This window comes from Taudactylus pleione, unplaced genomic scaffold (assembly GCF_031769625.1).
Source record: "Taudactylus pleione unplaced genomic scaffold, aTauple2 ptg000005l, whole genome shotgun sequence".
NCBI lineage: Eukaryota > Metazoa > Chordata > Amphibia > Anura > Myobatrachidae > Taudactylus > Taudactylus pleione.
The window spans coordinates 2722256-2866434 of record NW_028284408.1 but is presented as its reverse complement, the minus strand read 5'-3'; positions in this window follow the sequence as shown (position 1 = coordinate 2866434).

Sequence of the window (144179 nt, the reverse complement as noted above, 5' to 3'; positions counted from 1 at the left end):
ATTCCACCTCTTTGGTCTGGCAATATTTCTATCCAAATCCGGACAACAACTGTCTTGCCATATGTATCATATGTAAAGGTGGAATAAGTAGGGGTAGGGACGTTAACCACCTAGGAACATTCTCCCTTATACAGCACCTGCAGCACATTCATAAAAAGTTACTGTCAAGTTCAGAAACTTTGGCTAAGACCGTAAGCAGTCCAGGGACACCTAAATCCCATTGTCCTGTTGTATCCAAGCGCCTGCAAACCACACCGTCAACTCCCTCCTCGTCAATTTCCTCCTTAGTCAGGATCGGAAGTAGTCCGGGATTCCTCTGGAAGGATCCTGCATAGCTGTGCCTCCTGCTGCCGCTGCTGCTGTTGCTGCTGCTGGGAGTCGTTCATCATCCCAGAGAGGAAGTAGGAATACCACTACTTTTACTAAACAATTGACCCTCCAACAGTCCTTTAAGTACGACAGCAGTCATCCTGAAGCAAAACGTATAACTGAGGCCTTGACTGCTATGTTGGTGTTAGACGTGCGTCCGGTATCCGCCATTAGTGCAGTGGGATTTAGACAATTGATGGAGGTAGTGTGTCCCCGCTTCCAAATCCCATCTAGATTCCACTTCACTAGGCAGGCGATACCGAGACTATACAGAAACGTCAGAAAAAGTGTCCTCAGTGTCCTGAAAAATGCCGTTGTACCCAATGTCCACTTAACCACGGACATGTGGACAAGTGGAACAGGGCAGATTAAGGACTATATGACTGTGACAGCCCACTGGGTAGATGTATCACCTTATGCAGCAACAGCAGCAGCGTCACCAGTAGCAGCATCTCAGAAACGCCAGCTCGTTCCAAGGCAGGCTACACTGTGTATCACCGGTTTCAGTAAGAGGCACACTGCCGACAACCTCTTAGAGAAACTGAGGGAAATCATCGCCCAGTGGCTTACCCCACTTAGACTCTCCTGGGGATTTGTGATATCTGACAATGCCACCAATATTGTGCAGGCATTACATCTGGGCAAATTCCAGAACGTCCCATGTTTTGCTCACACAATAAACTTGGTGGTGCAGAATTTTCTGAAAAGCAACAGGGATGTGCAGGAGACTCTTTGGGTGGGCCGAAAAATTTCTGGCCACTTTCACCATTCAGCAACTGCATGCCGAAAACTGGAGCACCAGCAAACACTCTTGAACCTGCCCCGCCATCACCTGAAGCAAGAGGTTGTGACGCGGTGGAACTCAACCCTCTATATGCTTCAGAGGATGGAGGAGCAGCAAAAGGTCATTCAAGCCTATACATCCACCTATGACATAGGCAAAGGAGGGGGTATGCACCTGACTCAAGCACAGTGGAGAATGATTTCCGTATTGTGCAAGGTTCTTCAGCCCTTCGAACTTGCCACACATGAAGTCAGTTCAGACACTGCCAGCTTGAGTCAGGTCATTCCCCTCATCAGGCTTTTGCAGAAGCAGCTGGAGAAAGTGAAGGAGGAGCTAAGACAGAGCGATTCCGCTCAGCATGTGGGACTTGTGGATGAAGCCCTTCTTTTGCTTTGCCAGGATTCCAGGGTGGTTAATCTGTTGAAATCAGACCGCTACATTTTGGCCACCGTGCTCGATCCTAGGTTTAAAGCCTATGTGGTGTCTCTCTTTCTGGCCGACACAAGCCTGCAGAGGTGCAAAGACCTGCTAGTGAAAACACTGTCATCTGAAGCGGAACGTGACACGTCAACAGCTCCTTCTTCATTTTCTCCCGCAACTAGGGCTGCCAGGAAAAACGTAGGTATCCTAAGCAACCCGCTGGCGGTGATGCAGGGCAGGCAGGACCAAGTTTGGACATCTGGTCCGGACTGAAGGACCTGGCAACAATTTCTGACATGTCTGCTGTCACTGCATATGATACTGTCATCATTGACAGAATGGTGGAGGATTACATCGGTGACAGCATCCAAGTAGGCATGTCAGACAGTCCGTACCTGTACTGGCAGGAAAAAGAGGCAATTTTGAGGCCCCTGTACAAACTGGCTCTATTTTACCTGAGTTGCCCCCCCTCCAGTGTGTACTCCGAAAGAGTGTTTAGTGCAGCCGGGAACCTTGTCAGCGAAAGGCGTAGGAGGTTGCTTCTACAAAATGTGGAGAAGATGATGTTCATAAAAATGAATTATCAACTCTTCCAGGGAGACCAGCCTCCAGAAGGTACAGAGGGACCTGTGGTGGTGGATTCCAGCGGGGACGAGTTAATACTCTGTGAGGATGAGGATGTACACAACATTGAAAAGGGTGAGGAATCGGTGGATGAGGACGACATCTTGCCTCCATAGAGCCAGTTTGTGCAGGGACAGATTAATAGCCAGCTTGTTTTGTGTAGCGGCCCAAACGAACCAATCATTTCAGCCACAGTCATGTGGCAGACCCTGGCGCTGAAATGATTGGTTTGTTAAAGTGTGCATGTCCTGTTTATACAACATAGGGGTGGGTGGGAGGGTCCAAGGACAATTTCATCTTGCACCTCTTTTTTTTCTTTGAACTATGTACTGTTTGGGGCCTAGTTTTTCAAACTGCCATCCTGTCTGCCACTGCAGTGTCACTCCTAGATGGGCCATGTGTTTGTGCCGCCCACTTGTGTCGCTTAGCATAGTCATCCATCTTCCTCGGTGCAACCTTTTGGACATAAAAACACTATTGTGAGGTGTGAGGTGTTCAGAATAAACTGGAAATGAGGGGAAATTAAGGTTTTTGAGGTTAATAATAGCATAGGAGCAGAAAAATCAACACATTCTGTGATTTTAGCTGTTTTTATGCTTTTTAAAAAAAAATACAGATCCAAAACACAAAACCCAGAACCCAAAACACGGAAGGGTGGTTTTGGCAAAACTAATCCAGATCCAAAACACGAAGAAAGATCCAGATCCAAAACCAAAACACAAAACACGAAAAGTGGCCGGTGCACACCCCTAATTTATACCCATATTTTTAAGTTGTGTTTGGAGCTCACTGGCAGGCTGGTATAAAGTTCAGGACAAAGGAGATTCATCAGCCTTTGCTTTTCTCTCGACGAGCGAGATTCCAGCTCCAAGATGTTGGAGGGGACTCCTGGAAATGAACCATTTATGACGTAAGTAGATGAGCTGATGAGCAAGTGTTTATAATATATTTTCTTTTACTGTGTAATAAATGCCTTTTTAACTGATATTTGTTTGTGTGGCTTGACTGATGTCTTTGTATCCAAGAATCTTATCTTGTTCCACCGAGAACACACAGTCATGCCCCTTTTAGAGTGAGTGGTTTTGAAACAAATATAATGTCCCTCCTTCCTCCTCCCAAATGTTGTGAGGTATGCCTAGTGCAGTATTTTTACTAAGAATCGTGCCTGTATGAATTTTAAACACACATTAGTTAGTTTTTCTCAAACAACCGCACCAATATACCAGTGAGTAGGTAAGTATGTAGTGTGAGTGTATGTGAGTGAGCGAATGTGTAATAAATTGTGTACTTCATTTTTTTAAATATTTTCTTCACATTAAGGGTACAGATGCCAGCGGCCAGCTGGCACTTGTGGTTCTATAGGTGCTGCAGGGCAGGCTGACTGGGACCTGTCATCCCACTGTGAAGAACAATATTATAACTATATTTCACCCATTACCACTGCACCCACCACCACCAGTGGTGCAGAGAACAGCCCTGGTTGATCCTCGGGAAGGGACCCTATTTTTTGGGGGTCTCCATTTTCTAAGGATAGCCAGCCCTAGGCTGACAAGTTTGGGGCTGATGAACTCTTTGGCAGGGGACCCCATACTGTATGTCCTCCTGCTGTGGCAAAACCGACCTGGCTGTGTCAGCCCAATGCACAACTACCTCTTTTTGTAAAGTGCATGCATGTCTTGTACAGTCATGCCTCCAAAATTTGTGAAGGGGGCATGATGCATGGCCACGCCACCTTTTAGAACAAGTGATTTTGACACAAACACAATATCCATCCTTCCTCCTCACAAATGTTGGAAGGTATGCCTAGTGCCGTATATTTACTAAGAATCATGTCTGTCCAAGTTTTAAAACACTGTGCACTGCAGGGACATGAGTGAGTTTTTCTCAAACAAATTCACAAATTTACCAGGGAGTTGGTAAGTATGGAGTGTGAATCTGAGTACGGGTGAAAGAGTGAAGGTGTAATAAAGTGTTTAAAGAGGTCATTGTGAATGTACTGTCATTTTTTAAAATATTTTCTTCACATCAAGGATACAGGTGCCAGCGGCTTGTTGACACTTGTGGTTCTTCAAGTTCCCCAGGGCATGCTGGCTGGGACCCATAGTCCCAATGTAAAGAACAATATTATTACTATATTTCACTCATTACCACTGCACCCACCACCACCAGGGGTGCATGAAAGAGCCCTGGGCTTTCAGCCCATGGCTGATTGATCCTTGCGAGGGTGAACCCCATTTTGTGGTGTGGGTACCACTTTTTGAGGATTGCCAGTTTGGGGCTGGAGAATGCTTTGGCAGGGGGACCCCATACAGTGTGTTCTCCTGCTGTGGAATTATTGCCCCGGCTGGTTCAGCTCGGTGCTGGTTATAAGAAAATAGGGGGAACCGAATGCCATGTTAGTTTTTCCCCTGATTTTCCTGTACCAGAACAGGCTCAGAGGTCTTGAGCTGGTTTGCTGGGTTTTTTTTTTCTCTTTAACTCTTTAATTACTGCATAGCACACCAAGTATCATACTGATCTGTGCAGTTCTTTTGCTTAAAATGCTGCTGTGGAGGGGGTCTATTTTGGCCCAAGTTTGCTCCATTTCCGATCGTGTTTGCAGACACGATTCTTGCTAAATTCCCATGTTGTATTCATGTCTATGGAAAGTACTCGCAAGTTCGATGGTGTATTGACTTCTAGTTGTGTGTTCATCCTTGTTTTGCAGGTAAAAATCTTGTTTTTACTCCCATGTTTGCCTTTAGTAACTCTATGGGCAAAATTTACTAAGCGGCGGTTTGGTGGTGGTTTCTATTCTATTCTAAGCCCCGGGGGTTTGGTGGCAGTTTCTATTCTATTCTAAACCCCGGGGGTTTGGTGGCAGTTTCTATTGTATTCTAAACCCTGGGGGTTTGGTGGCAGTTTCTATTCTATTGTAAACCCCGGGGGTTTGGTTTTGCAGCCGTTTCTAAATGACAGCCCTGTTCTATTCTATTCTAAAATGTGTTTTGACTGTGGTTTGGCGGCGGTTTTGCTATCTGCAGATTTCCTAAGGCCAAAACCACTGCAAAACTGCCATCAAAACACGTTTTAGAATAGAATAGAACAGGGCTGCCAGTTAGAAACCGCTGCAAAACCGCCACCAAACCCCCCGGGGTTTAGAATAGAATAGAACCGCCGTCAAACCGCCGCTTAGTAATAATACATATATAAGTATATATAATTGTTTTTCTATAGATCCATCCCAGTAGCTCCTCCCACAGTTCCTGAACATACTTTTCCAGAAAATAGTCCTGAATATACCCCTTATTCTTTGTTTAATGTGCTTTTCAGAACAAATAGTAAGTACATTTTCAGTACACACAAGTGCATATTATATAGGCACCAGTTGTGAATACAGAATATTTCTGAGATAATTCAAAAACATATAGTATGTGCAAAATATCAGTCATAGACTTGGAAAAGAAAAATAACAGGTAACAGTACTATAGAGGAGAGGGTCCCTCAAACAGTGTAAGCATTGAATCCAACTGCTGCTTACTATGTGCTAAATTGCAGTGGATATTAAAGTGAGTATATACAGTGTATTGATGGCTCACCTAAAGGGTTAATGAGTACAATGAGTATCTGCTATTAGATTATTACTCCGCAGACTTTCTTGATGTAATCAGTGCAGGAACATCCAATGAGCATACCCTGAATACAGGTGCATCATAATGATTATATGTTGGTGGGGGCAAAGAATGATTTAATTTTAGGGCTGTCCCTTTACTCCCACCCTCACCCCTCTCTCCTCCTCTTCCTCCAACTTACCTGTTGCTGGTCAGTAGCACAAAGGAGAAGGAGGAGGCTAGCACCATGGAATAAGGGGAGGGCGGGACCATCAGGGAGGAGTAGACAGGAAGCAGAGACTGTGCACATTATAGCAATATGCTGCACAACCACAGCCCCTGCACTCCACAGAGGAAGAGGTGGAATGTGCGGTCTTTTAACTTAAAGACTGCACATTACACCTCCTCCTGCTCCATGCAGTGCAAGGGTTGTGAATCCTATTGCTATAATGCACAGCCCCTGACCATCAGTGGCTGACGCTACACTGGCGCCTCTCAAATGGTTGTTTTGGGGAAAATAAGCCACCCACTTGCCCCCCCTCCACTGACACCTATGTCTGAACAGGAATTGATTAGGGATACAGTATGTAAAACACTATACTTCTGAAGTTCTGAGTAACATATGGCTGAATGCTACTTCTACAGTATGTGCAGTGAAACCCTGCAGTGAGCAGTGGGTGAGCGGTTCACCCATAGCACCCTTGGGTATGAAGGAAGGTAAGTATGGGCAAGTTATATGTGGAAAATCACAAATGGTGTGCTCTATTGTATCTGCATAGGAGGAACATACATACCTGATGAAAGTGACCATATATTAATATGCTCCTGATTGAGGAAATAAGAAGTTTACCTGTGACTAGTGATATTGTTGACCCTTGATCCTGGTTGCTGTAGAGAAGGGGAAGGGATACCCGCTCATGCACAGCGGCCCCCGGTGTTCAAGACACGTGTTTCACTGAGGTTTTCTCAATTGGAAGCTCCAGAACCACTATTATCCTATATGAGGCTTATGTGACTATTCTTCCTCGTTCTCCCATTACCCCTTGGATTGAATAAATTTTAAAGGTAGTGAAACCCCCTGAAAGAATATTTAGATATCTATACCTCTGTATTACAAAATTAAAAAGAAACAAAGGAAAACATTCTATATAGTATATGGTATCTAATATGTGGAAATATTTTAGAAAATAGATTGTCTATTTAGGTGTAGGACATTTTGTATTCTGATTTATTTCTCATTTTTTCAAAGAAATGGATCTCAATATTTCCCTGTAGGGAATAAGAAGCAGTTTCTATTCTGACAGGTCCACTGAAGCGCTTCTGCACACTTGACCTGTGAGCTGTTAATAATTGATATGCTCTGCTCCTTACACAGGTAGATGCTGCATGTCTTGGAAACAAGGAAGCAATGAAAAAATAAAATGCTAAATATTCTGAAAAATAAGGGCTTGGTGCATGTAAATAAATCATTGTATTTTGTTTAAATAATTAGCAAGACATCTTACATATTAATAACTTGTAAATTATTAGCTTGATGAATTACAGTCTTAGATTTCCTAAACTTGCAAATGCAAAATATTCAGATTTTGTGACCTAATATATTAAGAGACAGCAGAAATCTCCTATTAATTACAGTACAGAAGCATAACAAAAAATAGAAAACTTGTATATTTTTTTTGGCCTGAAAAAGGCCACTTCCTATTTTAACAAGCGCTGTGGGGATTCCAAAGGGTATTCTAGTTTAAATTTACAGTTGAAAGTCTGAAGAGTAATAGAGTACTAGTGTGATACCCCATCAGGTGGTATAGGAATAATCCTGCTATAATAAACAATGCTGACTGTTTTCAAGTTAGTTTCGATTTATCAGAAGAGGTAAATCTTCAAACAAGTTGGAACAGTGTAATTTGTCTAAAGCCCAGTACACACTGGATGATGTGTGTATTGAGTGATATCGGGGTACCGGCATCGGTAAGTGCATACACACTTGTCGGCGATGACGAACGATGGTGGGGGCATACTGCATTCGACAGCATGGCATCGTTAACGATAACCCCAGATTGAGCTGCATGACTGGGGATATCGTTAATGACCCACGGGAAAGCACATTGTTCATCCCTTAGTGCATACACACTGGACGATTTAAACAATACTGTATGTCGATCAAAGATGTCTTTATCGCTCATATCTTTCACAATTATCGTCCAGTGTGTATGGGGCTAGACTTTTAACTCAGTTTAAAAGAATAATGCTTTCACTAACATTCTCAGGAAAGTAATATACACAAAAAGATGGAATATTGGGCCTGATTCAGAGCCGCTCGTAAGCGGCCGCTCGCTCGTTCCGAGCGATGTTCGCACAACTGCGCATGCGTACGGATTAAAATACGCATGCGTGAACCAGTCAGTGCGGCAGAAAATTGTGTGCTTGCTAAATAGCAAATGCCTGCTATTTTGAGTGACAGAATGAGGCGTATGTGGGTGGTAACTGGGGAAGGTGCTTGAAAACGGGGAGTGGAGATCCGAACGCAGGCGTGCCAAAAGGTCAAAACGGGCGTTTGAAGGATGTGCATAATTAATACAGCAGCGTCATTGACCACATCACTTGGTTATTTTATAGTCAGAACTGCTCGCAAGATTGCGGTAGGAAAAAAGGAAAAACCACCCACAAGAATAGCGAGCAGTTCATTCGCCTTTCGATGTACTCGATTAATCTAATAAATAGCGGACATGACGTATGATGCGAGTGGCCAGGGGGCGTTTTTTGCAAAATTAGGACCGCAAGTTTTGTTCGCTCGTTCTAACATAGAGGCGTCAACAGACCGCAAAGAACGAACGGTTAATTTGAATAGCCACCCCTTTTTTCTGAACGAGCGAGCGCAAATAGCGTCCGGCTCTGAACCAGGCCCATTGTTTTACTGGAACTCAGCAATATCCACAGTTTTCTTCAATTAACACCTGTTAGGTCTATAACCACTTTCAGACATACGACACGGGAATTACCCTGCTCAGACCCAGGTTTTTCTCCTCTGCAAAATCCCTTGTTTTTGTTCGAGACGCCCTTTCACACTACACCTGAGACCTGGGAAATTCCCGGGTCGACCTCTTTCAGACATAAGCATGATTTTTCAGGGTTTTACACAGATTTTCACAGTTTTGTCATTTAAAGTAGACACTTTGCTGGCACACAATAATGAGGTCATGCAAAGGTGGGGCTTGCTATAAAGGGACTGGGTGGGGTTCCCATAATGCATTGCTGTATTCATGGCTGACAAGCACATGTGTAGCATGGAGAGCTTGACTTGTCTGGTGGATTTGCTGTAGTATGCAGCAAATGATGCATGGATGAAGATGTTCACACTGTTCTTCATTGCACAGTGTGAGGTCCAGAAGAGAAGGGACCATTTTTTGGTGGAGAGGGAGTACAAAATTACCGCAGCTGTAGGTAGTGCTGCGCATGCGCTGGTTTTACGAATGTAACAGCGCATGCGCAGCACGGATTCCAGCTGCTGTAAGTTAGTGTAGATAGGGATAACTATCTATTTCCTGAAAAGCTTCGCAAAAATTACAGCTTTTCGAAATAGATAGTTATGGGGAGGAGGAATGATGAATTCCTCCGGTAGTTAGGTAGAACTCCATGCGAGTTCTAAACCTAATTGCTGGAATGTGTAGCTGGAAAGAATCAGGTTGGTCAAGCCTAGTGTAATAGTTTTTGAATGTAAAAAGCTAGAATATGTGACAAAAGCAAGTACATATACCTGTACCAAGTAGAACCTATATATCTATAACACCTTTAATATTTTTTTAAACCATTATTTTGATTTGCAGAAGTCCAAGCTTGTGGGCTGTGTGGAGATACCAGTGCACATAATTGGGGATGCTACGTATCCCTTAAGAAGGTGGCTTATGAAAGCTTACAGCAAACAGGTTGAGTTGTCACAGGAACAGATCACTACACCCATACCCTCAGTTCTGCCCCAATGGTGGTAGAGAATTCTTTTGGATCTCAAGGGATGTTTGTGCTGTTTGATCAGTCGATTTGTGATCAGTTGCACTGGCCTATCCCAACAACATGTATGCATGTACGGCATCTCTCCCTCTCTCTGGCTGCTGCTGATGTCATCAACATGTGGGTTTTTTTGTAATAAAAGATTAACACATCCAGTGTCCGCGTCCTGTCATTATTTTAATATTTTCTTTACAATGGGTCTACAGGTGCCAGCGGGCACTTTATGTCTGGGTATTCTGGCACTTGTTTTTCAACAAGTTCTAGCTTACCAGGTCAGGTTTGCTGGGACCAAGAACAATATGGTAATCAATTTTTTTTTCTTACTGTATGTATTATCTTAAATTAAATACATTTCAATTCTTCTACATGTGTATACCTGCATCAATTAATTTTAATTCTTAAAATCACCTTCATTACTGCCAGTGTACCACAAAAGGGTAACAAATGTAACTACTTGATGGTGTGAGAATTGGCAGCACAAGTGAAGAGGTCATAGCCATGTGCAGATTGGGCTGGCATTACATAATGGTGGGGGCACTCCGTGTTGTGGGTTTTTCTGTTATAGTGTGACCAGCCAATTCTGTCTGGTTATACAAATTCTGGGGGAAGGATTTGCTGATAACTTTTATTTTTTACAAAATTTACAAACTCATTTCAATTGGATTTCCAGCATATTTCTGTAAATATTATTACAATAGGAAGTTCTTGACAATTAAATAAATTGGTGTAGCAGGGTGAAGAAGGAACATTGCTATGCCAAGAAGATTCACTATTTTAGCCTACTGTATGTGAATTTGTGCTCTAATACACTGGTAGAAGACACAATCTTAAAAAACTTGAGCCTGATTCAGAAATTCAGGCAAGTCATCCAGAAAACGCAGCCTCTGAAATAAATGTAGGTATCCGTCCATATTCAGTTGGCCTTTTTAAAGTAGACATCATCACTGCCAGAGCACATTTTCAACCACTCTATTCTTGGAGCTATAATAGAGATCCACCTGTAATCAGACAGATCTCTGTGCATGCTCAACTCTCCATAGTCTGCAAATCCACTTACACTCCTGTGACAAGCCCTGAGAACACTTTGGGGGAGATTTATCAAAACTTGAAGTGAGATAAAGTACAAACCTATCAGCTTTTAACAATTTTTTCAAACAGAGTCTGTAAAATGACAAATGCTGATTGATTGGTACTCTCCACTTTATCTCTCTCCAAGTTTTGATACATCTCCCTCATAGCCTACATGTGAACAACCAGCTACATCCATTCAGCCAGAAATGGAGATACAGCTGAGATGGGTAATACACATAGGGGTAAATTTACTAAGGTTGAATGACATCGAATGTGGCTAAATAGCACATTAAATGCATATTTGGAATTACTAATGGCTATACTCTGCCGACTTTGCTCCATTCAATGTCTAAAATTCTGCTAACAATACCTGTAACTCGGCCAGTAACATGTTTTCAGACACATAGACCATTGGAACAACTCGGCAGCACTTTGCCATTGAAAGCAATAGGACCTGCAAATTTACTAAGGATTAAAATTTGTTATTGCGGCCGAAATATAGTGCAAATCAGTCGCAAAAGATGCTAAAAGTAACCCAAATAGAAATCTCAAATAGAAAACCTTTTTCAATTCGAGTTTGACATCTGAACATACTTAACCATCACTGGCAGCTCAAATCTGTGGCCACTAAAAGGCGGTTAAGCATATGCATACACTTCTCTCCTGTTACAAAGAGAAACAAAGCATGGCAGAGTTTTCTATGCTGGATGGAGATCTTGTGGGAGCTGTGAGATATAAAATAAAGAGGAAAAGGGAAATGGGAAAATGTCTGCACTCTGTCCTTAAATTTGTTCTAAGCCCCTAAACGATCTTGGTTGAATAATACATATATTGATGGAGGTGCAGCCCTAATCAACTGAATTGAGTCAAATATTAAAAAAGAAAAAGGGAGTTGTTGGTAATGGGCGCACAAGAGATTTGAGTAACAAAGTAAAATGTAACTTTTATTGGTTATTCCCTAAAATGAATATCCCCAATCAAAGGGGAAGATACAGTGAAATATAAGATTTAAAAGAATGATATCAAACAAAACATACATATAATAAAAAAAGGCAGATCCACCAATGTGTTGTTGTGCAAAATGTATTGCTATTTATACAAATGTCATATGGAAGGAATCATTACGTATACTTGTCTATAATATTGATAATTTCCTATGCAAAAAAAAATGCTATGATATATAAGCGGTCAAACATCCACTCCTTGTTACTCGGAGTGTCAGAGTCAGACTAACATATATTGCATTTAGTGTATCACAAATAGTGCTGTATTAGCAAATAATAACACTAATTATGTCAATCCTACCCAATAGGTAAGTATCACATCCTGTAGGATGGATACAGCGCAACAATAAATAGATAAATTATATTATTGCCATCAGTATATTATTTAAAAATTATTATTGTGTTGCTATTTATACCTCATTGTTAGGAAATATCATACCTCTATACCAGAATGTCATTATGTTATAGTTGATACGCTATCTAGAGGAGAGATTAATATCCAAAATCTCCTCTTGATTATATTTAAGAAAAGTAATAGCTCATCATAATTTTAATTTATCAACTCATATAACCAATTATTGTGCTGTTATTAAATGAGTGGTAATAGTATAATTTTTGCACATTCCTTCAGTGTATTGAAAAATATCAGTATTGTTGTAACACAATATAAGAAAGTAAGGAATTATTTGTACACGTGTTCCTCTAGATAATATTCTCACGTAGGTAGGCTATCTTTATTAGATTAATATGATAATTCCTTAATCAGAATAATGACTTCATTATTTTCATATGTTGGTTATTTCCCAGCACACAATAATGTAATTTCTTTGTTGCTGCTGATAATGCTATATGCAAGAGGAGAGTGCTAACAACACTATGTTTCATACAAATTTCGGACTATACAATAATTGCCAGTATAGTAATGTCAGTATATGAGCTCTCATGTGTAGAAAGGGAGTAATGAGGTATTTTGCAACAGTCTAACTCATTTGGCATATATAAGCCTGTTAGAATGTAACAGGGTATTGATACCCTTCACACTGCACGTGTCATTTACATTATACAGTATAGGATTGGGATGCCCAGGGCATATGATAACTATCACTGTAGTGGTATTATCTTATTGATTCTAATTGCAACATATCAATCTGCTGGTATTGATTGTAACAAGTCTTGCCCAAGGACAAACTAACATGTACCACAATTGGTTACACCGTGCATGCCGCTATATGGCATCTTGTATTAATTCTGTATATACATATTAAACACTAAACACAACAAACAAACAACATGGAGCTGCCAGTGACGCCGGTATTTCCAGAACCAGGACTGGCTCAGAGCCCAGTGCTGGTTGTGCTTAATACAGGCGACCCCTACATCTTTTGTCCCCTGTATTTTGGCAACCAGGGCTGGTTTTGAATAGCCTTTTGCTGATTGTGCTTAATACAGGGGACCCCTACATCAAAGCCCGGTGCTGGTTGTTCTTTTGGGGAGGGGGCTACACTGTTTTTATTTCTAATTTTACACTGGTTTTAAATTTTTATCACAGAAGCACAGATGGATCTCACTGATACACTTAGTTGTTCATATTGCATATGCTCGGCTCGGATGTAAATATACTCCTTGTACTGTAGGTAAAAATGTAGGTAAATTGTTACATACTGTATAAAGTCTCGTCCCAAGTCCAAATATCTTTAGTGAGAATAATATGATAAAAAGGATGTTGCTTTTGTCCTGTACCTATTAGAAATATCCACCAACAGATAGATATAGACGGATTGTCCTCACAGTAGCCCATGTCGCAATTGCATTTACTTTTAGATGTTTGAGTTATAATAAGTATGGTGGTCCTTTAAGAAGAAACTGGTGTTGCTTTCCAGTTAACTCTGAGAGATTTTGAGTTTTTATATACAATACAAAACCGTGGATGGAATATCTGGAGCTTTATAGACTGTTTAAAACTTCTCAAGTGCATTTGACAGCAAAAACTGGCACAATCCTGACAAAAATGGGGGCAAATAAAATTTGAAAGCATGAAGATTAAGAACATGATGCAATCATGCAATACGGTAAGGCAGACAGGAACAGAGATATTAAAGGGAACTCTGCATAATGTTTTACTAAATACCGCTCTTGCTATAATATGATTTACAAATTATTTTTCTCAGCTTTTATTTCTATCTTATATTATGATATGATTATTTACTTGCAAACTGGATATTTCAGGTGTCATTTACACACAGGAAATGACCCCAAATAATGTGATATTGTTTGGATAATGTAAAGGCGCACATCCTCTAGACAATAATATAGAGTGATTGAATGATAACAACATCGTTATCTATCAATCGCTCATTAATCGTGCACTATAATGTCACAAACGACCAGCGATGTGTGCTCCTGCTGGTTGTTTCCGACATCAATCATCGCCTGAACATGCTGGTCAATCTGCCGATAACGACAGATTGGCCATGTTCAGGGATGAGGGAGGGTGCCTACACTGAATGACATATAGTTCAGTGTAGGCACTGCTGGGGAAGAGGAACGACTGTATGATTACATTGTTGTATTCGTACTGTCGTCCCACTATTTGCTAGTGGCAGTGTCGGACTGGGACATGAAGGGCCCACCGGGGGAATGCTGTGATAGGGGCCCATACTTAGGGGTGTGGCCAGCCTTCAGAGGGGGTGTGACCAGCCTCAACAGAGGCTTGGCTAACCATTAGAGAGAGCATGGTCTGGGCCCCTTAAAAAAAAAATATATAAAATACTGCTAGATCATGCATGATAATGTACCAGATTGATAACAGCAATGCATTCTAGAAAATACACCATAGTCCTGTGCAGTATAAAGTAATATATGCATAATTCAAAAGCACAGTCTGTAACCTGTTCCCTAGAGGAGGGGTGGGCCCTCAGGCAGTGGGGCCCACCTGGGTGGTTTCCCCTGTCCACCTGTGGGCCAGTCCAACCCTGGCTAGTGGATTTGCCACTTTAGTATTCAATAGATGGTGTTAATAGATTACACTGAAACTTGCAGTTTGTCCTATTATTGCCCATACAGTCACCTGCAGTCTGCATTCTAAAAATATCATAGAAGATTAATCAACAAGTTATAACAGGTTTCTCTTTATCTTGTAAGATAAAGTACATATATACTTGGGTAATACCTAATTGGTTAGATGATCAAATGATTAAAAAACAGATTGTTCCATATGAATGCTTTGTCAGCATGCTCTGAAATAAATTGCTGGCACATATAACAGATATTAAGTATTTTACTTCAAATGATTTATATTTCTATTAAAATCAGAGGTTGGTTGTAAAAGTTTAATTTAATATCCATTCCTGTGAAACATCAAAGTTTTTTCAAATAATTACTATATTGAAAAGGTACAGTATTTAATTTATTTAGGCTTTCGCATATTCACATATTATCAGAGCTTATACAATCATGTTAACTTTAAGATTAGGAATATTTAAAATTGCAACACAAGCTTTATTGTATGCTAGCTGAAGCACCCGGCGTTGCCCAAGTTTAAATCTTCAAGTTATAAAGTTTTCATATCGAAATCCATCCAGTGGAAGGCCCATAACAGGCTCCGTGGATCAAAGTTCTGCCTGGGGCACTAAGCCATTAGGCCTGACCAGGACCCCAACCAATCCATTAGGTATCCCAGACCAATTGCAATCCCTTTGTGAAGATTTCATGCAAATCCTTCCAGTGGAAGGTTCAGAACAAGCTCCCTGGGTCAAAGTTCTACCTGGTGTACACCAACAGGAGGTCCGACTGGGACCTCAACCCAATAGTATGTCTTCTGGGATCCAATGTTACCACTCTTTGAAGTTTTTGTCCAACTCCATCCAGCAGAAGGCCCAGAACAAGCTCCCCATCAAAGTTCTGCCCAGCGTAACCAACGAGAGGTCCGAATGGGACCCTAATATCCTTAAAACCTGGCCAGGATCCAACCGGACCACCTTGCAATTGTTTCATCCCAATTGGTGTTATATATACCATTGTATTGGTTTCCATATATGTTATTACAATGTACTTGTCTCTTACAATATGTGAGGAGGGCAATAGCTGCGTTTCATATATTTTGCCAACATTCATCATGTCGCCATGGTCGTAATGTCGACATTCATTATGTCAACACTGATGGAATGTCAACTTTATTAGAATGTCGTTAAACACTCCTGGTGGTCTAGTGGTGACCTACCTGGTCTGGTGGCTCCAGTGATGTCTTCTGGGCCCCACGGTGACATTATGATAATTTCAGCTCATCCTGCAGTACTTCCGGTGGTGAGTATTGCTAAATCCTAACCCTTTCCTTAGTACCCATCCCTAACCTCCCCTACTGTGGCCTAACCCTAACCCTCCCTATAGTGCCTAAACCTAACCATCCCCTCCTGTAGCCTAACCCTTACCCTGCGCTGCTGCAGCCAGCCTCTAACCCTCCAGTCCCTGCAGAATGTTGACATTTTACATGTCGACATTGTGAAAATGTCAACATTCTGCAGATGCTGACATATTCATTGTCAGTATTTCAACAATGTTGACATTATAATTGTCTCTGAGCAACCAAGCCATACCACAGTAGCTTGGTCTGGTAAGGTTTATTTCTCCACCTTCAACATCCAGGCTTACTGTACATACTCCAAATAAGTACAATGCTAATCTTATAACTTGCTAAGCATTTGTGAACCAATTCAGTCTCCCCTTTGAACTGCAGCCTGGGACCTTCCCTACATCAATAACTAAAATTGGTAACATTATTTCACTACTTTCTAGGCAGTTTGGGTAGAGGATGCCGGCATTCGGTATCCCGGCACTCAGAATCACGATGCCGGCATCCCATCAGGGTTAAGAAGCCAACACCTGTCAGTAAGTATCTAACCCAATCCCTACCTCTAAACCTTACCCTCCCTTCCCACAACCTAGACCTAAACCTCCTCCCTGCAGCCTAAACCTGACCTCCCCCACAGCCTAAACCTAACACTCCCCCCTAGTGCCTAACCCTCCCCCTAGTGCCTAACCTTAACCCCTAACCCTCCCCCTAACCCAACTTCTGACTGTAAGAAAGATGGTGCTGCCCGACAGCCGTGATTTAAACTACATCCCCTCTGGGCAAGCCCTGGCATGGGCAGCTCTGCTATGGGAAACATTGACCCAATCCTATCAGACTATGACATTTCATAGAATCTGTGAAGAGTCTGGAAGAACCACATCTGCAGCATCTGACATTTTGCAACAACATCAAGGCTAACATTCAGTGGGACAATACACTGTGCAATTCCAAACTCTTTCATAAGAACTTCAGTGGAACAGTGGCGTCACAATGGTTGGTGAATCCCAGTGCAGCACCTAGGGTTTCCATGCTAAAGGGGACGTGGACTGGTGGCAGTGAGGCCATGCCCCCTGGTGCATGACATTTTGGAGGCATGACACACCATTCTTTTCACACTGGGGGCTTGATAAGAGTTTTTGAAGCTGCTGGGCAGCAACCAGCCTCTCCGGGCACAGTGGACTATGCTGACATGCATGTGTCTTCCCAGTGTGGTATGCACCCCCCCACACCCCTAGTGAAGCCACTACAGTGTAATAATGGGATGATTGTTGCAGTCTTCTGACAAGGGCTTTCACACAGAGTTAAAGACAAATTGGTTGCTTGAGATTTACCCACTAGTCTAGATGATCTGATATCTCTCTGCAACAGAGTGGGCCTCCACTTCAGAGAAAGGGTAGAGGAAAGAGGCAGGGTGGAGCATACCAATATTTGTACTACTCCACAGTTTAAGCCTTATCATCCTAAGTTAGAATAACCTTTGCAAATACACCATACTTAACTCATGCCAGAGTAATGAGAGAGATGCTTCTGAGAAAACCTATGTATTCTATTGTGCCGGTCTCGGTCATATGCTTGGGTCTTGTCCCAAAAAGTATGGAAATTATCACTCTTTGTTGAATGTGAAGAGGTCAGTTTAGGAGTTCTACTCACTATACTCACAAACAAGACATCCATGCAACTTTAAATATTTACCTGTTTTCCTTGACTTTGGAGCTGCTGGGAATTTCATGTCAACACCATTGGCCATCCCATTAACCTCCATTTCCACTCCAATCTACCTTACCACGGTAGATGGTAGTCCCATTCCGGGTGGTACCAGCATTCAGCAGACTCTCCCAGTGACTCTTACTGTAGGCATACTCCACTCTTAGGTCCTGATTCAGAGGCGCTTGCTATTTGCCTCTAGGCTGCTCACATAGCTGTGGGTGACCACCACAGCTTGTGTGGGCGACCTGGCTATGGTCATGATTATCGCAACCATTGGGCTTGCAATGAGACCCTTGTGGTAGGGTCTTGTCCACCGCAAGCCACAGTGAATTTCCTGCTCTAAGAGCAGAAAGTTCACTACTGACATCACATGTGATGTCAGTAGGGCCACCCCAGTAGGCCTCCATTTGTGCAGCCACCCCCCCGACCCACCTACAAAATGGGGCGAGCTGTCAATCAACATCGACAGCTGCCCCGTTTTGCTGCGAGCCCGGAAACGGTATGGATTTCTGGCTGCCGTTCGATTCCCGGCAGTGGCAGCCCGACAGATCAGCAGAGCCTGGCAGTGGAAGCCTGACAGCGCTGGAAATCCCGATCGTCCCTAAGGTAAGTATGAACTAACCTAACCCTAACCCTCCTTAGGGGTGCCTAACCTCCCCCCCAAGTGCCTAACCCTAATCCCCCCTCTAAGTGCCTAACCCTAACCCCCCTTCCCCGCTTCCTAAACCTAAGTCCCCCAGGGGGGTGCCTAACCCCCCCTTCCCCTAGCCTGACCCTAACCCTCCGGGGGGGTGCCTAAACCTAAGCCCCCCCCCAGGTGCCCTAAACCTAACCCTCCCCCCCGCGGCTGTCCACTCACGGCACCCGGCATCCCTTCGATCAGGATGCCGGGCGCCGGTCTCCCGGCGTCAGGTAAATTTATCCCACGCTGGGATAAAGCAGCCAGGAAGCTGGCTGTTGGTGTTAAGGCAGCCGGTTTCCCGACTACATACCGTGAGTCCTGAGCGAGTGAAGTTCTCACTCACTCTGGGGTTCGCACGTGTGCACTTCCCAACCATCGACCCAATTGCAAGCGCTATGCGCTCTCGAGCAGGTCTGAATCATGCCCTTAGTCCATCTCTTTCCTAGTCATACCTAAGGCCTCCACTCAGCTTGTCCTCAGATTCTCCTGGTTCAGCAGCATAATCTGCATGTTGATTGGACAACTCCTGGCCTAGGAGCCATCTTGCATGGCTCTTACACTGAGAGGTGCATTGGACAGATTCATCCTCATGTCATCACCTCTGTTTTTGAGAATTCTGCCATTATCCTGTTAAACCCCATGGGATTGGCCACAGTATTCAGGAGACTGCAGCCCAGAAACAATATTCAGGTTCTATATGTTATGCAATGCTCCCTATTGCCATGGTGATCCTGAGCTTCTGCCATGGGTGTCAGTGCAACTGATCATGTGATTCATGGGAGTAAGCCAGATGAATCAATCAAGACCCTTTATAGCCTGGTCTCACTTAATCTTCTGTGCTAGTGATAACTTGACATTTCGGTCAAACATCTTCAATCACAGACATCCAGAGGCGGATTAAGGGGGGGCAAAGGGGGAAAATAACCCTGGGCCCCCCTCTCACAAGGGGCCCCACCTGGACTTATAGAAAATGTTTTGGTTGGGTCCAGCACTGCTGCTGCTGCACTGTATGCAGTATGCAGTAAGGAAGCCTCTTTCTCCTCTGAGCCCTCCTGGCTGAGACTGCATCCCTTTGCCTCTGTTAAGCCCCATCCCTTTTACACCACTCTACCCTGTGTTTAGCCTTGCACTTCCCTAGTCTCCACCCACCACCCAGTCCTCTTTTCCACCCCGAGTCCCCTGTCTGTGTAAGGGCAGCCTGTCTCTCCCCTCCTCTGGAGCTCTGCAGTGACAGTCTGCTGAGACCAGGACACCATGATCTTCCTGCTGAGGTAAGGATAGTGTATGAGAAGGTGTAGGGGTATGTTAATGCAGTCTGGGGGTGGGGTGCATTAATGTTATCTGGAAGGGTGGTGTTATTGTGATGGGGGTGTATTAACTATTAATATTATGGGGGTATATTACTGCCACCTGGGTGGTGGGGTGGGGGTGTAGCAATACTGGGCCTGATTCAGAGGTGGATGGATCTGCAGTAGCAACTGCGACAAGTCTCAGACATTACAGTGTCTTGATGTTAATGGCGCGGTCGGAGAAACCCACCGGCCGCAAAACAAATCCGCTGATGTGCGCATGAAGACGCACCATCAATCTGACCCTGCAGATATCTGCATGTTTACTGGATATGCATGATTACAACCTATCTTCTCTGCACGTTAAAACAGTTTCCTTCAACTTCAATCACAGACCTTTGCATATTAACTGGATTCCCTTTTCTGTGTCCACTCACTTCTGCAAGTTTAATGGATGCCTCATCTCCCTACCACGAAATTGTGCTGATTGAATGCTTGAACTTATTACAGCATTGCAAACTGGTGAGCTACTGTTTACTTACATTCCTTCTAAGCTGGTTGTGTTTTGTCCATATAAAAATCCATAGAGCCATTATAATAGAAAGGGGTCAATCCTATTAGGTGTGAATTGCGAGGTGCTATTTTCACTTCGAATTCGCATAGCAAATTAATTTTGCAATCCAATTAGCAACTCACACTGAATCAGTCAGACTGAATTCACAACTTTCCACTCGCACCTCCCTGAGGGTGAGAGATGGAATGTTAAAATCTTCATTTTAAGGTTAAAATGTCGGGACACTGTGCTGAACCCTTGGACACCCGCCCCCCCCTAATGACTAGTTAGGCATTTGGAAGTTTCCAATTAGCTTAATTAGTCCAATAATGACATGCCATTTTTTGGGGCAAAAAAAAAAGTCCTAAAAATTACCCCCGAATCAACTTTTACGTTGATTTAGGCACCCCAAATTTAATGACAATAATTTTTAAGTTGAAAAATATTTTTTTTTATAATTTTTTTTTTATTTTTCAAGGTGCCCTCAAAGTACCCCCAAAATCACCCTTTTTCCTATTTTTTTTTTTGCATTTTTCGTTTAATTCGTTTGCGATTAAACTAATAAAATTAGTTTTTTATCATTTTCTTGCATTTAAAAAAAAATAATACAAATCAGCCATTTGACACCATTTAAAAATCTACAGTACCTTCCTAATGCTCACAAACAGCCTTTTATATGGTCCTGCTAACGAAATTATCCATTTTGGGGGGTCCCACATTTTCAAGCATTTCTCGCAAAGCTAATTTGGCAGTCAGTTCACATTCCTCTGCTGCAAATAGTGCAAATAGGCATTTTTAATTGGATTGGAGAATTCTTGGGAGTGCGCTTCACTGCAAAGTCTGCGAGTTTCAAGAAACAAACTTGCTACTCGCCATTTGCACCTAATTGGATTGAGCCCTAAAACTGTTAGATTATTGTGGGCTAATGTTTCAAACATTCTGCGATCTGGGTTGGACCTGGAAAATATCATATTTCACCTTACAGGGAGTCCCACATTTTAAGTAAACAAGCCACAGATCTAATACTGCCATAGCCACAGATCTGATAGACCCCCTGAGACCTAGGCAATGTCTGAATATATAAAGGAGATTCTGTAAATGGGTTTCATATGCCCTTCTACCTCTCCTGCCAGAGTAGAGTTCTTTATTTAGAAAAAGGATTGGGTTGTACGCTCATGTATTGATTATCGTGGTTTGAATGACATCACAATCAAAAACCAATATCCACTTCCACTGATTTCAGAATTTTTTTACAGAGTCAAAGGTGCAACCAGCTTCTCACCTCAGAGGTGTATACAACCTCATAAGAGTTGTTAAACGTGTGTTTGAAGTGAACTGCATTCCCTTCCTCGGGTATATCATATCTAGCTCTGGATTGCAAATGGATCTAGGGAAAGTTCAGGCAATTCTTGATGGGCCACAGCCCACCACTCTGAAATCGGTGCAATGGTTCTTAAGGTGCCCATCCACAAGGAGATTAAATTGAGCGATTGAACGATAAAGATATCGTTATCATTTAGTCGCTCATTAATTGTTTGAAAATCGTTTCGAAAAATGTCTAAAATGACCAGTGATGCGCGCTCCCGCTGGTCGTTTTAGACATCTATCATCGGGCAAACATGCTGGTCAACCTGACAATAACGTCAGGTTCAGCATGTTTGCAGATCATTGATGTGCCTACACTGAATGACTGCTCATTCAGTATAGACACATCACAGACTGACAAACGACTGCATGATTACAATGTCGTAATCGTGCAGTCGTTTTGAGGTCTGCTAGTGGATGGGCAGCTTAAGATTTCACCAATTACTACTGCAAATACATACAGGAATGTTCCATGGTAGCTTCTCAAATTTGCATAATGTGAAGTACCTGCTGATCTGCATCATGGCGCCACTTTCTTGTACAGTATAACATGATTCTCTCTGACAAACCAGTCTCCAGCAACTCCAGTCATATTATTCATAAGACTATTAGTTCTAACGGTACCCTATTTAAACCAGGAACTGATGACTACTCAATGCCAGAATAACATCTCTCTCTGAGGATCTGTACGCTGGTTCCAAGTTCAGTATCACTTCAGTGCTATCCAGAAAACCTGTTCTTGTTTTAGTATTGCTTTACAACATATTTCATTGTAGTTTGCCTCAATTGTGCTCCCGGCACTCAGTTCAAATTCATTGAAGTCTGCCTCTGAACATTATACATTCTGTTGCAGCCACAGGTAATTCTGCAAACCTCCATCTGTTCTCAAACCATTCTCCAACATGAGTCTTCTGCAGTTAGTAAACCTGCATGAGGAACAGAATTATAAAACCATCCAGTGGTGTCACTAGGGGAAGTGCGAGCTGCGGCAGGTGACACCATCCAAGGTAATTACACTCAAATAGCAGTATGCTGCTCTGCTATTTGGGTGTCACTCCCTCAGGTGGTATCTCAGAATGGCTAGCAGCGGTGATGGATTATGCAAGCATGACATGAGGCCACGACTCTTAGAGTGTCATGTGGGGGTCTCTAGAGATGCTGCACCAGTTGTCACTATCAAGTTTGAAGCCCTTGAAACCACCCAGCTTCAGTCCACACAGATGGCACTAGGGTCCCCCACCCAAATCAACAAACCACTAGTGCTGTGACAAAATCTACATATATTTTAGGCTTTAGGGCCATATTCAATTAGCCGCTAAAAGTCGGAAAGGTTAATGTAGTAAGGATGGCACAAACATGGACTTTTGGCAGATACTGTATTTGTGAATAGTTTTGTATCAATATTAATATCACCTATCCTTTCTTGAGTAGAGCTTTGGGTTATGGATAACATTTTTTTAACATGAGGCTTTTGGTGATATTGCATGCCATACAGTATAAGGATTTTCCATATATTGATTGTGTATCTACAATTGGTGATGGCACCTTTCCCTATTCATTGTACAGGTTGAGTCTCCCATATCCAAAATGCTTGGGTCCAGAGGTATTTTGGATAACGGAATATTCTGTATTTTGGAATAATTGCATACCGTAATGAAATATCTTGGGAATAGAACCCAAATATACACACAGAATGCATTTATGTGTTATATACACATTATACACATAGTATGCAGGTAATTTGAAACAATATATTCAATAATTTTGTGGCTCAAACAAAGATTGTGTACAGAAAGGAAATTAATTTATGTTTCATATACACCTTATACACACAGCCTGAATGTAATTGTATACAATATTTTTAATAATTTGTGCCTTAGACAAAGTTTGTGCACATTGACTCATCAAATATCAAATATTTCATTATCTCAGTCATTTCGGAATATTTGGATATGGTAGACTCAACTTGTGTTATGAATAGGTGATTGCTCAAATTAATGAAAAATGCTTTCTGACCAGAGAATTGTTTTAACTATCAATATTCTTCTATTGTGATTAATAAAGTCATGCATACGATTTGGAGTGGTATCATAAATATAGTTTATGATAAGTTTCTTATTTTCTTTGTGAAGTGGTAGTTTTTTTTATTATTAATATGTGGGTAGTTAGTAGTGAGAAAGGAGGGTTACTAAGGACACACTGGCTTGAATAATTTATTATTTATATTAATTTATATGTCATTTATTATTTTTCAAGCTCTTATGAACTGTTTTTTAATATACTTTATGACCTCTCCTTTCTTTCTTTATTCATTATAGAGGAAACCAAACACATCAGAACTTTGGGTTTCCGAATTGAACTGAGACCTGGTTCGGAATCAATTTGGTGTTCCCTTATAATTTCAGGTGCTGTGAGGTGATCAAAATTGACTGGTAATGACTGGAAATTAATGTTATTGATGTTAATAATACTATACTTTAGGAACAAAAACAGGACAAAGTTACATGATTGTATATGTTTTTATCAATTTTTAAATAAAACCGAAACCAAAACGAGCCAAAACACTTGAAAGTGGTTTTGCCACAGCTAAAACCTTTGAGGGACATCTAAACCACAACCAAAACACGAGGGTCCGCACACATCTTTATTATTGTATGTGATGACTTATATAATCAGCTGTAAGTTAATTACTTATAGTATATAACAATTAATGAATACAGGATTTCAGGTCAATGTTACGTAGAAATCTGTTAGGAAGGTGCTTAATACAACAAAACATGTATGTTAAGTATTTTTTTTGGAAACAATTGTGTAAGTCTTTGTTACTGTAAACATACTTTTGGAATTCTACTGCAATGCTAAGGCACTAAAGAACTGACAAGCCAATTAAAAAGGAAATGAGAATGAGTATTGGTGTTTCTGTTCATTGCTTCCAATGTATTAATGGAGTGTGTTTTATCCATCTAAGCCACTGGGACACTGTGTTACAAATTTTAAAGCAAGACTGATTGTTCTGCAATCAGTGAACTCTCCTGTATATTGAAGACCTCTCATACATTAAAGTTGGGAACTCAGCATGTTCCTAAATGGATTTTTTTTATTGGTGCTCATACAGTATATGGGCTGCGATTAGTTTTAATGTATATATTTACTATAATTAAGGAACTATTGTTATGTTTTAATGCTGCACATAGGGTACTAGGGTCCACAGTAGCATGATTTTTAAGTTTTTTTATTTTGTAATAAGTTTTACATTTATAAACTGATTTAGAGATGAGAATTTATTTCAGTTACTTATATTATAGATGTGCGCCGACCCCCGTGTTTTGGTTTTGGATCTGTATCTCCTTATGTTTTGGATCTGGATCTGGTTTTGGATCTTTTTCCTTGGTATTTTGTTTTTAGGTTTTGGTTTTGGATCTGTATTTTTTCCAAAAAAAACTGCTAAAACCACATAATTAAGTATTATTAACCTTAATAACAATCATTTTCAGGCATTTCCATACATTTTTAACCACCTTACAGCTCACAATATTGATTTCACTATATTTCACCAATATAGGCCAAATGCTGCAGTGAGCTTGCTGGCTAAAGTAAGCAACAGAGCAGCGGCACAAATGCACGGCAGTTTAAAAAAATATAGGACATCTATGAAACATTGCCACACAGCAGTGGCAGACAGGATGGCAGTTTAATAAACAATAATAACAATAGTCAGTCGGCAATGCCCCAAATTTTACAAAATGTAAAGAAAAGAGGTGCAAGTTGGAATTGTCCCTCCCACCCACTCTTACGTGCAATATGCACAATTTAACAAACCAAGCACTTTAGCGACTAGGACTGACACTTTCGTGGCTGAACTCCTTGGTTTGTATGGGCCCCCACAAAACATTTTTGGAAAGACTACCTTCAATTATTAAGGAGGAGGTTGATGATCAGGGTGTTGGTGGTGGAGATTGCATGTGCTAGTCCAAACTGCTGGTAGTTAATACTGGACTGCTTGTTATTAATTTACAAATTATTATAATTTTGTTAAACAAATTGCATGAACTCGCTGCAAATGACATAACAGGGAGGAGGTGCCTAGATGATTATCGTCACTTCCTGTGCTAACTTTGGCTTTACAAATGGAACAGATGCCTTCACAGCTGTTGTCAGAATTTAGATTAAAATAATTCCACACCCAAAACGTGGCTTTTCTAGCTTTCTGCCACCAGTGGCAGCAAGAACTGCTGCCACTGGTGGCTGATTTTACACAAACAACATCCTCATCATCAACATCCTCATTAGTGTCAGATAGGACAAGATTTTCCCCCTCATTCTCCTTTTGCTCCACACTATCATCCTCATTTTCTATTACTTCACCATCTAATACTAGCACAGCCATCATGGCGTCAGTGATCCGCTGTGAAACTGGGTGACAGCTGTTATACTTACTTCCTCTATCAAAGGACTTAATAGTCAATTGTTTTTTTTTAAATTACTATTAGTAGTAGTCTTCTTAGTCCCTTTCTGGGATGAAGATCCACCCCCAGCATCAGAAACAGGCGTAGCACTCAAGGATCCTTCTAAGGAATCACGGATAGGAGAGGAGTCAGTCATGCTTATGAAATTGGATGCAGGACTACTTCTGATCACGATTGAGGATGTTGATGATGATGCAGGTGTTGGTGGTGGAGATTGCAGGTGCTTGGATCCAGATAGAAGGGAGCAGTTAGGTAACACTGGACTGATTGTTGTTTGGTTATTTGTCCCCAAAGTTTCAGAGTTTGGAATACCCTTTCCAATTGGATGAATGTGCTGCAAGTTACGTACAGGGAGGAGGTTCCTAGATGATTAAGGTTCTTACCTCTACTCACTGTTACATGGCAACAGTTACAAAAGGCTTGGCAAAGGTTGTCTGGATTTGGGTAGAAATAATTCCACACATGAGAAGTGGATTTTTTGTTCCTTTGCCCAGGCATGACAACAATGGGATTTTTCCCACCATGGGCAACAACTGTTGCCTGTTTTACAGTCTTTACACAAACATCCTCGGCATCAACATCCTCATAATCCTTGTTGTTATCGCCAACTACATTAATATCCTCCTCATCATCCTGGTGCAATTCCACAGAAGCATCCTCGATTTCTACATCAGCATGTTTACTTGTGCTGCTCATCCCCACATTTGCAGAGGGCACACACATTTTGGAAGTAGGATCCTCTTCAAGTACAGTATTAGAAAGGTCAGGCTCACACATGGCAACTGTGGACACACTTGGACTCTCCTCAGGGATCTGTGACTTTTTGAAGCACACAGTTGGTTCCCGTGTCTTACTCGTCTTAACAATTAAAAATTTTTCATACCTCTCCTACAAGCAGAAGGGCTTAAATCATCACAACTAGAAACACCAGTCATAAATAAAGGCCAAGGCCTTATCCTTTCCTTGCCACTTCATATAGTGAATGGCATATTGCCAAGTTTTTGTTTCTCTAAAGCTAACTTAGCTTTAGATTTTTTTCTTTAACAGGGTAAAAGGTGATTTTACATGGCCTGACTTAAGCCCTGGTGCATCGGCCTTCATAGATGATGTTGACGGCCTTGCATCATCATCATGACTGCTGCTAGCAGCTACAAGACTGGTATGTGGATCCTGCTCTCCTGTCATATGACTATCCTCCATACTCACTGCGGTCTTGCAGCAGTGTCACCAAGAAATTATAGCGCAGCTAAGTTGTGCTAACGCACACAACCACACACACAAAAACAAATATTTTTAAAACTGGGGGAGAGCACCCCTGAACAATGCAGCAGCCCCTTGATAAACAACACAGGCTGCACCCCTGCACAGCTAAGTTGCTGATAAGTGTGGCTAACGTGCACACACAGACACACAAAACCCCCCACATTTATAAATTTTTTTTGTTACACTGGGGGAAGAACACCACTGAACGAGGCAGAAGCCCCTTGATAAACGACACAGGCTGCACCCCTGTGCAGCTACGTTGCTGATAAGTGTGGCTAACGTGCACACACACAGAAAAAAAACACTTATTTATTTAGTAATTATTTTAGCACTTGGGGGGAGAGCACCCCTGAATGAGGCAGCAGTCCCTTGATAAATGACACAGGCAGCACCCCTGCGCAGCTACATTGTTGTTGTTTTTTTCACACTGAGGGTGAAGATGAAGAGCACCCCTGATGGACAGAGCAGTGAGCACCCTATGGACAGCACAGCTTCACAGCCAGCCAGCCCCTATGGACAACAGCCTGCCCCTATGGACATTAAGCAGCCAGCCCCTGACACAAGTGACAACAGTAGCCTGGCCCTATCAGCACAGCAATCACAGCCCCCTCCTTCCTCTTCACTGTCCACAGCCAAAATGAAAATGGCGGCGATCGTGGTGAACCTTTTATACAATCCAAAACCTGTGAGAATCCGAAGGCAGTATGATGAAGTTTTGCCTCATTTTGAGATCCGAGTCAGGTGGGAAAAACCGAGCCGAGTCGGATCTCGGCTCGGAATTGAAAGTTCGGGTGGGTTCGGTTCTCTGAAAACAGAACCCGCTCATCTCTAATTTATATACTGTGTTTTTAAATATAAATCAGAAACTTTTGTGTTAGAGTTACACTAAAGTATATTAAAATAATTGCATCCCCCCCACCACACCTACTGTTGTTTTATTTAGATAACTAATGAGGTGTTATAAGAGAGAATAGTCTGGTACAATTAAAATAACCTATATTGAACTAATATGAGTCACAGCTACTTTGACAATTTTCTGGTTATATAAGGATAAAATACATTGACTATTATTAGTATTATTATTCTTTGTAAAGCACCAACATATTATACAGTGTTGGACATTGAGTGGAACATGAAGTGAGACAATTGCACACAATGACATGACCCTGTTCAAATTGGATACAAGTAGCAGCAGAGCAATTGTAACTGTTTGTGGGCAAAGGTCCTGATTCAGCAAAGAACACAACTGCTAAAGTGTATGCAGACGGGCTGTCGTTGCGTGCTGTGCATGCATATGCATCACAGTACGCATGCGCGAATGTCTCACTGTGATCGGGACTGCGATTGCAGTGAGTACGCTGACCCATTCCACAGTTGTTGACAGGAAGTACCCTTTGGAGATGGTGACTGGGGCGAGGGGGGGTCAGAGAAACATGTATCAGACATATCAGTGCATTTGAACGCCATTGCAGGGGCGTGCATAAATTAGCCACTGCGTTGGCATACACAGCTTGAGCTCTCACTGTGTGCAGGAAAGTTAGCAATGAAGTGGTAGGGTCAGATCTGCCTGAAATTTGAGACTGGCTCAAATGTTCTTCAATGTTACTAATGTTTTGGCTGGATTGCAAGGTATTACGGATGTGTAAGAGGGGAAGTGGATGTCTGCATGTTGTCCATGAGAGTGCTTTGCGATTGCAAATATTAGCATTCTTTCACAGCAGATCTGCGTGTACGATTGCAGCCATGATCGCATCAGCGATCCTTGCTGTATCAGGCCCATAGTGTATTCCAATAGTCTGTAACTACACCTACATCAGTGTTTATTTTAATTTAAAACAAGTGTTTTTTTTAATACAGGTAAATTTCCGGCTTTATAAGGGTGAGGTTTTATCTTAGTACATGTACTAACCACACATACTGTGCTTATTATTTCCCTGAGAAGCATGTATTCATAACATAGGTAATGTTCTACTATATAGTATATGAAAAAATTTAAAAAATGTGTAATTTCACCTAAATATGATATTTATACTGCAGAAATGTTTATAGGATAACATTGAACCAAAACCTATTAAGGTATTTGTTTTAGTGAATAATACCACTTTTACACCTAAACCTTGGAATGTATAAACATGCAGTTAATGTTATAAATAAGGCTGTTGATCCTTACCCCCTAACATTCCCACATGTACAGATAGTAATATAATGAATGCTAACAAAGACTGCTGTGTTGAGATGTAATCATATGTTGCAATTGTATGAACGCTGTGCTTTAAATTATTGTCTACATGCAAATATAGCCAAAGAGAATCTTGAAGCCAAGTGTGGTGGTGGTGATTCTGCAAGGGTCTGACATACACTAATGAGCTTAGGCTGGTGATTAATTACAATAGATTGCTTCCGATCTATCCTTTCACTGAGATTTTCCGCACTGAACCGTGGACGGACACATCGGCAGTGACCGTGACAGTGGATTCTAGCTAAAACCCAGGATGAGTACTTTTGCTCAAACTGTACTGCACTTTTTTGGGAAACTCCCATGTCTGCCTAGGGATTCAGGTACGGAAATCAATGTATCTCAGATTCTTGTTTTTGTTTTGTTTTAAGTTCTGGGTTTTATTTTATGAAATTACATGTCCAATGAATCTTTAAAAATGTATACAGATTATAATCCTTATAGATTTGAATATGAACAAATATGTTATTGTGCTTAACAATCTAATAAATTATTTCCCTGATTACCATAAGTATTATCCCTTGATACATCTTGCGATCTTCATGCTTCCAGAGTGAGTAGACATAGAAGTATATTTTGTTTGTTGCCATATTGATGAAGATTATATCTAGACTATACTAGGAGAAGTTTGGGATTTGTTTATAACAACTTTGCCAATTAATTTGTATCCCAAAGGTACAGTCATAGTATGCCCAGAATTGCTAAGGAGACCCACTTCAGTAACAGAAAGTATACAAAAGAATCTGTGTCTAGTTTCTTCCTCTAAACAGAAGTACCTCACAGTACAGAGTGGAGTTTAGGTGAACCCACTGGGTAAGGTTTAGGTAAACTTACCAGGTACTGAGTGGAGTTTAGGTGAACCCACTGGGTAAAGTTTAGGCAAACTTACCAGGTACTGAGTGGAGTTTTAGTAAACCCACTGGGTAGAGTTTAGGCAAACCTACCAGAATAGAGGATTGTAGAACCCACACAGAGCGGAGTTTGGTGAAACCAGCAAAACAGGGTTTAGGAAACCCACATAAATGGGTATGGTGGTGTTCCCGGTGGAACGAGATAAGGTTCTTGGATACAGAAGGTTAATTAAGCCACACAAACCAGTATCTTGAAAAAATATATAATTTATTACAACAGATAACAAGATATGGAAGAATAATAGTTACTTAGCTTCGGAATATAAGATGGTTACACGACCCAGGAGCCTCCTCTCAGAATAGAGCTGGAATGAACAATATCCTAGCCACCAGCTGCAGTCTCTGGTCCAGGCATAGGGCAGGCCACTGGAATCTCCTTTGTTCTTCGTTTATATAGTATCCTACTTGCATACCCAACTAACTCTTACTAATATGGGCATAAACCTACTTCAATCTACTTTATTGGTTAACTACTGATAAGGACTTCTAAAACTTAATGCAAGCATACATCGCAGTAGACAACGCCTAAAGGATTTATGGCCTGCTTGCTTCCACATTCCTGTACCATTTCATGCCTGATACCACTTCATGTCTGATACACACATAAGAACCATGAATAGAAATTGCTGTCAGTAGCCATTTTGCTATCCCAATACAGGTGAACAGTAACCATCTGTCCAGCTGTCAAACCCCCATGGATATTATACGTACAGTGTCAGGTCCTGGGGCGACAGAAGGAATGGAAATGGCATACTTGATCCGATTAAATTACAACAGATATGTAAGTTACATGGCTCCTGCATAAAGAGTAACAAACTTGAAGACAAACTTTTAAATTGGATAAAATTGATAAACCAGATCTTGTTAAAAAAAGATTCACAAGAAAGGGAATAAGAAAAAAACTGTATGTACTTTAAGGATTATTTTGAATAACATCTGTAAGGACAGTAGGTCTAAATTGTTCAGTAAATAATATTGCTAAAAATAAGTAGTTATGCCCTGTAGACTGTAAAGCATGTGATGATTTGGAATTGTGGTACTGTAAATTGTAGAGGTTGTAAACTGAAGGTATATACTGAACCCAGAAAAGATACCAGAAATTAAAATAAGAAGAAGAAAATTACATAGAAATGTGAACATCCTCAATTAAATTGTGGAGAGTGCTAAATTGTTTATGATTTTAAAAGTAAAGATAAGTGCATGTAAAAATTGCAAAAGTTAGCTTCCACTAATTTGTTAAAATATTTCAGTTTAACCCTATGTCTTTGGGGACGCCCATACAATGTAATACTGTAGTTAAGTTTTAAAAGAAATTGATTTTGAATCAGATGCTGTCGTATTGCTTATTGTGTGTCCGAGATCTGACAATCTCCCTTTAAGACATTCTGAAGGGAGGGGGGACTGAGTGTTCAGAAAAAGCTGAAATTTCAGACAGCAGTTTGTGCAGAAAATAGTAAGCTTACAATGCAAAGGAGTTTCAGAATGAAAATGTCTGATGATTTGCCAAAAAGTAAACAAATGTTAAAGTCCATAAATGAAAATGAATGAGCTTAAGAAGTAGTTAACGTAGAAGATACATAAATTAAGGTGTATATACAATAACATTTTAATATGAGCCTTTGTTTTGTTGCAAAAAGTGTTTACATTTTTTGCTATTGACCTTTGTTTTAATGATACTACATAAATATGTATGAGTGTTGTATGGTTATGGTATTAAGGGGACAGTGTAAGTAATGCTGTCTACCTCTTCCTTAATCCTATACAAGGATTTATAAAGTTATTGTTATTTACATATATGTTACCCATAATGAGTAAGTTGGATTGTAACAGTGAAGTGTTTACAACAAGTGTTGACTATTATTGTGAAGGTAACATTAGCCCTCAGAATCATCTACCTCTCAATATGACCAGTCATAGAGTCCCGCAATATATTGTACCCGTCTGGGGCTGATAAAAATGCTATTCAGTTCAAATTAATCTCACCAGAACGTTTGACCTCCACTGTAGTCCCGGCCACTGGCCTGGATGGTCAAATACAGTATTTACAAAAGACAAATCCATTGCAGATTATTGTAAATAATGGTGTAATAGTCTCAGATGACTGCCTGTCCTGATCTTTTACAGGCAGATCTATGGTCAGCATTACTGTAAATGCCACAATAAAATACAGAGATGGGGAAGTGACTTTAGCTTATTAATGTTGTTAACACTGTGAAAGTCTATACTGAAATGAAATGTTTGCTAGAGTCCTTGATATGTTATGGGCACAAAGTAAAATAGATATAAGGCTACTGCCAATTTAAATTAAACTTAAAGCTAACATGTGTGGCCAGTTAAACAATACCCTTTCAGATCAGATCAAGTAACCAAATAGGTAGAAGTTTACAGGTTTAATACACTAATGGTACCTAATTTGGAAACCTTGTTGAATGGCATACCACCCACTTCATAGTGTTTTACTGCCTTTCGTCCCTAACAAAAGAAGCAGTATGTTTAGTCGAAACTGCCACAAGGGTGTGCTGCTAGTTCTAATGTTAAAAAAATAAATACACTTGGCTGTTTGCCAGTGCAATCATAATTATTGTACAATATGTGGACAATTTATTGTTAATTCAGAGCAAAATTGTTTGCAATCCATACAGACAAAAAGTTGATTTTTTTTAAGACATCAGTGTAATTTAGAAAGCATATGTCCAAACAGCTTAAAGCCTTTTTGGGCTTATTTACATATTGTAGGGATTGCATACTTTATATAAATAAGTTGTAACTTTTGTTTAAAGCAAACAAGGGATTGATACAACAGGATCCCCTAGCATTAACATAAATTATTTGAAATTTATTATGTTGTAAAACATGTTATTATGCATCAGCATTGGTTTTACCTGATTATAGTAAGCCATTTATACTGTTTAGTCATGAGTCTAACTCACATGCTTAGGGGGTCATTGAACAATCACATGGAAACTCTTGTCACCTAGACACTGTTAAGTGCTGATAGTATCACATGAAGCTATAAAATCTAAAGCTTAAAGAAAGCATTTATCTGTTGTTAAGCTTACGAAATACGAAGTAGCTTTGTTGTACAAGTAATGTAACTCTTAAAGGTACAAAGTTGAAACCCTGCATCATCATTGCTTTCGCAGGTTTCAAAAGATGAGCGAGAATAGTGATAAAAAATACAAGTAAATAGTGACAGTGTCAAGGAGAGACACTGAAAATATACAAATTTTTATTTTTCTGATCGTGATTGTCTTGAACTAATGAAGCGGGAATCATTGTACTTATTTAACTTTTCAAATGTTTCTTTTGAATATGGAGTTCCATACACAAGATATGCTGGCTACGTCGGAGCACTGTCTACTGCATTCCAGTTATCCCAAAGGCTTGTAGTGATAAAAATGAGGATACACTTGAGAGACTACACCCAAAGCTGAAGACAATAGACTTGTAGACGAGGCTGCACATGTTGCTGCCATAAGTAATTGTTCCCAAGGGCAACCCACTTATGTGGTAGATCCCACACCCAAGATTAACTTAAGTACCCTCACAAAGCTCCAGGTAAAAGTTCCAGAGGCTGAGAAAAGCAAAGCTAGGAGATAAAGATAAATGGTGAGTGGGGGGAAGGTCAACATTTAGGTCTACCAAAAACACTTTACCAAGTTATGGCCCAAATAATATATGGTGAGGTGCACTTGGGAAAGGATACAATGGTGGCTATCACCAACCGTAATTGGACAGCTCCGAGTTTTGCACAGATTGCAAAGGCCTGTATAACAGGATGCCTAATATGTGCATTGAATAATCTGGATAAGACTGTCCCAACCCTTTTGAAAAGTGCTCCCCAGACTCAGTGTTCATAACAGAGGAAACTAATTAATTTTATACCACTGCCAAAATTTTCTGAATGTGATGTCCTCTTGTACGAGCCTCATCAGTCACTAGCCCGGAGGGTAGGCATGTTTTTTCTCCAGTGTGTTAAGCAAATCATGATTAAGGTTATCTGCAGATATGGTGTACTATGTATCAATGTTACAGAAACAATTAACTAAAATTAGAGATGTGCGCCGACCCCCATGTTTTGGTTTTGGATTTGGATCTGGATCTCTCCTGGTTTTGGATCTGGATTGGTTTTGCCAAAACCTCACCTCCGTGTTTTGTTTTCGTGTTTTGGTTTTGGATCTGGATTTTTTCTGAAAAAATAAAAAAAACTGCTAAAATCACATAAAATGGGCCTTTTTTGATACTACAGTATTAATAACCTCAACAACATTTATATCCACTCGTTTCCCATCAATTTTGCTAACTCACAGATCACAAGGGGACCAGGAAGCGTGCTTTCCAAATATAAATAAACAATTGATTTAAATAATACTTTGCAAATCTTCTATAAAGGCATTTCCAAACCTGTAGAGGGAAATAAAAAAAACATAGTTAGTTAGTGGCCTTCAACTGCCGTTGTTCCCACTGTCCACTTAATCATATGAGATATATTGTGAACAAGCGGAACAGAGCAGCAAATGCAACATTTTCAGACCTAAGGTTTACTTATTATGTTGTGTCTTTCTTGGAAATTCTTTCTTGAGCGCCATGCCTGCTTGCTGGGAGTGGTTTTTTTTAATCCCAGAAGGGGACCAGGAAGCATGATTTCCAAAAATAAATAGACAATTGACTTAAATAATCCTTTGTTAATAGTCTTCAAATTGCCATCGTTCCCACTCTCCACTTCTCTTAGATATGTGAATGTTAGAATACAATGTAGAAGGCCAAAAATTGGGTGGACCACACACGGCTGATTGATCAACCATGGCAAGTGGATTAGTGTCATAAGGAAGAGGAGGCTGCAAACTGGGTGTCATGTTATGAGTTGGCCATATGGGTTATGTTGCTGTTATGGGATCAGGCTGGTAATCATCAGTGGACACCTTATGTCATTTGGGACATCTAGCTCCTCTTTCTAAACTCTGCTTACCCTTTTTGGACAGGAAGTCCAGGATGGATGGTTTGGAAGAAGAAGGCCTAGCAACAGATAGGGCTGGTCATTATCAAGACCTGGTCTTCCCAGTGGGTGTAGTCTGGGAGGTATTGGTTGGCAGGCAGCGGAATAACAACAAAGGTCTCCATGTTGTCTGTTCTTACTATTCCGTAATTCAGTTTGCGATTCAGGTAGGAATAAAGTCAGCTACAGAAAACAGTGACAGAATTACTGGATATCTCAGTGCATTCAGGCCAAATATGATCCATGAATTCCCAAATAGATTCCGGACAGATGAATCCTTTTCTTGTAATAATCTTTGGTAATTCCTGGCAAAGGTGGGTGTTATAGCCAGACACTTTGAAGGCTGTAACTTTGAACTGCTTTATAGAAAACATGTGAATGAAACCTTTCCACACTGCAGAACATGATGGAGAAATGCCTTGAAGTTCAGCACCTAGAGCATTTTTTTCATGTTCTCTGAGGCCTCTCCTGACTGTAAAGAAATATTCTCCATATTGTAGTCTTCCATTGTGACTTTTTAATGGTGATTTCAATGTTGTCCACTGGCTGAGATTCATCTCATCTGAGGGTTGGGTTTTCCCCATGCAAATGAGACAATTCACATCCAAAAGGTGACTCTTATGTTTAGCCATGGTGTCAGTCTCTCTTTTGGCAGAAATAGGCTTTTTTACAAATATATAATTTAGTTTTGTAGAGCATATAACTTTATAAGCTGTTAGGATAACATTTCTGCTATGTTTAAGTTTAAAAAAAAACTTTTTGCAACCCAATAACTTAAAAAAAAGTTTTCATTGCAATATTCATGCAGCCCCTTGACAGACAGCAGCACAGCACCCCTGCGCAGCTATGCTGATGACAGGTGTGGCTGACACGCACACATAAAAATTGTTTATTTATTATTTTGGGCAGCAGCCCCTCAACAGACAGGAGCACCGCACCCCTGGGCAGCTACACCGATGACAGTGACAGCCAGGTGTAAAATTGATATTAAATTAATTAAAAACAATTAATTGGGTGCAGCCCCTGGCTGTTAAATTGATCATAAATTAATTTAAAATCAATTAATTGGGTGCAGCCCCTGGCTGGTAAATTGATCATAAGTTAATTTAAAAATAAATCATTGGTTCCTAAACCAACCATAACATTAGTTTAAAATGTCAGGCAGCAATGCCCCAACCAGCACATAATGGAAAGGAAAAAGGTGCAAGATGGAATAGTCCTTGAGCCCTCCCAGCCACCCTTATGTTGTATATGAAACAGGACAGTTTAACAAACCAATAATTTCAGCGACAAGGACTGCCAATTGTGGCTGAAATGATTGGTTTGTTTGGATCCCCCATAAAACAAGCTGATCCCATACACAAACTAGCTTTACATTACAAGTTGTCCTAATCCTTGTCATTCCCATCAGTGTGTACATCCTCTCCTGCACACAATATTAATTCGTAATCCACCATAGGCACCTCTGTAATTTTTTTATGTAATTGTTGGTAGAGGTCTTCCTCATGGAATTTGTAATTCATTTTAATGAGCATCATCATTTCCACATTTTGAGGAAGTAACCTCCTACGCTGATCACTGACCAGGTTGCCAGCTGCACTGAAAACTCTTTCAAAGTACACACTGAAGGGTGGGCAACTTAAGTAATGCAAAGCCAGTTTGTGTATGGGACTCCAAATTGCCTCTTTTTCCTGCCAGTAAGGGAATGTCTGACATGTCTAATAGGATGTTATCTCTGAAATAGTCCTCCACCATTCTGTGAATGGAAACTGTATCACACATAGTCACTGTAGAAGACTTGTCACTAGTAGGCAGTTCTTTCAGGCCCGACCAGATGTAATTTTTTGGTGAACGATCTGTATGACCAACAGGCATTCTGTAAGGAAAATTTAGTTTTTTCCTGGCAGCTGTTGAAACTGAAGGAGGAGGAGATGATGGCATTTCACATGCAGCTGCAGATGACAATTTTTTGACCAACAGCTCTTTGCATAGTTTTAGATTTTGGTCTGTTGGAAAAAAACTCACAAGGTAGGAATTAAACCTAGGATCAAGAATGGTGGCCAAAATATATTTTTCAGATTTCAATAGATTGACGACTCTTGGATCCTGGTGAAGTGAATCAAGGGCTTGATCCACCAGTCCAATATACTTTGCGCATTCGCTTCGTTTCAGCTCCTCCTTCAGTTTTTCCAGCTGTTTTTTCAAAAGTCTGATGAGGGGAATGACCTGACACAAGCTTGCAGTGTCTGAACTAACTTCACGTGTGGCAAGTTGAAAGGGTTTGAGAACCTTGCACAACATGGAAATTATTCTCCAGTGCACTTGAGTTAAGTGCATTCCCCCTCCACGGCCTATGTCATAGTCCATTTTATAGGCCAGGATGGCCTTTTGCTGTTCCTCCATCTGCTGAAGCATATAGAGGGTAGAATTCCACTGAGTTGCTACCTCTTGCTTCAGCTGATGGAAGGGCAAATTTAACAGTACCTGCTGGTCATGCAATCTTCGGACAAGCGGCCACCGAATATCTAAAATGTCCGGATATTTTGCGGGCCACCGAGAGCATCTCCTGCACGACCATGCCACTTTTTAAAAAATGTTGCACCACCAAATTAATTGTGTGAGCAAAACATGGGACATGTTGGAATTCGCCCACATGTAATGCTCTAAAAATATTGGTGGCATTGTCTGAAATCACAAATCCCGAGGAGAGTGCAAGTGGGGTAAGCCATTTAGCAATGATTTCCCTGAGTTTTTCTAATAGGTTCTCAGTGGTATGCCTCTTAGTGAAACCAGTTATACAAAGAGTAGCCTGCCTCTGTATCAACTGTCTTTTGGGAGATGTTGCTGCTGCTGTTGCTGTTATAGGCAATACACCTACCCAGTGGGCTGTCACAGTCATGTAATCCTTAGTTTGCCCTGTCCCACTTGTCCACATATCAGTGGTCAAGTGGACAGTGGATACAATGGCATTTCTGAGGACATTAATAAGGTTTTTTTAATGTCCATGTACAGGCTTGGAATTGCTATTCTAGCGAAGTGGAATCTAGAAAGGATCTGGTAGCGAGGAAATAGGACCTGAATTAACTGTTGAAAACCCACTGCAGTAATGGTGGATACTGGATGCACATCTAATACCAGCATAGCTGGCGTCAGTAATCTGCTGTGCAAATGGGTGATTGCTGTCATACTTGTTTGCCCTTGCAAATGATTGTTTGATAGTTAATTGTTTTTTGGAGGATACGCTACTAGTAGTATTCTTCCTGGTCCCCTTCTGGAATGAAGATCCACTGACAGCAACAGCAGCAGCAACAGGTGTAGTCATCAAGGATCCTTCTGAGGAATCACGGATAGGAGAGGAGTCAATCATGCTTCGAATACCAACATTGGATACAGCAGGACTACTTCCGATGACGAATGAAGATGATGATGATGCAGGTGTTGGTATTGGAGATCGAAGGTGTTTGGATCCCACAGAGAGGGAGCAAGTAGGTGACAATGGACTTGTTATGTTTTGAGTTTTGGAACTTGGCGACATGCACTTTGATATTTGATGAATGCGCTCCAAGTGACGTAACAAGGAGGAGGTTCCTAGGTGGTTTAGGTTCCTCCCTCTACTCACTCTTGTATGGCAATGGGAACATTATGTTGATAACTGTTGTCCGGATTGGGATGGAAATAATTCCACACATGAGAAGTAGATTTTTTTGTCTTTTGTCCCGGCATGACAACAATGGGCTTTGGCAATTTCAAACCGTGGGCAACAGCTGTTGCCTTAGTTACACAAAGGACATCCTCGGCATCAATATCCTCATCACCAAAATCTTCATCATCAACATCCTCATCATCCTTAGTGCCTTCAACTACCAAAATATCCTCCTCCTCCATGTGCAATTCCACAGAAGCATCCTCAATGACGTGTGCAAAATGTTGACTGCCCTTCCCCACATTTACAGAGGGCACACAAATGTTGGAACTTAGAGGATCCTCCAGTACACTAGTATTTAAGTCAGCTCACACATGGCAACAGCGGACACACTTGAACTCTCCTCAGGGATTTGTGATTTTGATTTCTCAGGGCACACAGTTGGTTTTTCCGAAGCTGTCTAAACAACTTTCACATTTTTAATTGGACCACCAACACTACTACTACAAGCAGAAGGGCTATCAGCAGTCTTCATAAAGAAAGGCCAAGGCCTTATCCTTTCCTTGCCACTTCGTTTAGTGAATGGCATATTGCCAATTTTTTGTTTATCTAAAGGCAAATATCCTTTCAATTGTTTTTTCTTAACTTCAGTAAAACTTGCTTTTCCATATCGATGGCGTGACTTAAGCCCTGGGGCATGGGCCTTCATAGAGGATGAGGAAGTTGACGGCCTTGCACTGCTGGTGGCAGCTACAATATGTGGTTCTTGGCAATGCTCTCCTGTCATGTGACAGCCCCCCATATTTTCTGCAGTCTTGAAGCAGTGTCGCAATCACCAATAGTGTAGCCAAGGTGCGGTTACAAAATTCACACATGTGCAGTCGTTCGCATACACAAAAATATTAGAAAACAAGACAAATGATGATTTTTATTTTTTGTCAGCTCCAGAAATACTTGGGCCCAAAGCACCGAGTGATCACAACTGGAGTCGGGCAGCACAAGGTTGCAACTTGCATTGCTGGCTGACTCTTATGCTCTACTGCAGCTAAGCCTAACACCCACGAGCACACACAGAAGAAAAAATATAAGACACTTTTATTTATTTTTTTTGGAAAACGACTGGAGTCGGGCAGCACAAGGTTGCAACTTGTGTTGCTGGCTGGCTCTTGTGCGCTACTGCGGTTAAGCCTAACATGCACGCACACACAGAAATATATAAAAGACACTTTGATTGGTTGATTTTTTTTTGTTTTTAGCATGACTGGAGTTGGGCTGGCTCTTGTGCGCTACTGCGGTTAAGCCTAACACCCACGAGCACACACAGAAGGAAAAATATAAGCCACTTTTATTGGTTTTACTGGAGAATGACTGGAGTCGGGCAGCACAAGGTTGCAACTTGCATTGCGGGCTGGATCTTGTGCGTTACTGTGGTTAAGCCTAACACGCATGTATACACAGAAAAATATAAAAGACATTTTGATTGATTTATTTTGTTTTTAGCAGGACTGGAGTTGGTCTGTCTCTTGTGTGCTACTTAGGTTAAGCCTAACACCACCGAGCACACACAGAAGAAAAAAATATGACACTTTTATTGTTTTTTTTGGAGAACGACTGGAGTCGGGCAGCACAAGGTTGCAACTTGTGTTGCTGGCTGGCTCTTGTGCGCTACTGTGGTTAAGCCTAACATGCACACACAGAAATATATAAAAGACACTTTGATTGTTTGATTTTTTTTGTTTTTAGCATGACTGGAGTTGGGATGGATCTTGTGCGCTAGTGCAGCTAAGCCTAACATGCACACACACGCAAAAAAATATAAAAGACACTTTGATTGATTGATATTTTTTGTTTTTAGCATGACTGGAGTTGGGTTGTCTATCGTGCAGGACTGCAGTTAAGCCTAACACCAACAAACACACACAGAAGAGAAAAATATTAGAAACTTTTATTGTTTTTTTGGAGAATGACTGGAGTCGGGTAGCACAAGGTTCCAACTTGTGTTGCTGGCTGGCTCTTGTGCACTACTGCGGTTAAGCCTAACACGCACGCACACACAGAAATATATAAAAGACTTTGATTGTTTGATTTTTTTCTGTTTTTAGCATGACTGGAGTTGGGCTGGCTCTTATGCGCTTCTGCGGTTAAGCTTATCAGCCACGAGCACACACAGAAGAAAAAATATGACACTTTTATTGGTTTTTTTGGAGAACGACTGGAGTCGGGCAGCACAAGGTTGCAACTTGCATTGCGGGCTGGCTCTTGTGCGCTACTGTGGTTAAGCCTAGTGCGCACACACAGAAAAATCTAAAAGACACTTTGATTGATTGATTTTTTTGGTTTTTATCACGACTGGGGTTGGGCTGGCTCTTGTGCACTACTGCGCTTAAGCCTAATACCCACGAGCGCACACAGAAGAAAAAATATAAGACACTTTTATTGTTTTTTTTGGAGAATGACTGGAGTTGGGCAGCACAAAGTTGCAACTTGCGATGCGGGCTGGATCTTGTGCGCTACTGCGGTTAAGCCTAACATGCATTCACAAACAGAAAAATATAAGACACTTTGATTAATTTGTTTTGTTTTTAGCAAGACTGGAGTTGGGCTGGATCTTGTGCGCTACTGCAGCTAAGCTTAACATGCACGCTCACATAGAGAAATTTAAAATACACTTTTATTGATTGATTTTTTTTTGTTTTTAGCATGAGTGGAGTTGGGCTGGATCTTGTGCACTGCTGCGGTTAAGCCTAACACACACGCACACACAGAAAAATATAAAAGACACTTTGAGTGATTGATTTTTTTTGTTTTTAGCACAACTGTCATTGGGCTGGATCTTGTTCACTACTGTGGTTAAGCCTAACATGCACACACACAGAAATATGTAAAAGACACTTTGATTTTTTTTTTACTTTTTTTTTTTTTGGAGTCCAGAACTTGGTCCCAGAAATGGACACAGCACAAGCCCATGACACAGCAGACAGCCCAGATGGATCAGCAGACAGAACAGTGACAGGACCATGACCAGAGACCAGAATGGATCAGCAGTCACCAGCCCAGGACACAGCAGACAGCCCAGATGGATCAGCAGACAGCACAGTGACCATTACAGCACCGTGACCAGAGACCGGAATGGATCAGCAGTCACCAGCCCAGGGCACAGCAGATAGCACCAGCACCTCTCCCAGCCCTACACTACCCACCCTCCCTGTTCAGTCTCCACAGCCGGAGTGAAATGGCGTCTGTCACGTGGTCCCTTATATTATTATTATTATAATTTATTTATATGGCGCCACAAATGTTCTGCAGTGCCTTACAAAGCACATAAAAAAGTTGTAGACAAGTGACTTACAGAACAATACAATACAGGACCAGGACATGGATAATATATATTGCTACATTAGTGACCATAACACCCAGATAAGCAACAGAGCATAAGCAGCCAAGTGTTAGGTGCCCTAGTGGTGAGTAAGAAGTAGATGAAACTAAAGTAGGGAGAAGTACAAGAGGTTAGAGGGCCCTGCTCATAAGAGCTTACATTCTCAAAGGGGAGGGGAAGACAAACAGGGGTGACACAGATGGGGAGGAAGGTGTATGTATCAGGGAGTTAGAATGACAGCTGGAAGGCTTTGATTAAATAATGGGTCTTGAGAGCCCGTTGGAAGGATTGCAAAGATGTGGAGAGTCTGATGTGGAGTGGGAGAGAGTTCCAGAGGTGGGGAGCAGTGCGGGCAAAATCTTGGAGGCGGGAGTGGGAGGAAGTAATCAGCTGGCATGAAAGGCGACGTGCATTAGTTGAATGAAGAGAGTGGAGAGGAGAGTGAAGGGAGATGAGATCAGAGATGTATATGGGGAAGATTGGGTGAGGGCTTTGTAAGTGAGCGTGAGAACCTTAAATTGGGTTCTAAAAGGGAAGGGAAGCCAGTGGAGGGCTTGTAGGAGAGGGGACGCAGAAGTAGAGCATTTGGAGAGGAAGATAAGCCATGCAGCAGCATTAAGGATAGACTGGAGAGGAGAGAGATGGGATTTGGGGAGACCAGATAGGAAGAGGTTACAGTAGTCCAATCTGGAGATGACCAGTGAGTGTATGAGGGTTTTTGTAGCATCCTGGGTGAGATAGGGTCTGATCTTAGAAATATTTTTGAGATGGAAACGACAGGACTGTGAAAGGTTCTGGATATGTGGTTTGAAGGAGAGGGATGAGTCCAAGATAACTCCAAGATGGAGTGGGCTAGATGAGATAGTTATACCATCAATTTATAAAGAAATAGTGGGAAGTGAGGTTATGTGGGAGGGTGGGAAGACGTTCAGCTCTGTCTTAGACATATTAAGTTTAAGAAATCGCTGGGACACCCAGGAAGAGATGGCGGAGAGTCAGTTGGAGATACGAGTCAGAAGAGAGGGGGAGAGATCAGGGGAGGATATGTAGATTTGAGTAACATAGAGATGATAATGGAGGTCAAAAGAGTCCATGAGTTCACCTAGAGAGGAAGTATAGAGGGAGAATAGAAGAGGTCCAAGAACAGAACCTTGAGGAACACCTACTGTAAGAGGCAGTGAGGGGGAAGAGGAGTCATGAGAGGAAACTGAGAAAGATCGGTCAGAGAGGTAGGATGACCGCCAGGAGAGGGCAGTGTCACGTAGACCAAGGGAGTGAAGGATATGCAGCAAGAGAGGGTGGTCCACAGTGTCAAAAGCAGCAGAGAGATCAAGGAGAATGAGAAGAAAGTAGTGGCCCTTGGATTTAGCAGCAAGGAGGTCATTGCTGACTTTTGTGAGGGCAGTTTCAGTGGAGTGGAGAGAACGGAAGCCGGACTGAAAAGGATCAAGGAGGGAGTGGGAGGAAAGAAAAGTGGTAAGGCGTTTGTAGACAATCCGCTCAAGGAGTTTGGAGGCAAAAGGGAGGAGAGAGATGGGTCGGTAGTTAGAAAGAAGGTTAGGTTCAAGGGTAGCTTTTTTAAGAATGGGGGAGACAAGGGCATGCTTGAATGCAGAAGGAACAGTGCCTGATGAGAGGGAGAGGTTAATGAGGTGGGCAAGATGGGAGCAGGCAGAAAGAGAGAGGAAGTGGAGGAGGTGGGAAGGGATAGGATCAAGAGGGAGGTGGAAGGGGGGGAGGACCGGATGAGGGCCATGACTTCCTCTCCAGATACAGGGGAGAAGGATGTTAGAGTAGGCAAAGTTGATTGGGAGGAGTGATCTGGGAAAGGAGGAGGTGGAGAGCTGGGGGACTGGTTGGATATGATATCCTGACATATGGAATCAATTTTAGATGTAAAGTAGGTAGCAAAGTCAAGGGCAGAGAGCAAGGAGGGGAGACGAGGAGTGGGTTTGCGAAGGAGGGAGTTGAAAGTGGTGAAGAGACGCTGGGGATTAGAGGACTGAGAGGAGATGAGGATCTTGAAATATGACTATTTTAAGAGGGGGAGAGCAGCACTATGGGATGAGAGCATAAATCTGAAATGGAGAAAGTCTGCCTTATATACTACATTGATCATAGAGACGAAACTCACGAACCATGAGATTTCATCTCTATTGTCTTGCCTCGATTTGAGAGATCCGAGTAAGGCAGGAACATCCGAGCCTGCTTGGGTCCGACTCGGTTATGCTAAATTCGGATGGGTTCAGATCTCTGGAATCCCAACCCGCTCATCTCTAACTAAAATACATAGTTAGGTGTTTTCTTCTATTCCAGTCCTTTATCTTGATACAGGTATCTACTGTTTACTACCAGTCGATTGGATGATAATTTGAAATATACCAGGAAGGCTATTGAGCCCAGATTTCAAATTGTATTCCTGATGAGTACATTTATTTCAATGAAAATTCATGGGAAGGACACCTGAATATATGCCTCTGATTGCAAAGTCTTCTTCCTAGGGGAGTTGGAGTAATTTGATATTATGAATAGATACATGTTCCTAGGCCCCAAGCCTGACAAAGGCTTGTGGAAATGTATATTTTACTTTGCTTTGTTATACGTTTAATTTTAGCTTTAAAACTTTGAGTTGTTATCACAAGTATTAAGCTGAGTAACTGCATATATAGTGTTATATGGAGAGATGAAGCAGTAACAATATCTAGACTCAGTTTATAGTATGTTCACCATAATATAAGCTTTAGCCAAATTGTTTGATAATGTTACAAATGAAATATTTGATGTGCTTAAAATGATCTCTAATGATCTCTAATGAACTGCAATTTAAAGTAAAGGTTATGGGACAGTTTAGACTGATCCTTGTGTATCTTACAGCTGCTTGATAAGGTATGTGTCTTATAGTAAGACTAGCCTGCTGTAATGTATATAGCTGACTTTTCTTACCTGATACATGGACACATGAAGAAAGTCAAGGAACTGAAAGACCAGTCTAGGAAAACACATGTTAATCCAGAGTATGATCGTGATGATAATGAATGGTTTTCCTAATTAAACCCAGCTAAATGGTCTAATGAATTTAGTAGATGGATATCAGGAATTATTTCAATTATTGATAAATGTTTAGATTTGTTTGTAATCATTTGTATTGCTGTAAAACTTGCTAGTTTTCTGATTAAGAAGTTACTTACACTTGACTGTTGTTTCTCCAAGGAAAATACACTAAAGGCCTTGATGACAGCACTCAAGTCTATGACAGCATCTGTGCCTTAGACAACATTCCAAGCTATACCATTTGTGGAACCAGCCTCATTGAGGATGACAAGCAAACATGTAGACAATGCAAGACTATCATCATTTCCCTGAATATTCATGACAAGATGGACTAAATAAAAGACAATTAGAGACTGTAGACCGTGGACTTGCTTTATGGGGAATGGAACAATGCATAATCCTACTGTATGTATAGGTTCCTGTAGAAAGGACTTTTGCTTAAATGTACCTATACTTAGTATAGCAAGATCGTGTTCCTCTTAGGTAGATAGTATAGAGTAAAGTTATGAATAAAATATGGAAAATGATAAATCTGTTATTAAGCTATCCACATAAGACTCCATCTTGTCACAATATGGTGTGTGCCTTTAAATATTCATAGCTTTAAATGTATAATAATACAAAGAATGAATTCTGCAGAGCTTTGAGCTGAAGAAAGTTGGAATGTATAAACATGCAGATAACATTATGAATAAGACTGTGTATCCTTACCCACCCTAGCATTCCCACATGTACAGATAGTAATATAATGAATGCTATGTTGAGATGTAATCATATGTTGCAATTGTATTAACGCTGTACTTTAAATTATTGTCTACACGCAAATATAGCCAGAAGGAATCTTGAAGCCAAGTGTGGTGGTGGTGATTCTGTCTCCTGAGATCTCAGCAATGCAAGGGTCTAATATACACTAATGAGCTTGGGCTGGTGATTAATTACAATAGATTGGTTCCGATCTATCAGGTGCTAGAATGATTACACTGGAGGAACATCAGGTGGAGCTGTTACTGTGGGGTCTATTTATCAAGCAGTGAAAAACGCGGAGAAGTGGACCAGTGGAGAAGTTGCCCATAGCAACCAATCAGCTCCTACCTATTATTTTATAGATTGTACTTGATAAATGCTACTTCAAATCTGATTGGTTGCTATGGGCAACTTCTCCACTGGTTCACTTCTCCACACTTTTCACTGCTTGATAAATAGACCCCACACTATGTTAGTATGTTATCACTCTGTATACAGTTGTGTACTTGGTTGTTGTTGCAGGGATGTTCCAGAGGAAGATGTGATGTGAATATACTGGTAGGTTAATTGGCCCCCAACAAACATTAACCCTAGTGTGTATGTGTGTAAGCATGTGGTAGGGAATATAAATTGTAGCTCCCCTGGGGCAGAGACTAATGTAAATGGCCAGATTTCTCTGTAAAGCTCTGCGGAATATGTGTGTGCTATATAAATAACTGGTAATAAATAAATAATAAAGGAAGTAATGTTTCTTGTTAATGTGTGTACCTGCCATGTCTGTATGCTGTTAAACTAAACCAGTTTTTATTATAAATAGTTTTACCACAAAGAGTTTCCCAGTGTGTGCCTGCTGACAGTCTATGAAGAAGGATTTGATCTGGTACATACCAACACCTCAGCCTAATAAGTTATGGACCCAGGCACCCTCAGACCCAGACAAAAGCAAAAGGAACCCAGACAAAAATTGTCACAGAACCAAGTTACCAGAGAACTACTGTAGTTACGAGGACCCAAGTAAAAGAAACATCTCTGAGATAAAATCTGCACCACAGCAGCTAGTGACTGACAGTATTATACCTCAGAGGGAATCAAGACATACCGTGTTTCCCCGATAATAAGACACTGTCTTATTTTTTTTTTGGTTCCAAAAAACACCATAGGGCCTATTTTCGGGGTAGGTCCTATTTTAACTAACATTGACAGCAGTGCCCCTTATGCAGGCCCCCCCTGTAGCAGTGCCCCTTATGCAGGCCCCCCTGTAGTAGTGCCCGTTATGCAGGCCCCCCTGTAGCAGTGCCCCTTATGCAGGCCCCCCCTGTAGCAGTGCCCCTTATGCAGCCACCCTTGTGTAGAAGTGCCCCTTATGCTGGCCCCCCCTGTAGCAGCGTCCTTTATGCAGGCCCCCTTATTGCAGTGCAAGCCCCCCTGTAATTGATCCCCCACCAGTACAGTACGGTACTTACCTGAGTCGCCGCCGTCCGGGATGTCCCTCTCACTTGCGCGCTGACTGGATCTAACATGATCCAGCAGGCGTGGCCGCACAGGATCCTCAGGGCGCGGGTGACGTCATGATGTCACCCGCGCACTGCATGACTGGGAACGCTGGTCTCTGCAGCGTTCGCTGCTCAAAAAGAGGTTAAGGTAGGTCTTATTTTTGGGGTAGGGCTTATTTTAGACCGGGCTACAAAAGTAAGGGAAGGGTTTATTTTCAGGGTAGGTCTTATTATCGGGGAAACACGGTACATACAGGGAAGAGATGACAAGCAACACAGATCATATACTAGCAGTGAAAAACAGTCTAATGATAACTATCAACTATGGAAATTTAAAGTTGAAATGTTGTTGTTTAAAGATGATTTGTGAGAAGTCATAATTACAGACAGACCAGAGATTAATAATCGGGACAAGAAAAACAGATAGGCACATGCAATCATAAGCTTATTAGTTGAAGATAATCAGCTAATTCATATAAGACATGAGAATACTGCTAAGGGTATGTGGGACGCACTGCAGAGATTACATGAATGATCCAGCAAATGATTCCTGCTAAGAAAACTGTACTAGATGAGACTTAGCAAAGAAAAGACAATGCAAGAGCATATGGAGATTGTAGCACAGTTTAGCTCCATAGGAGAAAATATAAAATGCAGCCAAGTAGAAGCCATGATACTGTGCAACTTATCTGACACATACAGTGCACTGATAAATACTCTAGAGACAAGGGAGCTCATTCAGAGCCGCTCAAAAGCGTCCCGATGTTCCCCCACTGCACATGCGCTGCATCCGGCGTGCGCATGTGCGAGCACCACTGAGCGACTGAAGTTCAATCGCTATGGGGCTCGTAGCAAGATGGGATGGCTGTCGATGGTGAGTGACAGCTCTCCCTATTTTGTGGGCAGGTAGGGGGGGTGGCTGGACAAACACAGGCATTCCCTTAGGAACGCCTGGCATTTGTTGGGTGGGCAAACTGACATCACTACTGATGTCAGTAGTGGACTTCCTGTTCTATTAGAGCAGGGAGTCCACTCGGCCTTGCGGAAGCCAAGACCCTACCACAGGGTCTCGTTGCAAGGCCAATAGTCACGATTATCGTGATGGTCTCCTGGCCATTCGCACAAGCTGTGTGTGTTCTCCCACAGCTTTGCGAGCAGCCGGAGAAAAACAAAAAAAGCCCACAGACCCAGCGAGCGGCCAGCGGCTGCGAGCGGGTCTGAATCAGGGCCAAGGCCTGAAGCAGTACTCGCACTAGATTTTGTGGAAAACAGACTAATAGATGAATATCAGTGCAGAAAATAACTTACACAGGATAACATGGACAGTGACACAGAAAAAGTCCTTAAAGATACTGATACCCAGTTGCATAATAAGGAAATAAGAGCATGTTTTAGATGCAAGAAAATTGGACATTTATAGAAAAACTGCTCAATATGGAGAGCAGAACAGCAGAAATCTTGAAAGTGTCCAAGCAGAGGGTTTAAACTACACTCACAGAAATATGCACAAGCAAGTGGAGTGGAACTTTTCAAGCAACGTTAACTCATCTGATCAATAGTTGGTATATAGATTCAGGAACAACACATGAGAAGTGACAGAGATTTCTTCACTAAGAGCCCGATTCAGACCCGCTTGCTAGGCTGCTTTTGTTCATAGCTGCTCATGTTTTGCACTGTGTCCATGCGTATGCATCGCAGTGCACGTGCGCAAACTAGTCCATACGATCGTGAAGCATTTACTCGCTGTGCATGGACAGCTTGGCAGAATGAGTGACAGGACGTGGTGTTTGTGGGTGGTGACATGGGTTTGGTCAATGAAAACGGAGGAGTGGTAGTGCGATCGCAGGTGTGCCTGAGCATCTTAACGCTGTTTTAGAGGCATGTTTAATTAAGACAGAGTGTCATAGTACACATCACATGGCTGAATTTTACACTGAAGCACTCACAGTGCTTGTGGTAGGGTATAGTCAACCACAAGTGCTGTGTTCGCTTCCGATGGTGCTCGATGTTGATGGTTGCATACACTTCCTGGACATGATGTGCATAAGTGAGCATCTTAAGACAGGCTAGTGGGTGTCTTAATACACACCGCAATCACACACCAAGACATAGTGGGCATGCTAATGCCTTGGCGTGCGATCGCCTGCCTTGCTGTGAGTTCGCCGGATTTGCATATGCTGGATGAGTGCAAACGCATCTATCAAGTGGGTCTGAATTGAGCCCTAAGCTCGATATGAATTATAAATAAGCAATCTATCTCACAGATGGTATCTATATCAGTGTGGAAGGTATAGGGCACAGTCTGCTCATATGCTCTAATGCAAATGGCAGAAATTCACCAATACCAGTAATGAATGTATTGTATGTTCACAGATTAGACAGACTAAGCCTGTAAGGTGCTTAGCAGTTAAAGGACTTACTGACAAATTCCAAGATAACATGTGCATTATCCAGAATGGAAGAAAAGTATTAGCCACAGCCAAAGCAGAAGAACTCATGTATCATCTTAAACTGCAACACAATAGGTGAAATTAAGCACAAACAGGTAAATTGACTGTATTTATGTCTTTCACAGGTGACTAGACAGCATTAAAGAACTGCTAAAGAGAGATCTAACAAAGGATCTCACAGTAGCAAACTGTTCAACCATGACTTGTGAATGCTGTATAAAAGCAAAAGTCACAAGAATAACTATCCCAAAACAAAGTGAGAGCAGGTCATTGAGACCACTTGATAGCATACACAGTGACATGTGTGGCCCAATGCAAGTGCATACACCAGGAGGTAACAGATATATAGTGACTTTCACTGATGAGTACTCCAGATATACTGTCACTTACCTGATTCAAAGCAAAAATGAGGTACTTTGACAAGTTACAGGCTTATGTAGCGATGGCTAGATATAAATTTCAAAGAAATCCACTCGGATTTTGTAGCGACAATGGAGATAAATTCACAGAACACGAAGTAGAACACTTCCTAAGACAACTTGGTATAGAGCACTACAAGACAGTACCCTGCACACCAGAACAGAATGGGGTAGCTGAGAGAAAGAAAATAATTTGACTGAAATTATCACATGCATGTTAACAGATTAAGGACTATCTGAAAATAGAAAACTCCATATGAATTATGGCATGGCAAGAAACCCAGTATGAAACATATTACAGTTTTAGGATGTAAGGCATTTGTCTACATAAACTTAAGAACTGGGCAGTGGAAGGTATTCTTGTTGGGCACAGCGAATGTTCCAAAGCATACATAATCTTGATTCCTAAAACAGACAAATTAACTATAAGCAATAGTGTGACATTTGTTGAGGAACTGAGAAATAAAGTGATGATCCCAGCAGATCTGGATATAAAGGAGAACACTAACTCCAAAGACACCAGCAAGACAGCCACTGAACAAGAGACTGAAATCAGCTGCAAACCAGAGACATAAGATGCACAGGAGTGCATGGCATATGAAGTAAGGTGCACAACCAAAGAAAACAAAAGTGAAGCACCTGTGCGCCTGTCATATAAAGCTGACACAATCAATATATGCGTACCCACATCATGGGAGGAAATATCTGACTTACCCGACAGGGAAGTTGACAAATGGACAGAAACAGCAAAAGAAGAAATGAAAGCGATGCATGATAAGCAGACATGGACACTAACTGCACTGCAAACAGAAATAGAAACCATTAGTGGAAAAAAGATATTACAGACTATCTAGAAAGATGAGCCTAGTGGAGCATGCCTCATCTATTGAGAAAGGTAGTTGAGATATTGAACAGACTGAGGGTCTCATTCATACCCGCTCGCAAGTGCTGAGCACTCGCAAGCGGGTCAATGTTGAGGCCCTGCACACTTGCAGTGGCCACACTGCGCGTGCGCAAGCCCCGGAGCGAGAGAAAATTTCTCTCGCTCCAGGACTCACTACTGTTTTGTCACACTACTGTTTTGTAGGCGGGATGGGGGGGTGGTTGGCCAAACGGAGGCGTTCCCGAAGGAATGCCTGCCATTTGGGGGCAGCCCCACTGACATCACTGTCAGTGGGCCAGCCCCACTGACATCACTCGTGATCACTCGTGATGTCAATGGTGAGCTTCCGGCTCTGTTAGAAAAGCTCACAGGGGCTTGCGGCAGATGAGACTCTACCACAAGGGTCTTGTCGCAAGCCCCGATGGTCGCGATGGTCAAGACCATCAACCTGGCTGCTCGCTAAAGCTGTGGGTGGTCACCCACAGTTTAGTGAATGGCCAGGACGCTGGCTCTTTACAGAGAAGCGGCCACCCTCATTCAGAGCGAGCGCTCGCATTTTGCGAGTGGCTCTAAATGAGGTCCTGAGACTTAATGGTGCTAGAATGATTACACTGGAGAGACAGCAGGTGGTGCTCTTACATAATAATATGTTAGTATGTTATCACTCTGTATACAGTTATGTACTTGATTGTTGTTACAGGAATGTTCCAGAAGAAGATGTGATGAAGTAATGTCTCTCATTTTTGATTTATCTGTCATGTCTGTTTGCTGTTAAACCAAATCAGTTCATTATTATAGTATATACAGTTTTACCACAAAGAAGTTCCAGTGTGTGCCAACTGACAGTCTTTGAAACAGGGATTTGGGGGTCTACTCAATAAACCTTGGAGTGAGATAAAATGGAAAAAGATAAGTACCAGCCAATCAGCTTCTAACTGCCATGTCACAGGCTGTATTTGAAAATTGACAGTTAAGAGCAGATTGGCTGGGACTTATCTTTCTCCATTTTATCTCTCTCCAAGGCTTAGTGAATAGACCCCTTCATCTGGTTAATGCTAACACCTCAGCCTACCAGACCTCTTCTACCTCAGGGAACCACTTGTGGACTACTCAATCAGTTATAAACCATAATGACATTTAACACCAGCTGCAACAATTATTGTATTATATTTATATTTGTCATATCCATGTGCAAATATCTTTGCACCATTGCCAACAGCATCCACAAGCCAGCTTCAAATAAATAGTCATCCACAAGTGTGATGTCTTGGTCATCTATTAGTGTATAACTTATCTTTCTGGCCACTGGCCAAATCACACAATGCTCAGCTTGATGTCAGTCATGGTGGGACAAGGAAAGAGATGGCCTATGTCCCACCTCATCAGCTTGATCTTTTTACTCCTGCTCCAGTGTCACTACTAACTCTCTCCAGGTTACATGGCCTCATGGTGATCTATGGAAACCATGCTGGGATGCCACACGCCCCCATTAAATATATTTGTATAATTGACTGAGAACAGATTTCACCCTTCTTGTCTAATACTTGTTACCTGTGCTTTCCTTTTCTTGATTATGAACCAATTGATTAAGATTCTGATAAAGAGTCTGACTCACTCTCCCACCTCTTGGCACCTCTAGTTGCTAGTGCATGAGGCTTCTGCTTTCAGACACAAGCAAATCAGAAAAGACTATATGGTGTCTCCACTTGTCACTGCCACTTTTCAGTAGGTCCCTAATTTTTTATCTAATAGCAGATGGCTTGTGATGGATATTTAATACTATAACCAAACATGGATATCCTTCTTCTTGGAACAGCTACCGTACTTTATTATGGTATGCAGTCAGGAAGCCGTAGATCGAAAAGCCGACTGCCGCCTTCTCGACTGTCATATCCCGGCAAGGTGCTAATGATAGGTGTCGAAATCGTGATGCCTATCATTAGCCCTATGCTGCGAGGCTGACACCTGGCATCACGAACGAAGGTAAGCCAGGCAGTTGCAGCGTACAGCCATGGGGGGGGTTGGGAGGGTTAGGTTAGGGGCTCCTGGGGAGGGACTTAGGGTTAGGCACTCCCCTGGGAGGGTTAGGGTCAGAGTAGGGAAAGGGGGATTAGGGTTAGGCACCCCCCCGGGATGATTAGGTTTAGGATGTTGGGAGGGGTGGTTAGGTTTAGGCACTTGGGGGGGAGGTTAGGGTTATGCACCCCTAAAGGAGGGTTAGGGTTAGGTGGGGGGAAGGTTAGGGTTAGATGAGATACTTACCATGTCGGGATCTAGTCCTGTCGAGCTTCCGGCGTCGGTATTACAGCCGCGGGGATGATGTCCGGCGAGATTTCATACCGATCCCTTTATTACATATCAGGTTAAGCACAGGAGGTATTAAATTAAGGTAACTTTAAAAAGAAATATATAAAGTGTGTTTCCCACCAGTTTTACAAGTAAAATGCAAGCAAATATGCTACTAAAATAAATCATTTTTTAAACACTTGAGCGGACTAAAGAAAACAAAATACTGTACTGTACCTGGTGAAACTAGTATATAATCAAAATGTAAACACTGGCATGGTCATGTAGTAACAAAAAACACCTGGGGGTAAATGTAATAGGGTGTGAAGTACTGATATCTGCGAGTCCCGTGTGAGACTGCTGCTACTTTAAAACATCGGAGACTCGCTGATGTCAGAACTCCGCACCCTAGTATATTTACCTCCTGATACTAAAAAGGTTAATAACTCTGTTCAGGCATGGGGAAACCAGTGTGATACTTTAATGCATCTGTTGTCATCCCAAAACATCTGTCCCTCAACTTTTGGTGTAATTGATCAAACCCCTGGAGGCATGCTGCACCCTGGATTTCCAACTCAGTATGTGCACGTTTGTTGAATGATACGGTAAATTTAGTATACTTGTTTGTACAGGATGATGTGTGGGCAGGTCAAGTTTACATCTTCTGGTATTGTGAATCTCTTTGAGGAATGAAGGTACATTTTATTATCCCTCCAAACAATATACTAGTTTACACATTATAATCATATGCTAAATAGGTTATCCACAGCAAAACTGCATATATTATATTATAGCATCTGCAAGTACTCCAATTTAAAAGAAAAAAAAAAAAGAAAGTTGAAAATGAGCAAAGAAATAAACATACATAAAATAATTTCCTTTGCTTTATGCATAAATAATAAAAGTAAGTAAGTTGCAGTTATATTTATTCTCATTGTAATTGTAACAATATAGCGACAGCATGGTTCAATACAATATGCAAGTTCACATATGTTAAAAGACTCTTTTATGCTGTTCTCTCTCCAGCAAACTCACTTAACAGGTTAATTGTTATATGCTCTCTCCATGGAGGTGAAGAATAAAAGAAATGCTGTATAAGAGTATGCTGGTCAGAAATGTGTTAGATATGAAGAAGCAAACCAAGATTTAAGATCAACTCCTAGACAAGTCACCTCATGATCTGTGTGTGCCTTCAGATCTTACATGAACTTCTAAACTCTTGAGGACAGGATGTCAGTTGCTTACAAAGAATAGATAGCTTTCGTGTCTTTAGAACCTGTTATTTGGAGAATGAATGAAAATTTGTTTTCATCGCCAACACTTTCCTTCTGTTATGTTAGATGAAAGGCACTAGTCATAAAAGAGTTATTTTCTTTTTTTTTTCTTTTTACATTAGCTTTTTTGAGACTTACGTACACAGGATAATCTAGCCCTCTGGGTAGACAGAGTTGCAATGCTTCTGAAGAGCCGATGGTTGTTTTACCCTACTGTAAAATGTTCATTCATAGATTGTATTGGTCCAGCACACAAAATAACTACCCTCACTGTGCCAAGATGACAGATACAATTTGTAGTATAGTTTAATAATTTTAATTTATATTTAGTAAAACTTAAAAAATCAAATGTTAATATTAATGTTAATATTAGAATTAATATATAGGCCCCCATTTATCAACAAGGCGTAACCTCTTTAGCGCTCGTTAATGGGGTTTCGTTATCCTTTCTGGATTTAACAAATTTGGATTTGTCTCTGGATGCGGTCCCTATTGATGACAATGGGGACCTGGTGCTGTCTTTCATGCTTCGGCGAAGCCTTTCAGCACTGCCACGCCCCCATGTCGTGAACATGCATAGATGGACCGTCATGCCTGCGCATTACACAAGACTCCCATGTGCGCTTCCTTCTCAATGCGGTGCAGTAGACTCTGGTATTGTGCCAAAATCTACTGTGCATGCGCAGGTCTCTAGTAACATGGTTCCCGCAACATGGTCCCAGAGACTTCTCTATGGCACATGCCCAAATCTCAGGGAAAATGGCCACCATGCCTGTTGGTGTTACTTCAGGACTGAGTTGAGAACCCCTTACCTAGGGAATGCAGAGGCACCTGTATTTTTATATGATTTTTCAGTAAATTTTACTTCAGCACTATCAGGAATTTCTGCAAAATGACAGCTGAGTAGTAAAAACAAGCCTATCTATGTTGATCATGAGAGCATCTTTCCTCCAGTCTGACATTTTTATTTAGTCACTTGCATCATTCTGAATATGAGATTATTATCTGACAAAATATATCTTGACATTTTGTAGGTTTGGAGAAGACAAACATCCAGGAATGTTGAGGGTTAAATTTAGATTATAAAAGTAGAAGTCTACAACTTACCAACCTCGATGTTAATAACTGAATATGCATATAAGCAAATAAGAGGTGTATTATGCTTCAGTTATATAATGGGGCATTACAGTATTCTTAGGCTTCAGGTACACGTTAAAAAAAGCTGATACAAAGTATAAAGCTGCATACACACGTAAAGATTTTCTGTCCAACCATCTAACTAGTTGATTGGTTGGACTGAAAATCTGGTAACGTATGGGAGTCAATGACAATCAGCAATTTGCCCCCAAACGCCGGAAAATGGACAAAAACTGTTGTTTGAACAAATTGTTTAGATCAAACATTAAACAAACTTGTCTGACGCCATTTCCATCTGTTTTCTGGCATTTAGGAGCAAATTGCTGATAATCAGTTACTCCCATACGTTACCAGATTTTCATTCCAACCAATCAACTAGTTGGATGGTTGGACAGAAAATCTTTACGTCTGTATGCAGCTTAAGAATTTAAATCTAATTTGTAACATTTTGTGCTTGCTTTAAGATGACCAAACACATTTGATATTATCTCCTACAATTATCACTAAATTAGTTTCATTTTTATTGATATCATCTATTAATTCTGTGGTTAATCACAATTTAAATTCAGATTCCTAATTTTGTTCCCTTTTTATGCAATAAATTATATGTTAATATATTTTATTTAGCCATAAGCAGCATGTTTTACTCACAACTGAGGTAATCCCCTTATGTTTTTTTGTCAAGCTACACAAAACATATTATACTAGAGCTATTAAAGAATTAATCAAATATCTAATATTAAATAATAATCTTTAATATATTGATTGAAAATTGTTTAGTAATTACTTACATAGCAAAAATAAAACAATGAAAATCGCACCTAGGACTATTATTGCTTGTGGGTCTATACTGTACATATCATGAGGTTTTTAAAGTGTGTAACGATTTTACCATTATAGGTATGTACTATATACCAAATAAGTACAGTGTGTATCATACTCACATTAATTGATAGCAAAATAGGATGAAGTATTTTTGAAAGTAAGAATATCATATAATAAGTAGGAGTGAGCGGGTTCGGATTTCTGAAATCCAAACCCCCCCGAGCCCCCCCGATCTGAGGCCATTCCGAGTCAGGCTCAACTTTTCCCACCTGACTCGGATCTGAAATCGAGGCAAAACGTCATTATCCCGCCTCTCGCGGGTTTTGGATTCTATATAAGGTACACGCGTCAGTGCCATTTTCTCACTCGGCTGTGGACAGTGAAGAGGGAGGGTGGGAGTTAGGGCTGGCTGGGCTGTGTAGTGTAGTGCAGTGAAGTGTTGTGCTGTGCTGTGCTGTGCTGCTGTTGTCCATAGGGGCTGTGTCCACTCCTCCAAAGTCCATAGGGGCTGGCTGTGTTGTGCTTTGCTGCTGTTGTCCATAGGGGCTGTGTCCACTCCTCCAAAGTCCATAGGGGCTGGCTGTACTGTGTTGTGCAGTCAGTTGTCCATAGGGGCTGTGTCCACTCCAAAGTCCTGTGCAGTGTCCCAGTCCTAAAGGGGTGCTGTAGTGTTGTCCAGGGGGTGCTCTGTCCATCAGGGGTGCTCCCCCCAAGTGCAAAAAAATAAATATTTTTTCTGTGTTTGTGAATTGTGTGCGCAGTAGCCGCACGTGCATCAACAAAGTAGTGCCAAGCGTGCGCCTGTGTCATAAGTAAAGGGCCGGCTGGCTTGACCGTTAAAGGGTGCTGTAACCCCCAAAGTGCACTCCAAACCAAATAAAAAAATATTTTCTGTGTTTGTAAATTGTGTGCACTGTGGCTGCATGTGCATCAAAAAAGGAGCAGCGCCAAGCGTGCGCCTGTGTCCCATAAGTAAAGGGCTGGCTGGCTTGTCAGTTAAAGGGTGCTGTAACCTCCAATGGGCACTCCAAACAAAATAAAAAAATATTTTCTGTGTTTGTGAATTGTGTGCACTGTGGCTGCACATGCATCAACAAAGGAGCAGCGCCAAGCTGCTCCTTTGTGTGCCTGTGTGCCTGTGTCCCATACCTGTGTGCCTGTGTCCCATAGGTAAAGGGCCTGCTGGCTTGACCATTAAAGGGTGCTGTAACCCCCAATGTGCACTCCAAAATAAAAAAAAATATTTTTTTGTGTTTGTGAATTGTGTGCGCAGTAGCCGCACAGGCATCAACAAAGTAGCACCAAGCGTGCGCCTGTGTCATAGGCAACATAAATGGAGGACAAAACTTTCTCCGATAAAAATAAAATAGGGAAAGATCAAGAACCACTTCCTCCTAGAGCTGTTGCTGCTGCTGGGAGTTGTTCATCATCCCAGAGAGGAAGTAGGAACACCACTACTTTTACTAAACAATTGACCCTCCAACAGTCCTTAGCGAGGAGGATGAAGTACGACAGCAGTCATCCTGAAGCACAACGTATAACTGAGGCCTTGACTGCTATGTTGGTGTTAGATGTGCGTCCGGTATCCGCCATTAGTGCAGTGGGATTTAGACAATTGATGGAGGTAGTGTGTTCCCAGTTCCAAATCCCATCTAGATTCCACCTGCATCCTCAAAGCAGCAGCGACAAGCGTGCGTCTGTCTGTTAAAGAGTGGTGTAACCCTCAAAGTGCGCTCCACAAACAATAAAAAAATACTTTTTTTTTTCTCTCTTTGTGAAATGTGTGGGCGGTAGCTGCACCTGCATCCTCAAAGCAGCAGCGACAAGCGTGCGTCTGTCTGTTAAAGGGTGGTGTAACCCTCAAAGTGCACTCCACAAACAATAAAAAAATTCTTCTTTTTTTTCTGCCTTTGTGAATTGTGTGGGCTGTAGCCGCACCTGCATCCTCAAAGCACCAGCAACAAGCGTGCGTCTGTCTGTTAAAGGGTGGTGTAACCCTCAAAGTGCGCTCCGCAAACAATAAAAAATGTCTTCTTTTTTTTTTCTGTCTTTGTGAATTGTGTGCACTGTAGCTGCACGTGCATCAACAAAGGAGCAGCGCCAAGCATGCGCCTGTGTCCCATAAGTCTGTTAAAGGGTGGTGTAACATTCAAAGTGCTCCAAAAAATAAAAAACTATTTTTTTTCTGTGTTTGTGACTTGTGTGCGATGTCGCCACACGTGCATCAACACAGTAGCAGTGCCAAGCGTGCGCCTATGTCATAAATCAAGGGCCGGTTTGGACATCTGGTCCGGACTGAAGGACGTGCCAACAATTTCTGACAAGTCTACTGTCACTGCAAATGATACTGTCCTCAAAGCAGCAGCGACAAGCATGCATCTGTCTGTTAAAGGGTGGTGTAACCCTCAAAGTGCGCTCCACAAACAATAAAAAAATTCTTCTTTTTTTTTCTGTCTTTGTGAATTGTGTGGGCTGTAGCCGCATCTACATCCTCAAAGCAACAGCGACAAGCGTGTGTCTGTCTGTTAAAGGATTACATTGGTGACAGCATCCAAGCAATTTGGAGGCCCCTGTACAAACTGGCTCTATTTTACCTGAGTTGCCCCCCCTCCAGTGTGTACTCCGAAAGAGTGTTTAGTGCAGCCGGGAACCTTGTCAGCGAAAGGCGTAGGAGGTTGCTTCCACAAAATGTGGAGAAGATGATGTTCATAAAAATTAATTATCAACTCTTCCAGGGAGACAGGCCTCCATAACGTACAGAGGGACCTGTGGTGGTGGATTCAGCGGGGACGAATTAATACTCTGTGAGGATGAGGATGTACACAACACTGAAGAGGGTGAGGAATCGGTGAATGAGGAGGATGAGGACGACATCTTGCCTCCGTAGAGCCAGTTTGTGCAGGGACAGATTAATTGCCAGCTAGTTTTGTGGGGGCCCAAATGAACCAATAATTTCAGCCACAGTCGTGTGGCAGACCCTGGCGCTGAAATGATTGGTTTGTTAAAGTGTGCATGTCCTATTTAAACAACATAAGGGTGGGTGGGAGGGCCCAAGGACAATTCCATCTTGCACCTCTTTTTTTTTTGCATTATGTACTGTCTGCGGCCTAGTTTTTCAAACTGCCATCCTGTCTGCCACTGCAGTGTCACTCCTAGATGGGCCATGTGTTTGTGCCGCCCACTCGTGTCGCTTAGCATAGTCATCCAGCTACCTCGGTGCAACCTTTTGGACATAAAAACACTATTGTGAGGTGTGAGGTGTTCAGAATAGACTGGAAATGAGTGGAAATTAAGGTTATTGAGGTTAATAATAGCATAGGAGCAGAAAAACCCACAAATTCTGTGATTTTAACAGTTTTTATGCTTTTTTTCAAAAAAATACAGATCCAAAACACAAAACCCAGAACCCAAAACACGGAAGGGTGGTTTTGGCAAAACCAATCCAGATCCAAAACACGAAGAAAGATCCAGATCCAAAACCAAAACACAAAAAGTGGCCGGTGCACACCCCTAATAATAAAATAAATCATTATTATAAGTAATAGTACGACTGTACAAGAGGACAGTTTGGTTTATGTCCCAGAGTCTATCTTAACCATCCATAGCTCAGACAACTGTACACTCATGTGAGTGCTGAAATTGCTATAAATAATTTTACTGTGGCATCAGGGCCAGTTCTAAACAAGGTGGAGTCCGGGGTGAGAATTTTCTTTGCCCACCACCACCGCCACCACCCAAATATCACCTTATATGCTTTTTCATGCACCCCAAATTAATCTACAGTCTGTATGCATAATTTAATGTATATTTAGTGTAAATGCAGCATGTAGTGTAAATGCATGAGGTGCATATGTAGTGTACATTCAGCATGTAGTGTATATGCATGAGGTGTATATGTAGTGTATATGCAGCACATAGTGTATATGTAATGTTTATGCAGCATGTAGTGTATGGGATGTAGTAATACCGGCGCCGAAATCCCGACAGGCCGGGATCCCAACACCAGTATCCCGGACCATCAGCATCCCAAAGGTAAGTATCGGGGAGGGTAGCGTTACATAGCGGGGTTAGGATTAGGCACTAGGGGGAAGGTTAGGGTTAGGCACTGGGGAGGGAGGGTTAGGATTAGGGTGCGGGGAGGGGGAGGTTAGGTTTAGGCACTAGGGGGTAAGGTTAGGTTCAGGCACCAGGGATGGGGTATTAGGTATAGGGTGCGGGCAGTGGAAGGTTAGGTTTAGGCACTAGGGGGGAGGGTTAGGCACTGAGAAGGGTGGGTTAGGGTAGGGGTTACAAAATACTTACTATTCATTTCAATGCGAGATTTTGCCTGTCGGGATGCTACTGTCGGTATTCTGACTAGCGGCATCCTGAGGACCGGGATATCATACCCAACCCGTAGTGTATATGTAGTGTATATGCAGCACGTAGTGTATACAGTATGTAGTGTTTATGCAGCATGTAGTGTTTATTTAGTGTTTATGCAGCATGTAGTGTATATGTATTGTTTATGCTGCATGTAGTGTATATGCAGAATGTAGTGTATATGTAGTGTATACAGTATGTAGTGTTTATGCAGCATGTACATTATATTGAGGGGTCTATTTACTAAGCAGTGTTAGGAGATAGAGTGAAAAGTGATAAGGTGCCACCCAATCAGCTCCCAACTGTAATTTTTCAAACACAGCCTGTGAGATGACAGTTGGGAGCTGATTGGCTGGCACCTTATCACTTTCTTATCACTTTTCACTCTGTCTCTTAACACTGCTTAGTAAATAGACCCCTTAGTGTTTATGCTGCATGTAGTGTATATGTAACATGTTGTGTATATGCAGCATGTAGTGTATATGTATTTTATATGCAGAATGTAGTGTATATCTAGTGTATATGCAGCATGTAGTGTATATCTAGTGTATATGCAGCATGTAGTGTATATTAATGTATATGCAGCATGTAGTATATATGCAGCATGTAGTGTGTATATAGTGTATATGCAGCATGTTGTTTATATGTAGTGTATATGCAGAATGTAGTGTATACCTAGTGTATATACAGAATGTAGTGTATATGTAGTGTATATGCAGAATACAGTGTATACCTAGCATATATGCAGCATGTAGTGTATATGCAGCATGTAGTGTGTATGTAATGTTTATGCAGCATGTAGTGTATGTGCAGCATGTAGTGTATACATAGTATTTTTGCAGCATGTAATATATACTTAGTGTATATGCAGCATGTCAGATTCTAGCTATTATGTTCTAGAAGGTGTTAGTTAAATGTTAAGTAGAATCGGATTGGTTGCTATGGGCAACATCACTTCTAAAACTCACTTCTAAAAACTCTCACTTTAGTAAATTTACCCCCTAGTGTTTTTGCAGCATGCAGTATATGCTTAGTGTATATGCAGCATGTAGTGTATATCTAGTGTTTTTGCAGCATGTATTATATACTTAGTGTATATGCAGCATTTAGTGTACATATAGTGTATATGCAGCATGTAATATGTATGTAGCATACTTGCCTACATTTGTTGTCTCTTCCCCGGGAGAAGCCTGGGGAGGAGAAGCAGGTGGGTTGTGATGGGGTGGGGCCTGACAGGTTGCGTAATTAAGCCCCACCCCATTCATGACAAATTGCTGCAATTGGCTTAAATTCAAATAGGGGCGGGGCTAAATGACGCGATTCATGGAGAATCATGTCATTAATTCCCGCCCTCTACACGGGGACCAGTGATTGTCTAGGAAGTGGGCAGAATGTGGGAGAAGTGCCTACCCTTCCGGGGGTGTGGGGGGTTACCTGAACAATCGGGAGCCTCCCACGAAAACCAGGAGAATAGGCATGTATGTATATGTAGTGTTTTTGCAGCATGTAGTATATACTTAGTTTATATGCAGCATGTAGTGTATACAGTGACTTACAAAAGTATTCACCTCCCTTGGCTTTTTACCTTTGTTGTTACATTACAACCTTTAATGTATTTATTTTTTTTATCTGAGTTTTATGTGATGGATCTGCACAAAATTGTCTAATTTGGTGAAGTGAAATGAGAAAAATATATATAAAAAAGAATCTTTATAAATAAAATTCTGAAAATTGGCATGCGCATATGTAATCACCCCCTTTGCTATGAAGCCCCTCAAATTTTCTCATGCAACCAATTACCTTCAGAAGTCACATAATTAGTGAAATGAAGTCCACCTGTGTGACATCTAAGTGTCACATGATCTGTCAGTATAAACACATTTTTTCTGAAAGGCCCCAGAGGCTGCAACACCACTAAGTAAGAGGCATCACAACATGAAGACCAAGGAGCTCTCCAAACAAGTCAAGGACAAAGTTCTTGAGAAGTACAATTCTGGGTCGGGTTTTAAAAAAAAATATCCTTATTTTTGATGATCTCCCGGAGCACCAAATCCATCATCATCAAGTGGAAAGAACACTGCCAAGAGAGGGCCGCCCACCAAAATTCACAGACCGGGCAAGGAGGGCATTAATCAGAGAGACAGCACAGAGACCAATTGTAACCCTGAAGGAGCTGCAGAGATCCACAGCAGAGACTGGAGTATCTGTGCATGTGACCACAATCAGATGTACACTCCATAAAGCTGAGCTTTATGGAAGAGTGGCCAGAAAAAAGCCATTACTCAGTGAAAAAAATAAGGTGACACGATTTGAGTTTGCCAAAAGGCATGTGGGCGACTCCCCAAATGTATGGAGGAAGGTGCTCTGGTCAGATGAGACTAAAATTGAACTTTTGGGTCACCAAGGAAAATGCGATGTCTGGCGCAAACCCAACACATCCCATTACCCCAAGAACACCATCCCCAGCAGCAGGGACTGAGAAACTGATTTGAGTCGAGAGAAAGATGGATGGTGCTAAATACAGGGATATTCTTGAGCAAAACCTGTTTCAGTCTGCCTGAGATTGAGACTGGGATGGAGGTTCACTTTCCAGCAGGACAATAACCCGAAGCATACTGCTAAAGCAACACTCGAGTGGTTTAAGGGGAAATATTTAAATGTGTTGGAATGGCCTAGTCAAAGCCCAGATCTCAATCCAATTGAGAATCTGTGGTCAGACTTGAAGATTGCTGTTCACAAGTGGAAACCATGCAACATGAAGGAGCTGAAGCAGTTTTGCCTTGCAAAGTGGGCAAAAATCCCAGGGGCAAGATGTGGCAAGCTCATAAAGTCTTATCCAAAGCGACTTGCAGCTGTAATTGCTGCAAAAGGTGGCTCGACAAAGCACTGACTTTAGGGGGGTGAATAGTTATGCATGCTGAAGTTTTCTGTTATGTTGTTCTAAATGTTGTTTGATTCACAATATAAAAAAAACACAGCTTCACAGTTGTAGGCATGTTCTGTGAATGAAATGATGCACACCTTCAAACAATCCATTTTATTTCCAGGTTGTGAGGCAACAAGACATGAAAAATGCAAAGAGGGGTGAATACTTTTGCAAGGCACTGTATGTAGTGTATATGCAGCATGTAGTGTATATGTAGTGTTTATACAGTATGTAGTGTACAGATGCTGGCTACCTGCTGGCATTTGTAGCTCCACAAGTGCCAAAGGGCAGGCATATTGACACCTGTAGTTCCACTGTAAAATACAATAGTTATCTTCTACTTTACACTTTATTACCCCTGTACTCACCGCTCCAGGGGTGCAGCGAAGAACCCTGGGCTTCAGGCCAAGCCTGGGGTTTTGGGAGGGAGGAACCCCTTTTTTGGGGGGTCCCCACCTCCCCTGAGATCCCCGGCTTGGCCTGACTGGCTATGGGTGAGAATGCTTTGGCCATGGAGACTCGGTAATAGTGTCTCTTGGGTGTGGTATTACATCCTGGTCGGTTTGGGTCCGGTCCTGGTTTTAAATATAGGGCGACCCCTACGCCCTTTTTTTCCCCATATATTTAAAACCAGCACTGGCCCTGCAGCCAGGTGCTGGTTCCTAAATTACGGTGGAACCCTACTCATTTTGTTTCCTGTAATTTTTTGGAACCAGTACTGGCTGACCAGTCCGGGGTTGTTATAGCTTTTGGGGGGGACCCTACATAATATTTTTAAAAATAGAAACACATTACATTAAGCACACATGCAGAAACATACACAAATCACACTGATCTGTGTATGTTTCTGGTAAACTCGCAGCTCTGGAGTTAGAGTGTTTAAAACTACAATTTTGCCAGAGAGTTTGCTGTCATCTCACCCGAGATTGTCATCTCGATTCTTGGTAAATTTGCAAGTTGTATATTTTAGATGAAAAGTACTTCCGAGTTTGCCCTATGGTGATAAGATTTGAGTTTGCGATCTCACCCAAGTTTTCCGAGTGAGAAGAGAGAACTCTCTCCCAAACTCAAACTCACCAGAGTTTGCCTCTAGTAAATTTGCGAGATGAAAAACATGCCTAAATTCACCCGAGATTGTCATTTTCGACCAATCTTGAATCATAGTAAATTTACCCCTAATAATGAGATTTGGAAATGTCACCATAAAATGACCTCAAGGAAAAAGAAAATATGTTCAAACCCCTCAAATCAATTAATTTTTAAATGAGGCAGTAATTTTTTGAAAGGATATAGACAATGCTGACTGGATACCTGAATAACCTATGGTACAGTACATCCAGCTGTTTATTGTCTCCTGAAATAAATGCTAAAGGATAACCAACATTTGACACAATGTCAATGTTCGTGTTCATACCTCCATTGCTCACTTGTCTTTGTCGTTTCAGGCCACTCCAGACTCATATAATACTCTGAATATAATTTATTGGAACAGCATGCAGATATATATCAATAGGAGTCTAAAATAATTAACAATGGTCAAATGCACTGGATGACACTGAGGGCAAACTGGAGTCCAATGGTGATATAATCTAAAAGCAAATTAAATTATTCAGTTTATAGCATTATAACAAGCAGCAGGGTTGACTGGTTTAAACCACCTCTGTTTAAACCTTGGTTTAAACCAAATGTTTTTTTTTTTTTTTTTTTAAACATGCTGGTTTTTTATTATGCTGTGACTACAGGCACATCACAGTGACAGGTATTATTCCACCTTCATGTTGCTTGTGGTCTTTATCTGAGTAAGCTGAACCAATGCAGTAAATCACACACACTACAAAGATATAGAGTATGAAAAAGATAAGAGAGGTGCTAAATCTGCCTTGCATCAAGCTAAAACGTCTCCCCCATCAATCCCATAGGGCAGGAAAAAATACCACAGCGAACATTCTAAATATTAAAGAGTAAACACCAACACATAAAGCAGGCAATATACAGAGAAACACCCCATGTTTACCTTTGTATTTCAATTCAAAACCTTCAGTCCTATTGAGATGAGTGCTAGAAAGAAAGACTTAGGAGCTAATTCAGACCCGCTTGCTAAGATGCATACTCTCGCTACTGCCAATGGTATGCATTGTGTATGCATAGTGTGCATGCATCGCAGTGCGCATGTGCAAACCTTAGCAAAAGTTCCCAATGCATTCACTCACTGCGCATAGACAGCCCAGCAGAGTGAGTGACAGGGGAAGCCGTTTGTAGGTGGTAACAGGGGCTGCCCTTTAAAAAACGGGGGAGAGGAGGTGCAAGCGCACGCGTGCCAGAGCATGTCAACGGCGTTTTAGAGGTGTGCATAATTAAAAGACAGCATCATAGTACACGTCACCTGGCTTGTTTTTACACTAACGTGCTCGCAGTGCTTGCGGCAAGGTATAGTCAACCTCAAGCGCTGCGATAGCATCCGATGTACCGATGGTTGCATACACTTCCTGTACATGACGTGCACAAGTGGGCGTCTTAAGACAGGCTGGTGGGTGTCTGCGTACAGTATGTGATTGCTCTCTAAGAAATACTGGGCGTGCTAACGCAATTTGCAGACACATCGTAACTAGTATTTTTATTCAAAATGTTTAATGCCAGTGACATTTCCAGTTCTAATGCTTAACTCCTTTTTTTGTGTTTGTGTGTTTCTCTGAAAAGTACTTTTACATGTTTTAATTATGTTATGCTAAAATCGGTTTTATTGAAAGATGTCAATTAAATCATATCAAACCCTAATAACTTTGGTTTGTTAATGTTAGAAAGCATTAAAACGTGATTGATCAAGGGCCCTGATTCAGACCCACTCGCAAGAGGCTGTCCGCTCGCAAGTGGGTCGATGTTGTGCACTGCGCATGAGCACGACGGCGGGAGCTCTGTCGTGCGCATGCGCCAGACGCGACGAGCGAAGGAAAGTCCTTCGCTCGTTGTGTCTGATCAAAGGGGGCGGCGTGCTGTCGATGTTGATTGACAGCACACCCCCTTTGGTGGGCGTGCCGGGGGCGTGCCTCCCTGACGGGGGCGTTCCCAAGGGAACGCCTACCGTCAGAAGCCGGCCCACTGACATCACTAGTGATGTCAGTGGGAGTGATTTTGGCTCTGATAGAGCCAAAATCACTCCGGGCCTTGCGGTGGAAAACCTCAACCGCAGGCTCCGGCTCGCAGTTTTGATGGTCGCGATGGTCACGACCATCGCGGCCATCAAACTGCACGCTCATATAGGCTGTGGGTGGTGACCCACAGCTATACGAGCGTCCAGGAGGACGCTCCAGAATTATGGAGGGCGGCCCTCATTCAGAGCGTGCGCTCTGCTCAGAGCGTACGGCTCTGAATTTGGGCCAAGGTTTCTAATACATAGCAAGATTCTTTTTTTTTTCATTTAAACATTAATGCAAAAAAACTGGTTTAAACAAAAAAACGGTTTAGCCCCTCCAAAAAACAGGGTTTTTAAAAGAAAAAAAAAAAAACCTGGATTTTTTTCCCACCCTGGCAAGCAGGCAAGGAGTTGGACAAAACAAGGTTAGAAAAGCTGGTCAGATCAGTACACAGTAATAATACAATGAGAAGTAAGCAGGAGGATCATCAGGCATTAGCCAGATGTCAGAAGTCAATTTCAATAACAAAAATTTGCTGGGTCAGCTCAGAGCAAGCATACAGAACAATCACTTAGCACTGATGCTATGGAAAGTCTCACTTTAAGTGCTTAGTGGTTGTGGTTCATTCACTAGTACAGATGTGTCCTCTTACGTTGTTGCTCAAGTCACGCCATATAGGCTTCTAAGTCACGGCATGAAAATAGCATGGTGAGGCACAGTGAGACATGCCATGGACTGTATCCATGGCATGCAATACACAGCTTCATTGCTGGGTTGCCAGTGCTCCACTGATTAAAACTACATTGCTGAATAATACAGCATTGGATGGATATGGAACTACAGAATACAATAGTAAGTAAGCCCTGACAGGTGGGCCAAACATGTACAGTACTGCACAGTGTAAACAGTGTCTTTAATACAGTATACAGTACTGAAGTAATACTGCACGGTGGGCTATTTTATGAAAGGAATCGGTATTATATCACGGCGGACGTCAGCTCGGCAGATGTAATACTGACCCCGGAAGCTAGAAGGACCAGATCCAGACAGGGTAAGTATTTAATCTATCCCTAACCTTTCCCCTCCCTAACCCTCCCTTAGGGGTGCCTAACCCTAACCTCCTCCCAAGTGCCTAACCCTAACCTCCTCAAAGAGGTGCCTAAACCTAACCCCCCCTCCCGCACCCTAAATCTAACCCTTTGGGGGGCGGGGGTGCCTAAACCTAACCTCCACCCGAGGTGCCTAACCCTAAACGCCCCTTCCCCTAGGCTAACCCTAACCCTAAGTCCCGCAGGAGCCCCTAACCTAACCCTCCCCCCCACGGCTGCCCGCTGCCGCCACCCGGCTTATCTTCATTCGGTATGCCAGGGCTAATGATAGGTGTCGGGATGGCATGCCTTAGAAACGAGCAGTGAGGTTTGAAGGGCACTGTATGAAATCATCACTGAACTACAAGTCTCAGCCCAAAAAGAGGTGTCTTTGACTTACAAACTGACTGCACGTCTTCTGCAGCACACTTGCAACCATTTTGACAGTGCTATGCCGCTAGGAGCTTTTTCAACATGACACTAATTGGTACACAGTGGTGTGCAGCACTCACATAGTGATGGCATGCTATAGAAATGAACAGTTGGGTTTGAGCAGTAGTGTATGAAACTAGCCCAGAAAGAGGTGTTTTTGGATTACAAAATGACTGTGCATTTTCTCCAGCAAAGTATAAGTGGGCCTGTGCATCCACACACTCTGTTGCATATACATCCGGCATCATGCGTCCTACTGTACATATTCAGTATACAAAATGGCTGGCATGCAGCAGCCTGATTCTAGGAGAGAGCTGCTAATCCTCCTACAAGTGGTGGGATCACCAACGCAGAGAAACGGTGGACATATATCAATGCTTGACACAACATCCAGGCCCAATTGGGCCAGGATAGATTGCTGGAGCGATTTGATTCGAAAGGATGCCCTACAGCTGCAGTGGCTCAGGCAATGCCTTGTGCATTGTAAGTACAGTATTACAATACAGTTACAGTGGTTAAGTATAGCCAATCAGGATTCGCCATTACGGCATTAATCTGTGACATAATGTGAATGAGCTTTGTGTGAAATAATGTACTGTAGAGTTATATGAATAAGGGTCACTACTGTGTGACATAACATGATTAAGGGCCACTAGGGATGGTCATCGACCTTCAATGATTAAAAAACATCAATGGTTAACCTCTGATGGTTGATGATTTTGCGATCGATGGCAAATTGCCAAACAATGTATTTCCATGTGCTGGGGCACAGAGTTTAGTTCCGCCCCCTACATGATGTACAAAGGCCCGCACCCACTCCCTGATTGGCCTGCTGCACGTACATTATTAAAACAGAGATGACCATTGGTGGATGGAAGCATTGATGGTTCACAGCTGTATATTAGTTGGTAACACCTGTACACATAGTTTATTCACATGCTGGTAGTTAGGAATCCACTTTAAACTAGTGTGCAATGTCCTGGAATCTCTGTTAGTCATATTGCTGGGTTAATTTATTGAAGTGAGAATCCTAAACAAATGCTTGGGTAGTGCATAATATAATCCTGACTGCAACAATACTTCTTTCTTCACAAAGCAACTTCCAGGCATTCCAGGCTTGGTTAGATCTATTCTAAAAAAAATGGAAAAAGCATGGTACATGGACATTGGCTAGCAGCTCACAGTAAATTTATTCTGCATTATATTCTTTATATTTAATAATAATTAAAAAACAATTGTTCCCTCATCATTATGAATCCAATATTCTCTCAACTACATTTTTGTTCTGACTGGAGGGAGAGAGGTAGCAATAGAGCTGGAAGCCATTTTAATTTGAGATATATGAAATATTGGATGGATTCTCCTAATTGAAAGTGGCAATTATAATTTCCTTGTGACTGGAGAGGGAATGAAAATACAACAAAAGGTCCAACAAATAAATTAGTGAATTTTAGCGAAGTATATAGAGAGACACAATTTTTTTGTAGAAAACCAGACGTGCTCTCCTACAGCAATTGATGTATGTGGTATATGGCTTGTGAATTAAGCCTGGATTTTGATGCAAATAATATGTGACCTTTGCCCATGTGTCCTTAAGTTTTTTGTGTAATTCTTGCGCCACAGGAGAAGATTGAGGATGATAAATACAATTTACTTAAATGTACTCGGCAATGTAGATGTACAATGACTGTTATTGTAAGCAAATGCTGCAAAATATAAATATTCTACCCAATGGTCCTGCTGATAGTTTCTAAAATTTCTCAGATACTGTTCAACACATTGCTTAACTCTTTCTGTTTGACCATTACTGAAAGGTATTCTGATGATAATATTATCTTGATTTATAGAATTTGTCAAAATGCTTTCTGAAATGGACACTCAGGCTGTCTGAGGATCAGTGACATCACTAACCTAAGTGACACTTGGTACAGCTTATAGTGATCTTCTCGCACAGCAGAGGCGCGCGTGCAAGACGGCATGGCTTCATGCCATGGAGCGACACCCACTTATGTGTGCCATTCTTGGGGTTTGACCACATGTCATACCCCCATTTTTCAGCACTGACTCAATGGGCTTAGAGGCAGGGAAGAGGTTGGGGGCTGGGCTGCCCAGCAGCTGCTGCACCGTAACAGCAGCTGCTAGCAGCCCCAGCCTCTCCCCTGTCTTTCTCTGCAGTGTGGCTGCTAGGTGACACCATTCAGATGGTGCCACCCGGTGCGGCCCGCACTGAACCCCCCTTGTGATGCCAGTGCTGAGTAGCAGTAGGCAACTTAAGGCCTGATTCAGATTTGTATGCAATGCCAATATTTATGCAGTTGAGAAATTATTGTCATGGTCGCAGTGTGCATGCACCAAAATCCCTTAGCGATGCTGCTCGTAGTAAGGATTTATTTGCAAAGTGACCATTCGGGGGTGGTTACGGCAAGTGGCGGCAAAAACACAGAAGTGTTGCAACGGTTTTCGGAGCGTGTCTCAGCCTACAAGTGTATTCCCTTTTGCAAATAAAGGGGTTCTGCTGTCTCAGTTCAGGTGGATATTCTTTGTGATCATAGGGCTACCTAGATGGCTGATTATCAAATGATCTATGACAGTGGCTGTGTAGGATTATGCTGTTCTTTGGATATTCGAGGCCACAGTTGGCATCTGAATACACGTCTCAATGTCTGCAACATTTGCATATTTTTGCACAGCAGCTGCATGCGAGATCGCGGCTGCAAATGCATCAGCATACATATCTGAATTTATACTGACCCTTAGTCAGTATAAAGTGTGAAATTTTAGAGTATCTAAACAAATATTACAATATGGTGGTGAAACCTTTTGAAACTGGAAGACATATGGTCCTCTGTAGGGACAAGAAGTTGCAGGCAATGGATGAAGTAGACCATATGGTGATGTATTCTGTTCACACTTACGACAATTTCTAAAATATTGTTGAACCATAGATAACTGTGACTACTATTACTGATGAGACTCGAAATCTTGAGTTTTATTCCTACCAGTTGCAGGTGAAACATGAAACTCCTGCATCACTAACTTTTTTCAATGTATGAGATGGAACGTACATATGACATGTTCTTGACATAACATCTAAGATGGTGTGTAGCTATAGAAATAAATTTTTGAAGATTTTGTGAAATAATAGCAGCCATGATTTTATTTTCTGGCAGCCAATAAGCTTTGTTATAGGTCTTGATTTTTGTTTATCATAGCAATCTGATGAAAATTGAGACCTATAGCAAAGGATATAGTAAATTTACTAAAGTGAGAGTTTATAGAAGTGGAGTTGTTGCCCATAGTAACCAATCCGATTCTAGCTATTATTTACTGGAAGGTGCTAGTTCAATGTTAAGTAGAATCTGATTGGATGCTATGGGCAACATCTCCATTTCTAAAAACTCTCACTTTAGTAAATTTACCCCTATAGCCCATATTCAATTTGAGGCGAAAAGTCCAGACTTTTCCCCTGCTGGACTTTTCACCTCCTTCGCCTGTTTTCCAGGCGGAAAAGTACTTGCCCGATATTCTCTGATCCATCAACTTCCAGAGAAAAAAGTAATTGAGGCTCAGGATAGCATAAAATTGAAGCAGATAAAAAGGTCTTTAACTAATTGAAAGCCTTTTTTTATTTTCTGACCATATGTTTAGACAAATCTTCTGAGTTGCTGTAGCCATATCTGGTTCTAAAAGCCCTTTTCCATTCATTGCCTGCCTGCATATGAATTAAGCTACATGCTTCCCTCAGATCAAGTTTTGCTCTACTTAAGATCTCATGCATTTTGGAAATGAGTTGTAATGGGTATCTATTCCTTATGTCAACTGCATTAGGGGCTCTGAAGTCAATATATGCCTTAAACCTCCATCTTTATCCTGCCCACAAAGAAGATTAGAGAACAAGCTGGTGATGTAGATGGAGGAATAAAACTCCTTACAAAATTATAAATATACTCTTTATAAGGTCTACAACTCAGGCTTTATGAGCGAGTATTGAAATTTGACAACCAGGAATAAAATCTATTGGACATTCATAAGTCCTAGGGTAGCAGAGTCTCTGCTTGTCTTTTGTCAAAAACATCTTTATAATATTGTCACTAACAAGGAACTTTTTCCAAACTAGACTAACTATTGACAGGTTGAAAACATTTCTTACAGAATTCTGGTAAGGTGAGTAGCTGCATACAGTCAGGGTAACTGTATGCAGCTACTGTACTCACCTCACCAGGACTTTTACCCCACGCTTGTGAGAGTCCAACAAGGGTGCTTTCTGGAAACCCATGCTGTTGACTTTACCCAATGTGACACTCACCATCAAAAACTAAGTATGAGTTTATACTTTCAGTAATATTTTTTAAAAGTTATTTCATATGTGTTTACTTAATAAATGTATTTCTGCATTTATCCCATAGTGGAGTGTACTTTGTGGTCAGCGCCCAGGGTCATTATATACTGTTTTTACTATTCACTTTTTTGGGGTTAAGGGTACACCTAATAGCGACCATAGGCAGCAGAGCCAGCTTGCGCTCAGAATCCACCCACCTTGTGTCTTTATTTCTTACAAAATGTTGTAGAAAAAAAGCAGACTTTGGTTGTGCCAGTCGATCAATGGATTATGTTATGCCAACCAGGGCAATTCAAGGACTACAAGAAACCTTGGAAAATGTATAGTATACAAAATTATTGGCTCACAATGGTGTTGGATAGCTAGAATTGTTAGTGGCTGAGTTTGACCCATTGATACAATATCTACAAAATAAACAGTTTGTCATGCCTGAGGGTTGGTTTGGGTTGGAACAGGCATGGTGGTTTGAGCCAGGACCTCATCATGTATAGATATGAGAAGGTAGAGATATGACAGTGAATGATAGGCCCGAAGGTTAGAATAGGAATAGAATGTATTTATTGAACAGCAGGTTGGAATGGAAATGGATATTTAATACAGGTTGAGTCTCCCATATCCAAAATGCTTGGGACCAGGGTTGTTTTGCATATAGGAATATTACGTATTTTGGAATAATTGTATACCATAATGAAATATCTTGGGGATGGGACCCAAATCTAAACACATAGTCCATTTATGTTTTATATACACCTTATACATACAGACTGCAGATAATTTTATACAATATTTTTAATAATTTAGTGGCTCAAACAAAGTTTGTGTACATACATGAAAATAATTTATCTTTCATATACACCTTATACACACTACCTGAATGTTATTTTATACTATATTTTTAATAATTTGGTGCCTTAAACAAAGTTTGTGTACATTGAACCATCAAAAAGCAAAGGTTTCACCATGTCAGTCATGCTAAAAATATTCCGTATTTCGGAATATTCCGTATTTTGGAATATTTGGCTATGGGAGACTCAACCTGTACTGAAAGAATGAGCAAACTTGGATTGGGACCGTGGATGCTGGATTGGGAGCTTTATTGGTTTGAGAGCAATGTTGATGATTTGAAGAACTTGAGAACTTGATGGATTTGAATCCAATGTTGAAGAATTGATGAACTTAATGGTTTTAACAGAAATTTATTAGGGACCTGCGCTTCACTCGGTTGCTGCTATGTAGTGATAGAATGGGGTCCCTAGAGAACCCCTACATATATATAACAACAAGGGTATATCACTAAGCGCTACCACATAAGTAAGAGAAACAAAATATTAGATAGGTATCATATATAGCAATACACAAGAATGCAATAAAACAAAGTTCGCCCGACAGGGTATATAAACTCTTCTATTTTCAAACCAATTTTCAGAAACAAGGATATCTTTCCAAGGTTCCAATCATAGTCAATTCAACGTACACTTCTTAATCTCTCAATGTTCCAGATCCATATAATGACATAGAAGAGAGAAGAAAAGGGATCCAAAAATAGTGCAATACTATAAAGTTTTAATTCCGCACAATATATTAAAAATTCTCATACATATGATGTGTATATAATGCAATATTTTCACCTTGAAAAAGACTCTTATATGTGAGTTCAAATGCATTGGTGTAAAGGATATCTGGATGACCTATTGCTTTGGGGACAGAGGAAATACCTAACTGGTTGCATATCGATTAAGACGCAGATTTCTGATCCCGGAAAGTGTGAGCTTTAGTCATACGAGTATAGGTGTATTTTCAATGCACCCACTCCTTTCTGTACGCCTTGATTACCTTCTTTTTTTTGGTGGAGTTTTTATTATATTGCATTATATACACATCATATGTATGAGAATTTTGAATATATTGTGTTGAATTAAAACTTTATAGTATTGCACTATTAATGGTTTTAAGACCGATGTTGAAGAACTTAATTGATAAGAGTCCAATGTTGATGATTTATGAACTTGAATGATTGAGACCAGTGCTGATGAATTGAATAACTTAATTAATAAGAGTCTAATGTTGGAAGCATCAGATGAGTCCGATGGTTGGAGGTATCGGCTGGAACCAATGGTGGTTGTAAGAACAAGTCTCACTGGTAAAAACCAGACTGGTGTGCAAGATGTTATAGGAGACTTGTTTACCAGATCTAGAAACTGGAAATAACTGACTGTGGGCCTGATTCAGCAAGGAAAGCAGTTGCTAATATGCACACAATTGGCTGATTGTTGCAGTCTGCGCATGCATACGCATCGCAGTGCGAGTGCGCGATCTGGCCACTGTGACCGGGACTGTGATTGCAGAGGCTACGCCGACCCATCGCAGAATGATTGACAGGAAGTACCATTTGTTGGGGTGTGTTCGTGCGAATGCAGGTATGCCAGTGCGTTTCAACGCCATTGCAGGGGCGTGCATAAATTATCCACTGCGAAGCCATATACAGTGTGAGGTCTCATAGCATGCATGGCTGTTAGCAATTTCTGAGTAAAGTCAGGGCTTATGCAAATGTGCGTATGGGTCCAATAGTACTCGATTGTACTGATGGTTTTGCTATCTGCTAAGTATTACAGATGTTTATATGGTAAAGTGGGCGGCCTTATGTGATGCTGAGTTTGCATTGCAATCGCAGTGGTTTGGCTTGCTATCACAGTTGAACTGCGTGCGTATGCAGTATTGCGATCTGTAGTGAATCAGGCACCGAAACATTTCATATACAGAGTACCTGGGAGCTCAGCACTGAGCTGTAACTTCGGCAAGAACCGACATTGTACTGGAAACAGAGGCCAGTCTGGAAATGGAATTTATATGGGAATATCCCCATGGATTGGATGCTGCGATTAGCTGGTCTGGGAGCAGCACTTTGAATGGAGGAAGAGCGTCAGGTGAGTCCAACATGGCTGTGCCCATACTGTTATTTAGGAGGGAACTCTGGCATGCAGCCTGTGTGTCATCATGCTGGGAAGACACGCTGTGAGCAAGGGTCTTCAGAGAGCCATCTCCATGCTCAGTAACAGGACACCGAGCGGACGGCACAGGAGCAGCACAGACAGACCTCAGTACCAGCCGGGAGCAATGCACAGCATGAGCAGACCTCAGCGCTAGCCTGGACAGGCACCTAAGGAGAAAGAAAGTGGTTTTAATAGTCCGGAGCATGACACAGTTGAGATCAGTATGGTCTTGGTACTGAGTTATGTACAGTTGCGTATGTGGCTGCATCTAGCAAAGTTTATAAAAATGCACACTATACTGAAAATATGCATCTTTACGTAACTACAGATGATTTTATGTAAGATGCAACTCTGCCTTTTCTCTCCATATGTTAAATTTGTGATTCTGGGTTGCAACTGGATGGATACATGGAGGAGAACCATTAGTTGTAGATGCCAATACTAGTGATGACAGCTGGCTTAGAGTGGGGTGGCACAATGCATACACCTGAAAACATGTAAATAGTTACATTAGCATTCCATTACCAAAATATCCACATTTGTATGCGGTCCTGTATCCTTAAACTAAATATTGAGTGGTAAGAAAACATAACAGAATGGCAAACTTTTAATGTTCTTCGTTTTACTTATATTAAGAGAGCAATAAATAACTTGACCCATCTCTGCCCTCTTTATATAGCTGGAGTCTCGGCATTTTCCTAAACATTTCCTTTTTGTGTGCTGGAATGTGCACAATATAGGCCTGTTTCTGAGTTGGATGGATCTCTGTTCATGGATACAAACGGTGAGGTTTTGCATACAGTACAAACGTGTTTTACACATAATGCATCATTTATTCATGTTTGCATATCTCTGTCCGATTCAGATGGAACTTGGCCAAATCTCTCTATCCATGAAATGGGGTGTTTTGGGGTGGGAAGTGGGCAGTGACAATGTGATCAAACGTAACCACTGTGACTTGTGGGCGTGTCATGAGAGTGTCATGGGCATGTATCAAAAGCTCTGTGCGGACAGGGAAGGGAAGCCTGTTTCTGACAGATCTTCTGCAGCTAGAATTGGGCTGATGCAAGTGCAGATACTAATGACAGTTGTGGAGACTGGCGTAAAATCAATGGGCGGCTTGTGTTTTTGCTTGCAGATGCACAAACCTCCGCATTAGCCCTATGGATTCTCACTTTTGATAGTAAATCTGACTTCCATGGTTGCTTGCAACTAGAGTTACTTTGTGTGTGTGGCTACTTACCACTTTCTTTAGTGGCTCTAACAACTGTACTGTATATAGGAATATAATAGCTAGTTACTATGGTCTCTCTTGCTCTGTAGGACCATAGCCAGCTCATCCCAGGGACCAGTAGGCACCCAGGATCCTAGACCACTTTAAATTGTTTTGTTGTGTTTTTTTTCTACAAATGTGGGTGCTAGAAGGGAGCCCAAATCAAGAATCTTGAAAAACCCTAACCCCTTTGAGGCTCTTTGCATGATAATAATTTCCATAGCCGCAGTCTAGAGCAATTCACTGTCAGTGAAAAATGTACACAACAGACTCTTACTTGGCTGTTTTGTGAGCTCTCTCAACCTAGTTGTCCCACTACTCCTTTTTAAGCCATCTTTCCAGACCTCCTGCTTCCTGCAGGGCACCTATTGGCCTCACTCTTAGCCCAATATCTGTCTGACAGATTCCAGCTTCCTGGGAAATATGTATTGTCCATTGTCAACTAGATATGGACAAGAGTGCTCTCCTTGGTAGTTCAAGCTGTACTCTGGGACTGATTCTGGGACTGAAGTTGCTGATATGCATGCAATCGGCCGATTGTTGCATACTGTGCATGCGTATGCATTACAGTACATGTGAGAGAACTAGCCATTGCGATCAGAACTGTGGGCCTGATTCAGAGCCGCTTGTAAATGGCCGCTCATTTGCGCCGAGCGATGTTCGCACATCTGCGCAAGCATATGGGTCGTAATGCGCATGCGCCATCCTGTCATTGCGGTCGGAAATCGAGCGCTCGCAAAATAGCGAGTGCCTGCTTATTTTGAGTGACAGGATGAGGCGTTTGTGGGTGGTAACAGAGGAAGGTGCTTGAAAACGGGGAGTGGAGATCTGAACGCAGGCGAGCCAAACGGTCAAAACGGGCGTTTTAAGGGTGTGCATAATTAGCAAAGCAGCGTCATCGACCACGTCACTTGGTTGTTTCTTAGCCTGAACTGTTCGCATGATTGCGGTAGGAAAATCCTACCACAAGCACTGTACTTGATTAATCTAATAAATAGCGGAGATGATGTAGGATGCGAGCGGCCAGGGGGCCGTCTTTACAAAATAGTGAGCGCATGTTTCGTTCGCTCGCTCAGACATAGAGGCGTCAACAGACCGCAAAGAGCGAGCGCTCTATTAAAATATCCGGCCCCTTTTTCTGAACGAGCGAGCGCAAATAGCGTCCGGCTCTGAATCAGGCCCTGTGATTGCAGCAGCTATGCAGAGTGATTGACAGGTAGTGCCTTTTGTGGGTGGTAACGGGGGGAGGGTGGGGGGTGGTTGGCCAAACGCAGGAGTGCCAGTGCATTTGAACACCGTTGCAGGGATGTGCATAAATTATCCACTGCAATGTCCTACCCAGCCTGAGGCCTGATAGCTTGCGAGGAAGTTAGCAACTTCTGAGTAAGGTCAGGGCTTGTGCAAGTGTACATGAGGTACTCGATTGTACTGATCTTTTCGCTGTCCTGCTAAAAATGATGGATGTGTGTAAAGTAAAGTGGTTGTCCTTATGTTGTGCTGAGATTGCACTGTGTGCGTAATCGCTATTGTATTTGCATCTGTGTTCCTTGCTGAATCAGGACCTCTTTAATAAAAGCGGAATGTTAGTTTCACTTACTGCAATACACTATTAATTTAGCTAGAATAACTGTGATGACTTTGGTGATTGCTCAGGATGTATTATTTGTTTGCCTGCACAATGTGGACAAACCCTTCCTAAACACCTCTTTCTGTTTAGAATATTTTCATTCATAAAATACTTATGGTAGAACACAATGCCTTGTATTCATTTTTGTTAAAAATTGGTTTAGTGACTAAGGGCTCTATTTACTACAATCCGCATATTGAATGCAGATTGTAGTGTGATATTAACGTCTGAATTCGCATTGCGAATTCAGGCAATATCACAGGCGTTTACTACAAATCCCTTGCAGGGAAAGAGCTTGCGATAAAGCTCTGTCCCTGCGAATCCCCTTCGGAGCCTTATCATGGTATTTTCGCAAAAAATACCGTGACTAAGTGCCCGCGCATGCGCCGACTGGTCGCCGCTGCTACCCCCCGGTGCTAAGCCCCGCCCCCGGTGCTAAGCCCCACCCCCCATGATCGTGGACCCCCCACGACCCCCTCTCCCTTAATTACACTTACCTACATGCTCTGGGCCTCCGGTGATGTTCTCCTTGCCTCCGGTCAGGTGATCTCCCATACTGCACTGGGACCCGATCATCTGATGACCGGGCAGCAGTGCACCGGAGGGGAGTCATCACCGGAAGCCCGATCACCGGTTGCTGTAGTCAGGTAAGTAAATTTTTTTTTACTATTTTTGTTTTCTTTTTTTACAGTAATCAGCTTGCGGTCTGTTTAGACCACACAGCTGATTACTGGGACCGACTCCCGGCTCTGCTCTCTCCGTTAGAGAGGAGCAGGAGTCCGGTAACTGGGGGAGACCCTGGATAACGCCACCTCCAGGTGGCGTTATTATCACAGGGCTTTCCCCAATATTTTTTCACATTTTATTTTAGTAACTCTGGTCGGATCACATTTCCCATGCGATCTGATTACTAAAAATAAGTGATACTTAGAGGTTGGAGTACAATTTTAAGAATTCTACTCCAATTGCCCTGTAATAACTATAGGTGATACTAAAATAATGTGAAAAGGGTGTGAAAACACTTTTTCACTTTATTTTAGTAAAAATAATGTTAATAAATAGAGCCCAAAATCCTTATTGTAGTTCCTCTCTTTCCAACTGGTTTCAGGTCATTCCCTAAGTGCCCAATAGCTGCTATTTAACAGCTGTGTGCATATAATACATAATCAAGTTAAAAATCATATCAAGGACCATGTTAAAATGTGAATAATGATGTCTTTGGTGAGTGTATTTTTTTATTGATCTTAGGGTCTGATTCAACATGGATTGCAATTACGATTGCAGCTGTATAATCATACGCAATGAAGCTGCAAAACTATGCTAATGCCTGCCACTGCTCAGCCAGCATAGAGACTCCCACTGCTGCTTTCTTACATCCGTAATACCTCGCAGTCCTGTGTATACATCGGTAACATCAAAGCACATCGACCCATCACGCACAATTACAGCAGGTCTGAATCATCTCAGAATTTGCAAGTCTCATCCCACGCAGTGAGTACACAAGCTGCGTATGCAATCACAGTTGCTAATATTTGTGCGCCCATGAAACGGCATTCAAACGGACAGACATTACTGCGTTTCTCCACCCACTCCCTCGTCACCACCCCTAAATGCTCACGACCTGTCACTTACTCTGCGATGCATTCCTATTTGCGCGCGTAATAGTGGTGCAGTGCTGAACAATCGACCGATCTGCGTATGTAGTTGCAATTGCGTATGCTGCTGAATCAGGCCCTTCATGCTCTCTGAGCCATTCTGCGCTGGGGATGGATGGGCAGGCTGTTAGATGAGTCAGTTGCACACATTCTTACAGCTTGCTAAAGGATGTGTATCATTCCATCTCCTTTGAATGATTTAGTCTCAGTGTTAGTGGCTAATCCATGCACTAAGTCTTGGAGAGTGAGAAAGTGGAGAGTGATAAAGTGATAAAGTACCAACCAATCAGCTACTAACTGTCAGTTTACGGTCTGTGTTTGAAAAATGACAGATAGGAGCTGATTGGTTGGTACTCAGGCCCTGATTCAGAGCCGGACGCTCTGACCAGAGCGCTCGCTCTGAATCAGGGCCGTCCTATTTAAATGTGGAGCGGCCTTTTGGACGCTCGCATAGCTGTGGGTTACTACCCACAGCTTATGCGAGCGTCCATGATGATGGTCGCGATGGTCAAGACCATCGCGACCATCGGGCTTGCGACGAGACCCTGCGGAAGGGTCTCGTGGCCGCAAGCCCTGGAGTGATTTTGGCTCTATCAGAGCTAAAATCACTCCCACTGACATCACTAGTGATGTCAGTGGGGCCGGACCCAGACGGTAGGCGTTCCCATGGGAACGCCTCCATCTGGCAGCCACGCCCCCGGCACGCCCACCAAAGGGGGCGTGCTGTCAGTCACCATCGACAGCATGCCCCCTTTGGTACGAGACCCGGAGCGACAGCTTGGCTGTCGCTGTCCGGGTCTCACGCATGCGCACGACGGAGCTCCCTCCGTCGTGCGCATGCGCATTGGGGTAAAATCGACCTGCTTGCGAGCGTCCTGTGCTCGCGAGCGGGTCTGAATGAGACCCTCAATGCCATCTCCCGTGCCATCTCTCCTTTGGTATGGAATTGTTTGAGTCAGATGACTTTTAGTTTTGTTGACTCAAAAACATGTTAGATTTAACAATCTTGCCTTCATTCTGAATATAATTTCACATAACCCACTTTTAAAATATCAATATACAGAGCTCTGCCACAGACTAAAAGGAGCACACTGTGGCCACAGGAGAATAATATTCATATAAGAGATTGCTGACCAATTCCAGTGAACCGTTCTCTTTCAAACAACTTACAATAGTTAGCTAAATAATAATGGGCACATGGAATGGGTCTCTTTTATGGGTGCCTGATGGATCTTGAATAGATCAGTAGGGAGCATGGTTCAGCACAATGGATTCCAGTGCAAGGTAGGATGAGAATAATACACAGAGGGATGATAAAGGATTTTGTGTTAGCTGTGTTTATAGTACTGTGTGTAATTGAATTGTTTTTAAAAAATTTATTGTATTTCTAGTATATAGATATTTGTGTTTGTGCATCTGTAGACTCATTGAAGTGGAATTGTACAGAGAACAATGTGCATAGTTTGTGAAGTGTGAGATATGATGAGTGTGGTTTACCTAAAAGGGTTAAAGTAACTGTGGGGACTTTGCTGATACATGGCAATTATTGTCCTCTTACATCTAGCATGTTTGCGCCATATGGCGAAAGACTCTTGCGACTAGACTTGAACCTCCACCAAGCGTAACGGTGTTTATTTTTCCCTAAATGGTGTGTCTTATTCACATTGTAGCTAAATAGTAAGTCACTCACAGGGACACTAGATTAGTACTTTTGTTACAATGGAATTGGTATAAATTGTGTATAAGGTCACAGATTAAGCGATATGTGGCGGGAGGCATGATGCAGGCACTTGTATTGGAACACAGTGTTTTGCCTTTATTCTCAGATTTGTGTTTAGTCTCAAACAGAAGTACAAGTAGTGCCAGCTCCAGTATTTGTAGTACCCTTGCAATGTATTAATGTCACATTAGTGATGTAACTAAGATGTATGTTCCCAAACTGTGCGCCGTGGCACCATGGGGTGCCTCGGGACACTTGCAGGGGTGCCTCAGGTTGGTGGTCCAGCACCAAATCAAATTATTTATGGCCAATGTAATGTAAATATGTAGACAAACATAAGTGCAAACCTGTCCACCACCACATAACGGGTGTGATATGCGGCCGGCGGTTCAAATCCCGACAGCGGCTGCCCGACAAAGAAGGAAATCCCTATCGTCCTAAAGGTAAGTATAAACTAATCTAATTCTACCCCCTAACCCTAACCCTCCTTTAGGGTGCCTAACCCTAACCTGCCCCCCCTGTGCCTAACCCTATACCCCCCTCTAAGTGCCTAAACCTAACCCCCCCCTTCCCCGCTGCCTAAACCTAAGTCCCCCCGGGGGGGTGCCTAACCCTAACCTCCCCCCGGGGGTGCCTAACCCTAACCTTCCCTCCCCCTAGCCTAACCCTAACTTCCCGGGGGAGTGCCTAACCCTAAGTTTCCCCGGGAGCCCTAAACCTAACCCTCCACCCCCGCGCGGCTGTCTGCTGCAGCGCCCGGCATCACTTCGATCGGGATGCCGGCGTCGGTAAAATGACAGGCATCTAGATTTAGATGCCTGTCATTCAACCCTCGCCAGGATTAAGTAGTCTGGAAGCCTGCGGTCGGCATTTAAACCATCGGCTTCCAGACTACATCCCCACATAACTGAGCCTAAGGATGACAGGTTAGCACAGTTTACTTCACTTTACTACTTCACTTTATTCTGAATTTCTCAATAACAAACTTTTGGCTTAGGGGTGTTGTGAAAACAATTCTCATGCACTAGGGCACCACGATTCAGAAAAGTTTGGGAACCACTGATATACAGTATATTTTTGGGGAAACAGACTGCCCGTTAGCCCTGCTTTCACAGAACTCTTATTTTCCTATCTCAAACACACTTTTTTCTAGTTGTTGCTTTTTTTATAGAGAACATTCTGATAATAGGTTGATATATTACTGACAGTATTATACTGTGGTAAACATTTTAGCATGTGAGTAATAAAGTATTTATGCTTGCTTTCTTCAGATTCATATAAACTTCTGTAAGCCCTATTTGTTATATGTGCTTATTCATGAACATAAGCTGGAAGTTCAAACATAATGGAAACCAAGAAAGAGATCTGAGTGGTATTGAAAGATTATACTTTTTAATTTCAGTTAGCTAGTGTTTAAATGGTATCACTATCACTTCACTATTGTTCACTCTATTCTATTGGCTAACAAAGTAACATTCTCTAAATTAGTGACCATGAAAGATCTGAGATACTAGAAACTCTTTGAGAGGAACATTCAGTACTATGCAGAAATAAATAATGAGGCTAGGATGGAAAGTTAACCCTTTTATGACTGGAGGTAGTTTTCACCTTCAGATAGAACAATTTTTATATTACTTTTAGGTTGCCAAGAATAACTCCTTTATTTTAAAGGATAAGTAAGCAAACTTTACATTAAATTTTTTTTGCAATGGAACTTTCATTAAGTAGCATTTTGGATTAAATAATATTTTTATGTGATGGGCACTAAAAAGGAAGTGTTGGATATATATTAAAAAAGGACACTTTTCCTGAATTTAGTTATATATACACATGGAACATAAACTCTTAAAACTACTCTAAACATTTACAGTATTGCCTAGTTTTCCTAAATACAGGGATACCAGACTAAGGCCAGTAGCAATTATATGATTTTTTTTATAAATGTTTGACTCAATTGTCTGTAATTGTCTCTTTACTTTAGACTTCAGTAATACTCATATTTCAAACACTAATAGATCTGATTCCAATTGGATGTAATAGTAAATAATATATCAGTTACAATTAAATCCATCATGTCCACTAGTAATATCTTGCATAGGAGATCTTATCCAGTAAATATAAGATAAATATAAATATGAGGTTATGATAAAGCAGAGTGCGTGTAAAAGAGCAGCTAATACATAAGATGAAAAAACTCCATCTGTAGATAAAATGAGTTAGTAAGAAAACAATTAGATAAATATCTAAAAAACAGTTTTTGAGCAAAGGCTAGAATATCGGGAACCCCCAAGATGCCCCGCCGTTTAAGAACAAATAGGATTTTCCCTTGCCAGTCTTGTTTTTTTCTGTTTCCAAGTAAAGGAAAAGAAAAGCTGAGTAAGCACAGGACATTGGACTGGAAGACAGTAATAACATCAGGAGAAAATAGGACAATTTAGGAAACAGTACACTCTTGACAATTGTATCCCACCCCAGTAAGGAGAATTTGAGGTCCATCCAGTGAGACAATTGGATATATATCTTACTGATCATAGTGGTATAATTAAGGTCATAAAGTTGAGATAATTTGGCTGGTATACCAAGGGGTAAATTTACTAAGAATCAAGAATGGTCGAGTTTAGTTTTTTTAATCATGATTTGCATTGCCGATTCTTGGGTGATTTTCCCGTTTTTTAGCTTGGAAATTTAATAAGAACTGAGTTTAGCTGAAAGTGAGATGGCCGATGGTGAAGCAGATCGAGATATCTCCCCCGAGTTGCAAGTGAAGATGAGATTACTCACCGGAGATTGCAGTGTTTTCTCTCTGCAAATCTCTCCCGGGCTAGCAGCCTGCACATATCAGTGAGATACTGTATGTGCTGGCTGCTTGTGTGCTAAGACTTGTAAAAATCAGGTTAAATGTTATTAAAAAAAATGAGATAGGGCCCCCCCTATAGCTTAACCAGCCCCGAACTTGCCAGCCAGTCCTGTGACCTAAAATTATGGGGAACAAAATGAGTAGGGTTCCACCGTAAATTAGGTACCAGCACCAGGCTGCAGGACAAGCATCAGTCCTGACTGCTAGTCAGCCCAGGCTAGGGATCCCTGGGGAGTTAGGGACCCCCCCAATAAAGGGGTCCCCCTCTCCAGGGCACCCCTGACTTAGGCTGATCACCCAGGGATATCCCCTGAGTGGCGGGTTGATAGTGTAAGTAGTGTTTAAAAAATAGAAATATCAACATTGTCTTTACAGTGGAACTACAGGTCCCAGCAAGCCTTCCCCACAATCTGGTACTTGGAGAACCACAATCATGCCTAAACTCTTCTGAGATTGGCATCTCGACCATTCACGATTCTTAATAAATTTACCCCAAAGACTTTTTAATTTTACTGGGGATGACCTTGAAAAGAGATGCAATATTGGCAAGGTGTTGAAGAATTCAGAGGTAGACTGCTACTTATTGTTCACATTCTCTTATCACACAAGGTCCATTTTTAGTTTATCATGCACACAAGGACAACAAAATATACTGAGCCCTCCTATCAACAACAAACTATAGACATAAAAGCCAGTATAACTATGAAATGAATTACAACAGTTTTGTAAGTTGTGTCCCCTCGATATTTCATCTGTTTTCTCACAATAACCTTAAAAATACATGAAAGTCTGGTATTAAGAAACATTCTTCCAAAACTTGTTCACATCTGTTAAATTGGTATCCTATGGTCAGTCCTTATTTTTCATTAATAGTCCCAAAATCTTGCACTGCTTCATATGACTTTAGTAGTTGAGTCCATTTTAAACCATCTTTACTGTGTAACATAGAGTTCCTAAAACAAAGTATAAAACAATAAAGACATACTTTAAAAACATAAATTAAATAACAGTTGAGAGCTTACTTAACCTGTTATATTGTGGTCACTAGATTTAACAATTGGTCTTACAGTTTCATGTCACAGCCCACTGGTCTCTTTCTGCTATCCTGTTTGAAACATGCCAAAAAAATATGAATATGCCAATTATTATGATTGGGGAGGGGCATTGGTAGTTATAATGAAGGTCAAGAGATGTTTTCTTTCACCCAAGGTGTATACTTTTTTCCCACTAATACTTTAACCCTCAGTGACTAGATGGATTATATGTATATAACAACATTAAATCCTGCATCTATTAGGCAAGATGTCTTATGCCAATAAAATCAATCTATTGTCATACTCCTTTAAAAGTCTTTTTATGATTATATGATACTTTATACTCATTTTCACCTGCAGGGTGGTATATGTGTATCTCACTGGCACCTACTGTACCTGTGTATTAGTATCATTCAGGCTAACTCAGTTCAGCTTATTTCTATTTGGTAAAATACAGAATATAAAGGTGGTGGCTCAAACAGGTGGTCACAAAAACTAACACTTTTTCTCACCTGTGCAGCTGTCATTCTGTTTGCTGAAAACTCAGCTCTATTCTCCTGGCATTTGAATGTTTTACTTGTTACTCAGTATTGTGTCTCACTGATTGTCAGATGTTATGCTGGGGTCATTAGCTTACCTTATTCACATGCCCCTGTAAGCAGTCTTTCATCAAATGTCCCATCCCTCAGTATTCAATTCCATAATGGGAAAACGTATTGCATTCTGTGTTCCCACATCAAACACTTATACACTCAGCATCTCTCTGGCATCATTTACTGAGTACTTGTAACCCCTTCTTGGAACTCAATCTCACCTTGCACTCAAATGTCAGATTATTTGGTATCAGCACTCTCACAACAGACAAATGTTATTTTCTGCAATACATTTGAACATCATTGGTCTGCACAGTCTTTGTAGGGTTCAGTATTTGTGCCTCACAGCCCTGAGGTCACCAGTTCCTAACTAAGGGCCTGATTTAGAGATGGACGCTAATGCCACTGCAGCTGCTATGTGAAAATAGGCAAATGTCACAGTCACCCGGATTTGTATTTAGATGCCCACTGGCGGCTTTGCCAATCCAAGATACTGTGTACAAAGACTCAGCATTGGTAGCAGTCAGTTGAAAATCAGCCTTCTGAGTAACCCTATGGTCATGCAGAATGGCTGTGGGAACTGAGATGCTGGAGCCATTTTTACTGTGTACGGAACTGCAGTCCCATGGCAAGGGAACCCACTGTAACCACAAGAGCCACACCCATGGGTGGAATTATTACTGATCCTGCAAAATACTGTAGATTACCTCACCTGTGCATGATTAAAGAAATCCACAACCATGACCTGTTGGGATACTTGAGAACTGGAGATGAGAAACACTGAATTTTACCACTATACTGTAATATAATTGATATGCTTTTTGTCCCATCTAGTCACTATTTTCTTTTACCAAAAATGCTTCAGCCTAGACTATGGGCCTGATTCATAGGTGCACACTAATGCAGACACAACAGCGATTATGCACGCAGTTCTGCTACAAAAATATGCTAATATGGTAATGTCTGCAACTGCTCACCCAGCATAGAGACGCCCATTGCCGCTTTTGTACATCAGTAATACCTCACAATTCTGCGTATACAACAGTAACATTGAGTAACATCGGTGCCCCACACAGAATACAACAGGTCTGATCTGACTCAGAAATTGCAACTGCTGTCAATTGAAGCATCATTGAAAACCCTGCTCTGGGGGCATATTTTACCTTGTATTACATATTACACATAAAAATACATGAACTAAGTATAATACCATATACATTAACCTGTTAATAACATCCATTCATTGAATGAATAACTAAAATATATATATATATGTGTGTGTGTGAATATATATATATATTATATATATATATATATATATATATATAAATATATATATATATATATATAAATATATATATATTCGCACAGTATATTACCTAGTTTATACATTTATTCATTCTATGTTTTTTATATTATTTTGGAAATAAATGTGATAAATACTGCCCTATGAGAGATCTTTATTTGTGATTTCTTTGAGATGCTGTAAAACACTGAAGGGTCTATTGTGCTTGTGTGTTTATCGTTAAAGAAGAAAAAGAGAAGTTTGTTTACATTGTCAACACTTTTTATATTCATCTGAGACTTTTATGGACTGAAGACTTTTATGTGACTTTACCTCATGAGGAGGAGCGCTTGAGATTTTTTTTTTTTCATTTTGATTTTCAGTGACGTGTGTAGGTCACATTCTTAAGCTGCACTCCGGTGTGCATTGGAGCACGGGTGTATACACCTTCTTTATTTATTATTTTATATAGGCTATAAATGTAATTCATTTTAACGTTTACTTTTTACATAAATTAATACTACAACTAATATATATTTTTATTATTATTATTATTATTATTATTATTATTATTATTATTATTATTATTATTATATTTTATATAACATATAGTTCATTTATTTCTCTGTTACCCTTAGAAGTTTATGTCATATAAAGACTATGCAGGTTTGTTTGTATTAAATAAGCAGCCTCTCAAAGTCTAGTTCAAGCATGATCTACTTACTAGTTAGAAGCGCTTCCTGCACGTTTTTTGGGAAACCCAAGACCTTATTCTACAGTACAGTGCCTGGCACTTTGGGGGAATGTAGTTTCAATTTTTTGTCCATCCAAATATTTTTGTGGTTTTCACCTTCATATTGGTCGCCCAAAACATATTTCCTCTTCCCATGGCTATGCTCATTGAATTTTATTATGTTAATTTATTGATGGATATCTGTATCTTTCATTAAATTTAGCTAATGGAGTTGTGTCATGTCATTGTGTGTAGGGCACTTTTACACTTTCAGAGCCAGCAGACACCCAGTGGCTGGTGGGGCTTTGCATGTGCTATGTGCTCTGGAGGTGATGTTGGCTCACTGTATGGCAGATTGGTTGGAGCAGTCTGTTGTACTTCTTTCAGGATACAAGTGTGAAATTAGGTACATCTAGGTATGGCTTTAGTTTGTGTATAGGGAAAATGTCAATGTGAACATAGCTACAGTAGCTCTATTGTGTTGTTGGCGGGAGAGCATTAGGACATGCCCTGCTATGGTACAAAGCTGTGGGATTTTATAAGGGCACTGTTGGCATCTGCTTAGGGGACAGTCATTTTTTATGTGGTTGTAGGGCATATTTGCTTTTGTTAATTGTAGTAGAAGGTCATTTTTGAGTGGTGAGCCATTGTTCTTTGAACTAGGCTTTGGCGGAAACCAGTGCTCCTCGACTGCCTTTTGTAGCACACGAGCAGTTGGGTGGCATTCCCCCTTTGAGAACATCTGGATTGTCTCTACCTCAGGACCTTGTCACATTCTATGCCAAATAGGGAGTAGTGGCACCAACCAATTCTTTATGTGCTGGGGTTGGTGCCACCTCTTTTATTTAAATATCTTTGTATGGCTGTGGCCTGAGATTGCATGTTTTTTCTTGTCACCTTTCATAACTACAATTCAAATTCAATACATGTGGATGTGACCTCTGTAGATGGCAATACAGGCATCCATGTGTTTCTTTCTAGTTAATTTGATAAATTAGAGTATTGAATAATAAAACCATTAGTTGATTTAAGAGAGATCCTGCATCACTTCATATTACAGCAATATGGGATGTCTTAGCACTTAAATGTATGAAAAGAGATTAAGGTAATTCACCCCTGTAGTTATCTCTCTTTCTCTGTAGTGCATCAGCCTACTATGTAATGGCTCATGAGTGGTCCAACTGCACATGCATGAGATCCAAAAACCCCACAAGATGTCAATGTAAACAAACTGCCCATGTACAAGAATCATCCAGAGCTTGCAATGGGGCTTGACGGTAATCATAGCGCCATCCTCAGATAATGATATGTGCTAGGCGATAAGCTGAGTTTTTTGGCTCTTAATAAATTAACAGAATGCTTCTATGGCTATTGCAAAGGACTTATTATGAGAAAATTAATGCTCAGCTGGAAAATAGCTTTGATATCTAGAATCACTAGAGAGGGTAGCAGCCATGGGATAATGGCCATTCAATGCGCAGCACCACAGTAAAGGGGGGCAGCAGAGCTTCAGAATTGGGGAGAGACTTGCCTGTGGTGACTTGTCAGCGCAGCAGTGCTGCTGCTATTCAGCCACTGCATCAGACTGACAGAATCAGTCAGTTTGGAGGATGGAGATGCCTGCCCCTATATTCCTTATAGGTCCGAGGAGCGTCTCAGTGCATTTAAATAAAGTGCAGTCAGAAAAGGTGGGGAACTGACGTGAATTAAAAAAAAGGGAGAGTGACAGCGTACCTGCAGCTGCTTGTTAAAGGATGGCTACAGCCAGGGCCGGCCCACCTGTTACGCGGACTACGCAAGTGCGTAGAGCGCCAGCCGGCAGAGGGTGCCGTGAAGCCGCCGGGCCACAATTCAGTTCCCGACGCTGCCACATCTGCAAATACATCTAATTAATGTCCGCCCAGTCAGGAATAGATTTGATGACTGGGAGGACTATGGCTGCCTTGTAACTCTGCAACCCTGCCTCCTCTGGCTGCGCAACGTGGCGTGATGATGTCACGCCGGCGCAGCACCCCCGCCCACTTGCTTGCTTGCTTATGCGCTCCACCGCTGCGCCAATGATGGAAGAGCTGCACACAAATGCTCCAGCATCATCGTGGGACACCCACAAGGTGAGCAGTGATCACCACCTGTCAGGCTGCCTGTCACTGGCCTAGAGCCTGGAGCATGTTGCAGCCTTGGGGGAGGTGGGGAGGGGTGGTGCATTATAGTTTTAGTTTAATCAGTAAGTGTAGTGTTTAATGAAAGGATAATAATGATAAGATATTTTTGTTTAAACTCCCAAATGTATATATATATATATATATATATATATACACTCTCAACAGCTTTTTTTCCCAATAAATATGTTAATGCCTGGTCTTTAAAATATATACTGTGTTTGTCTCTCTTTCTCTTCTATATACACATTTTTAGTGGAAAGCAAACTATAGGGATATATATATATATAGATATTAGGGGTGAGCGGGTTCGGATTTCTGAAATCCGAACCCCCCCGAGCCCCCCCGATCCGAGTCCGATCCGAGTCAGGCTCGACTTTTCCCGCCTGACTCGGATCTGAAATCGAGGCAAAACGTCATCATCCCGCCTTCCGAGTCTCGCGGGTTTTGGATCCTATATAAGGTACCCGCGTCGGCGCCATTTTCTCACTCGGCTGTGGACAGTGAAGAGGGAGGGTGGGAGTTAGTGCTGTGTAGTGTAGTGTAGTGTAGTGCTGCTGTTGTCCACTACTTCAAAGTCCATAGGGGCTGGCTGTGTTGTGCTGTGCTGCTGTTGTTAATAGGGGCTGTGTCCACTACTTCAAAGTCCATAGGGGCTGGCTGGACTGTGTTGTGCAGTCAGTTCTCCATAGGGGCTGTGTCCACTCCAAAGTCCTGTGCAGTGTCCCAGTCCTAAAGGGGTGCTGTAGTGTTGTCCAGGGGGTGCTCTGTCCATCAGGGGTGCTCCCCCCAAGTGCTAAAAAAATAATATATTTTCTGTGTTTGTGAATTGTGTGCGCAGTAGCCGCACGTGCATCAACAAAGTAGTGCCAAGCGTGCGCCTGTGTCATAAGTAAAGGGCCGGCTGGCTTGACCGTTAAAGGGTGCTGTAACCCCCGAAAGTACACTCCAGTCCAAACCAAAAAAAAATTATTTTCTGTGTTTGTGAATTGTGTGCGCAGTAGCCGCACGTGCATCAACAAAGTAGTGCCAAGCGTGCGCCTGTGTCATAAGTAAAGGGCCGGCTGGCTTGACCGTTAAGGGTGCTGTAACCCCCGAAAGTACACTCCAGTCCAAACCAAAAAAAAAAATATTTTCTGTGTTTGTGAATTGTGTGCGCAGTAGCCGCACGTGCATCAACAAAGTAGTGCCAAGCGTGCGCCTGTGTCATAAGTAAAGGGCCGGCTGGCTTGACCGTTAAGGGTGCTGTAACCCCCGAAAGTACACTCCAGTCCAAACCAAAAAAAAAATTATTTTCTGTGTTTGTGAATTGTGTGCGCAGTAGCCGCACGTGCATCAACAAAGTAGTGCCAAGCGTGCACCTGTGTCATAAGTAAAGGGCCGGCTGGCTTGACCGTTAAGGGTGCTGTAACCCCCGAAAGTACACTCCAGTCCAAACCAAAAAAAAAATTATTTTCTGTGTTTGTGAATTGTGTGCGCAGTAGCCGCACGTGCATCAACAAAGTAGTGCCAAGCGTGCGCCTGTGTCATAAGTAAAGGGCCGGCTGGCTTGACCGTTAAGGGTGCTGTAACCCCCGAAAGTACACTCCAGTCCAAACCTAAAAAAAAATTATTTTCTGTGTTTGTGAATTGTGTGCGCAGTAGCCGCACGTGCATCAACAAAGTAGTGCCAAGCGTGCGCCTGTGTCATAAGTAAAGGGCCGGCTGGCTTGACCGTTAAAGGGTGCTGTAACCCCCGAAAGTACACTCCAGTCCAAACCAAAAAAAAATTATTTTCTGTGTTTGTGAATTGTGTGCGCAGTAGCCGCACGTGCATCAACAAAGTAGTGCCAAGCGTGCGCCTGTGTCATAAGTAAAGGGCCGGCTGGCTTGACCGTTAAAGGGTGCTGTAACCCCCGAAAGTACACTGCAGTCCAAACCAAAAAAAAATTATTTTCTGTGTTTGTGAATTGTGTGCGCAGTAGCCGCACGTGCATCAACAAAGTAGTGCCAAGCGTGCGCCTGTGTCATAAGTAAAGGGCCGGCTGGCTTGACCGTTAAGGGTGCTGTAACCCCCGAAAGTACACTCCAGTCCAAACCAAAAAAAAAATTATTTTCTGTGTTTGTGAATTGTGTGCGCAGTAGCCGCACGTGCATCAACAAAGTAGTGCCAAGCGTGCGCCTGTGTCATAAGTAAAGGGCCGGCTGGCTTGACCGTTAAGGGTGCTGTAACCCCCGAAAGTACACTCCAGTCCAAACCAAAAAAAAAATTATTTTCTGTGTTTGTGAATTGTGTGCGCAGTAGCCGCACGTGCATCAACAAAGTAGTGCCAAGCGTGCGCCTGTGTCATAAGTAAAGGGCCGGCTGGCTTGACCGTTAAGGGTGCTGTAATCCCCGAAAGTACACTCCAGTCCAAACCAAAAAATAAATTATTTTCTGTGTTTGTGAATTGTGTGCGCAGTAGCCGCACGTGCATCAACAAAGTAGTGCCAAGCGTGCGCCTGTGTCATAAGTAAAGGGCCGGCTGGCTTGACCGTTAAGGGTGCTGTAACCCCCGAAAGTACACTCCAGTCCAAACCAAAAAAAAAATTATTTTCTGTGTTTGTGAATTGTGTGCGCAGTAGCCGCACGTGCATCAACAAAGTAGTGCCAAGAGTGCGCCTGTGTCATAAGTAAAGGGCCGGCTGGCTTGACCGTTAAGGGTGCTGTAACCCCCGAAAGTACACTCCAGTCCAAACCTAAAAAAAAATTATTTTCTGTGTTTGTGAATTGTGTGCGCAGTAGCCGCACGTGCATCAACAAAGTAGTGCCAAGCGTGCGCCTGTGTCATAAGTAAAGGGCCGGCTGGCTTGACCGTTAAAGGGTGCTGTAACCCCCGAAAGTACACTCCAGTCCAAACCAAAAAAAAATTATTTTCTGTGTTTGTGAATTGTGTGCGCAGTAGCCGCACGTGCATCAACAAAGTAGTGCCAAGCGTGCGCCTGTGTCATAAGTAAAGGGCCGGCTGGCTTGACCGTTAAGGGTGCTGTAACCCCCGAAAGTACACTCCAGTCCAAACCAAAAAAAAAATTATTTTCTGTGTTTGTGAATTGTGTGCGCAGTAGCCGCACGTGCATCAACAAAGTAGTGCCAAGCGTGCGCCTGTGTCATAAGTAAAGGGCCGGCTGGCTTGACCGTTAAGGGTGCTGTAACCCCCGAAAGTACACTCCAGTCCAAACCAAAAAAAAATTATTTTCTGTGTTTGTGAATTGTGTGCGCAGTAGCAGCACGTGCATCAACAAAGTAGTGCCAAGCGTGCGCCTGTGTCATAAGTAAAGGGCCGGCTGGCTTGACCCTTAAGGGTGCTGTAACCCCCGAAAGTACACTCCAGTCCAAACCAAAAAAAAATTTATTTTCTGTGTTTGTGAATTGTGTGCGCAGTAGCCGCACGTGCATCAACAAAGTAGTGCCAAGCGTGCGCCTGTGTCATAAGTAAAGGGCCGGCTGGCTTGACCGTTAAGGGTGCTGTAACCCCCGAAAGTACACTCCAGTCCAAACCAAAAAATAAATTATTTTCTGTGTTTGTGAATTGTGTGCGCAGTAGCTGCACGTGCATCAACAAAGTAGTGCCAAGAGTGCGCCTGTGTCATAAGTAAAGGGCCGGCTGGCTTGACCGTTAAAGGGTGCTGTAACCCCCAAAGTACACTCCAGTCCAAACCAAAAAAAAAATTATTTTCTGGGTTTAGCCGCACGTATATATCAAATCGATATAACATAAATGGAGGACCAAACTTTCTCCGATAAAAATAAAATAGAGAAAGATCAAGAACCACTTCCTCCTAGTGCTGAAGCTGCTGCCACTAGTCATGACATAGACGATAACATGCCATCAACGTCGTCTGCCAAGGCCGATGCCCAATGTCATAGTAGAGGGCACATACAATCCCAAATGGCAAAGTTCAGGAAAATGACCTTGAAAAAGACATTTAAATCAGCTGAAGAGAAACGTAAACTTGCCAATATGCCATTTACGACACGGAGTGGCAAGGAACGGCTAAGGTCGATCCCTAGTATGTTCATGACTAGTGGTTCAGCTTCACATGACGATGGAAGCCCTCCTCCCACTAAAAAAATCAAAAGAGTTAAGCTGGCAAAAGCACAGCGAAGAACTGTGCTTTCTAAGAAGATATCACAAATCCCCAAGGAGAGTCCAAGTGTGGTGGTGGTTGCGATGCCTGACCTTCCCAGCACTGGACGGGAAGAGGTGGCTCTTTCCACCATTTGCACGCCCCCTGCAAGTGCTGAAAGGAGCACCCACAGTCCACTTGCTGATATGCAAATTGAAGATGTCACTGTTGAAGTACAACAGGATGAGGATACTGGTGTAGCTGGCGCTGAGGAGGAAGTTGGCGAGGAGGATTCTGATGGTGATGTGGTTTGTTTAAATCAGGCTCCGGGGGAGACAGTTGTTGTCCGTGGGATGAAAAAGCCCATCACGGTCATGCCTGGGCAGAAGACCAAACATTCCACCTCTTTGGTCTGGCAATATTTCTATCCAAATCCGGACAACAACTGTCTTGCCATATGTACCATATGTAAAGGTGAAATAAGTAGGGGTAGGGACGTCAACCACCTAGGAACATCCTCCCTTATACGGCACCTGCAGCGCGTTCATAAAAAGTTACTGTCAAGTTCAGAAACTTTGGCTAAGACCGTAAGCAGTCCAGGGACACCTAAATCCCGTTGTCCTGTTGTATCCAAGCGCCTGCAAACCACACCGTCAACTCCCTCCTCGTCAATTTCCTCCTTAGTCAGGATCGGAAGTAGTCCTGCAGGCCATGTCACTGGCATGACTGACTCTCCTATCCGGGATTCCTCTGGAGGATCCTGCATTGCTACGCCTACTGCTGCCGCTGCTGCTGTTGCTGCTGCTGGGAGTCATTCATCATCCCAGAGAGGAAGTAGGAACACCACTACTTTTACTAAACAATTGACCCTCCAACAGTCCTTAGCGAGGAGGATGAAGTACGACAGCAGTCATCCTGAAGCAAAACGTATAACTGAGGCCTTGACTGCTATGTTGGTGTTAGACGTGCGTCCGGTATCCGCCATTAGTGCAGTGGGATTTAGACAATTGATGGAGGTAGTGTGTCCCCGGTTCCAAATCCCGTCTAGATTCCACTTCACTAGGCAGGCGATACCGAGACTGTACAGAAACGTCAGAAAAAGTGTCCTCAGTGTCCTGAAAAATGCCGTTGTACACAATGTCCACTTAACCACGGACATGTGGACAAGTGGAACAGGGCAGACTAAGGACTATATGACTGTGACAGCCCACTGGGTAGATGTATCACCTTACGCAGCAACAGCAGCAGCGTCACCAGTAGCAGCATCTCAGAAACGCCAGCTCGTTACAAGGCAGGCTACGCTGTGTATCACCGGTTTCAGTAAGAGGCACACCGCCGACAACCTCTTAGAGAAACTGAGGGAAATCATCGCCCAGTGGCTTACCCCACTTAGACTCTCCTGGGGATTTGTGATATCTGACAACGCCACCAATATTGTGCGGGCATTACATCTGGGCAAATTCCAGCACGTCCCATGTTTTGCTCACACAATAAACTTGGTGGTGCAGAATTTTCTGAAAAGCGACAGGGGCGTGCAGGAGACGCTTTGGGTGGCCCGAAAAATTTCTGGCCACTTTCGCCATTCAGCGACTGCGTGCCGAAGACTGGAGCGCCAGCAAACACTCTTGAACCTGCCCCGCCATCACCTGAAGCAAGAGGTTGTGACGCGGTGGAACTCAACCCTCTATATGCTTCAGAGGATGGAGGAGCAGCAAAAGGCCATACAAGCCTATACATCCACCTATGACATAGGCAAAGGAGGGGGTATGCACCTGACTCAAGCGCAGTGGAGAATGATTTCCGTGTTGTGCAAGGTTCTTCAGCCCTTCGAACTTGCCACACGTGAAGTCAGTTCAGACACTGCCAGCTTGAGTCAGGTCATTCCCCTCATCAGGCTTTTGCAGAAGCAGCTGGAGAAAGTGAAGGAGGAGCTAAGACGGAGCGATTCCGCTCGGCATGTGGGACTTGTGGATGAAGCCCTTCATTCGCTTTGCCAGGATTCCAGGGTGGTCAATCTGTTGAAATCAGACCACTACATTTTGGCCACCGTGCTCGATCCTAGGTTTAAAGCCTATGTGGTGTCTCTCTTTCCGGCCGACACAAGCCTGCAGAGGTGCAAAGACCTGCTGGTGAACACACTGTCAGCTGAAGCGGAACGTGACACGTCAACGGCTCCTTCTTCATTTTCTCCCGCAACTGGGGCTGCCAGGAAAAAACTTAGGTATCCTAAGCAACCCGCTGGCGGTGATGCAGGGCAGGCAGGACCAAGTTTGGACATCTGGTCCGGACTGAAGGACCTGGCAACAATTTCTGACATGTCTACTGTCACTGCATATGATACTGTCACCATTGACAGAATGGTGGAGGATTACATCGGTGACAGCATCCAAGTAGGCATGTCAGACAGTCCATACCTGTACTGGCAGGAAAAAGAGGCAATTTGGAGGCCCCTGTACAAACTGGCTCTATTTTACCTGAGTTGCCCCCCCTCCAGTGTGTACTCCGAAAGAGTGTTTAGTGCAGCCGGGAACCTTGTCAGCGAAAGGCGTAGGAGGTTGCTTCCACAGAATGTGGAGAAGATGATGTTCATCAAAATGAATTATCAGCTCTTCCAGGGAGACCAGCCTCCAGAAGGTACAGAGGGACCTGTGGTGGTGGATTCAAGTGGGGACGAGTTAATACTTTGTGAGGATGAGGATGTACACACTGAAGAGGGTGAGGAATCGGTGGATGAGGAGGATGAGGATGACATCTTGCCTCCGTAGAGCCAGTTTGTGCAGGGACACATTAATTGCCAGCTTGTTTTGTGGGGGCCCAAACGAACCAATCATTTCAGCCACAGTTGTGTGGCAGACCCTGGCGCTGAAATGATTGATTTGTTAAAGTGTGCATGTCCTGTTTATACAACATAAGGGTGGGTGGGAGGGCCCAAGGACAATTCCATCTTGCACCTCTTTTTTTCTTTGCATTATGTACAGTTTGGGGCCTAGTTTTTCTAACTGCCATCCTGTCTGCCACTGCAGTGTCACTCCTAGATGGGTCACGTGTTTGTGCCGCCCACTCGTGTCGCTTAGCATAGTCATCCAGCTACCTCGGTGCAACCTTTTGGACATAAAAACACTATTGTGAGGTGTGAGGTGTTCAGAATAGACTGGAAATGAGTGGAAATTAAGGTTATTGAGGTTAATAATAGCATAGGAGCAGAAAAACCTACAAATTCTGTGATTTTAGCTGTTTTTATGCTTTTTTTCAAAAAAATACAGATCCAAAACACAAAACCCAGAACCCAAAACACGGAAGGGTGGTTTTGGCAAAACCAATCCAGATCCAAAACACGAAGAAAGATCCAGATCCAAAACCAAAACACAAAACACGAAAAGTGGCCGGTGCACACCCCTAATAGATATATATGGATATATAGATATATAGATATATAGGGTGTTGTTGGACTGATACACTTGATGGTGTGTTCGACCACCAGGGGTTAGAGCACTGCACGGCACTACAGGACTTTGAAGCATATAAAAATCTTTATTTCCAAGTTCTGTAGTGCCGTGCAGTGCTCTAAACCCTGGTGGTCGAACACACCATCAAGTGTATAAGTCCAACAACACCCTATATATATTTGTTTTGAAAGTGGATAACGTTTGTTGATATCTTGCTGTTTTTTGTTAGCTATTTGAATTTGAAGTGGAGATATTGCTATGTATTTATATCATAGAAATACTTCACTTCAAATAGAGGTATTCTACAGTATGTATGTTTCCTATGAGGTAAATTTACATATTATCAATTATCTATTTAGCGCACACATATTCCACAGCGCGTTTACAGAGAATATTTGGCCATTCACATCAGTCCCTGCCCCAGTGGAGCTTACATTCCCTAGCACATGCTCACACTAGGACCAAACAGCACTTTTCGCACTGCAGTCAGTACGCTTTGTGCGGCTAAACCCGATGCTTTTGGGTGTCTCTGGGGGAGGCCATCATCTCCAGGAGTGCTGGGCACATCCCCAGAGTGAAGAAACGGTGGTTTGAGGCAAGGCCATGCCCCCCTTGTGGACGGCTCGCACTGTGTCCAGAGATTAAATGTATGGCTCGTAGATACAGCTTTTCCCACAAGACCATGCCCCTTTCCTTTTTTCAAGCTCGTGTCTTCTGTACGCGCATAGTCCACCATGGGGCGCCAAAATCTATCTTCGCTTACCAAAAAAACAAGGCTCGGGCTGGCCCTGGCTACAGCTCCTGAAGATGCCGGGCACTTTCAGTCCTGCAAGGGACAGAGAGAGGACAACCTAGAGGGGTGGAGCATGTGTTGCCAGCAGCAGACAAATGGAGATCAAGCCCCCAGGAGGCATCTGATTTGTGGTAAGAGCTTTTCCAGTTATAAATCAGAGGACAGGTCTGTAGACCTTGAACTGCTTACAAAAAACGATAGTGACCATTAATCAAATTATAAATGTGTTACCGAGTTTAACAGCTTTTCCCTTTCCCTATTTAAAATTCGAGGGGGTGGGGTGCCAGTCTATTATTGTACTTTGCCAGGGACGCTCGGGGCCCCATGATACACCACTGCAGATGCATTTGAGATGACTGTTTGAGGCATATTTATTGCACCAAGCATGTCACAAGTACAAGTCTAGATGCAAATGATTATGGGTGCAGTATTGAAGCAAAAGAACAGTGGGCAGTGTGACTGGTCACGTAAGAATGAACAGATACAACCATAGATGAACAGATAGATTAAGCCATATATGTCTATTGGCTGGTATGGCAGGATGCAGATTAGGACGTGGCTGTGTGGAATCTGTATGATTTACTACCGGCCGCATGGCCAGCGGTTCAAATCCCGACAGTGGAAGCCCGGCAGGGGTGAAGATCCTGACTGCTAATTTAGGTAAGTACCGCTAACCTGATTCCCTACCCTAACCCTCCTTTAGGCTTGCCTAACCCTAACCTCCCCCCAAGTGCCTAACCCTAACCCCCCTCTAAGTGCCTAAACCTAACCCCCCTAACCCCGCAGCCTAAACCTAAGGCTCCTGGAGGGGTGCCTAACCCTATGTTCCCCCCAAGAGCCCCAACCTAACCCTCCCCCCGGCAGCTGTCCGCGCCCGGCTTACCTTTGATTGGGATCCCGGTCGTCGGGCTCCCAGCGTAGGTAAAATGACAGGCGTTGGGATTTCGACACCTGTCATTAGACCCTTGTCGGGATTAGACAGTCGGGATGCCAATGGTCAGCATTTAGACCGTAGGCATCCCGATGGCATACCAGGTGTGTCCCCCCATTACATATAAAGATAAATGGGAATAATAGGAGAACACATTTAAAGTAATTTTTTTCAATGACGAATATAATTATGCAAAATCATGAAAATGTTTGTCTAATCTAGTTGTCACAATCCCAACAAATAAAGGACTATTAAAAATTCACTAAAAGAAAAATCATATTGTTCATGAAAAAATATTTTTTGATACTGATAAACAAAAATATTGCCATTTATCTACAACATAGCAAAAATGCATCTGTTTTCAAAGCTACAAAGACATTAAGATGTTGAAAATACATTTGTGTGTTCACTTGGTGTACAATTAAACCTCAAATAAGTAAATATGTATAAGTTATACAAACCTTGTATTGTAATCTTCAATGTATTCCCTTTTAAATGTCTTTATTAAATTTATTGATATTAAACACAGCGTTATCTACAATAGGCCATGATCCCCAAGCTGAAAGCAAAGCTACAATACTTTCTGATGTAAATTAATATTTAATACCAAGCTTAGCTCATAGTTTGATTCCACAGATTTAATATTAAAGCTGTAATTTTGCTGCATATAGACTTTAATTTTTATTCATGTGACATTATACTTCAAATAGCTCTTTTAAACTGCTTATCTGTCCGGAACAATGCAGTAAAGTTACAAGTGATTTAAAGTTTTACTGTTAATACTTTCACTTTCTACACTTTATTAATAATTTTAGCTACTTTGGATGCATTATGTTAATGTAGATTAAGTGGCTTGTACTACATTAAGATAAAGAAATTTATTGAAAATTTGTCAAGTAAATGAGTTACTGCAAACATTAATAATGACAGTAATAATGGTAAAATGTGCCATTAATATACCTTGTAGAAAATGCTGATTTAGAAGTTTCTTCTCCTGACAGTCAGACTCGGAGGACATTTATTATATATTGGTATATAATACATAAGTGCCAGAGTTGAATGTACGACCGTTTGCAGAGTACAGAATACATATATTACGCCCTCTGTCACTGCGCATGCTTTGGTAGTGAGCATGCACAAGTACAAGGAAGACAGATTCACCTGTGTTGTAGTCACATAGCTTACACAGGAATAACTGGGCTGTAATGGGGCATTCTCATGTAGGGGTAGTCGATAGAGGCGTACGTGTGAAAGTATGCATTCTCTTCCATATACGCAAAGCAGGAGTTCTGTATCTGTGGCCAAGTTGTGCTCAATTCTATATTAGCCATAGGATGGATTTGAATATTTCTAGCTGCTCATCTAACATCTCATCTGCTGGAGTGGGGGAGTGAAAACTCCCCCCCTCGGGCGATCCCCGCCAGAGCCCACAGCGCATCAGCCTAGTGCTTGATGCGCTTTGTCTACCTTCCAGGCCGGCTTCACTGTGCATGCGTGAGATCTCATTTGCAGCCAAAAAACCTGGCAGCCGCCGCAGCAGGGACAGTGCTGTCCCTGCTGTGGCATTAGGGCAACGACAGCTGCAGCTGTCGCTATCGATAGCGACAGCTGTCAGAACGGTCAGTACCACTGACCATTCATACATTGCCTGGCAAATCAGCACACTATCTTGTAGATAGCAGTGCTGATAATGACAGGGGTGCATTTACCACCCAACCCCACAATAATACATTATCAGTGCTAATACCACTCCTCCCCCATATCGCCCCTTCATACATCTCCCCCCATGTGACTTGATTTGCACTACTACCATATGTACGCAGCCCCAATTGTATAGTATTTCCTTCATGTTTTTTAGCTGTCTTGAATTCAAAAATGCAGGGAGAAGACAACAGCAGGGACCATTAAGGTGAGAATTCTATGTACCCAAGTGCCAGATAGCTGCTGTGGCCTATATCCAGAGAGAGGGAAGTAATGGGGGTAACCAGCAGTGGTCTATGGGCCTGATTCACTATGGATTGCTACTGCAATTGCAATAGCTATTACACACGCAGTTCAACTGCGATAGTATGCTAATCCATTGTGATCGCTATGCCATCAAAGCACACTTTACCTTACACACATCCCTACTGTTTAGCAAGACTGCGAAACCGTCGGTAACATCGAGTACAATCGGAGCCTCATGCACACTTGCACAAGGTCAGACTTCATTGCTAACTTCATTGCAAGCTATGAGTACTCAAGCTACGTAAAGCATCACAGTGGATAAATTATGCACGCCTATGCAACTGCGTTTAAATGCTCTGGCACGCCTGCATTTCGCTGACCACCCCCGTCACCACCCACAAATGGCACTTCCTGATAATCACTCTGTCTAGTCACTGAGATCGCAGTCCCGATTGCAGTGACCAGTTCGTGCCCTGCAATGCATACACATGCACAGAAGGCAACAATTGGCCGATTGCATGCGTAATTGCAGTTGTGAATGGTAGTGAATCAAGCCCTATGTCTGGTACAGATTGCAAACCCCTTGTCCAATGCCTGCACATTCTTATTGCTAGTAAACAGGGGTGCTGAAAGGGAGGTGGGACAGGTACTATACAGTTTACCTGGCCCTATGTCAGCAGGGGGATGGAGTAATGTCCCACACTCGATGGTATGCACAACTATAGCAGTGCACAATATGTCAATTAAGACACAGGTTAATACAATGCCATTTGGGAAAAAGATATGTGCTCCTTTTGTGAAATAAAAAACAAACACATAAAATACACTCAACACTTTAGAGATAATCAAAATAATTCAGTATGATTTGTAATTGGACAGTCAAGCGGTATAACATTGTTTAAATCATTAGAAGTTTGATCGAGTGTTGTTATTTGCAACTCTAAAAGGTGGTGAGGGATTAATTCTAGTCTTTGCCTAGCATTACGGTTTGACAGGTGTACCACCCTAGTCCTTCTGTGGTAATTATATATGGACAAATTGTGTTACTCTATTCTGAAATTTGTTGCAATTTTAAAGATTCACTTTAGCCAAAACAATTCCCAACTCTGTTCCAATTGACAAAAAAATGTTAAATACTGAACTCCCAATGGAGACTCATGTTAACCACATTGCTTATACAGTAATTTAAGATGACAGACAGCAAGCACCAACATATGCCACATGTTTATAGATTTGGAGTGTTAGATTACATTACCTTTAAATGAAAACGGTTTTACGACACCTTCTATTCTTCATTCATTGTACTTGCATTTGAAAAATATATGATGACACTTGGGGGCAGGAGCAGCGGCAGATTAGGAACTAAAAGTGGCCCTGGAACAATTTGTGGAGGTGGCCTCATGTGGGCAGCACCAAATCAACTGTAGGTGGAGCGAACACCAAAGTATCTTTATCCACACACCTTAAAAAAAGAGAGTGGCTGAGCACATACTATTCGGACCACCTCACGTGTCTCCAGATGTAACTCAAACCACTCCACCTGCTTCCAAATAACATATTTACCCCTCTGACCATCCCACCTGCTTTCACATAACACTGACCACCCCACATACCACTCTAACCACCACACATGCCTCCACATGTTATAACACATACCACTCTGACCACCACACCTGCCTCAACATGTTATAACATATGCCAGACCACATCTCTATCTGTAGTGCTTCACCTCTTAATGCTTTGAAATTTTATCCAAACACTAATCCTAACCTTCATCTGAAAATATACCCTAACGCCCACCATAATTGCACTGTAGCCCTAAATGAAGCCTAACCCTAACTACAGTCAACCGTAACAGCAACCTTACCTTAACCTCAGTATAATCCTAACCCTAACTCTACCCTAACTACAGCCTAACACAAACCTCACTACAGTCTTACCATAGCCTAATCCTAACCCTACCCTAACTACAGCCTAACCCTAACCACAGCCAAACCCTAATTGCAACCTAATCCTAACCCTACCCTCACCACAACCTAACCATAACCACAGCCTAAATGTAACCCTACCCTAACTAGAGCTTCCTCTTAACTACAGCCTTACACTAACCACAGCCTAATCCTAACCTAACTACTGTACAGTCTAACCCTAACTGCAGTTTAACCCTAACCATGGTCTATTTCTAACACTACCCTAACTGTAGCCTAACCCTAACCTCAGCCTAGCCCTAAACCTACCCTAACTACAGGATAACCATAACTGCAGCCTAACCCTAACCGTAGCCAAATCCTAACCCCACTCTAATTACAGGATAACCCTAACTGCAGACTAACCCTAACCACAGACTAATACTAACCCTACCATAATTGCAGCCTTCACCTAATGGCAGCCTAACCCTAACCTCAGCCTAATGCTAACCCTAAATTCATGTGTCGACATTCTGGCTGTTAAAATTCACAATGACGACAATATGTCAATGTTGACATTGTGAAAGTTGACATTATGAACATGTTGACATCCTGAATGTCTACATTATGCTGTGACATTCTAAATGTCAATATGATGACTACATAACCTCCAGTACTCTTCATTTCTAATATAAAGGGCTTCATTTATCAAGGAGTGACATTCTTGTTATCACTCGTTACTAATCTTAAATGGTGCTCCAACCAATCAGCTAATTTTTCAAAACATGAGTTAGGAGCTGATTGGTTGGAGCACAAGTTAAGAAAAGTAATGAGTGATAACAAGAATATCACTAGTTGATAAATATGGTCCATGATTACTACATATATTTAATAAATTATAAGTGTAACATGTACAGTAAGTGACTTACCTTCAAGGTGGAGGTACAGGATTCACTGGTAGTGTAGCTCCCACCAAGGACAAGTCAGTGCCTGTAAGGTCAGTATGACTCTTGGCTCTCCCCTCTTCTAGGGTTATTTTTCTGCTGGTGTTGAACCGGAGTGGGGGAGGGAGTGATTGGGCATTCCACAGATGGGGGGAATTGGAACTGTGAGAGGACAGACCGCAGAAGAGGGGGATCTTCGTGGGGAAGGGGGGTCAGGGGTGTCATAGATGGGAGTTGGGAGTTTAGCACTCTGAGGAGAGAGAGGAGAAGGAAATTTGGGGCAGAGGTGCTGTGGATGGGGAGGGTTTGAAGTTGTGAGATGAAAGAGAGCAGAAGAGAGAACCTGTGTGGGGGAATGAGAGGGATGTCATGGATGGGGGGGTTGTGAAGCTGTGAGGAGAGAGAGGACAGAAGAGAGAAAACTGTGTGGGGAGGGAGGGGGTAGGGGTGTCACAGATTGGGGGAGTTTGGAGCTGTGAAGGGAAAGAGAGCAGAAGAGAGGAACCTGTGTAGGGGAAGGAGAGGGGTGCCACAGGTGTGGGGGTCTGGAGCTATGAGGGGAAAGAGGACAGAAGAGGGGAACCTGTGTGGGGGTGGGCTGTGCTGCAAATGGGGGAGATAGAGCAGAAGAGGGGAACCTCTGTGGGGAAGGGGGGTGCCACAGATGGGGGGTTTGGATCTGTGAGGGGAGAGAGAGCGCAGAAGAGGGGAACCTGTGAGGGAAGAGAGAGTAGAAAAATAGAACCTGAGGGGGGTTGCCGTGGATGGGGAGGGATTGGATCTGTGAGGGGAGAGAGTGCTTGCTGTAAGGGGAGAGAAAGTAGAAGAATAGAACCTGTGCGGGGGAGTGGTTGGATTTGTGAGGGGAGAGAGAGCAGAGCTGTGAGGGGAGAGAGAGTGAACCTGTGTGGGGAATATGGGGGAGGGGTCGGGGGATGCCACAGATGGGGGAGAGGTTGGATCTGTGAGGGGAGAGAGAGCAGAGCTACAGGACACTGACAGGTGCTGGTGGGCTGCTAGTGCCTGACAGAAAGAATAGGGAGTGGAGCCACATGATGGCATTCGGCCCCACACTTTGGTCAACCTCCCGGGAAACTTCATGGTGACTTTAATTGCCAATCTGCCCTTGCTTATCAGTGAGATTCGTGCAGGCTGAATGTTTTTTGTTAAAAAAATGCTAAAAACAGAAAAAAAATTACATGTTGTTCCCCCCAAAAGCATAACTAGACCTAAGCTCTGTGAGCCAGTTCTGGTTCTAAAAATACAGGGGACAAATGTGTAGGGTTCCCCTGTATTTTATGAACCAGCACTGGGTTTGTGTGTAAGTCCTGGATTTTAAATATATGGAGAAAAAATTGTGTGAGGTTCCCCATATTTTTAAAACCAGTACTGGGCTCAAACTAGTTGGAGTGTAATGCCACAGCCAGGGGACCCTTTCACCGGGTCCCCTCACCAAAGCATTAACACCCCAAACTAGTCAGCCCAGGGCGGGTATCTCATGGGAGGTGGGGACTTCCCCCATCTCCTGCAGGGGCAAACTCAGGATTTTTCCAGGGGGGTTTGAACACACACACATATATACAGTACATACACATACATATATATATATATATATATATATATATACACACACACACATACATATGTCACACCTACCTTCCACACAAATACATATGTCACACATACATTACACTTACCTTGCAGCAGCTGTGGGGATGGGACCTAGCAGGCTGGCACCATGTCATTAGGCTCCTACCCCTAGTGGCAGAGCCAAATAACGCAATTCTAATAGAATCGTGTCATATTGCTTCCGGCTCCTCTTTATTAACCCGAATATCGCTAAATTTTGCTGCAAGGGGGGGGCAGGGCTTAATAACATAATTTCTGCTCTCGAGGCTGTCAGGGGGGTTTCTGGGTGCACTACTGTCTTGAGCACCCCAGACCTGGGCTGAAGCCCATGGCTCTTCCCTGCACCCCTGGCTGGTGGGTGCATGAGTAATAGTTATAATAAAAGTATGCCTTTGTTTCTTACAGTGAGACTACAGGTGCCAGCAGGTGGCCGGCACTGGTACCCCCACTGTAAAATAAAATAGTAAAAAAGAAAGGACACCCAAACATACACATACTATACTCTCCTTGTCCCCAGTGATTGGTCTGGTAGAAATCCATGATTATCTCTAAAGAAAAAAAATATTCACCTACCTCCTGGCGCAGGTTGGTCCTCTTCTCCAGTAGAGTCCTGGACATACAAAAACAACAAACCAACTTACTCGGACCACGGACAATGAAGAGATACATGTGTTTCCACATACATCTCTTCCCCAGCACATGATGGAAACCTAATGGGTAACGTCACTTGCCGGGCTGCCAGCCAATCAGAGGCCGCTCCAGAGTAAGCAGCAGCTGATTGGCTGTGAGCCGCATGGCTGTTATTTGACAGCCACATGGCTCTCACTTTTAAGGATCAGGATTAAATGAGATATCATTTTGTTGAGAGAGATGAGAAAATTAGGTAAGAAGTTAAAGAGTTTACAGTAGTGTTCTCCTTTATGGAAGGGTGCACAGCTGTTTCCACTGCAAAAACTCTTAGCAAAGTGAAATATTATTCACTGAATCAGAATGGTAGAACAGAGCCAATGCAAAATGGGTTTTGCAAAACTTAGGCAAATCTGTGCGAATAGAGGCCCTGATTCAGAGCCGGACGCTCTTTCTGAGTGCTTGCTCTGAATCAGGGCATTTTTTTTTTACCCCCCAGCCTCCAGGCCGCTCGCTAATCTGTGGGTAACCACCCACAGCTTTAGCGGATGACCTGGCGATGGTCACGATAATAGCGACCAATGCGCTTGCGACGAGACCCTTGTGGTAGGGTTTCATCCACCACAAGCCACAGTGAACTTCTTGCTCTATTAGAGCAGGAAGTTCACTATTGACATCACTGGTGATGTCAGTTGGGCCGCCCACAAATGGTACGCCTCTGTTTGTCCAGCCACCCCCACTGCACGCCTATAAAACAGGGCGAGCTGTCAATCACAATCGACAGCCACCCCGTCTTGTAGTGAGTCCCGCAGTGAGTGAAAATTCACTCGCTACGGGGCTTGCACATGTGCAGTGCGCATGCCGCACGTGCACACTGCCTGGCCATCGACCCACTTGCGAGCGCTATGCGCTTGGGAGCGGGTCTGAATCAGGCCCAGAATTTGTGTTACCTACAACTCTGGTGATTTTATATTTGAATATTAACCATCCTCCCTCCTCCTTAGGGGGTACATGTAATTATGTCTTAAGGGATATGACCAACCATAAATAAATAAATTAAATAGTAACCGTTTGGCACAAGGCCTTAGGCAAGAGGGGACCCAAATCATTAAGCAGATCATTGCAGATCATTTTCAGGAATAAAACAGATCTACCAATGTTGAAAGGTTCATCATTTTACTAGTAATGGTCAGCAACTCAGCTGATTGTCACCATGCATTAGCAATATACAGCTCCGCTAAAATTCAACATGTTGGACAACTGTCACAAGCCGCCGCACTGCTAATGCATCCATATCCTTCTGCTGTGAACACTGTTCCGATGCCGGTGATAGCATTTCACATGTTTCCGGTTCTGGCATTGTCTCCTGTATCCAGTCAAATATCCAGTCCTCCTGCTTATCTTGTATACCTTCAGTTTGTGTCATCTGGGTGGCACAGTTCGCTTACTACGTATCTACCTGCCATTTGTGTCATCCAGGCGCCACAGGCCGCACTTCTGCATCCTCAGTATGCAAGCCAGTGTACTTGCGCTTGTGTCAACCTGGCGGCACAGGCCTCACTCCAGCGTCAGTAGCATGTGTCAACCCAGCGGCACAGGCCACACTCCAGCATCCTCAGTACACAAACCAGTGTACTCACACTTGTGTCAACTCGACGGCACAGGCCGCACTTCAGCACCGGTGGCACAAGTTGAAAGCCAGCGTCCTTTGTACGGGGGCCAGTGTACTTCCTGCAGTCTTCTGTTACAGCAGCCAGCCAAGGCACACAGCCTTCAAGGCTGCTAAAGGCCCAGAGGCCACATCTCATCTTCAGGCCCACAGGCCACAGCCAGCCAAGGCAATTCCAGCCTTCAAGGTTGCTACCGGCCCAGAGGCCACATCTCATCTTCAGGCCCACAGGCCACAGCCAGCCAAGGCACTTCCAGCCCTCATGGCAGCTACTTGCCCAAAGGCTGCATCTCATGCTACTGGCCCACAGGCCACAGCCAGCCAAGTAACTTCCAGCCCTCAAGGCTGCTGCATGGCCCGAAGGCCACACCACATCCTACAGGCTCACAGGCTTCAGCCATTCTAATCTTATCAGCTGTTTAAGCTGCTACACAGCAGCATCTAAACAAGGTAATACAAGCCCTCAAGGTGGTTGTGGGACTATACCCTACTAGTAATACTAGAGGCTTAACAACAATCTGATTTAGCGATTCTGATCACTTTTTGATCGGAATCAGCAATTGGTGAACCCTATACATTGCCAATTTTTTGGGACAATCATCTGCAAAACACCAAATTTCCCAATTAATCGCAGATGTATGGGGACCTTGACTCTCCAGCCTCAGAAACTGCACTAGCACTAGACAGCCAGATGGGCTTATTATAATTGAGAGGATTAGAATTCCAAATCTTCTTTAAACTACCAAACATTTGTCCGTTTATTACAAAAAAAATATGTAATAAGCAAATTCCATTCCCCCTCTTTATGTTTATAAACATGTCATAAGAAATTACTTTCTTCTACATTCTATTTTACAAGGTTTACCCTCCGCTGTTCTACGCCTTGTTATTTGACAGCTATTTTATCGACTGTAACATGAGGCTGATTATGTAGTCCTGTCCTGCTGAGCTTCCTTTTTAGTCACAGTTTCTCTGTTTAAGTTCTGCTTCTGAGCAATATGCAACTTCAGCATCCCATTAAATGTTACAGGGAATCATGGCTGAGCTTCCTTTCGCTTTGGAATTTGATGTGTGTAAAAATGACATTTTGAATTGGTTTGATTCAACCACAAGTTCAAATAAAGCTTTTAACTTACACAGAGTGACAGTTTACAGATTCCATTTCTATGCACAAAACATTTTATTGAAATCACAAATTGCTCTAGCCATATGTAAGCTTTTAGCAAAGGAATATGGTGCTCCCAATATGTGTGTATTTATTTACAGATCCTAGTCTCTTCTTCATGTATTGTTGTATTTAATTGTGGATTAGAGCAATGATTGGCACTTTGTGATAAAGATGACCATGCACTTTATACAGTCATGGATGCAGCAAAGGTAACAAAATGCTTAACATTCTTTATGTCAAATTGAAGAGAAGTAATTTACTGGAATAATGAGTTATTTACATCTTTTTGCCTGATTTTGCTTCAAAATTACATATATATGGAGATTGGTGCGTATATAGTATATTTAGTTGTAGAATGGGCAAATAGGAAAGGCTATATGTGTAAAAAGTTTACCACAGTTTGCCCATATATATGACATACACTTAAGAAAAAAGGGTCTGATTCAGAGATTTATGTTGAATTAACATTCACATAAATCTCCAAATGTTTTAGCTTTGACAATGCGCAGGAGTCGCACTGGGCAGATGCAGATCTAATACTGCAACACTGGGTGTTGTGCCCCGAAAGCCGGAGCATCACACACATGATGTTGACATGTGGGGGTGACAACCAGGAGTCTTAAAAAATAGGGGTGTTTCTGGGTATGTCCGGTGGCACCAAGATGGGGGGAGCAAGTACTAATTACTAGGGGTGTGCACCGGCCACTTTTCATGTTTTGTGTTTTGGTTTTGGGTCTGGATCTTTCTTCGTGTTTTGGATCTGGATTGATTTTGCCAAAACCACCCTTCCGTGTTTTGGGTTCTGGGTTTTGTGTTTTGGATCTGTATTTTTTTTTAAAAAAGCATAAAAACAGCTAAAATCACAGAATGTGTTGGTTTTTCTGCTCCTATGCTATTATTAACCTCAATAACCTTAATTTCCACTCATTTCTAGTCTATTCTGAACACCTCACATCTCACAATAGTGTTTTTATGTCCAAAAGGTTGCACCGAGGTAGCTGGATGACTATGCTAAGCGATACGAGTGGGCGGCACAAACAAGTGGCCCATCTAGGATGGCAGTTTGAAAAACTAGGCCCCAAACAGTACATAATGCAAAGAAAAAAAAGAGGTGCAAGATGGAATTGTCCTGTTTATGTTGTACTATAAACAGGACATGCACACTTTAACAAACCAATCATTTCAGCGCCAGGGTCTGCCACACGACTGTGCCTGAAATGATTGGTTCGTTTGGGCCCCCACAAAAAAAGTTGGCAATTAATCTGTCCCTGCACAAACTGGCTCTACGGAGGCAAGATGTCGTCCTCATCCTCCTCATCCACCGACTCCTCACCCTCTTCAGTGTTGTGTACATCCTCATCCTCACAATTATTAATTCGTCCCCGCTGGAATCCACCACCACAGGTCCCTCTGTACGTTCTGGAGGCTGGTCTCCCTGGAAGAGTTGATGATTCATTTTTATGAACATCATCTTCTCCACATTTTGTAGAAGCAACCTCCTACGCCTTTCGCTGACAAGGTTCCCGGCTGCACTAAACACTCTTTCGGAGTACACACTGGAGGGGGGCAACTCAGGAAAAATAGAGCCAGTTTGTACAGGGGCCTCCAAATTGCCTCTTTTTCCTGCCAATACAGGTAAGGACTGTCTGAAATGCCTACTTGGATGCTGTCACCGATGTAATCCTCCACCATTCTGTCAGTGGTGACAGTATCATATGCAGTGACAGTAGACCTGTCAGAAATTGTTGCCAGGTCCTTCAGTCCAGACCAGATGTCCAAACTTGGTCCTGCCTGCCCTGCATCACCGCCAGCGGGTTGCTTAGGATACCTAAGTTTTTTCCTGGCAGCCCCAGTTGCGGGAGAAAATGAAGAAGGAGCTGTTGACGCGTCACGTTCCGCTTCAGCTGACAGTGTTTTCACCAGCAGGTCTTTGCACCTCTGCAGGCTTGTGTTGGCCGGAAAGAGAGACACCACATAGGCTTTAAACCTAGGATCGAGCACGGTGGCCAAAATGTAGTGGTCTGATTTCAACAGATTGACCACCCTGGAATCCTGGCAAAGTGAATGAAGGGCTTCATCCACAAGTCCCACTTGCCGAGCGGAATCGCTCCGTATTAGCTCCTCCTTCACTTTCTCCAGCTGCTTCTGCAAAAGCCTGATGAGGGGAATGACCTGACTCAAGCTGGCAGTGTCTGAACTGAGTTCACGTGTGGTAAGTTCGAAGGGCTGGAGAACCTTGCACAACACGGAAATCATTCTCCACTGCACTTGAGTCAGGTGCATACCCCCTCCTTTGCCTATGTCATAGGTGGATGTATAGGCTTGAATGGCCTTTTGCTGCTCCTCCATCCTCTGAAGCATATAGAGGGTTGAGTTCCACCGTGTCACAACCTCTTGCTTCAGGTGATGGCGGGGCAGGTTCAAGAGTGTTTGCTGGTGCTCCAGTCTTCGGCACGCAGTCGCTGAATGGCGAAAGTGGGCAGAAATTTTTAGGGCCACCCAAAGTGTCTCCTGCACGCCCCTGTCGCTTTTCCGAAAATTCTGCACCACCAAGTTTATTGTGTGAGCAAAACATGGGATGTGCTGGAATTTGCCCAGATGTAATGCCCGAACAATATTGGTGGCATTGTCAGATATCACAAATCCCCAGGAGAGTCTAAGTGGGGTAAGCCACTGGGCGATGATTTCCCTCAGTATCTCTAAGAGGTTGTCGGCGGTGTGCCTCTTACTGAAACCGGTGATACACAGCGTAGCCTGCCTTGGAACGAGCTGGTGTTTCTGAGATTCTGCTACTGGTGACGCTGCTGTTGTTGCTGCGTAAGGTGATACATCTACCCAGTGGGCTGTCACAGTCATATAGTCCTTAGTTTGCCCTGTTCCACTTGTCCACATGTCCGTGGTTAAGTGGATATTGGGTACAACTGCATTTTTCAGGACACTGAGGACACTTTTTCTGACGTTTCTGTACAGTCTCGGTATTGCCTGCCTAGTGAAGTGGAATCTAGATGGGATTTAGAACCGGGGACACACTACCTCCATCAATTGTCTAAATCCCACTGCACTAATGGCGGATACCGGACACACGTCTAATACCAACATAGCAGTCAAGGCCTCAGTTATACGTTTTGCTTCAGGATGACTGCTGTCGTACTTCATCCTCCTCGCTAAGGACTTTTGTAGGGTCAATTTTTTAGTAAAAGTAGTGGTGTTCCTACTTCCTCTCTGGGATGATGAACGACTCCCAGCAGCAACAGCAACAGCATCAGCAGTAGGTGTAGCAATGCAGGATCCTCCAGAGGAATCCCGGATAGGAGAGTCAGTCATGCCAGTGACATCGCCTGCAGGACTACTTCTGACCCGGACTAAGGAGGAAATTGATGAGGAGGGAGTTGATGGTGTGGTTTGCAGGTGCTTTGATACAACAGGACAACGGGATTTAGGTGTCCCTGGACTGCTTACGGTCTTAGCCAAAGTTTCTGAACTTGACAGTAACTTTTTATGAACACGCTGCAGGTGCCGTATAAGGGAGGATGTTCCTAGGTGGTTAACATCCCTATCCCTACTTATTTCACCTTTACATATGCTACTTATGGCAAGACAGTTGTTGTCTGGATTTGGAGAGAAATATTGCCAGACCAAAGAGGTGGAATGTTTGGTCTTCTGCCCAGGCATGACCGTGATGGGCTTTTTTATCCCACAGACAACAACTGTCTACCCCAGAGCATGATTTAAACAAACCACTTCACCATCAGAATCCTCCTCGCCAACTTCCTCCTCAGCGCCTGCTACACCAGTATCCTCATCCTGTTGTACTTCAACAGTGACATCTTCAATTTGCGTATCAGCAAGTGGACTGTGGGTGCTACTTTCAGCACTTGCAGGGGGTGTGCAAATGGTGGAAAGAGCCACCTCTTCCCATCCAGTGCTGGGAAGGTCAGGCATCGCAACCGCCACCACACTTGGACTCTCTTTGGGGATTTGTGATAACTTCTTAGAACGCACAGTTCTTCGCTGTGCTTTTGCCAGCTTAACTCATTTGATTTTTTTAGTGGGAGGAGGGCTTCCATCGTCATGTGAAGCTGAACCACTAGTTATGAATATATGGAAAGACCTTAACCTTTCCTTGCCACTCCGTGTCATAAATGGCATACTGGCAAGTTTACGTTTCTCCTCAGATGATTTATATGTTTTTTTAATGTAATTTTCCTGAACTTTATCATTTGGGATTGTATGTGCCCTCTACTATGACATTGGGCATCGGCCTTGGCAGACGACGTTGATGGCATGTTATCGTCTATGTCATGACTAGTGGCAGCAGCTTCAGCACTAGGAGGAAGTGGTTCTTGATCTTTAGCTATTTTATTTTTGTCGTAGAAAGTTTGGTCCTCCATTTATGTTATATTGATATATACGTGCAGCTAAGGCGCACACAAACAGAAAATAATTTTTTATTTTTGTTGGAGACTAGTGCACTTTGTGGGGTACACCACCCTTTAAGAAATGAGCCAGCCGGCCCTTTACTTATGGGACACAGGCACACGCTTGGTGCTGCTCCTTTGTTGATGCACGTGCAGCTACAGTGCACACAATTCACAAAGACAGAAAAAACGAATAATTTTATATTCTTTGAGGAGCACACTTTGAGGGTTACACCACCCTTTAACAGACAGACGCACGCTTGGTGCTGCTGCTTTGAGGATGCACTTACAGTGCAGACAAGTCACAAACACAGAAGAAAATATTTTATTTTTGTTGGAGTGCACTTTGGGGGTTACACCACCCTTTAACAGACAGACGCACGCTTGGTGCTGCTGCTTTGAGGATGCAGGTGCAGCTACAGCCCACACAATTCACAAAGACAGAAAAAAAAGAGAATTTTTTATTTTTTGTGGAGTGCACTTTGAGGGTTACACCACCCTTTAATGGTCAAGCCAGCGGGCCCTTTACTTATGACACAGGCGCACGTCTGGTGCTGCTCCTTTGTTGATGCACGTGCAGCCACAGTGCACACAATTCACAAACACAGAAAATATTTTTTAATTTAGTTTGGAGTGCACTTTGGGGGTTACAGCACCCTTTAACGGTCAAGCCAGCCGGCCCTTTACTTATGACACAGGCGCACACTTGGTGCTACTTTGTTGATGCATGTGCGGCTACTGCGCACACAATTCACAAACACTGAAAAAAAATATATTTTTTTTGCACTTGGGTGGGGAGCACCCCTGATGGACAGAGCAATCCCCTGGACAACACTACAGCACCCCTTTAGGACTGGGGCACTTCACAGGACTTTGGAGTGGACACAGCCCCTATGGACAACTGACTGCACAACATAGTCCAGCCAGCCCCTATGGACTTTGCAGGAGTGGACATGGCCCCTATGGACAACAGCAGCAGAGCACAACACAGCCAGCCCCTATGGACTTTGGAGGAGTGGACACAGCCCCTATGGACAACAGCAGCACAGCACAGCCAGCCCCTATGGACTTTGGAGGAGTGGACACAGCCCCTATGGACAACAGCAGCACAGCACAGCCAGCCCCTATGGACTTTGGAGGAGTGGACACAGCCCCTATGGACAACAGCAGCAGAGCACAACACAGCCAGCCCCTATGAACTTTGGAGGAGTGGACACAGCCCCTATGGACAACAGCAGCACAGCACAGCCAGCCCCTATGGACTTTGGAGGAGTGGACACAGCCCCTATGGACAACAGCAGCACAGCACAGCCAGCCCCTATGGACTTTGGAGGAGTGGACACAGCCCCTATGGACAACAGCAGCACAGCGCAGCACAGCACAGCACAACACTACACTGCACTACACTACACTACACATCCCAGCCAGCCATAACTCCCACCCTCCCTCTTCACTGTCCACAGCCGAGTGAGAAAATGGCGCCAACGCGGGTACCTTATATAGAATCCAAAACCCGCGTGACCCGGAAGGCGGGATGATGACGTTTTGCCTCGAATTCAGATCCGAGTCAGGCAAGAAAAGTCGAGCCTGACTCGGATTGGCCTCAGATCGGGGGGGCTCCTGGAGGTTCAGATTTCAGAAATCCGAACCCGCTCATCCCTACTAATTACCCAGGTTTTCTGGAGGGGCCCAGCTGGGCCTGGATCCAATGCCACCCCCCCTCCCTCTTACCTCTAAGCATGTGCTGGGCTGCAGTGGGAGACTGGTTGCAGCTGCTGAGCCTCACTGGATTTACGCTGGGCTGAGGGGCTCGAAGCGCCCCCTCCCTAGTGCACAGCACTGCTTCACGGTGCTGTAAAATATTTTTATTTCTTTGAAGGGAGCATGGCTATGCCTCCTGCCATTAGATCATGCCCCTTCCTGGTCCCTCTATGCCCCTGGGTATGTCAAAGCCAGTGACTGCATCATTGGACGCGGTTTCACTGTCCCCAACAGCATAGTTGTGCTGGACATCCTCAGCAACCTGAGGGTTACTCAGATGTCTGATGGTCTGGAGATGCTCATACAATTGATCGATGTGGCGTCTTCTGATGCCGCAGTGGATCAAAGAAGCTGGCACTGTGAATTTTTTATACGCAAGATGCCTCCTGCGGCTTTTGCATATTTTAGTACAGCCTCTGCGTACAAAGACCAAGGCCCTCATTCAGAGCCGTACGCTCTGAGCAGAGCGCACGCTCTGAATGAGGGCCGGGCTCCATGAAAATGGAGCGTCCTCCTGGACGCTCGTATAGCTGTGGGTCACCACCCACAGGCTATACGAGCGTGCTTTGTGATGGCCGCGATGGTCGAGACCATCGCGACCATCGAAATTGCGAGCCGGAGCCTGCGGTTGAGGTTTTCAACCGCAAGCTCCGGAGTGATTTTGGCTCTATCAGAGCCAAAATCACTCCCACTGACATCACTAGTGATGTCAGTGGGCCGGCTTCTGACGGGAGGCGTTCCCGTGGGAACGCCCCCGTCAGGGAGGCTCGCCCCCGGCACGCCCACCAAAGGGGGCGTGCTGTCAATCAACATTGACAGCACGCCCCCTTTGATCGGACACAACGAGCGAAGGACTTTCCTTCGCTCGTCGCGTCTGGTGCATGCGCACGATGGAGCTCCCTCCGTCATGCGCATGCTCAGTGCATAACATCGACCCACTTGCGAGCGGACAGCCGCTCGCGAGTGGGTCTGAATCAGGCCCCAAGTGGCTGTTACAGTCCACCTCTGAATCAGTCCCAAAGTTGTCTATGCACTGATGTAATTTTGTTGGAAAGAGTAATGAATTTCTACTCTTTCTGTATTTACATCTGCTCCATTTTTTTAAACAAAGCTGCATTTTTTATTATCAACTAGCTAGGATACCCGGCGTTGCCCGGGTTGAAGACTGGACCCTGAAGTAAACCTGCAGTCTTCATTTTTTTTACATTGTCCTCACCTATAACCTGGATAATTATGCAAATTAGGAGTAAATGACAGTGCAGGCAGGCTTATTCTTATACAGTTTGGAATGGGGTATGCCAGGAGCAGACTGACTTTCAAAACACAAATCAGTATAGCTTCCAAAATCAACTGAGTTTCAGAATTCACTGCAGTACAGAGGGGGTGATTCAGCTGTGGATGGATATGTTATTGCAGCTGCTAACATGTTAGCAGCTGCCATAGCTCTTATATGGTAATGCAGCAGGAGGTGTCACGCCTCCTGCATGCATTACTGATCTGAGCTGCATCCAAAAAAGCAGCATTAGATCATCTGCGATCCCTTCAGCAGGCCTATTGACCATGGGGTCATGCAAGTCAGTGCTGCAGATGAATAACAGAGGCCAGCAAATCTCTGTCATCCAATGGAATTTCTGGCCTCTCCACTTCCCCCCCAATGGTGGTGACACACCTCTGTGTCGCTGTCACCACCCCCTCCCAGCTCAGAAATGGCAACAGACTGTCAATCACTGACAGTCTGCTACCAGACTGCCTGTGGGTTCGCAGACCCGTACTGCACATGCACAGTATGGGTCAGATTGATGCACAGATTCCTGATAATTGGGAATCTGCATGATCCCTGTCATTGTGTCCACAGCTGAATCATCCCCTGATATCACTCTGCAGACCAACATTGAAGACCATGACTAGCAGAGCTGCCATCAGGGGGAAATGCTTGAACTAGAGTCCTGTTCCTGGACAGAAGGGGGCCGGCTTGCAGTGACACTGTGTGGCTTTGATCAGTCTCCCCTGCTGTTTGTAATCTCTGTATGCTAAGCTTTGCCAGGAAGAAAGATTGTGGAATGATTATGCTGTCTGCTACAGTCTGCATGTATCGAGTGCTCAGCTGCTCATTAGCCTGCCAGGCACTCTATTAAGACCCTTTCAGCAGCTGCTGTAAAATGAGACAGTTGGTCTGATTCAGCAGTGATCACAGCTGCGATTTCACATGGAATGCAGCGGCAAAAATATGCTAATGCTCTCCAAAGCTCAGCTGGCATAAAGACATCCACTACTGCTTTCTCACATTGTCCAATGTTGCTCTTCTGCATAAACTTTGGTACCATAGATGCACATAGCACAGGTATGCAATATTTGCACCAAGTATGACCAGCCGCAGAAACTGCATGTCTCCTCACATGCAGTGGGCTCTCAAGCTGCGTATGCAATCGCAGTGGCTTATTTATGCCCTCCCAAGCAGCGGCATTCAAACGCTTACAGCCTGTCACTCAATCTGTGATGGATTCCCCTTTGCATGCGTAATCATAGTGCAATTGCAGCACACGTGCAGTTCATCTTATATGCATGCACTATGGCTAACAATCGCTTGATCTGATTACATAGCTGCATTTGCGATTGCTGCTGAATCAGCCCCAGTGCGTAAAATGCTAATAATGCACACTGTTTAATGTCAAAGTTAATCATGCAAACACAGAGGGATGACTAACTCCATATTTCATGTATACAGCTATTTGAAAAGTGATATAACACAGCACTTTGGGAGGTGAGAGTGTGACAGTGTATGTATGAAGCCCCAGAACTTGTGTAATTTAAAAGTGTCCTGGTTTTATGGGATTGTGTGACAAGGTATGGCCCTGACAAGGTTCAAACCTAGGCAAAACCTAATCCTTGTCAAGCTACACCACCATGCCAAAGCTAGATACAAAACTCTGGCTGTGCATAAATGAAAAACAGACAGACAGACAGACACACACACACACACACACACACACACACACACACACACACTTTCTCGCTTATTATATAGATATTTTACAATAAAGCATGTAAAGCATGTTCAGTGAACATGCAGTGGATGGCATGCTGGATACACTGATGCCATATTTGATATTGGCGAAACACATTGATCACCGAGTTCATCGAGGGACCCTAATTGGAGATTTTCAACTCAGAACTGAGTCCCAAAGTCTGCCGGCAGACACCTGTGACTCTTCCGGGCTGGATCGCCTAATAGCGACATAGAGGAGGATCATTCCCCCCCACATATCCAGCATTCTCAAGGTGATAAGTTTCTCCGCTTGTCTGTATCCCAAATTAAGGAAGAACAGAGCGCACACTGCGGAGAACGGAGTGCATACTGCACCCCTACTGCGAGAGAAGTTCATTGCAGGTAATTACTTGGAAAAGCATCTATTGACACACTGCTGTTTATATTTAATTGAAGTCGCTGTTTAGCGCATTTGTCTTGCAAAAATATCTACTGACCTACTTGCTGTTTGGATTTAATCTGAAGATCCTCTGCGCGATTTAAGTCACTTTTTAGCGTATATTGATAATACGGATTTCACTTGATATATAAAAATTACTGTTTGGATTTAAAGATTGACTGTATCTATTTTAAACCATTTGCATGATTTAAGTCGCTGTTTAGCGCATATTGATGGATAGGATACAGATTTCATTTGGAATATAGAAACTTTATGGTGATGGGTTTGTTGTGTCTTTGATATATGGCTCTATGGGCCTGATTCAGCTGTGGATGCACTAGCTATCACAGCTGCTAACATGGTAGCAGCTGCAATAGCTCTAATTGGTAATGCAGCAGGGGGCATCATGCATTACTGATCTGAGTTGTATTGTAGAATGCAGTATCAGATCATCTGTGAGCCCATTGGCTGGCTACGTGACCCATGGGATCATGCAAGCTGGCTCCCACAGATGCTAAAAAGAGGCCAGGAAATCTCCATAAAGATAACAGTGATCCTGGCCTCATCACTCCCCATAACGTCAATGACACATGTCATTTTTTGGAAATGGAGGCTGTCGCCACCCCCTCCCTGCTCCAAAATGGCATTAGACTGTCAATCACTGACAGTCTGCTTCTAAACTGCTAGCAATATCGCAGACCTGTACTGCACATGCACAGTATGGGCCCAGTGCATGCGCAGAATCCCAAACATCAGGAATCTGTGTAAAATGCTTCCTTTTGTATTCTGCTGAATCAGGCCTTATGTTCCCAAGATTAGACCTATCTTGTCCAAGGTCAATGTTGTGTAACATACAGCAGGCTGTAATGATGTCTCTTACTTTCTCAGGGTCATTCCTCCAGACCAATCCAAAGAGCGGAACCTGCTCTTTAAAAGGCCAAAGGTGCGCTTCATTGCATTTATGTTGTGCAACACCATGTGGCTTAGAAAGAGGTGTTATGAGCCAGGTTTGATAACCATATCCTGAATCACCTGGGAGAATTAAAGAAGGGGATACCATTACTAAATTATCTGTGTAGGTTATACAATTTTAAGATAAAACATTAGCCATTTTAAGATTGTACTTATTAAACAACACATACTTAACTTGTTATCTATTCCAAACATTATGAATTTCAGTAAAATTGCACATTAAACTTGCCCTCCTGAGATAAATCTATTTTTTTTTAGTTTATTTTTGCAAGTTTAAGGCGATCAACCTATTACATCTTGGGAGTTGTATGTTTTATATAACTAACATCTGTATGGCGTGTTTTCCGGATGCGATTGTTTTTTGCGAGTTTGATGCGAGTTTCAGTGTTCTCGAATACTATTACATATGATGATTGCAAAGTTTCATCTTTTTCCACAAACTCTCACAATTTTAGAATTCAGACTCTATTACATTTATCCCATAGTGCCTGATCCGGAGTTGTATACTATTCCGATGTTTAAGCAGTTGAGCAATAATCAACAATATGTGCATGCATCTAAGTCAAGTGGTGCATGTGTCAAGTTACATTAAAATTCTCGCTCACAGCATTTATATACTCACAGTGTAATTGCCAGTCATGGAGTGACTGTGGGAAGTAACGAGGAGTGGTGACAAAGAACTCAGGCATGTTGCGACTGATTTGCTATCCCATACCAAAAAATGACCTTGGTGCCTCAGTTTGTGATGCCTTTCTGCGCAACCATAGGTTTATTCAGAACACTTATAATCAAAGGATCTGTGACCAATACTGCGTTTTTGTATGCAGATGCTTGAATTTGCAAAGCTGCAGGTCTGCGACATTTGCATATTTCGCACAGTAACTGGGTACAGGATTGCAGCTGCGGTGGCATTAGCATACAACTCTGAATCAGGCCCATAGTTGATTCTCTGATTACATAATTTGAGAGGTAAGCAGTAGTTATTTGTTTTTTAATGAAAATGTGTTATAATAGATTTTATATTTTATCTAACTCCCTGCTATGTATGAGAAGTTATGGCATTTCTGGGAGATATGAAGTGCCACCCCATGATGCAAAGTCCATGACATACAGTGGAAAGTATTCAAAAGCATGAAATGTAATAATTATCTCTGGTGGTATAATCCACCCCCATTGTCTCTCCCAGCACTAGGGTGTGTGACATTTCTTTTTCCATTTATAAGAGTAGAGTTTTCTCCTGTAGAGAATGGAGTTATTATGGTTTGCTACAAGGCAAAGTTCAAAAGTAATAATAAATGAATTTAGAGAGCTTACTTTTCTTATGAAGGCAGATGTCTTTATAGTTCAGTCAGTCTTTGTGTAAGAGAAGTGTTAGCTGTGGATAAGTAAAATGTAGCCACACCTTGAGAAACCTGTGGAAGTGACATCATAAGAAACAGTATCATCAGTATGAATATGGTTTTATTTTGCCTCAAAAAGAATACACTGTAAAATACTACAAATATTTTTTTTACTAATAATAATTAGAGGTTTATCTGGTAAAACACTGTTAATACAAAGATTATTTGGTAAAACATGGATTGTTAAAGATTATTTTCTGCAAAAGTTACATGCTGCAAGAAATAACAAATACATAATATGATTATGTGCGATACATCTGGGAGGCTGCCTCTAGGTGGAGCTGCAGAGTGCCAGAAAAGGACAAGTTAGCAAAAGAAAGGGTTTGGTGGATGGTACATGTGCATTTCAGTTTGAGAGATAACAAGGAGAGGACCTCTAGAGTTGGGTGAGGTGCAGCAGATTGTGAGCTGAGACTGGGTAACTAATGACTTAGAGGTTATGCCAAGTGCCAGGGCTCATACCCACTGATAGAGTTCTGGTAGCCAACACAGAAGTGCCAGAAATGTGTTAGAAAGATCCAGAGAGGCAGTGTATCAGTGCTGGGAGCTGCGATGAAGGGAGACATCCCTATTTAAAGTGTATTGCAATATTGAGCAATTCTAATACCTGCAAGAGGCTGAACTAGAAATAGATACATATTGACCGCATGATATATATGCAGATTGAGCTACCATTGGACAAGTAGACTGATTCTATTAGTATAAAGAAAAATGAAGACATTTTGTGAGATTTATTTAATAGCTGGTTAAGAGTGCAGTTGGGACTGACCTATTGATACTATTGAGTGTTAAAATGAACTGTGGTACAACAGTAAACTGTTTTGTTTTGTGCTTTATAACTGGTAAGTGGAAGCTTTTGTTCTCTGGAATCAAGATAGACCGTTAGATGCTAAATCCTTATTGTGCATTACAAGTACATGCATGTATTAGGTCAGTGCCCACCTAGCAAGAGAGTACTCCAAGAAAACACATACATTTGCAAACATATGGTAAGCCACCAGCCACAGAAAGGCATCTATGCTATGGTAATAGCACCACTTTTAATCATATATTTATGTATTTCTAAATTGAGAGTTAACTCACCTGAGGCACCCCAGGATCCCCCAATATGGCACTGCAAGTATAAGCACAGCCACTAGCTACTGACCCCATACTTGACTCTCAGAACAGAGATACACAAAATGGTGTTCGATCAATCAATATATTGGCCCATCACAAATGCATGCAAGGATAAAGTAGACAAGAAAAAAATTCCCAACACACCGCAATGGGCCAGCAAATGAGACTTACATCCTACATGATAATAGCAATATAGAATTCTCAGTCACATACATTTGAAAACATATTGTAAGCCACAAGCCACTGCAAGGTGTCTCTGTTCTGGTGGTCCTACGCAACATCATAATTGTAGCACCAAACCAGAAAGCATGAATGACAAACATGAAAACTCCAACCATGAAATATTACTGAAACACCCAACCGAGATGGTATTTAATCACCAGCTGGCCTTTTCCATGTGCCATCCATGAACCCTCCACTCATGGCAAATGCACTAGTTAAGCATATTATGCATTCACCAGGTAAATCCAAGTGTCACTAAAATGCACCAAGGAAAACCAGCGGCCAAGTTGATAAATGTTTTGAATACTGGATTTTGACAACATAGAAACCCCATATATGGGCAGCAAGTAAGCACATCACAATTTTTGTCATGGCAAGAGGACAATATAATTTCTTTGAGAGAAGTTACAGTGAGATAATATGCCTACTATTGGCTAATGGACCCGGACAAAATAGCTGAACCATACACACCGGGACTTGTGCATTCAGGTCAAGGCAAGTAAACTATTTATGGTAGAACATGAAAAAGTACACTATTGTAATTCTGCAACAATACTCAAAAACTATATGGTAATATAAATTCATAGATATTTGTTGCATGCATTTGCAAATACAGGGTAAGACAACAGGCCAACTTCACGGCTTCTCTGATACTGGTGGTTCCTACACTGCATGATACAGTACCCTATATAGTTTTCAAGTATTGTTGCAGGTACAATTTAGTGTGCTGGGGAACACCCCCTTTCTGTTTTTTGTTTAGCATGTCCTCTCCCTTTCATGCACCTGAAGAGTATTGATTTGAGCTGCTTCTATTTTGTTGTGTTCTAAAGTTGGTCATTTGGTCAGGTTTCTATTGGTTTTGCCTAGTAAATAGTGGAAAATAGGGCAAAACCCCAAAAACCAACACTTAAGGCCATATTCAATTTGGAGCGAAAAGCCATTTTCACGTGTTTTGGGCGAAAACTTTTTGCCGATGACGTCATTTACACCTGTTTTGATTTACCCCGTATTCAATTTGGAAGACTTTTCACCTAGGCGGAAAGTCAATGCAATGTAATAGGCGGAAACATTTCGCCTATGAATAGGAGGCGGAAAAAAGTGCAGAATTGGGGTTTTGGGGTGCAACATTGCGGGAACCCCCGTGCAGCCTTCAGACAGTCCCCCAAAAATAAACTGTCAATTTTTTTTTATAAAAGACTTAAGAACACTCCAAAAAATCACTTTGCATTTGCGGACGAAAAAAAAAAAATGTTGGGGACAAAGGCCCTCATTCAGAGCTACTCGCAAACAGCAGTTCGCTCGTTGCGTTCCGATGTTGACTAACCGCGCATGCGTCGGTGTAACACTGCGCATGTGCGTACGGCAGATTGCGAGCTTTTTTGGTCTCATTCGTCAAATAGCGTACAGGAAGTGACATGTCAAATGTGATTGACAGAACAGGGCGTTTTTGGGTGTTGACGGGGGTGGAGATGGAAAAACGCAGGCGTGGCGAGGCGTTTTTGGGGCGTACATACATTAGCAGATGCGAGCGTAAAATGTGTTCGGACCGACTCATACGTCACTGGATGATCCTCTTTCCCTTCAAAATGCTCGCACAGCTTAGGGTCTGGATTACTCGACCACATTGGCGATGGCCTTCTCCTCCGTCCCGGGACTCCACGATGTTGTTGCGATTAATCGCGGGTGGTCTGAAAAGCAATTAGTGTTGGATTGAAAACCGGCTTGGTATGTGTTTTGAAATCAGTTTTTTGGGATAGCACAAAACCGTACGCAGGTGGAAATCAGAGCTGCTAATGTCAGGATGACACAATCAATTTGCGTACATTTGTGGGGGTTTATTTTGGCCTCAATTTGGTGGTTAGGGCCTATTGTAACAATAATGTCATCATGTTTTAATTTTCTCACCTTTTTATTTTTGCCTGTTGAATTTGCCTCGTTATGTGAATTTTTAAACGTTCCTTAAAGAGCCCTTTTTTTTAAAAAATTTGTTGGTTTTTTTTTGCAAGTTTTTGCCTTTTGGGCCAGGATTAAATGTAACCCATTTGTACAATAATGTCACAATACAATGTCAGATTTTTGGCATCAATTTATTGGTCAAACCAAAACTAAAATAATAAAAAATTTGGGGACATCTTTTTTTGGCAAAGATCAATCCCAAAATCAAACAAATTGGCCCAACATAACTGTAGACATAAACGTACAACAAAAAATTAAAAACATTTCACAAGAAAGGAGAGGGAAGTTTTGACCAGAAAGGAATATGAGCCAAGCACAGAAGGAGTGTGGGAAAAGTCGCCATTGCTGTCACCGTTTTTTCACCCGTTTGGATGGGGGAGGGAGGCCGTCAGACCGGGTCTGGGATGTCATCGGGCTGGCCTGTCCAGAGGCAGATGTTGTGGCCTCTGGACTAGGCACAGGGCTAGGCACATTTGGAGGATTGGCTGATGTTGTGCCAGAGGTGGAGAATCCTGATGTTCCGGCAGGAAGGGAGGTCGGCTCCACCATGTGCTGGCGAACGAGCTGCTCCAGGGCATTGGCGATGCGGATGTTGGCCCTGGTATTGTCCACCAGGGCCTGACCAATGGTCACGTTGGCCGCAGCATTTTGCTCCAGGGCCTCAGCCACCCGTAGCAGACTGGCGTCCATCCTCTGCAGAATCTCCGTATGGAAATCCGATTTGAAATTGAGTTCTGTGAGGAGGGACACTGCCTGCGAGGTGGATTGCCCTGGACTGGCTTCTGCAGGGTCCTCAGCCGGATGTACTGGTTCCTCCACTGCCGAGCCAGCAGAAATTCGGCGGCCAAGTCTCCCCTCTGGAGCAGACTCATCCGCCTGTGTCTCTGTTAGGAAAAATGAGAAAAGACTCACATTAGAATCTACATATTGGCCCACTAACATTTCAGAGTTGGTGACATCAAAAGATTTACCTGGGACAACATGAGGAGCCGCAAAGTCTGGCATGTCCGTATCCATGTTGGACACGCCAAACATCTCCACAGGCTGCACACACCCCTGTGCCAGCTTTTCTAAATCTGTCAACTCCAATGACACAGGGGTGGGACCCCCACCTGTCCCCCTTGCATGCCTAGCCCTGTCCGCGAGTTTTTGCTTTAGGCGATATTTGAAGTCGGCCCATCTGTGGGAAAAAATGGAAGCCATTATCCTTTTGTTTAAAATGGTGTTTGTTTTTAGGGGGGGCAAGTGTTTACTTACCGCCGTTTGATATCCCGGGCTAGACGGACATAATCACCCACCCTATTGAGAGCAACGGCTACCTCTTCCCACATTCTCCACTTCTGGCTTAGACTCATATTCCTGTGTGCCTGTGGCAGGATGTCCACACACTTCTGAATCAAAACCTCCATCTCCTTTCTTGTGAAATGTGGCTGCCTTTTTTTTTTGCAGCTTTGGCCGGAATACTGGGCCCAGCAGCCTCTTCCATGTCATCCTCCTCACCTATTTGTGTAAATATTCAGATTTCTCAAATTCACAACTTGCCCAATCTTATGTTTCAAATTAATCATTGATACAAAATGCATGAAAGACTTACCGCCTGACTCTTGGGCATTGTTTCCCTGGTCTGTCGCCATGTCTGAGGTCCAAACAAGAAATACACCAGAATTTAAATGTGTTTTCGTGACGTATTTATACATGCGTCCTTATTTTGCGGCCGCATCATTGATTGTGCGTTCCTATGATCCCTCCTTAATTTGTGCGGGAAACGAAACACTATTTATGGCTTGGTGTGTCTCGAGTCGAGGTGGCGTTTTTGGATTGTTGGAGGTTACCTTGGTTGGAGTTTCTTGTTTGCGGATAAAGGAGTTGGCGTTTGGAGTTTATTTTGTTTGCTAGATTTGCGTTTTTATTTTCCGTTCTCTTTTTTGGTATATTTTTTTTTGGCCTCGTTTCTTGATTTGGTAAGTTTTGTGAAGTCTAACTTTGGTTCAATTGGTGTCTCATTGTGTTTCTTCTTGTTTTTAATTTTTGGATCCATAATTTCATATCTTTTAGCTTTTTATTAATTTCGGACCCAAAGACCTTTTGATTTGGAATCTTATATATTTGCTCTTGGTAAGTCCATTTTTTATCTTGTATTTGTGAACTAATTAGCGCATTTTTCTCTGTTTGTATAGTGACTTGTATTTGCGAACTAATTAGCGCATTTTTACTACTTACTATTGTGACTTGTATTTGCGAACTAATTAGCGCATTTTTATTACTTACTATTGTGACTTTTATTTGAGACCTAATTAGCGCATTTTTCTCAGTTTGTTTATTAACTTGTATTTGCGACCTAATTAGCGCATTTTTAAATGCTTATTAATCCTGTAAAATTTTTTGTGGTTGCCCTTTCGCTTTTTTGGCTTACATTTCAACCCATTTTGATGTACTGTGTGCAATGTCGTTTTGCTCTTTGGCCAAATGTGTGTTTCGCATATTTTAAGTTTTGTCTAGCACAAAATTTAGAAACATAAATGCACAGAGTAAAATTTGTCAAATTATTTTTGTGATTAATTTCAGTTTGGACGTATCATGACAATACCCCGGCATGTAAGCAGCAATGGATGGTATCATCAAGCTAAGTTGTTCTTAATTTTCTTTTGGGGTGGGTCCAAAGCCTTACATTCCAATCTTGCCATTTCAGGTTGATCTTGGGCGGATTGTTCTGGCCATGCTCCCGGAAGCCGACCAACCTCAATCTCGTCCCAGGCGTAGGCATCGTAGGCATGCAAGGCCCCAGATATTTCGAACACGTGTCACCCTTTTTGGAATGCCCGATGATGAGGTTTTAAGACGCTACCGTCTTCCTCCCAAAATCATCATAGACACTCTCTCATTAATAGAGAGTGATCTTGAGCGGCAAATTGACAGTCCAACAGCAATACCACCACTTACGCAAATTATGGCGGTGTTACATTTCTGTGCCTCAGGATCGTTTCAAACAATGGTGGGAATAGTGGCGGGCATCTCACAATCCTCCTTTTCCCGGATCCTGAGGGCAGTGATGGAGGCACTTTTCAAGCACCTCCATCATTTTATTCAAATGCCTTTGGATATGGGTGCCCTTAGTGTGGCCAAGGCCAATTTTTACCAAATAGCTGGCTTCCCACACATCATAGGGGTTGTGGATGGTACTCACATACCACTTCAGCCTCCAGCACGGCTGGAGGCCATATTTCGAAACAAGAAACACTATCACTCCCTCAATGTAATGGTGGTATGTGATGCCTCCCTCCAGATCCTGTCCCTGAATGCAAAATTACCAGGAAGTGCACATGACTCCTTCGTCATCCGGCAATCACGGATATGGCACAAATTAACCAACCTACAAGCTGGTGATGCGTGGCTTCTGGGTAAGTGTAGACCTTTAGTACATAACAATATTAAGCTTGATACACAGTGATCCTGATGTTGTCTATTCTTTTTCACAGGAGACAGTGGATACCCTTGCATGCCCTGGCTGCTCACTCCTTATTTGGCTCCCACACCAGGTCCACAAAGTGAGTTTAATACCGCACTTACAGCCACCAGGCAAGTGGTGGAGCACTGTATCGGCCTTTATACCCAATGTGTTACGGTTTTTTAGTGTTCATCTTTTTTGATATTAATTCTTGCACCATTAATTCTTTGGCACTCCCACGATGACTACTTCCTGCTACCCTTCAAAAACCTTTATGTGGAATCTTCGGAAATATATTCTGACACCAATATTGCAACGCCATATTTTTGAAATCATGCGGGCATGGACCTTCGTCAACCAGTTCTTGATTTGTTGTGTGTTTGTTTCGTGTTTTAGATATGTGGTGTATTTCTCATTATCACTGTGTGTTTTGTTTGTGAGTGACCACTTTGTATTTTGATTTCTGTTGTGAATAAATATTTGGAGAGTGTAATTTGTTTCATTTTTGGGCACGTTAGAAGCAAGTGTAAACAAACTCCCAAATGTTAATTTTACCTAAGGGGTAATGAAGCAAGTGGAGCTAAAATGTAATATGTTTTCGGGGTACTAACCAACACAACAAGGAATCCTGTACAATCAGTTGCCTTCGTAAGATTGTCCTAAGCAGTTTGGCCACCAAATAGGAACCTGAAAAATGGTGTAAACTATCATGTTGACCACCACAAAAAAGGAAAATGACATTGGTACTGGGAGGTGTTTCTTGTGCCTGTTTGCATTCAAAATACAACACACAATCTGTAGTGAGATTCTGTGGCAATCCTTGCTTGAAGAGTCTACTTATGTCAGTGTAAAGAATCTTGGATTTACTCCAAACGCATGAGACAGAGCTTGATTTAAAACTGATTTATTATGAAACAATTAGAAAAAAAAAAAAAAAAAACTAATTCCTAAGGAGGACCAACAGATGGTCAAGGCCCTGCATAAGCCCGGTGACCTGATCCCGCATACGGCCCACACAATTCAATATTTCTTCCCGACGCCTCTGTTCCTCTGTGGGTGACAAAAGTTTGGGGTTTAATAAATCGATAATGAAGCAACATTCTAAAAAAACACAAAACAAGCAAACCAAAACTTACAAGCTTGTGGGCCAAAAAAACATTACACGGATAAAACCCAGCACCCCAAAATGTCGTAGGCCAAAAACACATGGGCCCTAAAAAAAGGCACACAGGTGTGATATGTGTATGGTGACATCAGCAGGAACAGGTAAAGACAACCCCCCAAAATACCCTAAGGCGACAGAAAGGCAAAAAAAATGGGGACGACACATGATTACATACAAACAGTTTGTGGTGTCCAAAATAAAATTTCAAAACATACCGTTCTCAAAAACGACAGAGCCAGAAGCCACTCCCTGGACCACCTCGGAGGTGGCTACATTCCCCAAACCTAGGGGCAAGGTGTTTGAGAAATCCTGGGAGGGGGTATTTGGAGGAGGGACGGATGGAGGAGAGGAGGAATTGGGCTGGAGGGGAAGTAGGCCTGAAATTTCGGCCACAGGGTCTGGGGAGGAGGGGGTAATTGACGAATTGGGGGTTGGAGAGAGGGGCCGGGACCAGTGTCTTGTCTGGCGATGCCGCCGTAGTGTTTGCTGTGCCCCTAAAAAATGAAAAAAATATTGTGGTTAGTTTCAACAGGAATCCAAAAAAAAAAAAAAAAATGACTAAATAGGACAAACATGAAAACATGCACATGCAGATATGACTACAATGACTCAATAGGACAGACATGAAAACATGCACATGCAGATATGACTACAATGACTCAATAGGACAGACATGAAAACATGCACATGCAGATATGACTACAATGACTCAATAGGACTGACATGAAAACATGCACATGCAGATATGACTACAATGACTCAATAGGACAGACATGAAATCATGCACATGCAGATATGACTACAATGACTCAATAGGACAGACATGAAAACATGCACATGCAGATATGACTACAATGACTCAATAGGACAGACATGAAAACATGCACACGCAGTTAGGGCCCACAAGATAAACTTGAAAACCACAGTCCAGAACACTTACTTTCCGCAATCTGCATGCGAAAGCATGCCAGCAAGCGGGGCATCCGCCGGTGCAGGTCCGACCACCTGCGCTCCAGCTGGCCAATATGTCGGCGTGAGCCGAAGGAGTGCAGGCGTCGACGTACCTCCGCATATGCGGAACGCTTTCGCCTATTGGAGATGGGTGGAGGCTGACTGGTGATCCGCCTGTCCATCACCTCCGTCAGCACCAGCAGTTCGCGCCTGGTGAATGCGGCGGATCTCATGATGGCAATGGTGTTTTTTTGGCAAAATATTTTTAATAAAGCACCCCAAAAAAATTTGATTGGCTAATGTATTTGGGAAATTAACAGGACAAATTCTATTGGTTAGTGTATGAGTCATGTGTTCGACAGGGCCACAAATCTCTTGAGAGTTATGATAGGCTTGATGCAGTGACATGCGTAAGCAAATTTAAATAAAGAAATGAACCACAGAAAAATTGTGGGGAGACAAACAAATAGAACAATTGTTTAATTGGGGCTAACATGTCTTTTGAACAATAAAAGCGAAGGTTTCAGCCGTACGTATTCCGCGAGCAAATACAAACACGGACAAGATTAAAGTTTATTGCATTGTGTTGAAAAAAAAAAAACAATTAAGCTAATTGATACATTGATTGACATGATACGATTGAGGGAGGTAGGCAGAATAAAGGAGCAGGTAATCGACATCTGACAAGCCCACTTCCGGTTTGTACTTGTGCGTGCGTTCCCTTCAAGCCATTTCGGGGATGTACGCTCGCTATTTGGCACGCTCGGAAGTTAGAGGAGGGGTCGTCTGAGTTTTGGGCGGATTTTTATATGCGTTTGAAAATACGAGCGAGGCCTTGAATTTAAATATTTTTTTACGTACGCCGAACGTACGTACGCCCAATTGCGAGTGGGTCTGAATCAGGCCCAAAGTTAGAAACTAGCAAACTTGACTCGGGGGGGGGGTCCCCAAGTACGCCCAAGGTGTTTTATCCATTGCAGGGGCTTGCGGTAGGTGGATTTTTCACAGTTTTTTTAAGTTAACTTTAACAGCTTTAAAATATGCTGGCCCCCATTTTCAAGTACACCAAATTTGCTGGGATATGTTATTCTCTGAAAAAAAACCTCCTGAATACTATTCTTCACCACCTATACAAAAATGCTATTTAACAGCCATTGAGCCCATTTAAAAACACCAAATACCTTCAGCAAGCCAAATCAGGAGGTACCATAGTTAACCCCCATGTCAGGGCATCTTTTGGGGGGTGTCAGGCTGATCTCCCCAAATCTGACAGTACTTTCCGCTAGTTTAAGTTTTGCCGGGTGCCGTTTTTGCCTACTTTCAAATTGAAGACGGCAATACACGGGCACGCACGCGATACTTTTCCGCCTGTAAAACACGCGATGTAGGCAAAAAGTCTGGGAGGTGAAAAAGTATCGCGGCTCAACTCAAATTGAATACGGGCCTTATATATATATTTACTCTCTAATCTTGGATCATCCTCTACACTGAGTTATGCCTTCCAAAAGGAATGTAGTTTAAATCCCGGCTGTCAGGATGCCGGTGCTTAAAATGCTGGCGCCGGAATCCTGACACCTGTCAGAATCCTGGCACCAGCAACCCGACTGCTGGCATCCTAATGGTAAGTATTGGTATTGGGGTAAGGGAGGGGGCTAGTAGTCAGGATTAGGCACTAGGGGGAAGTTTAGGGTTAGGCACTAAGGGGGAGGGTTAAAGTTAGGCTGCAAAGAGGGTTAGGTTTAGAGGTAGGGGTAGGGTTAGGATACTTCCCAACAGGTGTTGGTATCCTAACCCTGTCAGAATGCCAGCGCTGGAATTCTGACAGGCCGGGATCTTGAACTCTGACATTCCATACCCAACCTTTAATCCTAACCCTCCCCCTAACCCCACTACTTACCGGCGGGATGCTGACTGGTGTCGGGATTCAAGCGCCGGAATTCTGGGCGCCGGGATCTTAGCTGGATCCCGTATATATATATATATATATATATATATATATATATATATATATATATATACTGTATATTTCAGAAATATTACAAATGTGTTTAATCTATTACCAGCTTAGTTTAACGTGCCAAAGCAGAACAGAGCAGCAATGTTTTTTGTTTTTATCCCTTCTGGGATCTTAATCATCCCCAAAGCAAATAGATTAGTTGTGCCCTAACTCACTCTGCAAGAAGTCCACTTTAAATAGCACAAAGCGCCATTAGCTGTGCATTGAGCCACAGGAAAACCTGAATGGCTGTATAATAATAAGCAGCAACTAGGCAACAAGGATGCTTGAGTCCAGACTAAAACGACAGAAGAACAATGATTTATTCACACAAGCCACATATAGAGAATAAACTGCCATACGGCTAGACTGCAGAGTAGTTTATGTAACTATATAAAACTTATATAGCTAATGGTCTGTAGCTCATGTAATGGAGGTACGGTTTAAATGCAAGGGTGAGTGTCACAATAATCACAACATAAATCAGTACATGCTAATATTAAAACCACTTACATTCGTATAAAAATTAGCATTTATAAGGAATATAAATAGTTTAAAAATTTACTCAAAAAATTAAGAAGAGTGAAAGAAAAACATATCTTCGGGCACAAAACAAAAGCATAACTAATGCAAAAATAAAAAAAGAAACAGTGCCCTTGTCGTTTTGCATCTTAGAATACACCTATTAGGTTTACTTATCAAGTCCACATGGACAGCATTGCCTTCCTTCATGTTTGTTTATATAAATCTGGTGGAGGACATGAAACAACATTGTTTGAGAAAACAACAGACCACAACACAATTCCTAATGTGATATGACAGGTAATAATTGAGCCCATGTGTACTTTATGCTAACCGTTGTGCCGTGTGACAACAGCAGGGGTACACCCATGTGGAAATAAAAGTGCCATATTAATTATACTTACCGGAAGCTCTGAACAGGCAGTGACAGCCTGCAAGCCCGGCAGTAATAGATTGGTATATAATAGTGTTACTGATTATCAATCTTGCTGATACCAACAATACACAGTATTAACACAAATATAACTAATTGAGAAAGTGGCAATTGTTACATATGTTATTTTGTTGGAAAGCATATATTATGTGTCAAGGTGTACTTGTGGACAAGATTAGATTCTGACAGCCAGTACACAAGATCATAACAAATCAATGTACTGTGACAAGATAAACAACTAGTACCAGTAATAGACACACACTGGCTACAACTAATTAAGTAAATAAATAGAATACTGTTGTAACATGTGTTTATTTAGTTAGCCCTTGAGTCCTAAAATATAAATAGTTGACTGGCAGTATACGAATATTATCAGCAGGGAGATATATTTAATTTTCTAAACAGAGGGGTGATAGAAACGGAAGTACTCAATGTTAATTCTACACTATTTGGACACTTTTTTGTGATACTTTTATTTGGATATTTGTTCATTGTTTCCTAATAAAATAATAAAGAAATTATTTTGTCCAGAGACTATACATGTGTATAATATATTATTCATATTGAGGACAGAGTGGGTTTATTACAGCAATTAATGGGGAGTGAATATCCTGGACCTCTATATGTTTTTATGTCCATAGATTTGTGGACTTAATTTAGAGGATATTAAACCAGGGTTGATTACCCCAAATGGACTTTTCAACTCTATCTGAAATAGGAGGGTGTTGTCTTGGACCTCTATGTAATATTATTCTGTCCACTAGCAAGTGGACTAACTAAGAGGGTCATAATCCAAGATAAACCCCCTTTTTTCTCCTTTGTGAAGACCTATATATGACATAGATCCCACTCAATCACGATAATTACACAGACTTTTGAATGGAGTCTCTGGGTTGTGAACACATATTACATATAAATATCTGCCTTGGCTTATATGAATAAATAATTAATAAACATTAATAAGTAATTTATTAGGAATGGAATACTGTGAGAAATACATTATAATATAGCTGCTGGATATACATCAGTACACATTGTAGGCATAAATAATAATAAACTGGAATAAACACACAATGAGACTTGTTGTTTTAAACACATTGTTTATTTGTATTGTAATCACTAGTGTATGTCTTTATATGTAGGTTTTTACATTTTTTGCTGTATAGGTTCTACATTTTATTGAGAATAAATAAAGGTGTTATTTTAAAATAACAATAATTAGTGCACCACATACAAGACACTCCTGTTTTTCTTTTGTTTTAAACTAACATGATAAGAGACCCCTAATTTCACATCATATTGGACAAGATTTGAGTGACCTGTTTATGAGGCCAACACTCAACTTACAAGTGTCCCAAAAAACTATGTGGACAAAAAATTGGCTGCTTTAGTAACCATACAGGGGCACCAAGATCCAGATTAAACAGTGTGTTACTTGCTCCACTGAATATGTGGTTTTCCTACTGTACTGTCTTAGTGGAATGGACTATGTAGCAAAACTGTTTGTACAGTACATTTAAGTAACAAATCGCTAATCACAGATCATCAATTAGTGCTGCATTGATTGCAATACCTTCCAAAAATCCAGTGCCAAAATATTTTGCAGAGTTTTGTCAATTGCTGACGTGTTTAAGCTATATTATTATAGATCACATACCTCACCCTCTTTGAGGAGGTGACAGGGGGAAAGCTCTCCTCCAACAAGAGGGAGGATAGATGTATGACCTCCAGACTGAGGGCCTGATTCAGAGCCGGACGCTATTTGCGCTCGCTCGTTCAGAAAAAGGGGCCGGCCTTTTAAATTGAGCGCTCGCTCTTTGCGGTCTGTTGACGCCTCTATGTCTGAGCGAGCGTATGAAACATGCGCTCGCTATTTTGTAAAGACGCTCCCTGGCTGCTCGCATCCTACGTCATCTCCGCTATTTATTAGATTAATCAAGTACATCGAAAAGGCGTCTGAACTGCTCGCAGTGCTTGTGGTAGGATTTTCCTACCGCAATCATGCGAACAGTTCAGGCTAAGAGACAACCAAGTGACGTGGCCGATGATGCTGCTTTGTTAATTATGCACACCCGTAAAACGCCCGTTATGACCGTTTGGCACGCCTGCGTTTGGATCTTCACTCCCCCGTTTTCAAGCACCTTCCCCTGTTACCACCCACAAACGCCTCATCCTGTCACTCAAATTAGCAGGCACTCGCTATTTTGCAAGTGCTCGATTTCCGACCGCACTGACTGGTTGGCGCATGCGCATTACGACCCATATGCATGCACAGATGTGCGAACATCGCTCGGAGCGAACGAGCGGCCGCTTTCGAGCGGCTCTGAATCAGGCCCTGAGTCCCATGGGACTGAATGAACATATTCAGCTTAAGTGTTTACTGTAATAGTGGCAAATGGACTATTGTTTATCTCTGATACTGAACGGCTAGGGTTCTGGTTCTATTTTTTTTCTCCATTTTTCTAATTTTTCTTTATTTGCATCAATTTGCTTTTATTTTGCGCTGGAAGAGATCTTTTTCTTTCACTTTTCATAATTTTCTTGTAATTGAATCTATGGTTATATGCCTTATGCATGCATATTTTATATGAAAATAAGTTATTTTAATATTAACATGACTATTAGGTATATACATTTTATATACAGTAGTTATATAAATTACTCTGTAGTCTTGTCTGAAGGCGGCTTATTCTATACATTTGGCTTATGTGAATAAATCATTGTTCTACTGATTTTAATTTTAGTCTAACCTCAGCATCTTTGTTGCTTAATTACTACCTAATATTTTTTTACGTGGTGTGGCTATTAAATAACAAGACTGATACTATCATTATGTTTAATTATATTAAGTATATTTTAACTTCATTCCCCTCCCATGTACTCCCCTTCTGCATCCACACACACTGCTGCATTCTTATTTTCCATTGCTCAAAGCCGTGCTGTAGCTCATTATCTGTCAGCTGTCTCTACAGCTCCGACATTTTCTTCTTTACCTCAGTTGCTGATGCAATACTAGTTCCCTTGAGTACAGATTTTACTTTATGGAAAAGAAAGAAGTAACACAGTGCTAGGTCTGGCGAGTATGGAGGGTTTTCTAGCACTGCAATCTGTTTCTCGGCCAAAAACTGCTTCACAGAGAGAGCTGTGTGGGCTGGTGCATTGTCCTGATTGAGGATGAAACCATTTTTCCACAACTCTGGCCTCTGTCTTCTGATTCTTTCCTGCAAAGTTGCTAGAACATTATTGTCGAAATGTTGATTCACTGTTGTGCCTTCTGGTACACAGTCTTACAAAATAACACCCTTGATAGCAAAGAGAACAATTAACATGACTTTGAAATTCAATATGCTTTGATGTTCTTTCTTCATTCTTAATGATAATGGTGTTTTCCAGTGCATCTGCTTGAATTTTTTTCCAAAATGTCTGTACAAATTTGCTTTCAATTTTCTTTCTGCGGCAGTGAGAAGCCTTGGAATCAACTTAGCAAAAGCTTTTGTCAAGTTAAGATCTTGATGCAAAATTGGACTAACAGTTTCTTTGTCAATGTTTACCCATTCTGCCATCATTTGGTTGCTGAGTCACCATTCAATTCAAATAATTGAAAAAATGTTTGTCACATTTTCATTTGTTTTTGATGTGCAAGACCTTATAGGATGTTAATCATCTTTGACATCCTCACAACCATCACTAAATCTTTTGTGCTACTCATACACACGTGCACGTGACATACAGTCAGGTGCATAAATATTGGGACATTGACAGAATTTTCATATTTTGGCCTCTATTCACCACCACAATGGCTTGGAAATGAAACAAACAAGTTATGCTTTAACTGCAGACTTTCAGATTTAATTTGAGGGTAATTACATCCAAATCAGGTGAACGGTGTAGGAATTACAATGGTTTCTATATGTGCCTCCCACTTTTTAAGGGGCCAAAAGTAATGGGACAAACTAAAAATTCCTAAATCTAACTTTCACTTTTTAATACTTTGTTGCAAATCCTTTGCAGGCAATTACAGCCTGAAGTCTGGAATGCATAGACATCACCAGACGCTGGGTTTCATCCCTGGTGATGCTCTGCCAGGCCTCTACTGCAAATGTCTTCAGTTCCTGCTTCTTCTTGGGGCATTTTCCCTTCAGTTTTGTCTTCATCAAGTGAAATGCATGCTCAATCGGATTCAGGTCAGGGGATTGACTTGGCCATTGCATAACATTCCACTTTTTAGCCTTAAAAAACTCTTTGGTTGCTTTTGCAGTATGCTTCGGGTCATTGTCCATCTGCACTGTGAAGCGCCGTCCAATGAGTTCTGAAGCATTTGACTGAATATGAGCATATAATATTGCCCAAAACACTTCAGAATTCACATCAATAAATACAAGGGAACCAGTTCCATTGGCAGCCATACATGCCCACGCCATGACACTACCACCACCATGCTTCAATGATGAGGTGGTATGTTTTGGATCATGAGCAGTTCCTTTCCTTCTCCATACTCTTCTCTTCCCATCACTCTGGTACAAGTTGATCTTTGTCTCATCTGTCCATAGGATGTTGTTCCAGAACTGTAATGGCTTTTTTAGATGTTGTTTGGCAAACTCTAATCTGGTCTTCCTGTTTTTGTGGCTCACCAATGGGTTGCATCTTGTGGTGAACCCTCTATATTCACTCTTGTGAAGTTTTCACTTGATTGTTGACTTTGACACATATACATCTACCTCCTGGAGAGTGTTCTTGATTTGGCCAACTGTTGAGAAGGGGTTTTTCCTCACCAGGGAAATAATTCTTCTGTCATCCACCACAGTTGTTTTCTGTGGTCTTCCGGGCCTTTTGGTGTTGCTGAGCTCTCCGGTGCATTCTTTCTTTTTAAGAATGTTCCAAACAGTTGATTTGGTCACACCTAATGTTTTTGCTATCTCTCTGATGGGTTTGTTTTGATTTTTCAGCCTAATGATGGCTTGCTTCACTGATAGTGACAGCTCTTTGGATCTCATATTGAGAGTTGACAGAAACTGATTCCAAATGCAAATGTCACACCTAGAATCAACTCCAGACCTTTTACCTGCTTAATTGATAATGAAATAACGAGGGAATAGCCCACACCTATCCATGAAATAGCTTTTGAGTTGATAGTCCCATTACTTTTGGCCCCTTAAAAAGTGGAAGGCACATATTTAAACTGTTGTAATTCCTACACCATTCATCCGATTTGGATGTAATTACCCTCAAATTAAATCTGAAAGTCTGCAGGTAAAGCACATCTAGTTTGTTTCATTTCAAAACCATTGTGGTGGTGAATAGAGGCCAAAATCTGAAAATTCTGTCAATGTCCCAATATTTATGGACCTGACTGTATATAGTAATAATAATAAATGCACAGATTGATTACAGATAAGTAATGGTCAGAAAGTCAGAATCCTAAGGTATCTTACGCTGAGATCTTAGGGGATCTGTGTGGAGGGAGACCACCATAGACTGACATGGGGAACACTCCTTAGCTCTCAGCTGTTCCCTCAGAGTGAACACCCAGCAGTGTGAACTGCTGAGTATTATAGTTCCACACACCCCCTCTCCCTCAGCAGCCCTCACCCTTCCCAGGCTCAAAAGTACAGTCCTTTGTTCTCCCAGGTTCTTGTGTCAATGCAAATTAGCACAACTACAAGACCTGACACTAATATACTTCCCTGGAGCCTTTAGGGTATTGTATGATAGGAAGACTACTAACTAGCATGAGGTGTTACAAATGACCCTTCTCACAGCCAGTGTGACTGCACTGCTCCTTGAGCAGGGCCACCTAGTGTGTGAGCAGACGTTACGTCCCTGAAGCTTTTCTTCAAAGGCTTGGAGTCACGTGGCCATTTGCTCTGATTAGCTAAGGCAATCCAATTTTGACATACTGTATCCATTCATGGCAAGCAGCCATTCCTGAAATATATACTTTAGGGAATTATGATAATACACACACTTTATACAGAGCACACAAAATATGTACAGTCATGACATGGGCTTTTGATGAATCGCCATAACCAATGGCGATGATCACAATCCGCACTTAGAAATTTCTTAGATAACCCATCTACTAGAAACTATCTAATCTCCTCTGTAATCTTACTAGTTGGATCTGAGTCAACCTTCACATATGAATTAACATCACCTAATAATCTGAAGGCTTCTTCTAAATAGTCACTTCTATTTAAAATAACACCCCCCCTTATTAGCCATCTTTATGACTATGTCGTTATTCTTTTCCAAATTGCCAATCACCACTCTCTCATCTTTCTTCAAATTATCCTTTCCCTTACCTTTGCTACTGCATAATTTATCAAACTCTTTCTTAATAAGATCAGAATAAGTCTCAATAAAGCTACCCCTAGACTCCAGAGGATAAAAATTAGATTTCTTCTTAAGGCCAGTATTATTAGTTCTTAGACCTTTCTATCACATCATCTGTCTTAGTATCATTCTTAAGAAAGTGTCTTTTTAAAGTGAGGGTCCAAATACATTCATTTGCTTAAAACAAAATGTCAAAACCATTTGTACCATTATTGGGAGCAAAAGACAGTCCTTTTGATAACAATCTACTTTCACTAAATTTTAATTCATAATTAGATAGGCTAAAAATACCATTAACTAATGTTGATTGTTCCTCCTTATTTTGTAACCTCTTTCCACCTCTCTTACCTCTCCTGAATCTTCTTGTTTTCTTTTTAGACTCCTCATGGGACAGTTCAACATTGTACCTTCTGGTACTCTTTTCCTCTCTCTCCAATTCAATCTCTCCTTAAAAAAATATTATTCCTTTTCGTTTAGAATAATGGAATTTAAAGCATTAAATCTATAATGAACCGGTAAGTTTTGGTGGAATAGTCTGCCATTGTTCCTCCCTATTTTAGCCCACTCTCTGGGTTCTCTAGCCCTACTAGTCTGAGGCTAATTTCTGATATTACCATTCCTGTAATCAATAAGATCTCATTTAAATGTTTTTACTTTGATATGGATTGATATGGTATTGATTTATTTTGAACTATTAATTAATTGGATGAATTGGGATAGATAGTGATTTATGTATTACATACTATTAGTTATATTGTCCCCTGTCTGGGACTACAGAAAGATGGCACCTTTTGATTAATTTTTTATAATAGTGATAGCTTGTTAGTGTAGATTATTAATGTTTAATGTTTATTATCATTTTTTTTGTAGTGTTTTGATTCTTATATGAAGAATGGATGTGATTAATAATCTTTGTATATGTTTATTATAAATGGCGCTATTACTGGCATTATCCTGGCATGAGTATAAAAGGACTACTGGCTCCTGACCTAACCACACCACCTGAAGAAGTCCCCATAGTGACAAAATGCATTGGGCGTAGCTTAGTGACGGCAGACACGGTGACATCACACGCTGGTCCTGGTGCCTGTGAATGCTACCACGAGCCTGTATTGTTGCAAGACATCACAGCTACGGGAGTTGCAAACGCACTGTGTGTTCTAGGGACACGAACATTGGTGCTATTCTGAAGCTGAGTAACCATGCTTTTTGTAGCTTATTTGGATGTATGAGAGCTTTGTTATTATAGTAAAGTGCTTTTTATACTATGCTCATTTGTGCGCTCTTCTATTTTCTTTCATGATTTGAACTCCGTTGCCTTTGGTTAAGGGCTGTTTGGATGAAGCTGCACGGACATCCATATTTAAACATCTGGGATCAGTAAAATAACTCAAGCAGCACTCAAATAGGATTTTTCTGAAACTCTATTATTCCACAGTGTATTTAAAAAGTAAGAAAGTATAGTTCATATACAGCAAGTGCAACACCAATCAACAGTCTGTGTAGTTCTTGTTGTAAAAATTGCACCACCTGAGCTGTAGTGAGGATTACCGGCCTCCGGTTATTTTTTGGGGGTGTGGCCTAATGGCAGTAGGCGTGGCCATGCCCATCCTTTAAAAAAAAGTAAAAGGGTGCTGTGTGTCCCTCAGCCAGGGGCAAATACGAGGGGGGGTGCAATCAGTGTGATTGCTCCCCCTTTTCCCCCCTGCACTGCCAGAGAAGATTGTTGCTGATGATCAGTGGCAGCAGCCTCTCTGGCCCCATTGCAGCAGGGCGTGTGCTGGGCTGAGGAGGGAAAGTTAAGGGAGAGGGGGGAGGCAGGCGGCAGATGCGGGCCTCCGCCAGACTCTCCATCAAGCCCAGACCTGGGTAATTAGTACCCGCTACCCCCGTCTCGGTGCCCCTGTGCACCACATGGAAACACCTTGTATTGGCAATAAAAAATGATAAAATAAAATAATAACAGTAGCATAATCACATGTTATTTTCTGAAAGAAGGGGGAGGCGGTATATCTCCATTAAAATTTCATCATTAAAAGAACATAGATATAGTGAGCACAATGAAGTAATATCATAAATAAATGTAATTAAAATATAGTGTAACTATAAAAACAGGCATAGTGTATACACATAAAAGAGATCACTAAAAAACATAACTGAAAAATACACTAAAAGAGACACTTAAACACTGATACACAATAAGATTGAATAAAAATTGCCTAATAAGTAAGTACATTTTAGAGCAGTAGAAGTATCAAATAATGAAGGCATTAATTATAAAAATGGGGCAATCTCATAACTGTCATTCAAGCCAAGGGGTAGTAGAGTATTCAATTCAAAAATCCAGTACATTTCCTGTGGGTCCCAAATTAACATGTTCCATGCCTCTAAATGCTCAATAGTTATATATTAACAAGAATGGAAGACCAGAACTCAGAAAACCTGCAGTAATGTGATCCGGTGCCCTCTGAAAATGTTGAAGTATAGAAGACAAAAGGCAGTGGCACTCGGAGACTTCCAAACGGGTATAAAGATTTTACTGTGGCATGTCACATAGCGGACAACCAACGTTTCGAGGTGCGCAAGCCCCTTTGTCAAGGTGAATACAGTGAGTGTGAAGAAAAGCTTACCTTAAGTGAGGAGAACCCCCACCGATAAAAGTCACTCCCTTTTCATGTTAAGGCACATGGCTATCGATCAGGTACCCAAATCCCTGAGGGGTGGTGACAGGGCAGATAATCTCCTGTGTAAAGAGGCTTGGTGGATTTTCCATCTCAACACCATCAGCCCATGTGGCCTCAACGAGAAGATGACTTGGAATGTATTAACCACTTGCCTGGCATGGACTAAATTTACAGTCTACACCAGGCAGTTCTTTATCTGTACTGGATGTAAAATTTTGTCCAGACAGATAAACATGAGGGCTGCTGCAGGCAGAGAATCTTCCCATAGCTGCTGCTCTCAGAGGGACCTTCCGGCACCCTCTCCCCCTCTGTCTGCTGTGCTGGCGATCACTGCTGATCGGTCAGCTAAGCAGGACCCCTACCCAGTGCCTGCAGAACTGAGCAGCCACTGGGGAAAAGTAAGTTACCCCCCCCTCATGCCCCTGATATACCTGGTTCCTGTATCCAGTCTCAAATTGAACGTCACGATGGTTACAATGTTTCCGATGTTTCTGATGTTCCGATGGTGGTTCCGATGTTCAGTTGTTGTTAAAAAAAATATTATTTTTTTACAAATCTTAAAAACTTTTTTTTTTTTATGAAACCATTTTGGATAAGTTAAAATGGATGTTCCTCACCTAATTAATTCATTAAAAAAAACGACAATTTTGGAGCGGTTTTTGGAAAACAAATTGTCAGTTAAGTTAACCAGTAATGATTTCTGCATACGACTCAGGAGTAATATTTCTTCGTTTGGGTCTTTTTACCTCCACGTCTTAGACC